A 118,554-nucleotide genomic window follows, 5' to 3' on the forward strand; every position below is an offset into this window, starting at 1 on the left:
TTCACTTCATTCTTGAGTTAGATCACCTGTTTCCTGGATCCTATGTTCAGCCTTCTTGGCTTATTTGCTTATTTTAAGGAAACCCTGCCTCTATGGTCCCTGAGAAAAGATACATGGAAAGCAAAAATTATGAGAACTTGCATGACCAAGAATTTCTTTATCTTCTCTCATTCTTGAGAACAGTTTGCTGGGTATAGAATTCCAGGACGGAAATATTTTTCCTTCAGAATTTTGAACACAAATCTTTATTGTCTTCTGACTTTTGTCAAAACGTCCTGTGTCACTATGATTCTTTCCATACCCAACACAGTCCATGCCTGGAAATCAGCACCTTCCCGATAAGAGGTCATATTCTTCCTTACTGAAATGAAAACATAAACAGGTGGGATTTTAGTCTTCCCTCTTCAAGCTTAGAAGATGGGCACGTATTTACTACAAAGCTTAATTCCTTTTATCAGACGTCTTTATTTTTCATAACTTAACTAGGATGTGTTCTCTCTCCTCTCCCTACCCAACTTGGCAACCATCAACTCTTCTGATCTGAATGGTTAACTTGCTAAACCATCCTTACAGTTATTTACCAGGAAACGCTGAACAGAGACGTTAAGTAATACACCTTAATATTCAAAAGCTCAACATTAATTTGTAGGTAGAATTGCATTTGATGGCCATGAGAAGAAAAATATAACATAGCCTAGGTTTACGGAGGAGACTGGGTAGGGAGAAGACATCTTGATGGCAGGGCACCTTGGTGGGACCTAGGCAATCCTTCTACTGGATTTTTCATTTCTGCTATCAAAAGCTCTTTGTTGTATGTTTATTTTTCTTGTTGGTACATTTTTTATGGACTCCTGTTTTTATTTAAATAGATGACTATATCCTCTCTTCTCTGTCTCTTATATATGGGTGTCCATAAATAAAGTTTTATTGGAACATAGCCATGCCCATTGGTTTACATATTGTGGTGTGGGTTGTTGGCTTGTCGGCTTCACGGTAGGGTAATCTGGCTGGGCAGTTTTCTTTGTAGGATTCCTAGCATCAGAGTCATAGGTCTCTTTTCTAGGATTGGCCACTTTCCCCAGAGAATAATCCTTCAATCTCCTGCCAATGGAGAGGGGGCTTGGACTTTTTCCATTACTATACAGCTTTGTACTCAGTCCCCCTGTCTCCAGTATGTCACCCGCTCCTTCCATTGAGACAACTGTCCCTGGGTGCAAGTCTTTCTGCTAGGCTTCTCCAGAGGGGGGGCATCCACCATTCTGCTGCAGGAAGGGCCACTACTTCTAACAGGCTCTATACAGGCTTTCAGCCCATTCTTGTGTTTGCAGTCCTATCTGCCTGCTCCCCTTTCAGGGGGACCCAGTTTCTCTACACCCAATGGTACAAAACTACAAAAAGGGTTGCACTGAGTCTTCCCCACATTACCAGATTATATTTTTGTTTTCTCTAGTCTTCTAAATCTGTTGTCAGTTGTCCATTTGTTTCTGGCTCCTCAGATTTTGTTGCTGCCATTTTCTCTCCCATTCTCTTTACTCTTGTGGATTTATGCCCTCTTTAATTCATTTAATGTCATTTAATGGTGTTTTGGGGGAGCAGGGATAAACATGAGTGTTTTTCTGCAATACTGAACTGGCTTTTCTGTATAACACCTTTATGGAAGACAAAGGGTAAAATGCATTATTTTCCTTTCATAATTAGGATTACATAGAAACACAGGTTAGCAACGAACATGGAGAGGGAGGTGAGGGGGAGTACATGGCCTGGGACAGAGTCCCCTGTTTCAGTCACACTGGCAGATTCTCGTTCAGGAAATGGTACTTTAACCCTCATGCAGCACACCCTGAATCTACAATAGAAATTTATACCCCTCCCTGGTGAGTCCCTGCTAATACTTGTACCCCCACCCCCACCCCAGCCTGAGATCATCTTGTGTGTCAAAGCTCATATTTTCCCTAGAAGAGAGGAAGGATCTGCTTTTCCATGCAAGAAAACTTTACTCAAGACATACAGTTGGGGAAAACAGTTTGGCCATTCTTCAGAAAGTTGAACATAGAATTATCATATGACCTGGCAATTCCACTTCTAGGTATATACCCAAAGAACTGAAAACAGGAATTCAACCAGATATTTGTACACCAATGTTCTAGCCACATTATTCACAATAGTTGAAAAGTGGAAGTAACCCAAGTGTCCATCAACAGATAAATGGATAAACAAAAAGTTGTATATACATACAATGGAATATTTTCAGCCATAAAAAGGAATGAAATTCTGATAAATGCTATGAAATGGATGAACCCTGAAGAAATAAGTGAAATAAGCTAGACAAAATAACAAGTGTTATATGATCTCACGTATATGAAATATCTAGAATAAGCAAACACATAGAAAGTAGACTACAGGTTACGAGGGGCTGGGGGCTGATGGCAGGAGGACAGAGAGTAATGGGGAGTTATTGCTTAATGGATGCAGACTTTACCTTGTTTGGGTGATGAAAAAGTTTTGATAACGGATAATGGTGATGGTAGCTCAATACTGTGAATGTAATTACTATCACTGATTTGATGTGTTATGTATATGTTACCATGATACTATTTTTTTGAAGAAATGGTTAGTCTTCAGTCCTTCTGTTCTTTTCACATATGACCTTGGCCCAGTTGAATAAATGTTTATTGAGTGCCTATTATATACCAGGTTCTGTGTACACTGAGGGTTCAAAAATGCAAAGCAGACCTTTGCCCTTGAGGAGCTCTGAGTCTCATTTACTCCATGGCCTCTCATAAATTCTCACATAGGAACTGGAACTGGCTTCTGCATAGAGAAAGCACTGGGTGATGGCTCGGCATGAGCTTTACATTGAATTTTCACTCACTCTGGCCCTAGTTTCCTTTAATTTCTATAGATGGACGTCTAAACTGAATTATTATTGAAGATGATTAGCAATTAGCCTGGACCACAAAACACTTTCACAGTGTCTGTGAAAGTAAAATATCAGCATTTCTCCTTAAAGAAAAAAAACAAAAAAAACAAAAAGAAATGCAACACCCCAGGATTCCTATCACTGGTGCCTCATCTGTCCGTGAGATTCTTGAGTCAGGTCAACTGATGGGGGCTCCTGTGGTGACCAGTTTGTAGTAGGCTCCTTTCTGGGCCATCAGTTCTTCGTGGGTTCCCTTTTCAATCACCACCCCCTGTGACATGATGGCAATGGTATCTGAGTTCTGGATGGTAGACAAGCGATGGGCAATGACAATGCACGTCCGACCCTCTCTGGCTTTATCCAGGGCAACTTGCACGGTCTGCAAAGAGAAGATGGAAAGCTGATACAAAGATGCATGATTATCTCCAAGCCCACCATCCCAAGAGCTCAGTTCAATACCACCTGAGTCACAATGCTATACTCAGAGGTAATCCAAAGACTTGATATAATGGAGAGGATTAAACAAGTATTTATTTGCCAAAGGTAACACATCAATGATTTATGTTGTAGTACGCAGGCTGAGAAATTTCAGTGAAGCAAGAATGACCCAAACTGAGAGGTCACCATGTAATTGTATAATACTTACGTCCAGTTTGCTAAGATAAAACCAAGGAAACAACAATGTAGGGTAGCAATTATGTGGTGATTCCTGATACCATTTTTCATTGAGGACATTTTAGCTCACTACAGAATGGACTATAATTTTTAAGATGCAATTATAAATTTTAAATTTCATAATTATGTTTGGTTTAAATGCATCTCCTTGCATATGTGCTGCACATCCTTTACCACCTCTTCCTTTGTGTTGTATATTGTCCCCTTTACTTTAATTAATAAAGATAATTATTTTAATTATTTGCCCTTGAAAAATGTTCCTAGTCTAAAGAAACTTAAAAACAATTCTTATTTTAGTGTTTAAAGATCTTTTACTTGAAGCAATGATATTTTAAATTATTTTCCTTTAGATTATTGTCTTCTGGTTACACAAAGTATTGCCAATTTCTGCTGTAAATGAATCAGAAAATTGAAAATCATGCCATTTTATAAGGACAAATCTCATACCAAAGGATTCATTTATAATAATCTAAGACTTGAGAAAATCGATACGCACCTTTTCACTTTCTGTGTCTAAGGCAGAAGTGGCCTCATCTAGTAGCAAGATTTTAGGATCCCGGACAATGGCCCGAGCGATGGCAATGCGTTGCTTCTCCCCTCTAGAGAGTTGAGACCCCTGGGCCCCAACGTTAGTTTCATATTTCTGGAAAAAGCACAGTAAGTTTGAGAGCCCGACAGCCATTGCTTGACGTGGAGTCCACACTAATGATCCCTCTGTGAGTTTAAACTATCTGTTGTTTTGTGAAACTGGGAATAGTGAATGAGTCCTTCTGTTAAAGGATATCAAATCCACTTGGGAATATAAGACAAATACAGAGTTTGTGATCTCTGCTATTGGGAAATAAGGGGACTACATTTCCCCTTCTCCCTACTTCTGTTAATTTCTATTTTTTATCTTTCTCCCTGTGTCCAGTAAAGAGTCTCTCTCTCTCTCTCTCTCCATATATATATAATGCTCCTGATTTGAGATTTGACCATGTCAGTGACTCTAGTCTGAAAGATCTTTCCAAGATGGAATAATCCCAGTTAGGGGAGTGCACTTTGAGAGATCTTTAGGTTCATTCTCTTCATGAAGGGTCATCATCTAGGAACACAAGCCTGGGTTTGAATCTCCTCTTTGCTGCTTAGCAGTCCTGTGATCATGTACAATTTATTTAAATTTCTTTGAGCTGCAACCTCATCTAAAAATGCAGATATTAATGCCTAGCTCAAAAATTCATTATTAGATATAGATGAAATTATAAAGGAAAATCCCTAGCTAGATGCCTGGCATGACAACACACAAAAAAATAGTTAACATTCATAGAATATTTATTATGCACCAATTATTGTGCTAACTATTCTAGATGGGTTACTCATTTAAGATTTGCAGAAAACATATTATCCCTATTTTATAGTTGATAAAACTTGGGGACAGAAAAGCAAGAAAGTTGTAAAAGGACAAATAAGTAATCAGTAGTAAAGATGAAATCTAAATCCAGGTTTGTCTACCTTTTGGTCCTTGCCCTTGACCATTCCTCTACCCTGCCTTCCACAACAAGATCTGTTTCCTTCTCCTGCCTGCCTTGACTCCTGACAAATTCTCAACCAAGCCAGGTGAGACTCATGACAATCTACTGTGTCCCCGTGGAGAAAAAGTACTCGTGAAGGCTATTGTGGGCAAAAGTACTCATGAAGGGTCAAGAGGCAAAACACCACCTCCAAGCCAGTGTTTATCACAAAACAAACAGGCACTCAGTAAAGATTTGTGGATAAATGGATCTTCCAGGGGACACAAGATTTATTTTTCACCTCAGGATGCAGCAAAAAGTAATTTCCATGTATTTGAGGATTAGGTTACTCACATTATAAGCAGGTCAACAATCTAAGACTTACGGTCCTTTGTGAAAAGAACAAACAAAAAACTTCACCACAAACACCACAAAATTTATAAATATAATCACTTACAAAAAAAAATAATTTCCCAGTGGAATTTAAAAGAAGGAAGCAAGGAAGGTAAAAAGTAATATTTAGCTCTCAAAATTTAGTTTCCATGTCTTAATAATTTTCCTTATGATTAACCACCAAGAGACTGTTGGTGGATGGAAAAACGCAGTCAGTGTGGCTATAAGTTTGGACTTGTCTCTGGAAAAGTGTGACACAACAAGGCAGATGCAACTTACCCCACCATGCACAGAAGAGGCTGCCAAGTAATATAAGAAATGATGATGATAATAACAATAGCATCTTTCATCGTGTGGCTATTATCAATATTATTTCATTTTAAGGCTATTTTTTTTTTTTTTTCATTTTACAGGAGAAATAGACTGAGTCTCAGAAAGGACAAGTCATTGTCCCAAAGTTACCCAGCTAGTAATTGGCAGAACTAGAACTCAAACCAATGTCTTCTCCAAATCTCAGGTTTTTTTGGCTATGCTAAGCTGATGTTCATTATAGTACCGCTTTATGTACAACACAGTCAACAGCATCCATTGCATTAGATAGCATGATACCTTCCAAAGCTGTAGAGTAAGTTGACAAAAGATATTTATTTTTTTTAAAAGACAAAGACAATCCCAGGGCCTTAGGAAATAAACAGGGTTGCCCTTGACCGCGAGCCACAGTCTTAATGCTTTTGGTTATTTTACCTCTCCCTGTCCCTGTCTCCTCCAAGGAACGCCTCTGCCTTTGTACTCACCTCTGGGAGTGACATGACAAAGTCATGCAGCTGAGCCTGCTTTGCGGCAGCTATGACTCTTTCCATGGGGATTTCTCGGGTGTTGTCCCCATATTTGATGTTGTCCGCTATACTACAGGCAAACAGCACCGGTTCCTGGGAAACAATTCCAATGTTCGAGCGGAGGAACTGGACATTGACCTTCCTGCTGTCATGTCCATCTATCAACTGTCAACAGAGGCGATGACAAAGGGCATAGTCTTAGAATTCCAGCAATGAGGAAAGTTCAGGGTTATGCAGGATATTTGTTTTGCACATAAGATGGCAATCCCATGGCCCTGGGAAGTAACTTTTGCTGCCCTTGACCTTTAGAGGTGGGGTTTGTCAGGACTGGTGTCAAAGTTGTTAACACTGATCAGACTGGTTTTGTTCTTTTCCCCCCCAAACTCTAGCTCTATACGTAGTACAAATGAGAAAAGCACTCAGGACAGGACAGGACTTGTTAAAAAAAAAAAATCCCTCATACTTTGGTGCAGTATATTCCTACAAATATGCTGAATTGCTCCATTTTAAGACTCCATGGGGATAGCATTGCATATGGGGGTAGGCTTGGCAATGGGAAGCAGCACAGCCCAATGGACGAGGGCAGTTTCCAGGGGCTGGTTGTCTGAGAGCATATCCAGCTTCGTTACTTGACTAGTTCTTAACTCTCTCTCCATATCTCTGTTTTTCATGTGTTAAAAATGAACGATAAGAGCTACCCAGCAGGTTGTTGAGAGAATTAGATGAGAATCTAAGTAAAGCTTTGGGAAGAGTGACTGGTACCCAATAAGCACTTGGTAAAGATAAATGGTTTTTATCTTCTTATAATAATAGTAACATATTGCAATTCCGTGGGGGATTAGAAAGTCAGACCCATTAGGTGGCAGTTGGATCTCAATTGCTGGTAGTAGCTTCATGTGTTCCATCTAACATCAGATGAGGCCAGTTGTATGGGTGAATGGGGAGACAAATCAAAATTATCTTTGGTGATTAAAAAAAAAAAAGAAAACAAAGAAAGAAGTCCAGTATTGGAATAGCTAGAAGTAAATACCTGAAACTATCAAACTCCAACTCAGCAGCCTTGACTCTTGAAGATTATTGTATAACAATGTAGCTTACAAGGGGTCACAGTGTGATTGTGAAAACCTTGTGGATCACACTCCCTTTATTCAATGTATGGATGGATGAGTAGAAAAATGAGGACAAAAATCCCCCCAATGAGGGGAATGATTTTGGTGTTCTTTTTTACTTTTATTTTTTATTCTCATTCTTATTCTTTCTGGTGTAAGGAAAATGTTCAAAAATAGATTGGGGTGATGAATGCACAACTATATGATGGTACTGTGAACAGTTGATTGTACACCATGGATGATTGTATGGTATGTGAATATATCTCAATAAAACTGAAAATTTAATTCAAAAAAAAAAAAAAAAGAAAAAGAAAAAAACAAAGACAGAAGTCCAGGGGCTGATTCTGACTTAATCCAATAAATATCTGAATAATACACATATGATTTAATAAATATCTGATGTCTGTGTCCTGGACTAAGAATCACTGATCTAGTTTCTTTGTTCTTAATTCTTTTCCTTAAACTGAGGTCTCCTAGGATGTTTGTTTTGTTACTTTTTCTTTTCACAATATCATTTCCAAAGAAAATGATGTATGATCCATGACACATACTTTTAAAGGTAGAGAAAGAGTCTTCCTTCCCAAAGACTAAATCATTCACCAAATTATAGCAAGTATGGATCAAGAAATGCAGCTATTCATTTTCACTGATTAATGAATACTTGTCAAATTGACTGCATTATTTCGTTTAGGTATTTACCTTCATTTGGCAACTGAAGATGGCAGGAATAAATGTGAGTGTTTTTTGTTTGGTTTGGTTTGGCTGTCATAAAGTATACCAGCTATTGCTATTGCCTGTTTGGAATCCCCTATCCTCTGCAACAGGGAGGTTTAACAAAAACTGCAGCAAGACTCATCAAACTGCCAGAGGCTATTTGCTGCCAAGAACTGTTGACCAGCCAAAACTTCCTTTCCTGCTTTCTTGTCTCAGCAACCCTGTAGAAAAGGCTGTCCTTCATGCACATTCGTGATGACACTGCCTCCCACTGCCTATTATCAGGTGGTGATTAAGGGTTGCATTAGTTCACATGATATCCTCTTACCAGTCCTAAGGTAGCTGCTTAGGACTAATGTCATAAAAAAGGGTCTTCAATGCAAAGCTATAGGATAAGATAAGGATCAAAACTGCTTCCTTGATTTTACTGACGCCATTTTCTGAATAACTCAGATAATAGACCCAAGTAAGAAAGGAATATATTAATTCACTTTGTCAATCAACAAACATATTCAATTACCTGCCACAAAGGCATCATGCTAGGCGCAGTATGTGTCTACTGTTTAAAAAAAAACATAGTCTGTTTCCTGGGAATCATGGCCTAGTTAGACAGTTAGGTACTGGTATTCAAATATCTACTATTTGAGCTGGTTCATTTAGGAGTCCTAGAATAGTAAAAGCATGTTTTGTTTAGCATACTACTATAAAGTATTTGACCCTAAAGAGAATGGATTTCAGAAAAAGATTATGTTAAAAGGTGTGGACGTATTATATATTAGATATATTTCTGAGCAACGGAAGAAGCAAACACATTAGGAAAAAAATATAAGGCATTCCTCAAAAACTCTAGCCTCACTAGCCTTCCTCTACTCATTTTCCATAGTAGTTATTCTCTGCAAAGCACAACTTTCTAATTAAATACTGGAGCTGTTTGCTAATTGTTGCACACGTTTGAGGACATAAGTTCCTAGAAGAGGGTAGACATGCCTCATGCTCCTTAGAGTCTCCCACAAGGCCTAATACAGTACTGGGCACATCATAGGTGTCCCATAAATGTTGAAAATATGATTGTAGAGTGCTTGCATCTGGTAGCTTCCATAAGCACAAATAGATGTTTTTTGTTTGTTTGTTTTTTATAAAAGGTGGAATCTTCTTACTTGCAAAAGTTCATAGAAATAAGTTTAAAATGATATAACAACATATATGTTGCCTATAAAATGCAAGACATCATGTAGCATTCTTCATGGGCATTGCTTCCTATCTGTGACCAGAATATTCACTAAGCACATTCTTGGAAATAGACTTAACATATTTGTTGAGGCTTTTGCTGGTTTGGATGTACTATGTCCCCCAAAATGCCATTATCTTTGATGCAGTCTTGTGTGGGCAGGAAACATATTGGCATTGATTGGGTTAGAGACTTTTGATTGGATGTTTCTGTAGAGATGTGATCTCTCAACTGTGGGCGAGATCTTTCTTGGATAATTTCCATGGAGGTGTGGCCCTGCCCATTCAGTGTGGGCCTTGATTAGTTTACTGGAGAACTATTTAAGCTCAGACAGAAGGATCGAGCTTGCTACAGCCAAGAGAGACACTTTGAAGAACCCACAGGAGCTGAGAGAGCTGCTGCAGATGAGAGTTTGAAGATGGTGGTTGAAAGCAGACTTTTGCTATGGAGAAGCTAAAAGAGGACAAACGCCCCAAGAGCAACCAAGAGTGACATTTTGAAGAGGAGCTGAGGCCTAGAGAGGAACATCTTGGGAGAAAGCCATTTTGAAACCAGAACTTGGAGCAGATGCCAGCCACGTGCCTTCCCAGTTAACAGAGGTTTTCTGGATGCCATTGGACATCCTTCAGTGAAAGTACCCAATTGTTGATGTGTTACCTTGGATACTTTATGGCCTTAAGACTGTAACTGTGTAACCAAATATTAACCTCCTTTTACAAAAGCCAATCCATTTCTGGTGTTCTTCATTCCAGCAGCATTAGCAAACTAGAACAGGTTGGAGAGGCCAAACACAAAGGGTCCCTGTATCTCACACAGTTCCCAAACTACCTGGGTAGTAGGCATGAAAGAGCTGACATTTTGGAAAACTGAATCCTCTCCCTTGAAAAGATCAGACCCCTCAATGAAACACACTTTCTAGGTTCATCAATCACCAAATATTTTCAAATAAATGAAAATCTTTACATCTAAAATTAATAATAGAAGTGATTATAAAGTACAGGTGATCAAATCTTAATCTTTATTTTTATAGCTTCCTGGCTTCTGTCAATATGTTTGCCTATTTATTGGCTTTGCTTTACGTAAGAGAATCTTTAGCTGCCTCTTTCAAGTTTCTCTCAGCATTTCTCTTTGCCCATAATATTATCTGTCCTCATTGCAGTAAAGATTACACTATCCAGAAGTTCTATCCTCATTGCAGTGAAGATTATGCTATTCAGGGAAATCAGAAAGGCCACTTCCAAAATATTAGGGTTAAACAGTCAATCAAGTGTGCAGCAGAACAAAAATATATTCAGAATCAGACCACTGAACTCTTTCTTGGAAAACTACTTGTGGATGTGCACCAACAAAATGAGGGTGAAAACCAAGAAAAAGGAAGACATGAGAACTAGGAAATAATAGATCTAATTCAAGAAAATATTGAAGGGGACTCACAGGAGACTATTGTTCAAAAAACACAGACTGCAAACAGTCAGATTTTGGAAGAGATGAGGGAGAGCAGCAGATCCCTCAGACTAGGAGGGAGGACAGAGACAATGGAAGAACATAGAGATATCATGAAGGCAGGGAATACAAGAAAAAAGAAAGCCTCTCAGAAAAACAATCAAGAAAGAAAGTGTAATGCTAATCTAGCTCACTGCTTGACTGTGGGATGAACAACAGTTACACAGTCATAAAAAACTGTTAGAGGATTTTTAACTTTTAGAATCAACCTAGAGTCAAAGCATGAAAGACCATTAATGTTATAAACAGAACATAAGTGTAATTATTCTTGATAATATAAAAGTGTACATGTTAGAACTTGAGAGGCAAAAGGAGGGAGGAAGTGGTCAAAATCAAGGTAAGATTTCTAACACTCCCATCTTGGAAAATGGACTCAAGAGCCACTCTCCATAGTTGGTGGAAAAGAAATAGAAGTTTATCAGTTCAATATACAAATAGAGGAATTAAAAATAGTGATGTAACTATACTGGGGGGAGGTGGGTGAGGGGAGGAGGAAATGATGAGGGTAAGCTAAATTTTCATCTCTGAAGAATAAGTCAACAGAGAGTCTAAATTTGCTAAATCCTGAAACAGCAGAATAGCATATTATTTAGAGGCATAAAGGCAATCACTGGGAAATCTAAAAACAGAAGTGGTTAAAAATAATTGCCTTTGAGCAGAGAAATTAGGGGAAGGGTAGAAGGATGAAGCAGGGGTTTGCTTTTTATTACAAATCTTTCTTTAAAATTTGATTTTGTAATCATCTGCATATACTACTTCAAAAGAAAAGGGAAAAAAAAGACAAGAAAGAAATGCTGTGGAAAATAAGCAACAAAGAAATCTGCCAGTTTTTCAGGTATCTTTGCAAAAGCTTTACGGTGCCTATCAATTTGAGTTCCTCATGTTTTTTATAGTTAATTTTTTTGAACCAGGATTGTCTCAGATTTTTCATGCTATGTCTCCTTCCCTTTGCTCATTTATCACTGTGTGCCTTATTCACCCCCACCCTCTGTGCCTTTTTTCTGTTCCCAGTCATTAGTGTCCTGATTAGTCTGCACTTTCTGCTCCATTTATGGGTAAGTGAATGCTTCTGTTAAATACGCTCATTTTCAGCTTTGCAGTGTGCCCAACTTTCCTTGCCTAACTGTGGTCAGCAGGCCATCTGGAACTAGGAAGAATATGATGTTATAAATTGTGAAGTAGAATCAGGTCAACCAGCAAATCACTGAAACTGGAAAACATCCATAGGAGTAAGTGTCCAAGGCAAGCATTTCAGAGTGAGTCTGGCAAGACACAATTTTGGAGACCACTTTTGGGGTTGAAGATATCTGTAGAAGGCAAAATTTGCAAGAATGTTTGCATTGCTTACCACCTTGCCTTTGTCAGGATCATAGAAACGTTCCAACAGCTGAATGCTGGTGCTTTTGCCACATCCACTGCTTCCAACAAATGCCAGTGTCTGCCCTGGATGAACAGATACTGTGAGACCATTCAGAACTTGTACATCAGGTCGAGAAGGATATGTAAACGTACAGTCGACAAACTCAATCTTCCCCTGGAAGTTGTTCTGTGGGGAAGAGGACTGGAATTACATATGGTCTTACTGGGGTCTGGAATATTGAAAATGCACCTAAATGTGAGCTTTAGATCCTTGCTTAAGATACAATTAATACCATGCCGCCAAACTACAATATATATAGACAGCAACTTAGTGAAATGACATTCTAGTCCCTATTCTAGCAGAGGTAGGATGAAGGGAGGGTTGGACAGTGAACTTAAAGAAATTTGCTCCCTTATTCCCATTCTAACTTGAAAGGATATCCTTGTCATCCATTCCTTGACATGCTGAGGGAAGGGAAGAGCTAGAAGACATTATCACATCACAGAAACTAGTAGTTGCCAAAACCCCTACAGTTCTGTTCCTTCAAAGGACTTAAAATGATGACATTACACCTGAAATGATTTAGAAGAAAGTTACTTGAGCTCTGTACTGCCAAGGTGAACACAATTCACCTGCATTTTAGCATGTTAAAACTAGTCTGAACTCTAGAAATGAGTGGACATTTAATAGACCACACAGAAAATCTACTTTTATTGAGCTGAAGGATGAATGGGTCATTTGGCTAATTTCAAAAGATTTCTGAACTTAGATTGACTTTACTGGGGCTGAGGTTTCTCTTGCTCTTTTGAACTTACTGAGATTTTCAAAAATGGGCAGGAGAGATTTAAAAACACCTCTGGAAATATCAATTAGAAGAAAAGATATTTTGTTGAGATCAAATTAATTTTATGGGAGTCCACATGAGCTAAAACTGAAACCTAGATGAAGCAAAGCAATATTATTAGACAGGAAAAAACAACAACAACAACAGTATTTCTACATTGCACACCTGAATGTAAGTAGAAAACATGGTGATTGTGGATCTCAAAAGACATCTGACTTCCTCATATGAAACTAAGTACATTTTATATTGCACAGAATTTGGCATTCATTGGATATTGTTGCCTTATTCAATATGCCATCTTTATGAACAATTGTTAATGCTAATTTGCTATATTCCTTTATATTTATAAATTTACTGTCTGTCCAGTCTGATTGCCATCTTTATGAACAATTGTTAATACTAATTTGCTATATTCCTTTATATTTATAAATTTACTGTCTGTCCAGTCTGATTGCAAATGAATAAATCCATGTACTATAGGAATTTTGAAGATAAGTGGAACCCAATGGCTGTTATGCACACACACATACATATACACACAACCACCGTCCCTGCCTTGCTGCCTGCAACTCATACTTACCCATTTTTCACCTGCACCACTGTATACACTGATTGGGGGTCGTCGGTCTAGGAGTTGAAAAAAGCGAGCAGCTGATATTTTAGCTTTGGCGTAACTTGGGGTGTAAGAGGAGGCTCTTCCAAGAGCAGTTCCACTCAGCACAACTGCAGAGATCACCCTGCAATCAGACAGATACCCAGGTAGTGAGGGGTGGGGTGTGGTTGGTGCAATAACCTAAGAGGCAGGATTTTGGAGTTCTAGCCCTAGTTATGCTAGGAAAAATGAATAGGCATGGAAGTCACTTCCACTTTAAGTCTTGGCTGGAGAGGTAGGGATAGGAATGATTAGCAGTTTTCAAATTGTGTTCTATGGAAAAGGGGTTAGGGGAATAGCGTCTAAAAAGACAGAGAAGGTAGAGGGCTTGAAAAAAAACACCAGATTGGGTGGTTTTCTTACAAGTCTAGCATTCTCTCAATCTATGATAAATGTGTAAAAGATAATGATGGGTGATACAAGAATCAGTTCTGTGGCCAGCATGGCATATAATTTATGTTTCAGATGGCATGGGAAAGATGTGATCACTTATATTCCTTCTATTTGTCCCAGCTTCCAAACTATATTCAATATCTGTTTAATGAATGAACAAGTGAGTGAGTGAATAAAAGAATGATAAACATGGAGAGATAGCCCTGTTGCTGTATAAACTATGATGCGAGGGGCACCCCCCACCCCCAGAATTGTCCATCGGCACAGAGGGCCTGCCTATTGGGGTATCTTCATGCACCTTATTGCTCAGTTTATATGCAGGAATTGTTTTAGGTCAGGGAGCACAAGTTAAAATGTCTTCAGGGAATGAAAATCACTTGGAATAAAATGGATAATAGTGGAGGATGATTACCAGTTTTTAAAGAGAAGCAGAAATTAGGAGTTTTCTGTTAGCAAATAATTTCCTTAAAAATCTTATGTAAATTAAACAAAACCAGTTTGTGATTTCTGATTTGAGTTGACAGCTTTAAATATGCAACTATTCTGAAAAGAGGCCTTCCTGGTTGGAGGGAGTGTAGTGGGACAGTAGAAAAGGGCTACAAGAAAGCTAGAAGGTAAGAAGGCTAGACTTACTCATGGCTTAGAATGAAACTTAAAAGAATAGATGCCTACTGGGACTCCTATCCCTGATGCCCTCCAAGGCTTTCTCAGACCCTCTCTCCAAGCCCCTCACGCTCAGCCCAGCACCCTTGTGCTCTGGCACCCTTAGGTCCTCACCTGTGAAAATGTGTGAAACTGGATTCAAAGCTAATTGTGTTAGGAGAGCAGGCTCTGGTTATAAGAAAGGCACCTAAGTGTCCTACACTTGCCTTTGCTATCTCTAGCTAGGATGAGTCAGCTGGAAATATGCCCTCTTTGCAAGAAAGGAACAGAGTTCAAATCAGATACTTCTATGAACCATCTTATTCCAGACCTCTAGATTTTCTCAGCAGATTGTTCATTTAAAAACAAAAACAAAAAACAAACAACAACAAAAACAGCCCAAATGGTCACATCAATTCACCCTATCACTGTACTCCTCTGCACTCCTCTCATCAAAAGGTAGAATCCATTTCTCAACTTTTAAAATCTGGGCTTGGTCTATGACCAATGAGACATTAGAAACTGTGATGAACGCAGAGACTTGAAAAGTGCTTGCACCGTGGAGTTTGTCCTCTTTTGTTCCACTTGGAATTTTGAGAGCATACTGTGAAGAAACCAAGTTCACCTGCTAGGGAGGCCACTGGAAGCAAAAGCCCAATGTTCCCAGCCCTTCCAGTGGTCCCAGCGAGTCCCAGACATCTGAGTGAGGCCCTCACAGATGCTCCTCCTCATTCCTGACAGAACTAACTGAGACCAGAAGAAACACCCCGCCAACTTCACGCCACGCTTGGAGTGAGTGCTAAGCAGCAAAAACCATAGAACCAGGCTTTCCCTAGAGTGCTGATCTTTATGGCCTTGGCCAGGGAGTCCTCACCTGAACACATAGCTGAAATGGAGCCCTTCACTAGAGATTAAGTAACCTCCGTATCTGTAGGAAGCAGAATTAGCAACAAACGCTATACACTGGGAAAAGCCAAAGCAGAATCCATAAACATTTGCTTTTCGAATGGCTGTCTTGAACGGCTGCTGCAGTTCAGTCTCATATGCTTCAATAATACGCTTCTCTTTTCCAACTCCAGCAACAGTGCGGATATTACTGAGGGCTTCATTTGTAATCTGAAGAATGAAAAAGAGTCTTAGGAATAAAAGGGCAAAAATAACTCTTTTCACGACATTTCAGCTGCTACATGAGTTGGAACTGGTCAAATGGCAGAATGTGGTACAGATCAGAGATGGGAGATCAACTGGCAACACAGAAGTGGCTGGAGATCAGCCCACTGGACCATGAGACATTCTGTCAGCTAAATTCAAGTTCTACTTCATTTTAACACGGCTTTGTTTCCCCAGTTGTGGTGAAAGAGAAGAGGAGAAAACGGTACACATGGTTATCCTTGAAAGCTTTTGAGCTACTTTGCTGATTCATTTGACATGTTCGGAATGGTGTCTTCAGATGTCCTCTGTGATAGAGGATTATTTAATAATATAAGTTAAAATATTAGATTCTTTTCTCTTAAAAATTAATTTAACTCAATATTATACAAGATAACTTAAAATAAGGTAAAAGTTTATCCTTTAGTCAATACTATGAATTTGTATTTGTTTCAATCCACACTGCAGGGTAAGTAATCATTATTTCTGAATTAGGGTCCTTCTCTCAAAAGGGTACATAGATGGCTACTCTCTACCTTTGACATACACAATCCTTTTGGCTTCTGCCTACTTGGGAAGAAATAAAGTATTCTTATTCCCTCTATTGAAAGGGACAAAACCTGGATTATAGTGATTTTGTGGAGTGTGTGCATATGTGTGTGATTTCTTACACACGATAAATGTCTATGCCATGACCTCTTGTTTACCCCTGATAACCAGATATTAGTTACAGCACACTGAAAACATACAGAGCTGAAACCTAAGTGTCTTTGAGACATAAATTGAAGCTCATGATTCTAGTTGGGAAAGACATTTGCCACAAGCCTAGCAGACACCAAAGTGTGGAAAGCCATTAAAAAGTTAACAGTTCCTCTCTGTGAAAGAATGGAGACAATCTGACTCAGGTAAAGCGTTAAGTCAAAAAAACCTAACCACCTAAAACTGAACTATCCACTCTTGCAAATTAGAATACACCAAACTGGGATGTGGAAAAAATAACAATTTGAGAGGAAACTGAACCTGTAGCCCAGTGTATTCACCTCACTATTTCTCCATGCCTGCTCATCACAGTGTCGGAACTGAGGCATGTGGGAGAAGGGCTAGTGGGAGGATTCTACCCTGTGATTGTCTGTGGGCTAACAGCATCCTCAAGTCTCTTTGTACTCCGTTTCTAACAGTCTGCCTGACCGCCACTCAGCTGTAAAAGCAGTCTGAAGATCAGGTCTGTCAGATTACCTGTCCTGCTGTCTCTAGAGCCTGCCTGTCTTGTGAGGCAAATCCCGTCAACATTCGGGTCTGTGCAGCTCCCGAGAAGGCCAAGAAGGGGAAGAAGCACACAATGACGAGGCTTAGCTTCCAGCTGAAGTAGAAGGCAATGATCATGGCCACAGTGATGTTGGTGAAGGAGTTGACGATCATCCCAATTTGAGAGCCGGCAGCCTGCAAACCAAAAGCAACCAACCAGTCTCAGTCACGCATTCTCCTTTACCAACGAGAGCACCATTATGTGAAAAGGCTATTTTATATCCTTTAAAATAAGCATCCCTAATGCATTTGAAGGCTGGATTAATAAAAGTCCATTTTATTCACAATTTCTGAGGAGCTCTTCTATTGACTAACCTTATTTTATGGGTATCAGAACTAGCCCATGTGAGATAAGTATAGCCCTAAACATGGGCTGCATGTGTTAGGTGCCTACGCATTTGGCTTGCTTGAGGATACTCAAGCATTGCACTGATAATATTCCTTATTGTTCAGTGAAGATTAATGCTTACTCTATAATCTTATTTTTTGAAGTTGATACAAGACTGTAATGGGGATACCACTTTGATCCTTATTGAAGTTAGCCTGTTCATTGGTACAAAGTCACCTGCTGACTTAATATGTAAATGATTCATTAATGCAGATGGACAAAATATATTCAGTTTTAATATAGGGGGAGATTGTACCAATGTGGTATTATTAGCTACACTAATCAAAAGTATTCAGTGGTTGTCAGGGCTTCATTTCGGTGGCTGCTATGTAGATGCGATCAAGGGTTGGTGATCTGTGTAGTAAACACCTGGGTGAGTAGTGATACATGACTTCTTGTTAAAAATTGTAGGAACTTCAGCACTATTTAAGACTAACAATGTAAAAACAACAAAATGCAAGCTTTTAAATCCATACATTTTGTGACTATATTATGTAAATTAATAGAAAGTTTAATCCTTAGGTGCTAAAGCAGTGCTATTCAAGAATAATTGGCATCATTATACTGTATTAAAGATTCAAGTGGAAGATGAATTGTGTTCCCAAAAAAATTTATAACTGTTGGCACTAACACCCTTGGAGACAGGAGTAAAAGGCTAAATTAAGAATTTCTGATTGGCAAGGACCATCGTGCATTAGAGGGCAATTAAAAAGCAGCTGTTCAGTTTTCCTTTGGGAAATATTACTTTTTCCCTTTTACATTTTATTTGATATTTTTTACACATATCAAAATAGAAATACTGCCTAAGACACATAAAATATGTAGGCATACATATATACAAATATATATATATATATATATATATATATATATATATATATATATATATATACACATACATGGATACACATGTTTTGATTTGTTTTCACAGAAGAAGGATTGTACTCTACATATTACTTTGACTTTCTCACTTATCAATGTAATATAACCATCCCTACAGATCAATACATATAATACTTTTTAAAAATAGCTACCTAATAATCCTTAGTATGGACGTATCATAATTCATTTAACTATTTTCATATTGATGAATATTCAGATATGTTTCCAGGGGATTTTATTTTATTTTTTGATCAGTATAAAAAATGATTTCATAACTGGCTTATACATACATTCTTACACAATAGGGATTTTATTTCTGTAAGAGAGAATTTACTATATGAATACTGGCCAAAGGGTATACATAGTTTAATTTTAATAGCTATGTTCAGACTATGCTCCAAAAAATGCTGAAAGAATTCATACAGTGACCAACCTTGTATGAGAGTGTCAATTACTCCTCATCTTCCTGAATACAGGAAGCTGGCATTCATATTAATTTTTATCGAGTTGAATGGTGAACATGGTGTTTCCTTGTTTAATTTGCATTACTCTATTAGTGAGGTTGAGCAACTCTTCAATTGCTTATTGGCCTCTTGCATTTCTTTTTCATTGGATTGCTTGTTCACATCCCATTTTGTAACCCTTTTTTATTAGTTCATTTTTGTTTGATCAATTTTAGGAGCACCACATATATTAGGGATATTAATTTTTGTTGTAAGTATTTTTCTAGTTTAGCATTTGTTTATACAATAGTTTTACATTTTTATGTAAACGACCAGGTCTCCTGCTTTATGGTTTTGGGTTTATTGTCTTGTTCAAGAGAATTTCCTCTAATCCCTCTATTGCCACTCTTACTCAACAATGTTTGGAAATTCTAGTTAATAAGTTAAGTAACACAGGAAAATAAAACAATTGGCATGAATATTGACAAAGAAGAGAATAAGCAAAATTATCTTTATTGATGTATAATTTGATTAAACATCTAGAAAATCCATTAAAATATTAAACATTTTAAAAGTACTACAATTAAAAAGAATTGAGAAAGGTGGATGACTATATGAAAAAATAAACAAAAATAGCTTTTAGCTGAACCAACATTCATTTAAAAATAGAATTGAGCAAAACATCTCATTCAAACTAGTAAAAAAATCAGAAATTGTTTAACAAAATAGAGGGTTATATTAATATATCTGTGAAATCTTGCTAAAAACTAAAAAGCCTTGTTTGTAGGTCTGTCTTGGGAAGGCTGCGTCTGTGTCTGTGTGTTCTGTTCAATCAGAATCAAAATGAAATTTTGGAAGAGGTCATAATTATTTTAAAGTACATTTAGAATAATTAATGTACTGGAGTAGATAAGAGAATTTTGAGGGAAAAAATAGAATAGTGTGCAGGAATCTGCCTTACCAGATATTAAAATTCATATGAAGTTATTATAATTAAAACAGTAAGATTTTGGCACAGAGTAAGTCAAATAGGTCAATGATAGGTGAGTCTCCAAATAGTTCCAAATATATATGGGAACTTGATATTCAACAATGGGAGGGAGGATTTCAAGTTAGTAAAAATGGAATCTATATTTAATAAATGTTTTGGAATATTTTCTATCCAATTTGAAGGAAGCAAAGCCATGCTTTTACCTTATACCATATATTAAAATAAATTCTACCTGAGTTAGAGATCTTATAACAAACAACAAAAATTATAGAAAAACTCTTAGAAATCTTTTTTTTTAATTAAAGGATAAAGTGAAATTTTTGTAAGACAATTAGATGCCACTCTCTGAATTCAGAGATAGTGGATAACCTTAAAAAAGTACTTTGAAGACTTAAGGACACAAAAAAATAGAACAAATAAGTAAGCCAATTGTGCCTGTTTGGATATACTGTGTCCTCCAGAAAAGTCATGTTCTTTGATGCAGCCTTGTGGGGGGCAGACTTATTAGTCTTTTGATTAGGATGGAAATTTTGATTGAGTGTTTCCATGGAGATGTGACTCACTCAACTGTGAGTGAGAACTTTGATTGGCTTATTTCACCCCGCCCATTCAGGGTGAATCTTGGAGCACTTAAGAGAAGCTACGAGCCGACACAGACACTGATGCTTGGAGATGCTTGGAGATGCAGACAGAAGGACGTTTGGAGATGCTAAGCTGAGAGATGAAGACCCGAGTTTGCCCTGGAGAAGCTAAGAGAGGACCCCCAATGCTTAGAGAGAAACACCCTGAGAGAAAGAAGCAAGGACGCACAGGAGGTGAGAGAGAGACAGAAACCCAGAGACATTTTGGGGAAAGCCATTTTGAAACACAACCCAGGAGGCAAGGGACCAGCAGATGCCAGCCACATGCCTTCCCAGCTGACAGAGGTGTTCCGGACACGATCAGCCGTTCCTCAATGAAGGTATCCTCTTGTTGATGCCTTAGTATGGACACTTTCATGGCCTTAGAAATGTAAATTTGTAACCTAATAAATCCCCTTTAGAAAAGTCAATCCATTTCTGGTATTTTGCATAACAGCAGCTCTAGCAAACCAGAACACCAATATTATAGCATATATATTTAACCTAAGTTCAAGAATGAGGGGAAATAGACATTATTTAATACTGAGATGATGAAAGTGAGATTGGTACAAATTTTCTTTAAGCAGTTAAAAAAAAAAAAACCTTTAATATGATTATACTCATTGATCTAGTTATTAAATTTTTAACGCTTGATCCTAACACAATAACCAAGGATGTGCCAAGTTTGATATAAAATGATATATACTGATTATATGTGTAGGAAAAAAACAGGAAAAAATACCTAAATAGGGAATTCTCTAAGAAATGATATTATATTAAAATGATGTCTTATACAGACATTAAAAATCTATTGTAGAAGAATATCTAACAACAGAAAACAATCATATCAGATTACTTTAGGGGGAAAAGAAAGATAACAAAACCGTGTGTAGAGTGTGACCCTAAGGCTGTGGAAAATACATGTTTACATAGAAAAAGCCTAGAAGGATCAAAACTGAAACATTTACAGGGATTTTCCTCTAAGAGGATGCCATGTTCCTTTAAAATTCTCCCATTTTATTTTCAATACTTTTGGCTGAACTGTCTGGGAGTCAAGACACACTGCAGTACAGCACTGTCAACCCAGTGAAGTGTTCTCTTTCCAGAGCCTCACAAACAAACCATGGGTAGTTAAACCACTGTCTTTCTTTTCTGCTCTTTTCTGCTCTTTTCCTTCTCATAGACAGTGACTAGAAGTGTCAAGAGGCAAATGTGACTTTTACCAATTTAATCCAAATTCCAGGTCTTATGAAAAGGTGTGGCCTCATCCTGTACATGTGGGTAAATCCCTTGAACAAGACTGCAAGTTCTGGGGTTTAGAAACCACACTTTTGTCTCTCTGAGTCAGAAAGACAGCTGTCTGAAGGAGTCAAGATTCCAGATGCCCATTTGTTTGTTTCCCTCAGTTTCCTGACTTGGCTCTTAGCAGAGGCTGCTCAGAACAACGTCTCTTTTTCTAAAGACTAACTGTACCCTGGATACTTGTTGAGTCAGGAGGGCTTTCTTGCACAGACTCTTTGCTTACACCCTCTGGGGAAGCCTTCGAGTCTTGTTGAATCTGAGCTTGTGGGCCTGAAAATGGTCTGCAAAATGGTGGTCAGGAAAGTTCTTCTCAGTTGCTAGACTCAGGGGAAATTCAAGACCCTGACAGATACTGATGCATTCCAAAACCCTGATTCTAGACACCGCCTAGGAAACACTGTGCCATAGCTCTGTTTGTTAACATTGGAAATGGCAACACACACACACACAGACATATATGGCTCTGGTGTATCCCAACCCCACTAGCTCCTATTCACAGGAAACACATAGATAATTAACAGAATACTCAAAGAGAAGAATTTCTACACCAGTTAATACACTCCCAGTTACCTCCCTATAGCTTACCCCTTGAACTTGGGAAGCATCTGTAGCAAGCCTTGTTGTCAGTGCTCCGGGGCTATTTCTGATGTCATCGAACCAGCCAATGTTCTGCCCCAATATTGCCTTGAAACCAAATTTACGTAGCCTCTTGGTGAGGAGCTCCCCAGATTTGGCAAATGTGTATCCCTGAAACATAAAGAATTCCTTAATGACATTTTAACATGAAAAAGGGAGAAACAGCTGTATCAATTACTTAAAAATAAAATTCCTTACCTGCAGAAATTGGGTGCAAAGGGATGCAAGGCCCAGTACTACAAAGAGTAGACATACACCATGGATCTCTGACCTCTGCTTTTCTTTATCAGGAATCGAAAAAGTCTTTGAAAAATGGTAAGCAAGGAAGTATCTTTACTATTATAATCAATAGCAAATAAAACAAATTCAAATAAGTTTAAAAGAAATTTCTCTTAAGCATTCAGGTTAAACATAGTTCTACTTTAAATATACTAATGATTAAGCCAAAGTTAACTATGAACATGATGACGATGTACTTTAATTCCTGTAGGGAAGTTTGGTGAATGAAAGCCAGTGGTGACAACTTACAGGATTTTTTCTTGTTTCTTTGCCTGATTAGGCAATTGTGTTGATCTTCTTTGACACAGATGAAAAAGATGATGAAATGCCTCAAATCCAGTATGTAATGAGTCAGAGAGGGGAAGAAGGGACGGAGGAAGGGAGGGAGGGAGAGAGGAAGGAAGGAAGGAAGGAAGGAAGGAAGAAAGGAAGGAAGGAAGGAAGGAAAGAAAATACTTGAGACTGAGATGGTCACCTGGGACAAAACTCAAAAATATTATTATGGCCTCCGTCTTTACCAAATAATAATTGCAAGAAAGACGATTTTCACACTCAGTAAATTTCATGCAATTAATTTCATAGATTCTATATATGATAAATGATGTCATCATTAGAAAAGCAACTATCCAAGGTATTGACTGGAATTTGCTTAGGAGAAAAAATATTTGCTATCCATCTGAGGCTGAGCTTGTTGCCTTTAAATCACTAAAAGCTGAAAACATTCCTCAAAAAAGTACAGAAACTGTGAGCAGGGTTTTTTAAGTCTATAATAAGTAAGAAACTGTTCTCATAAATATATTCTGAATTCACAGACATACTCATGAGTAACCGACTGGGGATCAAGCTATTGCAATCTTAAAAAAAAAAAAAAAAAAGAAAGAAAAGAAAAGAAAGAAGAAAGAACAGCTGCATATTCCAATGATATTTTCCTACAGTGAAATGGATTTTAGGTACAACAAAACCTTCCTGATTTTAGGTACAACAAAACCTTCCCAATTCGGATTAAGTGAAGGAACTGTGAGAGTTCAGAAAAAACATGTTAGAGAACTCTATAATAAATCCTTGTTTATTATTCCGTATTAATCCGAGTAATTAGAACAATGCCAACAGTTGTTCAAAGGAAGCTTGTCTATTCAATAAATATTTATTGAGTGCCTCCTATATGCTGGATAACTCTCCTGAAAATAATTTATATGACTCCATTAACAAACCCTTTTTTGTAAAGCAAAAGTAACCTGTTCCAATTATCATAAATTGCAAATTGAGGGGAAGGACTGGATTCTGGATTAGAGAAATTTTTACTGATTCTAGGACAAGGAGTTTCTATGGCCTTCATGTCTCACAATACAGGTGAAAGTGGGTTCAGAAGACATCCCAGCATAGCATAACTCACAAGTTTACCTCACAGAGTTCACAAATTCAGGGATTGAAAAATTATATTTCGGTCTGGTTTTAAAACTCACTGTACAAACTCCTCTAAACCCCGAACTGTGATGCCATGACTCCCTTCCCTCCCTAAGGTCCACCCATAATAAATGTAGAATAGAAAACTACAGAGTCTCTAGTTTAGCTCTTTTTTTATTGAAGGAAAACTAAAGCTGAAAACATGAAGTCATTGAGCTACTTAGTGGTCATTATTGGATAAGGAAACTCCTAGTCTTCAGAATCCAGGGCAGCGATTTTCTTCAGAGCCTGCTCTCTTGGCTCGTAGTGTTACTCACCTTCTCGGAGTTCAAAAAAATATTTGGTTATTGCTAAAACCCACATAACTATCTAGTTCAAGATTGGGCATCTGTCCATACTCTTTTTTCAGAAAATTCTGCTCCATGACTCCTTGTACATTCTTATTGTCGAAATGCAACCCAAAGGGCTACCCATCTATAGGTTGCTTTGTTTTTTGAGTAGCTGTAGTCTGGGCAAACACCCTTGCCATTTTTGTAATGGTAAGGTTCTTTAAGGAGAAAACAAATATGTCTTAGACCCCAAGGATGGGCTAGATGCCAAATGAGTTACCTTATCTTAAATTTGGATTTGCTTAAATTGGAGTTCTCAAAACAATGCAATGAGGTAGATTTTATTTCTCCATATTACAGATGAGGAAGCTAAGTCTCATCAAGGGTAAAGAGCTTGCCCAAATGCCCACAGCTCATACACAGCAGAGACCTACTACAAATCTAGGGCTGGCTGACCTCCAAGTCAAGTTTTTCCCAGCATGCTAACCTTCAAATTGCTGTGCTTGGAACACGTGGTGCATTTTCCAAGACAAATACTCAAGGAAAGTGAGGCAGATAAACAATCGCTCTTGTGTATACTGAGGCTCAGCCAGATTAGCAACCAGGCTCCTAGCAGTGCCCAATTATTTGCTAGGTCCATTTTCCACACTGTGGTCTCAATACACCAAATATGCCTATTGTACCCTTTAAGCATGTTGGAATGAAAATAGTGCAATTAAAAACAGGCAGTTATCTGACTGATGATTATGCTGTACAAGATGAAAACATTATGGATCTACTGATGAATATGTGATAATTGTGCAAAGAGGCAAACAAAAATAATTTTCTTTATCAAAGGGAAAACAGGAATATTTATTCAAGCATCATTCTCTTAGCAAATATAACCTTTTGGGAACCTTAACGATTAGCAGACTTGGGATTTCAACTAATTCATTGCTACTCTGGTCCTGGAGTCCTTAAGTGAAGGCTCAGTTTGCTCCACCTAAGTCCATCCCACAACCTCTGGTTGTAATCAGATGAGTCACAGAGAATATTCTCACTGACTAATTCTCACACATAATTAAGTGGGTGCTCTTGGTGGGTTATAGGCTAAATCATCCAGTCTTTTCTGTAGGTGTTCTGACTTGGTCTTTTCATAGACCTCTAGAGCTGTAAGATACATTAGAGACCATCTTTGTCACTCTTTCCTTTTATAGTTGAGAAAACCAAGGCCCAGAAAAGTGACGTGACTTGACCCTAGGGTATTCAGTACATGGTAAGTAATTAACAGAACCAGTTTATGGAAAGGGGTCTCCAGGACTCTTTCCACAAAAGGTCACAGACAGAGTTTGGGTGAAAGTGAGTGAATCTAATCTTTACTCTGCTTTTATGTAATATACTCTTTACTCTGCTTTTGTGAGAGAGATGATCAGTACAGAAGCTGACATCCTGGGTTTATTTTAAAAAGCAAACATCGGGCATATTTTCTGGTGTTTACAGGTTCGACTCCATCCCTTGCACCTTCTATATCTACATCATTGTTCAGCGAGATGCATTCCCAGAGGCCTTTCCTCACTAAAATGTCAACTTCATGAGAGTAGGGAGGGGCCTTGATTTTCTTGCCCCCCTGTCTATCCCCAACATCAGCAACAGTGCCTGGCAAATAACAAGTGATCAAAAAATATTTGTTGAATGATGAGTGGATTTTTCTATTTAATGTCTGTCTTCTTCGTGGTCTGAAAACTCCATCAGGGGAAGGCACTATGACTGACATTTCATTCCTGAGTCCCTAGCACAGTGTCTGGCACATAGGAGAAAATCAGCAAATATCCATGCATGAAAAAAGAATTTTCTATTATATTTAGGATATTGTACTTACTAGGACATGGGGGAATATAAATTAATTATTTAAAATATTTTCAGCTAGAAGGGTTTGTGGCACCACATAACTGGAAATTCATTTAACCAGAGTTAATTTCAATGGTTCCATTGAAATCAACATGATTTCTACACTTATCACAAGGGGGCAGTGTGAAAATTAAAACCATGACTAGGACCTTCCCTAAACACCTGACATGATTTCATCTGTTCAGCTCATGCCTTTGTGGGGACACTTTCTGCTAAGGACCTCTAACAGAGAGGCGGCAAGAAAAGTAGAGGGGAAAACTAGGCTCTAACAGTGTGATGTGCAGGCAAAACTTTGGTTCTTCAGCAAACCTGGGTTCTAGTCCTGACCCCTTCATCTCATAGCTGTGTCTCCCTGGACAAGTTAATTAAATTCTCTAGGTTCTAGGTTACCTTCCTTGTTGACCTCACAGTTTTTGTGTGTGTGAGTTTCAACTAAGATAGCATGACAGCATTCTGATAACAAATTTTCCAATGCTAAGGTTTCATTAGAATGTATTTCTAGAATCAGAATGCCTGGATTTGAATTCTAGCTCCACCACTTGCTAGTGGTGTGAACTTGAAAAAGTTTCCTAAGTTCTCTGTGCCTCTGTCCTTTGCACCGCTTTTCTAAGAGAGATGCTCAGCAAAGAAACCGATGATGTAAAATGGGGATAATAACAATACATACTTCAGAGGTTTATTAATGAATTTAAATGTGTTATTATAGGTAATGTCTAATAAATGTTTGTAGTACCCATAGAAGTTGTTATAGCAATAAAGTTCTATACAGAATATAAAAACTTCAAGGAAGCAAAAAGTTGAAATAAGCTTATTCTTTATTCATGCCTTATTTTATTTTTCTCTTCCTTTTTCTACTTCCTCTCTACCTCTCCATTTCAATCATGCAATCAGTAGGACAGCAGAGAATTATACATTAGACACTATACTCCTGCTATTATGTAAAACTTTGTACCACAGCTGTTCAGCAAGATCAAAATGACCCTAAAATCCTTTTGTATTGTTCAGTGAATCTGTGTTGCATTCTAATTCAGTTTGCACCTAAGTAAATGCCCTCTTCTTGAACTACATTTGCAGTCATAGTGTCATTCGTTGCAGACATGACAGCTGTGTGAGTGCTCTGCCATTCCAAATGAGAGTGCTCAGCTTTGCCTTCTTACCTTCTGTGTGATGGAGACTCAATGAATTTTTCATCCTTACAGGTGAGAAAAAAGAGCTAACAAAAAAAGAGCTAATATTGAAACAAAGAGCTGACCTGTCAAAACTGGCAATAGCCACCAGAAAAACAAAACAAGAGGTATATGGGAGAACAAAGCTAGTCCCACTGCTTGCTTACCCCAAGAATCTGGCTGAATAAGAAGGCATAGAGCGGTGTCACTGTCCCATTGACAGCTGCACCCAAAGCCCCTACCAGCATGTAGGGCCATTCTGGAGCATTGAATTTCAGAATCCTCCTCACCGGGGCAGGTTCAACTTCTTCTTCCACAGGAATGTCCTTGCCCTTGAGGGAAAAGAGGGTTATACTATCACCCAAATGCGTACACAGGCATTTTGTATATACTCCTTTATTATACAGGGAACTTTTGGCATTTGCAGATTTAAGAATCATGATTTATTGTTTATGAGTGACCTCAAAGATCTATGAGACACAGTGATTTGTTCATTTGCAAGGAGTGGTTTTGAATTGCTTGAGACTATTCTGTGACTTGAACATAGAGTACTAATCACCTGAAGGGGTGTTTGTAATTCTCATTTCATAATCACATATGTATTAATTGTGACTCATATGTATCTTATTAATATGTACATATATACTTATTACAGAAAGTAATAAGTATGTTGGGTCTCTGAGAAAAATTATCCCTGGTTTTCAAAAAAAATAAAACTGTGCATTGTGGTATTTATACATGTGAGGATCTGAAATTTTCAAGATACGTCCTTCATAAATGTCAAGGCTGTGTAATCTAGTAACTAGCAAAAGATCTAAGGCAGATCAGTATATCTGAAACATACAAAAATAATTTTAAAATGTATTAAGTGGTCGTCAGTTATCTGCACATGGTTTTAGTAAACAGCAAAAGATCTAAGGCAGGTCAATATATCTGAAATATGCAAAAATAATTTTAAAAAATATTCAGTGGTCATCAGTTATCAGTACATAGTTTTAGTAAGGCTTTCCTTGGCTCCCAGAAGCAAAGGACTATCTATTTGGATTTCTAAATTTCATGTTTCTTAGCAAGGAGTGATAACTAATCAATATTTTCCTACTCTGATCTCTTTAATTGTCATTAAAGTGTCAGAAGCTAGCAATTTTTATCCTCTCGAAGGCAAATGTTATATACAGAACTCCATCATTTTTCCTTGCTATGGATATTACTTGAAGCTTGGTTTTCAGACCCATTTATTTTAAAATTTGTTAAATTATCCACTTTGTGAAAGGCTTTTAGGTAGTTTATCTAGATTAGTATTGACTTTTTTACTTTTTCTATTAAAATAAATGAAAAATATCTATAGCAAATGAACTACAAAACTATTCATTAATGTTTTCTTTCATTAACGTGTGGTAATTTACCCTTTAGATAGCTGAATGTCAGCTAGGGGCAACAGCAAGTAAGTTTCTCTTTGTTTACAAAGTCAAAGACCACATTGCCAGTTCAATCTAAACAAAAGCCTGGAGTCATGTCCGTTTCATTGTAGTTGCAGTGCAGGTAGGATGAAGGAACACAGCTCAGGCTGGTGTTGAATTTGCTATTGCCTCCATTTAAAGTTCTCTCTTGGTCTGCCCTGAACATTTGCACTTTGTCATTACTGCTCGCTCATGCAGCAATACTTCTGTTCAATTATTTCCTCTCTGTCAGTTTACTAACTCTAGGTAATCAATGCCACAGAGGAAGAAGGGTACTTAGGAAGGAGGTTCTAGACCCCCCAGGCTGCCACCAATGAAATATATTACTAAGCACTTGCACTCCCTGGGCCACAGCTACTTCATCCTTAAAATGAGGGAGTTGAAACAGGTTGTTTGGGGGAGGTGATTCTCTATGCCCATCTTGTGTTTCTGCATGACTTATGAGCAGAGACATTTACTGCCCTTTTCCAGACTTCTTTTTTTTTTTTCATGAATGATTGCATAGAAAACAGCCTTGGAAGAGAGAGAAGGTATCTTCCTCCCAAGGATAAAGCAAAAGTGCTTACTGCACATTAAAAAAGATTCAGATTCTTCAAGTTTAGGATTCCTCTCCTGTGACAATCCCGGTTTATTTGCTGGTATCATCTGGCCTTCTTTGCATCACCTTGTGGGAATTGGGGGTTGGGTTGAGGAACCAGTGCGAATGCTGTACTCTGGCTACTGCTACTGCTATGAGTAATAAAGTCCTTTGCCTCTGACCCAGGGTCTCATGTAATCAGCCAGCTTCTATAAAAGTGTGCTAGGCTAACTTGTTAGCTTGCAAACAAGCAAAATATCAGACCATTCATGGTTCTAGAGAGTCATCTGTGTCCAGATCTGGCTGCTTATCAGACTTATGTGGGAAGATGACTAAAAATACAGATTCCTGGTTCCCATTGCCAGAAAGTCTAATTTAGAAGGCATAAGTTTGACTTTGTATTTGGAAAACACTCCTCAGGTAATTCTGGTGACCAAAGCCCAATTTGTAAGACCCTCAGAAGCAGATGATCTCCAAGACTCCTTCCAGCACCCAATGTCTGGGATTCTATAATTGTATGTTTTGAAAGTACCAGCTGTGCTGTACCATCTAGGGTAATGCTGAGGAACCGGTAAAGATGCAGTAGCACACATTGATTTCTGTCTGCATAGTGACATTTCCTGTAAGCCCTGTCCCCATGGGATAGTCCACCCCCAGGATGACACGATGGAAATTTCCCTGGCCTTCTGACATGATGGTCTCCCAAACCCTAAATAACAACACCTAAGACATTTAGAAACAATATGAAGTAATTTCTGTCCAGTAGTTTACATTCCAAGATAAACTAACAAGAAGCGAAATTAATTAATTTGAATAATTTCCTTTTGTTCCCCTATATTACAAATTGGACTCAAGGAAACTTACTCCCCCAAAAGATGTAGACTGCAGACCTCTATGATATCACTGTCAAGTTGTACAGTGATTATTTGTTTGCCATACATAAAGAAGTATACTGCCAGCAACTCCAGAGCAGGGAAAGGGATAGTAGCTCTCATTCATTTCTTTACCCTCAATACAAGACCAGACACATAACAGGTGTGCAATCAATGTCTACAGGATAAAGGAATGAGTGAAGCTTTTATGCCCATGGTGGACACACACAACAGAACATTTATTTTAAACATACTGATTGCTCACCTACTATGTGGATGGTTCTATGACAGACACTGGACTTTTCCCAGTTTCCTTCCTTCTACCTTCTTGCATAGGCCAGTGAAAACACAACTTCCTTCTTAAGTCTTATGTCCTGATTTCTACACTTTGTTACACTGGTTCTTTGTACTCCAACTCATAGGGATCTCCTCCCTCCTTGACAATGACTATAAGATTTGATGATGAGAAATGCTAACTATGAAAGTGGAACAGAGATTCTACAAATAAACTGATGGTCATTTTTCCTGGGTCTTACCTGTGTCCTATCTCTTAACCAATGTCTAAAACCCATATAATAAGTTAGCTGTGATGAAGTTAGGGATTTCTAATAACTGACCCTGATTTCATCTCATATGTATTCTGCCTAGTATTCTGGTTTAACTGAAAGAGATACTTAGATATCAGAAATGAGGAGAAGCTGTAGCATACAGGCTTCCCCTAATCCTAAACTTCATTTTATGAGCATTATAACCAACATCTGGCCCCATTAATGGGAGCCAAGAGACAGCCTGGAGAGCAAGGAGAAATGGGCTATAGTTTTAGCTCTGTCACCAGCTCCCTCTGAGAACTTGGGTGAATCACCCAACTTTGGAAGTTCAGATTTTTTACAAAACCACGTTTTAAGTTTTCAGTGTCAATATCTAAAAGACCACAAGGTGGCGATAACTCCTTTATGTAAGGAGACCTTTTTGCAAAGCAACCTTGGATAGGACTTCTACCAATTTGCAGAAGGTGAGCTTAGGGCTTCTCCATCAAAATGAGAAAAAGAAAGGGTTTTACCTATGCTGGAGCTTGCAGAATTTAGTTGTGTTAAAATACTTTAAAATAGCAACATTTATTCAATGTTACTTGGGATTCAAAATTCCCTAAATCAAATTTTATTAACTCTAATTCTATTTTTTAAATATAATTAATTCTTTAAATCCCAAGGACCGTATATCATAGTTACTGTACATATGAACAATATTAATATAAAGCATAAGATATTTTCCTCTTGGGGCTTTAATGAGTTCACAATGGCTTCCATGTCATTTTTTTCCCTTCTTGTTTTCCATCTCTTATAACTAGAGTGAATATATAATACCATATTTTAAAAATTACAGTAGTTTACATTTAATTGAATTTAATTGTTCAATTCTTAGTTATAATGCTGATTAGTAGAATATTACGTGGAATACATTTCTATCTCTCTAAAACTAACCCCTATATTTGATTTAGAGTTCCTTTTATTTAAATAGTTTCCTTCTGAGATTTTCCTTTTTTCCTAAGAACTCCATCCCCACTCCACATCTTCAAGGCATCTGTTTTCTGTGACTGTGCCAATCCATCTTCCAGTTTAAACAACACCAAGTCAGGTCTGTCCTCCTCCCTTCCTTCTTTCCTTCCTTCCTTTTCTTGTTAAATGTTTACCCTGAAACTGGAAAAAGAAACCCATAAAAATGCAAAAATTGAACATGATTGGTACTCATGTGTTTGAAATTTCAATGTACTCTTTGGTTCTTTCTCCCCTCAGGGCCTGTTGAAGTGCTATTTTTAAAAAATACATCTTATGTTGCTTGTGGCAGCACCATGGACATGAATGAAATACTTATTTCTAGAACTAGAAGAATTGAGCCTTTAATGGCAAGATGCAGTAAGAAACCATGCTTGGTAAGTGTTTTCTTTACTGTGATACATCCTGCTGCTCCTGAGAAAAAGTGTTCTATGAAATTTATTTAAACCATCTATCTCTATAACATATTGAGATCTCTACTTATCCGTATTAGTACATTAAAACACAAAGAGAGCCTAAATAATCCTCCTGTCATAGTTATAAGGTCATAAACATTATCATTCTAAATTTGTCAATTCTGAGCCAGTGTTTACAATTACTTCCTAAATGGATTCTCATTTTGGAATTTTACTGGCAGCAATTTGAACGTATGCCATAAATAATAGATGTGTCTGTAATTAAAATATTCTCTGATTTATTGCTTTGATAAACCCTGTGGTTTGGGTTTTATTTATTTATTTTTTTTGATAGAAATTAAATTTTTGATTATAGTTTTAAAATCTCTTCATGTACCAAAAGGTTCAAGACCCTGAGCTAGGTGCTCCAGATGATAAACACAAATAAGAGAGAGCCACTAACTTTAAAAAGCTTACAATTTAGTAAAGGGATGAGATGAGTATCCACATGACTTCAAATAAGGTTTAAAAAGAAAATTGCCATGAAAAAGTTCAATGAAGGGTTATGATGGGGGATTAAAAGTAAGTATGAGGGCTGACGAGGGGTCAGGGGAGGCTTCGAGGAGGAGGGATGACCACATTCTGTGAGTTAGACGTGACCACAGCAGATCTGGGCATCTGCATCCTTACAAAGAAAGTGTGTATTGTTCTATGTATTGATTCCTCTCCCATCACTTTAATTTTTATTTTACTTTGAACTATGCTAAAATTAACAGTGTTAATTTTAAATCACCCTAAAACAATTATTTTTAAATTGTACAAATTAAACAAATGTCCATAAAACCATTTAGCTCCATTAATACAAAAATTGTGATAATTTATGTCAAGACTAGCCTTATCAGAGTACCTCTGTGGAACAAATACTTTCACCAAGGTTATTATAGCTTAAGAAGGAGATTTCAAAATTTGAGAACAAACTGTTCTCAGGTATTCCCTAGAAACTTTAAAGGGACACCTATATATAAACAAATAATCTATGCAGTACAAATAATTTCACTTCTAAGAATTCTTAATTGACCCTTAGTAGCCCCATTGTAGATACCATGTAGTCTTAAAAGTAACTAATTAGCTAATTGGTATTTCTTTTTAAAATAGCTTGTAAAATTTAGAATTTCACCAGGTCCTAATGGGTTCCTCCATTTAGCCTAACTTGGTGAAACATTACTAGCTATATACCTAGAAAACTCATACACTAGAGTTTAAAGGTCATACCACAGTCCCCAAGAGAGACTTCTTCCATTCCCCCCATGAGCAATTGGTGCCTGACCTTTCTGTCTTCTTCGTAAGTAGACTTACGATCTACCACAGCTAACGGAGGTTCGTGTACCAGGTAAGAAAGCTGAGACTTGGAGCGTTGCCGGATAGAAGCTCTGTAAATAAACAGAAAGATGAAAGGGTCTGTAGATTGTGGGCAGGTTGGAACAGAACTCAACTGGTGTCCACATTTACATCACACACGTCAAATAAATAGAAATGTTTGGTAGGTAACTTGGCAACTGTAAGGGAGCTTCCAGATGAGGTCTGGCAGAGCTGTCCTTAGGGCAGAGCTTGTCAGTTAATGGCTCTGGGTTCCAAGCTCTTATGACTTCTGGGCCCTGATTCAGTGTGCAGCAAAGGAGAGAGAAAGGAAAGGGAGAAATGTTGTCCCACCAGTCCACCAACAAAAGACCAACACTCAAACACACTCCAAACCCGCAGGGTTCTGCTAATTGTCACCATGGAAAGGAGCATTTCCTTCTATATATACCTCCCTTCTGAGTGTGGGTTGTGGTTTTGACATCTCTCCATCTCCTAAAGGCATCCCCACAGTTCAGTTAGGCATGATGCCACCTAGATACAAATGTACATGCTGGTCAGAGGAAATGGGGGGCTACGGTGGGATTTCTTTCTGGGCTATGTATTAAGCCCTAGTGATGCATCTATTGAAATATGATATAGCTTGATGTGTTCATAAATATGTTCATTTGACAGAAACTTATTGGGTACCTACAACATGCAAACCAATGCCAGGTATTGTGGGAGATACAGAAACTGGTCAATTATAGAATTTTTCCTTAAGGAGCTTTAAAATCTCATAGGCAAGTAATGCATGCACCTGGCCCTGATGTAAGAAAAAATGTGCTGCCGGTTGACCAAGATGGCAGTGTAAGAACCTTCAGGGTGCTAATCCCCTCCACAGAATCTATGAACAACTAGCAAAAACTGGCAGGGCAGTAGTCCTCAAAACTCTAGAAAACAGATAAAGGATTACAGTGACTGGGCAAAGGCCAAATCAACAAACAGCAGCTATAAAAATGGTAGGAGAATCTTGAGGCACACTTGATGGCCCCTTCCCAATCCCTCCCCAACATGGTGTGGACCCCGCCTACACTCCCATTGTGGGTCCCTGGCCCTGTTCTAGAGAGAGCAGAGTAATCACCTTGTGCATTATGGGGTGCCTGTATGTCCATGCCAATATATTAGGTGGCAGTGTGAAAAACTGAACAAAGAAATTTACCACAATGTACCCTACATGCAGAAGTGGTTTGAGGACAGCTAAAACAATGAAGAAACAATTAAGTCAAAGTGGCCTGGGGCAAAGAGCTACCTCTTTATAAGTGGGAGATCTCACACTATCTGATTTTAAAGCATACTACAAAGCTACACTGGTCAAAACAGCATGGTACTGGCATAAAGAGAGATATACCAACCAATGGAATCAAATTGAGTGTTCAGAAATAGACTCTCTCATCTATGGACATCTGATCTTTGATAAGGCAGTCCAGCCAAAGCACAGCAGCCTCCTCAATAAATGGTGTTTGGAGAACTGGATATCTATATCCAAAAGAATGAAAGAGGACTCCTGTCTCACACCTTATACAAAAATTAGCTCAAAATGGATCAAAGACCTAAACATTAGTGCTAGAACCATAAGACTTTTAGAAGAAAATGTAGGGAAATATCTTAAAGATCTTGTGACAGGAGGTCGTTTCCTAGACCTTACACCCAATGTGCAGGCAATGAAAGAAAAAATAGATAAATGGGATCTCCTCAAATTTAAACACTTTTGTACATCAAAGGACTTTGTCAGAAAAGTAAAAAGGCAGCCTATGCAATGGGAGACAGTATTTGGAAACCACATATCCAATAAGGGTTTAGTATCCAGAATATATAAAGAGATCCTACAACTCAACAATAGAAAGACAACCTAATTAAAAATGGGCAAATGACAAGGCAGCCACTTTTCTGAAGAGAAAAAACAAATGGTCCAAAAACATGAAAAGATGCTCAACTTCACTGGCTATTTGGAACATGCAAATCAAAACCACAATGAGATATCATCTCACACCCACTAGAATGACCATTATCAAAAAAACAGAAAATTACAAGTGCTGGAGAGGATGTGGAGAAAGAGGCACACTTATTCATTGTTGGTGGGAATGTAGAATGGTGCAGCCACTCTAGAAGACAATGTGGCGGTTCCTCAGGAAGCTAAGTATAGAATTGCCATATGATCCAGCAATTCCATTACTAGGTCTTTACTCAGAGAAACTGAAAGCTAAGACACAGACATTTTTAAAAAGATATTTTTAATGGCATTATTCATGATTGCCAAGAGAAGGAAACAGCCCAAATATCCATCAATGGATGAGTGGATAAGCAAACTGTGGTGTACATAAATATATATATATATATATATATATATATATATATATACACACACTATGGAATATTATGCAGCTGTAAGAACAAAGTCACGGAACATACAACAATGAGGATGAAACTTGAGGACATTATGTTGAGCGAAGTTAGCCAGAATCAAAAGAACAAGTACAGTATAGTCTCACTAATATGAACTAACATTAATGAGCAAACTTTGAGAGTCAAAAGCTGAGATCAGGAGATAGAAAGATGCTGAAGGAGTATAGAATGTTCAAACAGATTGATTATGTAGATCCAGAAATGGATAGCACAATACTGTGTGATGGTAGCACAATACTGTAAGTACACTGAACAAAGATGTCTGTGGGTAAAGCTGAAAGAGAAATGCTTGGGGCAAGTATGACACCAGAAGGAAAGATAGACTGGGACTGTATAACTTAGTGAAACCCAGAGTGGTCAATGATGGTGACTAAATATACAAACATAAAAATGTTGTTACATGTGTGAGAACAAATGAATATCAACCTTGCAAAGTGTTGAAAAAGGGACGGTATTGGGGAAAAAATATAATCAATGCAAACTAGAGTCTATAGTTAACAGTAACATTGTAAAATGCTTCCATTAATTGTAACAAAGGCAATATGCCAAAGCTAAATGTCTATAAAGGGGATATAAGGGAGGGGTGTGGGATTCTTGGTGGTGGTGGTGTTGTTGCCCTATTATTTTATTTTACTTTATTTTATTTTATTTTATTTTTATTTTATCTTTTTTATTATTCCTTTTTTTTGGAGTAATGAATATGTTCAAGTGCTGATTGTGATGAAATTCACAACTATATGATGATACTGTGAATGATTGTACACCATGTGTGATTGTGCGGTATGTGAATATATCTCTATGAAACTGCAGGGGGAAAAATACACAGAGGGATACAAGTGCTGGAGAAAACATAGAGAGAGGGATGTACCTATTCACTGCTGGTGGGGAAGTAGAATGGTGTAGCCCATCTGGAGGACAGTGTGGTTGTTCCACAGAAGCTAAGTATGTGGGTGCCATAAGGTCCTGCAACCTCATTATGGGGTATATACTTGGAAGAACTGACAGCAGGGTCATGAATGGACATTTGGTGGTGGTATGGAGGCAGCATTTACAATTTGCAATGGATAGAAGTGGCCTAAGGGTACATTCACTGATGAACAGAATGGTGAACTGTAGTGTATGCATACAATAGAATACTGAGTGGCTGCAAGGAGGAATGAAATTGTGAGACATGTAATTAGGTGAATGGATCTTGAGGACAGCATTTTGAGTGAAATATGCCAGAAATTAAAAGATAAACATTATAATGCCTCACTAATATGGACTAACTATAATATGTAAACTCTGAGAATTGTATCTTAGAGCACAGGCTATCAGGGGAATGCTCATTGTAATGTTCCCTAAATTGTAAGCTCTTATAGCAGTCACATCTATTCCTCAGTTGTAATGATTATCTCTAAATTCTGAGGATGTTGAGCTCTTTATGTATAACGTGGTTGGTCTATGGAACTTTGGGTATCTGTGACACCTGAGACTCAGAGATAGAGTTTGGCAGCTATAAATTTCAGTATTACTACATACAGCAACTGTTAAAAAAGCTGAAAAAGAGTTCAGACCTCAATTAGAGATACGAATGAAGAGGATCTGGTTAGGACTAAGGCAAATCAGACCAAAGTGTAACGGATAATATTGGCTGTGTTTTAAAACTTCAACTTCTGTGTGAGACCACGGGAAGAGACATTTATTTGGTGCAGGATCTATATTTTCTGTAGCACACTAAATAATTTAACTTGTGTGGTCAGTTTATTCAAACACCATAATTACATGGAACTTGGAATAGGAAGTGAGATCTGGTAGGTTTGTACAGGTTAGTGTGAAATCCCAATACATCCCACAGTAATTTGGCAGAGAATAAAAATGTATTGGCAGGGCCCCCCTGAGGAATGGGGGAAAATACAGAAATATTAAACTTCCCCACCTGGGGAATCACTGATATTCTCACAAGCATTGGAGACTATCAATTTAGTAGGCTGAGCCCTCAATCTTGGGGCTTGCCCTTATGAAGTCTGTTACTGCAAAGGAGAAGCTAAGACTACTTATCATTGTGCCTAAGAGTCACCCCCAGACCTCTTTTGTTGCTCAGATGTGACCTTTCTCTCTCTAAGCCAACTCTGCAGGTACACTCACTGCCTTCCCTCCTAAGTGGGACGTGACTCCCAGGGATGAGCCTGTATCCAGCATTGTGTGGTTGAGAAAGTCTTCTTGACCAAAAGAGGGAAGCAAAATGAAACAAAACAAAGTTTCAGTGTCTAAGAGATTTCAAATTGAGTAGAGAGGTCATTCCAGAGGGTATTCTTACGTGCTATATAGATATCCCTTTTTAGTTTTCAGTGTATTGGAATAGCTAGAAGGAAACATCTGAAACTGTTGAACTGCAACCCAATAGCCTTGATTCTTGAAGATGATTGTATAACTATGTAGCTTACACAGTGTGACTGTGTGATTGTGAAAATCTTGTGGCTCACAGTCCCTTTATCCAGTGTAAGGACAGATGAGTAGAAAAATAGGGACAAAAATTATATGAAAAATAGGGTTGGATGTGGGGGACGGGATGTTTTAGGTGTTCCTTTTTACTTTTATTTTTGTTCTTTTTTGGAGTAATGAAAATGTTCAAAAATTGATTGTGGTGATGCAACTATATGATGGTATTGTGAACAACTGAGTACACTTTGGATGATTGTTTGTGAATATATCTCAATAAAACTGAATTTGTTTAAAAAATGACTGTATAACACAAACAGTAACCCTAATGGAAAACTATGGATTATAGTTAATAGTACAACTATAATAATATTCTTTTATCAGTTACAACAAAGTTACCACACTTAACACAAAGTGCTAATAATAGTGATGAATATGGGAACTGTGTATTTTCTGCATGATTTTCCTGTAAACTTACAACTTCTTTAATAAAAAATATATAATAAAAAAGAAAGAATGTGCTAAGTGCTTTAAGGTAGATTTGAATACAGAGTATAGAAATTTAAAGGAAAAAGAAACATATGGCACATGTTATATTAAAGACTTCAGGGAAGAGATGGTGTTTAAAGTAGGTATTTAAGGTAGGAATTGGGTATTTGTAGGCTAGAAGGAAGCATATTTGTGATTGAGAGAACAAGGCAAACAAGCTTGGAGATGGGATAGAAAAGGATATGTACATGAGAATTAGAGGAAATGATTGGTTCAGTGCCTGCCCCGCCTCCCGCCCTGCACAAGATTTCTGGGAAGGAGATTCTCTTCACCTCTGGGTAAAACCTGAAAGCATGTAGCTTTGGTAGCTGCTGGCAATTATGTTGAGACCCCAGGGAAAGAAGCTTCCTGAAATATAAAGCCTGAAAAAGTAGAGCTGAGAAAAGAAGAAAGAGAAATTATATCTATCGGGGACATAAAATTGAAGCTCTCACCTGCTTGAAGGCAAAGCATCCTTGATATTTAATTAAGTGGGTTGATTCAAGGCTAAACCAGATTGGGTTATATTTTTAGTCATTTGCAAATAAAGAGACTTAAATGATAGAGGCAATGCTGAAGACTCCAGGGGATTTACAATGTCAAAAGTGTGTTTAGAATCCAGGGGAGTGAATCTCCCTGGCAACGTGGAATATGACTCCCGGAGAGGAATGTAGACCTGGCATCGTGGGACGGAGAACATCTTCTTGACCAAAAGGGGGATGTGAAAGGAAATGAAATAAGCTTCAGTAGCAGAGAGATTCCAAAAGGAGCCGAGAGGTCACTCTGGTGGGCACTCTTACGCACAATTTAGACAACCCTTTTTAGGTTCTAAAGAATTGGGGTAGCTGGTGGTAGATACCTGAAACTATCAAACTACAACCCAGAACCCATGAATCTCGAAGACAATTGTATAAAAATGTAGCTTATGAGGGGTGACAATGGGATTGGGAAAACCATAAGGACCACACTCCACTATGTCTAGTTTATGAATGGATGAGTAGAAAAATAGGGGAAGGAAACAAACAAACAGACAAAGGTACCCAGAGTTCTTTTTTACTTCAATTGCTCTTTTTCACTTTAATTATTATTCTTATTATTTTTGTGTGTGTGCTAATGAAGGTGTCAGGGATTGATTTAGGTGATGAATGTACAACTATGTAATGGTACTGTGAACAATTGAATGTACGATTTGTTTTGTGAAAAAAAAATAAATAAATAAAGTATGCAGGTATGTAAAGTATGCAGGGCATCCCTTGTTAAGGAAAAGGGGTATAGTTTTGCCTTAAAATAAAATGACTCCTTTTTACAGAATGAAAAGCAAGAATATGTAATACAATGCCTGTGTAGACATGGAAGGTTGTGAAGAGTTTGTAGAGATAAATTTTATTCATTGTGATCAAGGCTGAATAGTATTTGATAAGCTTATTTATAATATTTTAAGAGCCTTTTTATCAAACTCTGTATTCATGCAAAACTGAAACTTGGTTTTCTCTGTTAAAATAAAATTTTCTTGGTTTATTAAAAAAAAAAAAAGTGTGTTTAGAAAACTCAATCTGGAGTAATATGATACAAAGAGAGAGAGATCTTAGAGATGAGAAGATCCCTTTTAGTCCAATCTAGATGGAACCACTCATATGTCTCTATTATTTGTATCCAGGTGTAATTAGACTAAAACAATGAGGAGGTACCTGCATACCATATGCTCACCTAACCTTGTTAAGAAATAGTAGCATACTAATTTAATTGCTTGAATTTCCTCTTCTTATGTTCTTCTAACGCCACAACCATCCTCTTAGTCATCTGAATTCAACACCGTGCATTTTCCTCAAGTCCTCCCTCTTTCTTGCTCTTGCACATTCAAATTCTTGCCAAGTCTCATCATGAGCCACTCTGCACTCCCACTCCCAGCCACCAAACTGGCTTCTGGGACATCCTAATTCCCTCCCAACCAGCCTGAAACTCCACAGCAATAGATTCATTTCTTGGGTTAGGAAACTAAGGTTGGGATGTCTTCTCTGGGTGTGAAGAATAGGCAGAGGTCATCTAAGGCGAGAAGGGTGTGTGATAGGGGTAAGACTTGTAAGGTCATGGGTCCAGAAAGCAAACTCAGGGCAATGGAAACCAAAGTAGAGGTATGTGGAGAATGAGAGGGTGCATATGGTGTACTACTTCCCAGTCTGAGCATGGGAAGACCTATCTTTATCTCAAATTACTACTACTTTAATCGTCCGTTTCTTAAGTCTCTCCTCAACCCAGCCCATCTTCAAATCGTTCCACTCACCTCGCATAGGCTATCACAATAAGATCATGGGCGGTAAGCATGCTAGGCAGCTGCACTCCCTGACAGCTGGTTCCCCCTCTAGTCTGCCATAAATACCATATTAAGAATCCTATCACACCTTTTTTCAGAAACCTACAACAACAATCACTTCCAATCTCAGAAACTGCGTACCATTCACACTGCAAATAAAAACAGCTAATTTGGGGGTTAAATGCTCTTTTGCTTTACATTATTATTCAGGAAATTAGTTGCTGTTAAATTTTTCCTGAACCTAAAATATATTAGTAAGAACGGATTTAGCCATCAAAAAGACTAAAGCCAAAGAAATAAGATACAAATTAATACTCTGTTTAGTCATCTCTTAACACAAAAATCTCTCAGCATATACAATGAGATATTTTTAACAGACTTTCTTACTAAAACTCACAAATCCTTCTCTGCTGGAGGTTAACAGCTACTTTTCTGGGTGTACATTGTACTTCTGGATTTTTCATCCCAGTCACCAAAATACAAAATTTGTGACAAATTATAGCCAAGTAGGAAATGTGTATATGAAAATGACTATTGGTCCTAATAATATATTGTAAGTAAGCTACTTAAAACAAGTAGAATTTTGTTCATCTGAAAAATTAAGAAAATACTTATTTACTTGTTGACTTGACCACAAGATACACCTCTACTTTTCAACCTTTAATGTAGTGATGAAAAGATTTCTAGCTATTCTCTTCTGTTAGAAGTTAGTTGGTTCAGGTTTTGATTCTAATAATCTTTATGATTTTAATTTTCTATTCCAATCAGAAAGGCACAACTAAATGTAATGCCAGATATTTGTAAGACATTGCCTAATAATTTTGGCATATTATATTTTTACAGCTTTCACTTTATAGAGTAACTTGAAGTTATTGCTTTATTATTTTCCAAATTCCATAAAACTAGCATTTCTTGAAATTTTTCTGAATAGACTTGTTCTTGGGAGGAAAAATAAAAACCCTAAGCATAAACTCTGTAAACTATTTTTTGAATATTAAAAAAAATCTGTGTTTCAAATACTTGGGATTGTTACATGAATATTTTATTTTAACCCTCTTTAATCAGTTTTCAATAAAGAATTAACCATCTTGAATGGGCAATTCCTATAACTGAGCCTTTGATTAGAGCACAGCCTTGAAATAAATACCCTACAAATGATAAGGGCAATGGTAGAGAAACATGCTGCTATGTCATTGCCTGCTATTAGTCTGCTAACTTCAGAAAAAAAAATCTTGAACAACATTAACATGAATATAGACAAATAATCCCAATCATAATTCTTAATATACAGACTTTTAACACTAAAGTAACTATTTTATTGACACACCTAACGCAGGATGCAAGACTAAAATTTACAGTCGTGCTAGTAAGAACACAGTCCAAAAATATGGTTTGAAAATAAATGAATACACATATATTTATCCAAAGAAAACAAAATTGCTCATATTTAGGAAAATTCCCTTTAGAAACTAGAAATTATGTTTCTTATTTCATCTAAAGAATGATTTGACTTCAGATGAGTGACCCTGGGAGCAGAAGTGTTTGTAATTCAATTACAGCTCAGTAGGTTAAAGAGTGGAACAAAAGGTGTGAATTTGATCTCAAAGTTAGCTTTGAGGGGAAAAGACTAAACACAGATTTTTTTTAATTCCCTCTCTAAACTCAATAACAGCATTTTAACTATTTAGAGCATCTCTACCACAACCTGTTCCTCCAGTAGTAAGATGGGAAGCCAAAATGAGACAAACAAAAAAATTAACTCACACATTCAAGGCAAATGTCTATTTAGGAACCAAGGATTCATTTGTATGTTTATATTACACAAGACCTGGGAATATGCTCAGGGCCCTCCTTGCTTTACCCTGGGATAGTTATTGCCTGAGGATTGTAGATGCTAAAGGCTCCTAAGAATATCTGAAAACTTTAAAATCTGCCCCATGCTTGAGCTTACCTTAAACTAGCACGGTAACTCCCTCTGCTAAAGGTCTGTTTTCTCTCAAGCGTGGTATCTTCTGTTGCATCTTTTCCTATTCAACACAACATGATTGATTCCTTAGTGTGTATAATAAACAGAAACATATTTAAATAGAATTATTTATTTTTTTGCCTTGAATACAATTATTATGTCTGGTGCTAAAACATTCTGTTGACTTTATTGCAAAAAATAAAACTTGGTACTTATCCAGCACATTCTAACAGAAAATTTCCTGCTGTCCAGTAAGAGTGAGTCATTTGACCTTCAACAGTTTATGTGTTACCTCGACAGAAACAGATATCCTTTAGCATGAACCATAAAGAAAAAAAAACACCTAAAAGAAGTCAGGAATTCTTCCAGAAGTGGCAAAAAATAATAGAACTACCAATTTTTTAAAAAAGTCTATTCGGGTAAAGAGTTGCATATGTTAAATACATGCGGTAGTTAGCCCCAAAAGAGTTCATAAATTCGCAGGTGAAATGGTGGAGAAAGTTTGTCATAGTTGATTAATTTAGGTTGTGGTAACCACCAAATCAGGAAATTCAGTTTGATAAAGAGAAGGTGTACTATGGCCTGAAGTGTCTATCTACTTCAATGAAAATAAACTGAATTCTTTTGAGTCAATGATTATTTCACTCAACCAACAAGAATAGAGCTCCTACTGGGTGCAGGACACTCTAGAAAACCCCTCCTATTTGTGAAGTATAAAGAAAGGGAGATGGGATCAAAAGTCAGAAGACTGGGTTTTAGCTCTATGACTTTGTCAAGTAACATAAACCCCTCAGTTGTTTCCTTTATCATCTACAAAATGGGGATAATAATAATGCCTCCCAGTGCTGTTGGGAGAAAAAATCAGACAGTGTATATTCAAAATGCATAGAAAGCCATAAAGCACTATACACGTTACTATAGACATTAGCTATTGGCTATCACACACAGGCAGAAGGGAAAAGGCACTTGCCCTGCTTGTCCTCTTTGTTAAGGGCTTGATCTCCTTGACTTTGCAAAGTCACTAGAGTGAAGTAAACTCCTTTCCTTTCCAACAGTTCTTCATGGTTGCCCCTTTCTACTGCTGTGCCATGTTCAAACCCAACAATGACGTCTGCAGCTCTGACTGTGGATAGGCGATGAGCGACGGAGACGACTGTTCGTCCGTGCTGAACCTGTAAGGATGCACAGTGCACTGTTAAACAAGACTGTGAGGCTGGATTCTCCTTTGGATCATCTCAAATCCACAAGTTAGTCAGAGCCTTGGTCCCTAGGAAATCCTTAAACAGGCTGTGGAAGCATTAGAAAAAGCCAGCACACTTTTTCATGATCATACACACCATTGCATGTTGGTCTGGTCCATGCTTTTAATTAACAGCTAAAAACAAGAAAAGGAAAACTTTTAAATTACTTATTATAATTGAGACTACAGATTTTGAATTTTACATATGTAGCTTTTGGAAACAAATCATAATTCTCTTCTGTTCACTTTGAGGCAGAATATAATCAGCCAATGTTTCCGAGATAGTTACCCTGGATACATTGACCCATGAAGAATTACACCATGTGGTTTCCTCTTTCTCTCTCTCTCCCTCCCTCTTCCTCTCTCTCACTCCTCTCTCTGCATGAGCTGCGTCTCCTACAGCACAAGCATTGCCACATGAACCTGTAAATTAACTCAGACTTTTGACAAACCTTACTCAGTGCTTCTTGTACTATGGCTTCACTCTCATTGTCCAACGCAGAGGTGGCCATATCCAAAAGCAGGATCTTGGGGTTTCGGATGAGGGCTCTAGCAATGGCTACTCTTTGTTTCTGGCCACCGCTCATCTGGCCTCCTCCTTCTCCAACAAGGGTGTCAAATTGCTAGGAAGAAGGTGACAGCAATAACGGAAAAAGTGTGTAATGACTCCTGACAGTGATCCAGTATGAGATCCTCTCTGGCTTCCTCCTCAAGCCTGAGTTATCCCAGCTCCAACTTCCACTGAAAGAAATGCCCTTTCCTGAAACAGGTTATTGTCTAATCAATGTTGGTATGTATAAGACAAAGAAATTGATTTCTGCTTTCATTCTCAGGTTCACTGGGCTGTCCTCTTAAGCTCAACTTCAAATAAAAATTTCCATCCAAAGTAAAAATGGATCAAATCAAGGTCCCGAAAATCATTTGGGGAATTAAAGCACCTGTCAAATCCTTGTCTCTTTTCTCTGGTTGGACAAAACAGCAAAACAGTGTTGAAGCTGTCTTTATTTTGTGAATGAAAGAAGCCAGCTTTTTGATTACTACCTTAACAGCAAATAGTTACTGAATATCTCACGTGTCTAGCTGTACACTGGAATCTGAGAATGCGATGTTGGTGGTCAGTCTCTTATCTTGCATATTATTAGCCTTGAACACCTACCATGTGTCAGGCCTCGCCCTGAGCTCTTTACACAGAGCATCTCATTTAATCCTTGTATCACTTCATGAGATGGACACTACTGCCCCTCAGCTGATGGATGAGGAAACACTGGGGTATAAAGGGGTAAAGTAACTTGCCCAAGTTCATAAAGCTGGTAAGTGGAAGAACTAGGATTTGTAGCAAGGCAGTCTGATTCTAAAGTTTCATCCTCAACTATATCATACGCATAGCTGCAATCTTATTCATAAAATAATCTAGAAGGCTGTATACAAGGTGTTCAAGAGCACAGACTCTGGCACCAAACTGCCTGGGTAGGAACTTTGTCTCTCCGGCTTATTTTCTATGTAATCTTGAGCAAGTTATTTGACTTCTGGAAACCTCAGTTCTCCATCTGTAGATGGGGACAATAATAGTAGCTATTTGGTTGTGAGGATTAAATGAGTTAATAGATGTAAAGCACTTACAACAGTGCCTGGTACCATATACAGACTAACTAGTAATAATAACTCTTCTTTGATTTAGCAGGCCACTGGAGGAGAAATCCACATATATATATATAGAATAATTCTGAATTGGTTATTTTTGTTGTTGTTATTGTTTGGAATAGAGATAAGCAAGGAATTATTTTTGAATACATGAGATACACTGCTGAAATCACAATATTGTTGCTAAATACAAGAATACTAAAGAACAGTGATACCGGTAGATATCAAGACTGTTGATCAAGTTATTGCCACATGACAAATTTAGCATGTGGTTAGAGAGATGCTTAAAATGGATGAGAATAAGGAAATTGTATCTATGTCTAAGGGAGTTTTTTATAAACTTCCTCAGTGTGGTCAATTTTTAAGATATGAACACCAACATTTTTTAGACAAAGGGGAAAACTTGTGGTACAATTACAGGCACAAAATTAAAACAAGACATTAAAAATAAAATGATTCAGGATTCAAATGAAAAGAAATACATATTATTGTGTAACCATTTTCCCTTCTATGGCTTCTAGTTCCTCCCTGGAGCAAAAGGCTGCGGTACCTGTGGGAGTTCCATGATGAAGTTGTAGGCATTGGCTTCCTTGGCAGCTCGGACTATATCTTCCATGGTTGCATCTTCTCTGCCAAAGCGAATATTTTCTGCAATTGTGGTGGCGAACAGAGCTGGCTCTTGCTCCACTATCCCAATCTGAGCTCTAAGCCACTGAATGTTAAGAGAACGAATGTCATGGCCATCCAGGGTGACCTGGAGAGCATGAACACACGTTATATCTCTTGGAATCAGGGTTCTGAATCTTAATATAATGTTGTACTTGACTGATGGGGATAAAAAATAGAGACTGACATGATTGTAACTGAAACAATTTCCCTTGTGATGTGGTTGTTTATATAAGGATGACAAAATATATATGAAATCTAGTATAACTGCAGGACAGTTCATTGTAGAAATACAAATGATGTAAAGGTCACTTAATTCAACTTGGTTGGCCCAGGGATGCATGAGTTTTTATTCTTCAGTAAAGAGTAGAGTAAGTTATTCACATGAATATTTTTATCTGTTAACTTGTAACCAAAAGCGGACTTCAGAAGATAGAATGAAAATAAGCAATGGTCCGTATCTTGTATGTATGCTTTATAGAAAATCTTATTTTCTGGCCAGATTCATCAAACAACTCTTTGATGTTCAAAAGGAATTGAATCTGTAACTGGAATGAGAAAACAAAAACAACAACAACAACAAAAACTACTAGCAAAAATGTTACAAATTTTACACAAAGAAACCATGCTTCCTATATATTTAGAGCATAGTTATGGTGGTTAGCAGTAAAGAATACCAATCAGAGAATGAATTGTCTGTAAAGAAGGGCATTTCCATTGTTTGCCATGTCAGTGTGACACTAGATACATTATAGAGTGTGCACTGAAGCCATTTAACATACAGTGCAATGAGTCTATCTCAAAACATCAAGGAGATGCTGACAAGAGTGATTTTGAGACAGAGTGAAAAGAGTATAGACTCTGACACCCAATGGACTTGGTTCAAATTCTGATTTGTCACTTCCTGGGTGAGTGACTTGGATGCATTCTCTCTGAGTTTCTAATTCCTTCTTTATAAAATGGACATATTTACTTTTGGGTGCCATTGTGAGAATAAGTAATCATTTTTGTAAAGTATCTGGCATATAATATGTGATGAATGAATAGCAATTATTAACTTTCTTAGTTTCAGTCCATGTCAAAAATAAGGAAAAGAGACCAAGTAGTTTGTGGAAATTGTATAAATTATTTTTTTAAAAACCTAACTTCTTGAAGGAGTAATCTAGAGCTGCTCTCTGTTCATTTCTAGCTGTGTTAGCCTTTCTACACTTTTCATTTTGGGAACTTAAGGAAACAATCATGATGAAAGAAAAGGAAAATATACCACTGAAGAGGCTGATACATTTTGAATGTATCTACACAATCAGTTACACCGCTGAGTGAATTGACTGGTTATTCCTCATACACTGCCAGCATGCAGGGAGTTTGTCCAGCCTTTTGAGTCAAAAATCATTACATCAACCCTGCGTATGTCAGGACAGTTTCACTGTATGCTAGGCCTCTGTGGCTGATCAATATATCCACATTTGTACCCTCTTTGTCCCTATGTATTGGGTTTCTGGAGGACACCCACCATGCCTTCAGAGGGGTCGTAGAATCGCTGAATGAGTTGCAGTGCTGTACTTTTCCCAGCTCCACTGGGTCCTACCAGAGCCGTCATTTCCCCTGATTTTATGACCATACTGAGGTTGTTTAATATCTGGAGAGAAAAGAAAACGATGAAGTTCAGATCTTCAGTGTGTACTTAATTGAGAAATTAGGCTACAAGTGGGACACTTTGTGAGGGAACTGTGTGCATACATATGTATTTCCTTATGACTCTGTGATGGTTTGGAGGCTTTATGGACCCCCCCCCCCCCAAAAATTATGTTCTTAAAATTAATCCATTCCTGTTAGTGTGGACCCATTGTAAGTAGGATCCGAGCTTAAGATGTGACCCACCTCATTCAGCGTAGGTCTTAATCCTCTTACTGGAGTCCTTTATAAGAGGATGAAATTCAGAGAGAGACACACACAGAGAAAGATGCAGAAGCTGAGCGAGAAAGCCACAGAAAAAGGGAGGAAGTCCTGGAAGCCAGAAGCTGGAAGCAACAAAACTTGGAAGAGAAGGGAGAGACCAGCAGATGCTGCCATGTGTCTTGCCAAGTGACATTTCTGGCAGCCAGTCTTCAGGAACAAGGTATCTCCTTGATGGTGCCTTGATTTGAACATTTTTCACGGCTTCAGAACTGTCAGCTTGTAAACTAATAAACTCCCATTGTTAAAAACCAGCCATTTCTGATATATTGCATTTCGGCAGCTTTAGCAGACTAAAACAGACCCCCAAAGCAATACTCACTGATATACATTAATAACCAACAAATTAATAAACAGTACCTAGAATGAGGTTTTTATATTTAGCATACTGCTTACTGCAGCCAACAAATGAAAATGACATGTGTTAACACTGGCAAGTTAAATAAGCCATGCTAACTTTTAAAATCATGTTCCAAAATCTAATTTAAAACACTTCTGATATAGCGGAATACTTCAAGGAGACTGTTCCAATTAGTTAAACACACATACATAGACACACATACAAAACATTAGGTTAGAAATACAATACTGATTTGCCAATCACGGGTTAACAATAAACTGATTTGCAAACGTTTAGCTGTCATATACTTGTAATGCATGTAAACATTATTTTAATGCATTTACCTAATAAATGTTTGCAATATGTTTACAAAGTACTGTTAAAGGTAGGACTGAATGCTTCTCTATGGAACGAAGAACAAGAAACTAATCCATAACTATCTGTTGGATACTTTCACCGATTAAGGACACGTTTAATTTTATTTTAGTACTTATTATGTAAAGGTGGCTTGGGGTCCTATGTGTGAATATCTTTCAGTTCACACTAGCGAGTCAGGCTTGCAAATACATCACCACACACTGGACAACATTGGACAGTAAGCTCCACCAGTGCAGGCAGACATCAAGTGCGCTTTTCTATCTTTATAGCCCCAGTAAAATATGGCACATAGCAGGGCTAAATACATATTCGTGGTATGCATGAAGAATATTTATGGGTCCAAGTAAGAAGATTTTTATTAAAAACAACTATTGGCATAAGGAATAGAAAATAAAACAGAAGGAAAATAAATGTTTTAATTCAATCCATATTTGTTGAGCAATTATTACGAGCTCGTCGTGAATTTTTACTATAAATCCTTACTGAGAGTTTTACTTCATAATTTATATTTCACAAAGCCCTTTTATATACATTATGACATTTGATATTTACATACATATATGATATATAACATTAATCAAAATATTTTTAAAATATATAATCAGAAGATACATTAAAGGTGTGTGTATCAGAATTAAGTTGTGCTAATGTGGCATTTACAGAAATATAAAAACAGGGATAACAGAAATATCAGTAAAGAGTGACTACTCTGTTAAAAATGAGGAATAAATCTAATTTCAAAGCTAACTGATTCAGAGGAAGTAGATACTAAATAATCTTTAAAGGCAATAAGATACTAAATAATCTTTAAAGGCAATACAATTGCCTTTGAAGATTGCTCAGTAAGTCCAGGAAAACTGTAAAATTTCACCTTGCGTCCCAGACAATCACCTCATACAAGATACATGAACACAAATTTACCTTCCTACAAGCACTGAACTTTGTGGCTTGCATGTGGGAAGCAAATACTGTGAAGACAGCAGCTTTCCTCAGCACTTTAGACTCTACCCACTCAGCATGCTGTCTTCCATAGTCTCTAAGGCAAGGACTAATGACATAGTACTTCCTGATTGTTCTGATTGCCTTGCAATTTAGCATGTGTTTAGAATGACAGGACCTGCCACTCATTTCAACAGAGCTTCATATAGTTGACTTAACCTGTGCTGCCAGCCTATATTCCAATCAGAGGGATTTGCACACATTATGGTAATTGCATAGGAATGTGATTTGCCACCTGAGCAATGACACAACACCCAAGGACACTTCCAGAGAAACATGCCTCTGCCCTCTTTTCTTGGAAATTGAGTCAGACTTCAGGAAAACAAATAATTTGTGGCCCTAGAAATGAATCACCACAGAAGAAATGCTCATTATTCCCAGGGAAAGACTGGCACTCACCTTCACCTCTGGTCTGGAAGGATAATGGAATGTCACATTACGGAATTCAATTTCACCCTTGATTCGATCCAACTTGTAACCGTCTTCTGACATGCAGTCAATGACTGGTTTCTGAGGCAGAATATAAAAGGGTAAATAGCAATGAGCGATATTATAAACCTTTACTTTAAATCTCAGTTTCTTTCCTCTCCCATAACTAGCAAGGGAAATTCATCATCATAGCTCGATTTAAGGGTATAGTGTAATCTACTTTCTTCTCGAGTCTCTAGCAAAGATAAAAATATAATTTTCATTTATATATAAATATATATTTTTTAAGAATATTAAATGTCTTAATTTTTGTAATATTTCATAGTTCCAAAGACCTTTTAGAGTCATCATTTTATTTGAGCATATAACAACCCTAAGACAGAGGTAGAATTTGGATAGTTCAATATTATGGTTTTTGACAATCCCTTTTTTAAAAAGACAAAGTCATTCCCCAAACCCTAATTTATGAAACCCTGAAATAGAAAACAGATGAAGTGATGAGTGGTTTCCTTCAGTAGGTTATAGTATCATTGTTTGGCAGAAAATACTCATGGTTCAGGGAACCAAAAACACCTCTGCAGATTTCCAGGACTTTTTTTTCCCCTCATTTTTTTTTTATTGAGATTGTTCACATGCCATACAATTATCCAAAGATCCAAAGTGTACAATCACTTGCCCGTGGTACCAACATACAGCTGTGTATCCATCACCACAGTTTTTTTTTTCAATTTTTAAAACATTTTCATTACTCCAGAAAAGAAATAAAGACACACACAAAAAAGGAAACTCAAATCCTCCCAGACCCCTAACCACCCCCCTCCATTATTGATTCATAGTCTTGGTATAGTACATTTGTTACTGTTGATGAAAGAATGTTAAAATACCACTAACTGTAGTATATAGTTTGTAATAGGTATTTTTTTTCCTATATGCCCGTCTATTATTAACTTCTAGTTAAAGTGTCATATATTTGTTCTAGTTCATGAGAGAGATTTCTAATGTTTATACAGTTAATCATGGACATTGTCCACCACAAGATTCACTGTTTTATACATTCCCATCTTTTAACCTCCAACTTTTCTTCTGGTGACATATGTGACTGAGCTTCCCCTTTCCACCATCTTCATACACAATTCAGCACTGTTAGTTATTCTCACAATGTGCTACCATAACGCCTGTCCATTTCCAAATGTTAAAGTTCACCTCAGTTGAACATTATGCTCATAATAAGCAACCACTCCCCGTTCTTTAGCCTTGTTCTATATCCTGATAACTTACATTCCATGTCTATGGGTTTACATGTTATAATTAGCTCATATCAGTGACACCCTGCAATATTTGTCCTTATGTATCTGTCTTATTTCACTCAATATAGTGCTCTCAAAGTTTCTTCATCAACTTATTTTTTTTAAGACGGTTTTGTTTACATACCATATATTCTGTCCTAAGTAAACAATCAATGGTTCCCTGTATAGTCACATATTTATGTATTCACCACCATCACCACTATCTGTATAAGGACATCTCCATTTCTTCCACAAAGGAGGAGGAAGAGTCAAAGCAAGTAGAGAGACAAGAGAAAAAGAAAAGAAGAAAGAGAGAAAAAAAAGGAAAAAAAAACGAAAAATGATAGCTAGGAAGCAACAAAAGGAAAGATAGCATTAAACTAAAGTAGAATAAAGAGTCAGACATTATCACCAATGCCAAGAGTCCCATACCCTTTCCCTATGTCCCCACCCCCCCATACGCATTTAGCTTTAGTATATAGCCTATGTTACGTTAAAGGAAGCATAATACAGTGTTTCTGTTAACTGTAGCCTCTAGTTTGCATTGATTATATTTTTTCCCCAATTGCACCCTATTTTTAACACCTTGCAAGGTTGACATTCATTTGTTCTACCTCTCATAAAAACATATTTGTACCTTTTATCACAATCATTGAGCACCCTAGGTTTCACTGAGTTATACAGTCCCAGGCTTTATCTTTCCTCTTTCCTTCTGGTGTCGCACATGCTCCTAACCTTCCTCTTTAAACCATACTCACAGTCAACTCTGTTTAGTGTACTTACATTGCTGTGCTACTATCTCCCAAAATTGTGTTCCAAACCTCTTACTCCTGTCTTTTCCTTTCTGTCTGTAGTGCTCCCTTTAGTGTTTCCTGTAGAGCAGGTATCTTGTTCACAAACACTCTCATTGTCTGTTTGTCAGAGAATATTTTAAGCTCTCCCATATATTTGAAGGACAGTTTTGCCAGATATAGGATTCTTGGTTGGTGGTTTTTCTCTTTAAGTATCTCAAATATATCACCCCACTTCCTTCTTGCCTCCATGGTTTCTATTGAGATATCCACACATAGTCTTATCAAGCTTCCTTTGTTTGTGATGGATCGCTTTTCTCTTGCTGCTTTCAGGATTCTCTTTTTATCTTTGACATTTGATAATCCGATTATTAAGTGCTTGGCATAGGCCTATTCAGATCTATTCTGTTTGGAGTATGCTGAGCTTCTTGGATCTGTAATTTTATGTCTTTCATAAGAGATGGGAAATTTTCATTGATTATTTCCTCTATTATTGCTTCTGCCCCTTTTCCCTTTTCTCCTTCTGGGACACCAATAACATGTACATTCCTGCATTTCATTTTGTCCTTAAGTTCCAGGAAACATTGCTCATATTTTTCCATTCTTTTCTCTATCTGTTCTTTTGTGTGCAGGTTTTCAGGTGCATTGTTCTCCAGTTCCTGAGTGTTTTCTTCTGCCTTTTGAGATCTGCTGTTGTATGTCTCCATTGTGTACTTCATCTTGTGTGTTGTGCCTTTCATTTCCACAGATTCTGTCAGTTGTTTTTTCAAACTTTTGATTTCTACTTTATGTACGCCCAGTGTTTTCATTATACGGTTCATCTCTTTTGTCATATCTTCCCTAAACTTTCTGAACTGACCCAGCACTAGTTGTATAAATTCCTGCATCTCAGTTGAAGTGTAAGTTTTGTTCCTTTTACTGGGCCATAACTTCACCCCTCTTAGTGTAGGCTGTAATTTTCTGTTGTCTAGGCATCTGGGCTCCAATCAGGTTTTCCCAGACCAGAACAGGCTCAGGTCTTGGAAGGAGGCAATAGTTTCAATTCTCCCTGAGGATGTCTTAGAAGATTGATGCACCCTGTGACACCTCAAGTCACTGTGCTTTTCTGCCCAGTAGGTGGTGCCTGTCAGCCTGTAACTCCAGACTGGTGTAAGGAGTTGTGTGGCCCATGGCTGTTCTCCCCCAGGCTCTGGGGTCTGGTTCTGAATGGAAGGCAGGTAATAGGGTGTAGCACTGCCTCTTTCCTCTTAGGGAAATATATACCTCCTGGGGAGAAGTCATGAGAATTTGAGTAGATTCTGACTCTGCTATCTCCACTCTTGCCTGGGTCAGAGCACTGGGAATTGAAAATGGCTGAGGCTTTCTCCACTGAGCCAAAAAAGGGACAGAAAGACCCCCTTCAGGATCAGTCTGCACCCCCCCCCCTCAGTTTCACCTATTGGCCAGAGACAGCACCTGGTCCTCTGGGCTCCCCCTCCCTCCCAGAGAGGTCTTCCAGCTCTCCAAGGTCAGTCGTCAAAAGCCTCTGTCTGCTTGTTGGGGATTCATAGCTTGTATTGAGCATGTGCTAATTAAAACCCAAGTTGGAGCTCAACTGAGCTATATTCACTTGCTTGGAGAGTGCTGCTCTCTAGTGTCATGAGGCTTTGCAGTTCAGGCCATGAGGAGAGGGGGCTCCCGGTTCAGGTCCGCAGTTCTTACTTACAGATTTTATGCTGCGATCTCAGGCACTCCTCTCAATTCAGGTTGGTGTATGATGAGTGGATGGTCTTGTTTGTCCCCTCACAGTTATTTCAGATTATTTGCTAGTTGTTGCTGGCTGTTTATTAGTTGTTCCAGGGGAACTAACTAATTTCTACTCCTCCCTATGCTACTATCCTCCAAGGCTTTTGACACTTAGCCCAGAGCATTTTTTTTCAGAGAAGAACAGCATATTGCCATCTTCCCTTTTCAGTTTTTGGATTTTGACTCACTAGCTTGACCTCTAATGTGCTGCAATATATTAACCAGGAAAATAGTAGCCAGGATACCAAGGTCCTTTGCAAGCTTATATGGACTTCCCATCATACTTCAGAGATAATCCAGTCTTACGAATTTAGCCTTAAAACCCTGCATTACCTGACCCTCCCCATCTCTCCAGCCTCTGCTTCTTGCCTACTCTATTCAGTCACACTGCTCTTTCAACTACATGGATTTACCAAGACCTTTCCCAAACTGGAAGGCTCTCTTACATGAATACCCTCCCAGTTCTCACTTCCCAGGCAACACGGCTCCCCCAAAACACCTGTGCATGGCCAACTTTCCTCCTTTGGTTCTCAGCTCAAATGCTACCTCCTCAGAGAAGTTATCACCACCACCCAATTTAAAGACTGTTCCCAAATCCCAGTCACTATTACCTCACACTATTTTATTTTCTTCATTGTACTATCACTATCTGATATCACCTTACTTTTGAATGTGCTTACTTCTTTTTTTATGGTTTTAAAAAATTTTTATTCTAGTATCATATACACAACTGAATTATATATTTAAAAGGAGATAAAATGCCATTTTTTTGGGCTATTACAATGGAGATTTATTAGGTTACAATTTACAGTTCTTAGGCCATGAAAATGTCCAAATTAAGGCATCAACAAGAGGATACCTTCTCAGATGAAAAGCTGCTGGCATTTGGGGTTCCTCCATATATGGGAAGGCACATGGTGACATCTGCTGATCCTTCCCTTCCAGCTTCTGTTCTCTCTCCAAAATGTCTCTCAGCATTTTCTCTCTCTTATCCTCATAAAGGACCCCAGTTAAGGGATTAAGACCCACCCTGAATGGGCTGGGTCACATCTCAATTGAATCAAAAGGTCCCACCCACAATAGGTCTGTCCCCACTGGGATGGATTAATAAACATGACCTTTTGTGGGGTACATAACAGCTCCAAACCATGAAGGTGCCTACTTCTTTATTGCCTGTCTTCCAGTTTGAGTGTGCCAGCAGAGGCCTTACTCGTTCTAGTTCACTGTTTCATTCCTAGTTCTTAGCATGGGTCAGGCTAATGGTAGCACTTAATAAGTATTGCTAAATAAAGCATATTGTGCTAGCTGCTCATATTTTTTAACATTGAGGGTAAATTCCTCAGGGTTACACACACACACACCCCTGCCAATGGCCCATACTTTTGGCTATTACATACCCGGTCTATTGTCTCGAAAATGGTGGTGGCTGCTGCGCGTCCAGTTGCAAAGGCTTCCAAACAAGGAGATGCATTGCCCAGATTTAAAGCTGCTACTAAGACACTGAGGAAAATCTGAAATGAAAGGAGAAAGACATGGTTTTCAGGTGTTTCTGTGGATTTGTAAATCATGCTCACTATCATTTGGACCATCCATGTGAGTTCAGAGAGTTCTCAGAAATATTTTTCAATGGGAGTTTGAAAGTTAACTGGCTTTTTGGAAACTCCTTTAAAGCATCTCCAAGTTTTCCACTGTTATAATTTAAAAGACTACGTTATTGTTGGCTGAACATCACTCTTCGGCAAATAAGAACACGTTTCGAAATAAGTTAAGAGGCCTATGCAAGACAGCATCTAGACATGATGTGGGCTAGAATATTGATATGATCATTTAATTTATAAATAAACAGCCTTAGAATGGTTTTCTGACATAAGGTCACTTTGTCATAGAACTCCTACTTTTAGTAGGATAACTACTGCTACTACTACTACTAAAAATAATAACAACAATAATAAGGTATATTTCTAAGTGCTTTACCTGTATTACTTCATTTAATCCTTTCAACAGAAAAGGAAACAGAGGTATATGGAAGTGCCCTCAATCACAACAAGTAATGAGTATTTGAACCTAGGTGCTTGACTGCTGTGCTAGCTACGTCCAGACATATCTACTTCTGACTATACAGGTGGAATGGCCAGGATCTTGTGCAGATCTGGGGAAGCTGCCCTTTAACTCATGAACCTAGCTGTCTCATTAAATTAGGAGAAGCCTACCTGGTCATGGCCAGATGTTCCTGCCAAATACTGCTCTGTCTTTATCAATGCTGTTTACAAAGATAGGGAAGTAATGAGACAATTCCTCAAGATGGCCTCTAAGAGGAGCACAAGTCTCCTCTCCAACCTGTCAACCAAAGGATGTGTCCTCATCTGGAGGTCATTTCATTGGCCAATGTGTATTGGGAACTGGAGTTATTTGCGGAGCTGAAAGCTGACTCCTCCGTGGATGCAGTCTTTTGCAGATGATCACATGATCTCAACCTGTGGTGGTTTCCAGAGGCCAGATGCTGCTCCTTAGTTATATTTGCCTGGAGCAAATTACCCCAGAATCTCCTCTTCCAGGCTGGCTTTCTTCCTTGTGGGTCAAGTGGCTGCACCCTGGAACTCCCCAGAGTTCCCAGCTGCCTCCCTGCCTTTCCAGTAATCTTTCCATTCCATACCACAGCATAATTAACAGGCTCAGGCCTGCTCCACACAGGTGGCAGGCCAGCTGTCTCATGCCTTCTTCCTAAATTCTCCACCCTCTGTATGCCTGGAACAGACATTCTCTCTGTTCTTCAGATTCCTTTTCTTCAGTAACAGCATATGGCCAGATTACTTAATCTTTCTAAAGTCCAATTTCTTTACCTGTGGTAACATGAAGATAATGCTAGTACACACCTCACAGGATTCTTGCTAAGATTAAATGAGATAATGTGTGTAAAGAGATTAACCAGTGCCAGTCACTTAAATAATAGCAAAGATGATGATGATGATGATGATGGAATTAGCAAGATCCCACACTTAGGAGGTAGTGAGAGAAACAGACAGAACAGTTCTTTTGGTCTAATTTTGTTTAAGACCTCTCTCATCAAGGGCCTTAATATTTGAGTGAGGAAAGTTTTCCACAGGGTCTAGAGCAGGGACGGCAAGCCTTTCCTGTAAAGAGCCAGATGGTAAATGTTTAGGCTTTGGAGGCCACATGGTCTCTGAACCAACTGTTCAACTCTGCTGCGGTGGCATGAAAGCAGCTACAAATGAGTGCAAGTTTATTTCCAGTAAACTTTATGGACATAAACAGGCAGAGGACTGGATTTGGTCCTGTAGTTTGCCAACCCCTGGTCTGGAGTCTGGTCTAGACTGACTCACGGGAGTCCTCAGTGAGGTTTGGGATCAGACTTTTTCTCCACCTGGCTTGGAGAGCCATCATCTCATGCATATGTCTCTCTGGGGGCTTGAGGGGAGAAATGAGTGAGACAGGGCAGAGTCATACACCTAACACCATCACAGTAGCAGGCACACATCACAAGAGACCATCATTTAACTCGAATATTACACTTTTCAGTCCTGTGGATGGTAGTGCGAGAAGAGGAAGGGTAAAAGAGACTGCACAGGAACAACCAATCTGTGGGTGTGCTCTACCGGAGAAATGCAGGTTGTAGCCCATATGGCACAAGTCCAGAGATAGGAGACCAGTGGCTTATGGGTCAAGCCCCCAAGTCTCAGAGACCTGGTTCAAATCCCCACTCTAAGCCATTTGGCACATATTCCTTAACCTCATGGGCCTCGTTTCATTGTATAAGTAGTAGCATAACGACACCAATTGCAGAGGGAAATTGGGTTTTACATATGGAACTGTGTTAAACATCTCACTCAGAGCCTGACACATTGTAACACACTGAATAAAGGTTTCTTTCTATTATTATTTTTTTATAATTTAATCCCCTAATTTAAGAGGGGCATTAAAGAGCAGGATTCTGCACCTCTCAGTTTTCTTTCATTTTTTTTTCCTGAAAGACACAGAAATATATGTTTTTGTCTATGTACAAATGATACTAATTAAGTCATTTATGTGAACTATTTACCATTTATGTTCTATTACCATGTAGCCAGTAATGATTTTGTGCTTCACAAAATGTGCTAGATTAACCTAATTGTTAGTTAGTTTAGTGGATTAAAACACTATACTCAGCTCATGCCTACTCAGCCTTCATAGTTGGTTGCTCAGAAGTACAGCCAAGAACTCACAATTAGAAAAGAAAAAGAGAGACAGACAGAGACAGAGAGAACCATGACTTTACTGTTGAAGGATTTCTCTCATCTTCCCAAAGAAAAATCTCTTAAGGTGTAGCAGAAGCTTATAGGAAGAGTTGAGGAGTAAGACATTAATGATTGATGATTAAAATATTAGAGATGCATAATATACCATGTCTGCTCATAGTGAGTACTCAAGAAATATCAGTTGAAAGAATGAATTATTTACAGAAAGTATGGAATAACTCACAGGCCAACTGACGGGAAACTTGAAGATGAGAACCATAAAACTGGATTCTTGCTAAAAAAGAATTACTAAAGGAGTTTTATCCAGTGTTTCCAATTGGAATTTTGTATTGCTTAATTCTCAATTTACCAATTCATTTTTCTTTCTGAAACCTTATATGTGCATGCCTCTGTCCTTTCCTTGTAATTATGGCGTAAAAGGAAGGATGGCTTTTATCAGTGCCTGTGAGCAGATATAAGCAGCCGGGACTAAACTCAAATACACATACCCCTAGTTTAGTAATTATCAAGAGTTCTCAGGAGTAATTGCATCAATAAAGACAAGGACTTTATAGTCAGATTTCAGATCTGCATGGTTTACACTGGCTTTTCGAATGTACAAAGCTATATCCTTGTATATATCTATACATGTACAAAGCTATATCTTTTTATATATCTTTGTATAAGAAAGTACTTAAATTATGATGATAATAAAACTTTCCAGCTATACTATCCCTTTAAAGTTTGTAAAGCATTTTAACATGCAATATGACATTCAATGGCATTTGTTTTCTCTACAAAGTTCAAAGTGATGTCAACTGTTCGTGTTGTAAAAAAACTGAACTTAAGTTGTTCTTAGTTTACTTATCATGCTCTTAATGAAGTAAAGTCAGAGACTTACAACAACTATGTTTTGACCCCTAATAAACCGTTTCTATTTGTGAATTAAATTCCCATTCAATTTTCCCTAGATGTGTGTTTATATCAAAGCAGTAGATTTAGAATTACAGGTTTTCACCCAGAAAATTTCTGGTATACAAGTTTTGTTTCTTTGTTTTTTTTAATAGGTGCCCATTCCACTCAGCATCTGGAGCCAATATTTTTTTTAAATCTTATATGAAACTACTTCCTATCTCCTTGAATTTTCACTTAATATATTTCTCCAGATAATTTTAAATCAGGCTAAACTGTCCTGTCAACTTTACTTCCTAAATAATTTTTTAATCAATCCACTTCTTTCCCTTTCCATTGCCATTGCCATGATTCAAGCCGGTAGCATCTCTCCACCTGGACCACCAGTTGGTCTGTTTTCCATCCATCATTGCTCCATGCCATCCATTTTCACTCTACAGTCAGAATTGTCTTTTTAAAAATGTGATGTTATCCTCTCCCTTCACTTATCAACCCTTCCCTGTCTTCTCATTACTCTTAGGATTAAGATCATAATCTTTGCCCTGCCCTCACACAAGGCTCCCATCCATCTCTCAGGCTCATCTATCCTTAGCCCCCACTTGGGCTCAAGCTAGAGGCCTTAAAACCGGGGCCCCTCCCACTGTTGTGGGGGCTTTGCCTTTGCAGTTCTCTCTGATGGCGATTCTTTCCCAGTCTTATTTCTCAGCCTTCTCTTACCTTATATCCAAAGTCAAACATTGATTCATTTATTTATTCAACAAGTATCTTTTGAGAGCCCATTAAGTGCCAAGCTCTGAACTAGGCCAAATGGAACAAACATGGTCCCTGACATCATAGAGCTTATTCTCTAAGGGCAGTAAAAGGGTGGGGGACAAATGCAAATAAATAACTAAATGCAAAATTTCAATTTTATATAACTACTATGAAGGAAAAGTACAACATGCTGTAAAAGAAAATGAAAGCGTGAAAGAGTATGGGAGAGCTGACTGAGGAAGTGCCATTCGGCTGAGGACTGAACAATGACAAGAGTCCAGCTGTGTAACAAGAGGGGCCATAACCTGGGGAGGAAAGACCTTGGGAGAGAAAGCAGGATAAAAAGCCTTCTCTGACCTCAGCCACACCCGGTTACCCTGCTATTCACTGTCAAGTTTTCCTGTATTCTACTCTAGCACATGCCACTGTTTCTCATCATGCATTTATGTGATTATTTAATTACTATCTATATTCTGCCACGAAATTGTAAATTCCATCAAGGCAAAGACCATATTTCTTTTGATCACTATTGAACACCCTATACTTTGTATGGATATGGCACATAGTAGATGCTCAATAATTTCAATAATTATTTACTGAATTAATAACTGAAATGACATTGAAAATTAAAGTAGCCGTGGCATTAGGCAGTTTAAGCTGCTATAAACAAAAGTGAACAATAAAATATATTTCTATTAGATGTTCAGTTGATGATTTTATAGACTTAGTATTTTTGTAACTCATGTTTCACAGTTAGGTCCATTAGTACATATCTTATACTATTATTAAGCTCAACCATATCAGCTGAGAAATCACTGATTTTCCATTTTCATGCATATTATCTTTTGGGCTGCAGTCATAAAATCATAGTTTTATGGCTATAAAATTTTAAGCTAATTGGAAATCATTAAATTGTTGTTCTCATCAATGCAAACATTCAGCATCACTTTAGTATAAAATGCATAAGTATTGTTTGCCTCTGCAGATAGATACCATCAAATCATTGATTCTTCCCTCCCTCAGACCCTGAAGGAATAAACAAGGCATATTAACAGTGGACTTTTCTGAGATACCAGCAGAAATGCTATGCCTGGTTCATCAAGAACAAAGTACCTGAACAAGGGTTCCTGCTGTATATTCTCCTTCATCCAAGACGAGTGTGGAGCCATACCAGAAGGCCAGTGCATAGCAACAGAAGATGAGACACCAGATATATCCAGTAAAGAATCCCATCACTATACCTTTTCTAATTCCCCAGCGCTGGGCAAACACAAGATTTTTCTCATATCTGTAAAGAGAAAAGTTTGAGTCAACTTCAGACACAGCAGCACAAGTTATGATGTTGAAAACTGGCCACAATGCAGTGGTTTTACTAAATGATTCTAAAACCACCCCAAGTATAGAGCAACTTTAAAGAAAGAAAACTATCACAACTTCTGTGTAGTTACTTAAAGTTTGTGTCAACCTGGCAATGAACTCTGTTTCAAACCTCATAGTTGAATGTTGCTTGGATGAATAACAGTGAGGTAAACTTTGCTCTAAGAGAAAACAATTTTCAACACAAACATTTCAACATGAGAGAGCTAGTACTATTTGTGCTTGAATTGTTCTTTTTTGCTTTTTCATTTTTTTGTTGTCTTTTCTGTTTTGTTTTGTTTTGTTTTTGAGTCACATACCATGCTTTCTATCAGAAAATGATGCAACTGACCCCAAATAAGCAGGTCAGGCAATTTGGGTGTTTTTGCCCCAGATTTGGAACTAGTGTTCACATACATTCACCCATCTGCCCTGTGACCACGATGCTACTTTGTAAGATAGCTAGGAGGTTAAAGGGTACAGTCAACAGCCATGGGACATAGACAACTGAAACTATATGGAAATTCAACCCAAGGATTGAACTTCAGTGATAGACTGATCCAGTCATTAACCGTAGACATTGTCTTACAGTTCAGATATTCTGTAATTGTCTTCCAATATCTCAAAAAATAAATTCATAGGGAACTTTCACCATCTCACAGGGCACAAACTGAAAGTCTATCCTATGTTTTGTTACAATGTTTAAAACATGTATGCTGCCTCTTTTATTAACAAGGATAATTAATATATTTTATGATGGAGGAAATACGCTGCTAAAATTGTCTTTGTGAGAAATTTTTTTAAAACTAAGAGAAGTAAAGGGAAAAGAGAGTAGAGATTGTAAAGCCTAGTCTCTTTCTCGTTTGGTGAATTTGGTAGCAATGGAGAATGACATCATCATGATAGATCTACAATACAAAATAAAGGATTTCCATTAATTTAGTGGTTTTTTAAAATATAATCAGTACTTTGCACATAGAAGACAGATGAATTAAAGAATAAACAAAATTGTACTTTTTGGGCAACTGTGTTGCTTTGGCCATTTAGTTTTCTATTTTCATTAAGAATTAATCTTTGGAATGATGGTCTATAATATGCCAATGCTAAATTTTGTTTAAAAAATGGAAATCTTATCAAACTTTATAAAGAGCAGTTAGCACAGCAGCTGAATAAAATATATTCAATAAAAACATGTGGAATTGCATTTTGGATCATGTAGGCTTTTCTTTAATGGCAGCAAATAAGGTTATAGACTGGCATGAGATGGTATATATGTATCACATATGTGTTTGAAACAAATATCTAACCTCAGACAGGCTTTCTAAAATACACATCAACCACACTTCTTATAGTGCTTTGACTAATCTAAATGTTTCTGCTTAGCTACCTCTCGAATAAAACTCTCTCAGGGTGCCATAGAACAAGGTGGCTCTCCCACTTGGTACAATGGGGAAGATTTAGAGTGCTATACTGGCCAGGCAGACATTTCAATTAACCAACCTTTTGACCTCTCTTTTTTCACCACCGAAAGCAGCCACTGTCCGCATAGATGAAATGACTTCATCAGCCACTGACCCTGCTTTGGCATAGGCCTTCAGCTCATAATCAGTAAACTTGGACACACTCTAAAATCCAAAAGAAGAGAAGAAAACATGAAGACCAGGTAATTAGGTAACTCAGCCTGTCATTCAGGCTGCATAATCCAAAACTAGATTCTGACCATAACATTGTTTGCAGGAGGGAAGAATTTGGTCCCAGTTTGGTCTATGTTAAGACTCACCCATGGTGTTCAGCTATTTATATATAAAAATGACTCAATTATTAGAGGTTATCAAGGGCTGGGGGGTCGGGAGAGTAATGGGGAATTTTTGCTCCATTTGGGGTGATGAAAAAGTTTTGGAAACAGTAGTGATGGGTGCACAACACTGTGAATCTAATTAATGCCACTGAATTGTATACTTAAAATGGTTAAAAAGACAAATTTTATACTACATATAATTTACCACAATAAAATAATTTTTTTTAAAAAAGTGAGTCTCAAAACCCCTCCCACAGAATAGGTTCCAAATAGGATATTCCATGAGACTAAAGAGTTTCAGCCATTATATTAATGAAGTTTTCAAGTCAAACTAGGTCCCATTTCACTGCTGTTGGCCAAAGGTCATAGCACAATTTATAGACAAAAGAAGGCAAAGAACGGAGGGCTGTGCAGATGTCATTATCAATTAGCGTACAGAATAAAAGTGAGGTTCCAAGCACACAAAGGCATGCTACAGAAGTAATTCCATAGGAGAAAGCTTCAGATCAATGTTATACTCTTTTGGCCAAACTGTAGGGGTTCAACTAACTACAGTTTTGATTTTTACAAAAGGAAATGAAAATGTACCTACTACTAATACTTGCGGTATTTATTAAGTACTTACTGTACTGTATTAAGCAAGTTACTTTTTCTAAAATTGGACTTGGATGAAACTTAATTAGAATTAGCCCTCAAAGAGACCCCTGGCACAAATTAAGAAACAAGGAGGGAGAAAAGCAATTATTGTTGAAGATCAGTCAAATCAGAAGCCTAAAAAATATATACAACCCAGATTTAGGGAGTTTCATATATTCTAATAGTTTTTCCAAACTTTTTTAGTGCCATCACTTTTATCAAACCAAATCTTGAATAGAATTCTTTATTTAAGATATAAAAGTAAATAAATGTGATATTTTGTAGCAATGTGCTTCTTTCACAAGCCCACATTTTATATTTATGAATTATAAAGGCAACAATAACAAAAGTGAGACTATTTTCATCAATGCTAAAAACTGAATTTGGGTGTTATGGATGAAAGCACAGTTTTTATCTAATTTAGTTCAGAAATACATATTGACTACATAGTAACAAGAAAATTAAGTCGTTGCAAATGTCAGTTGTTATGGTAATGGCAATTAAATAATCTCAGAACACCTCAGTTAAACTGATAAAGGAGCTTAAAAGACATACATTAGGAAATGACTAACAACTGCTCATATTTCTCATCAAGAGTATAAAAGTCAGACAAAAGCAAACAAAACCCATGAGAGTTTAAGTTTCATATATCACCCCACCACATTTTTTTGTCCTGCCTTTGAATAGAATATAGTGGAATTGCTGTATCATTTTGTACAAACAGACATGCACAGACCTGAATTCAAGGAGACCATTGCAGGGCCACAACATTCCAAATCAGTGACACATTTACAAGAAGTGGAAATACATTCGCTGAGATGACAGGGGAAGTTATTCGTGAAGTCTGCTTAAAACCAACAAAGTTAAGCTGGAAAGGCGAATGACTGTGTTGTTGATTTCCCACATGTTAAAGTATGGCATACGATCTGTTTGAGCATGTGTTTTCATTTATCACAGGTTTGAACAAATGAGATTAAATGCATTTGAAAAAAAAAAAAGTTGAATCAAATGTTCGCAGAACCCCTGAAGTCCCTCCGAGGAAGTTGAGGGTCCCCTGGAGTGCAGCCAGAAAGCCTGTCACTGGCTTTACATGTCATAGGGAAAACTGTAAAGCTTGTGTGATATGATGGATTGGAAAAACATAAAAGCTAATATCTATTTAGTACATGATGTCTGTGCAGGACATTATGCTAAGTGTTTTACATGGATTGTGCCCTGAACCATCACAATGACTTGGGGGAGGCATTACCCCTATTCTAAAGATGAGGAAACAGGTTTGACTATCTCTTGAGGTCACACAACTTGTAAGAAGTAGAGACAGGTGCACTTAGGTAAGCAGAGTGAGCTGTTTGCTATTGTCACTGGAAACCATTTTCTATATTACCTGAGCTATATTTGAGTAATACAGTCTGTGGATAGTAGAGAATTTTTTGCTGGAAAATCTAGTCATGGAGATTGTTCTCTTTGTTCAGGGATTTGTGTGTGTGCCTGGCTTTTCATTTGATTTCTATTGTCACCTCCAACAAGCAGCTTGTGTGCCTGATCCCATGACCAGCCATCCAATGTGGCTGCTCTAAAAGTAAGGAATAACAATCTCTCAATTCTTTGGAGTTGTTTTTTGTTGTTGTTGTTGCTTTGTTTTTAATCTGGTGAACACCAAATCCATATTCCTATACTTCAATTTGAACTGAATCCTGGGGAAGCCGACCGTGACAAGGATACAGCTCAGAATGGGCTGGATAACCTTTTCTCTCTGAAACCGATCAGGTAGAAGGAACAACACGGTAATGACTGCAGAAATTTCTTGTATGTGCTTATTACTGATCTGGGTGTGTTGTTGTGCCTTTCTGAGAGGAGTGCCTAGGCTTGGGGGACCTTGGGAAGTTGTTTTAGTTTGCTAATGCTGCGGAATGCAAAACACCAGAGATGGATTGGCTTTTATAAAAAGGGAGTTTATTTGGTTACACAGTTACGGTCTTAAGGCCATAAAATGTCCAAGGTAACACATCAGCAATCGGGTACCTTCACTGGAGGATGGCCAATGGCATCCGGAAAACCTCTGTTAGCTGGGAAGACACGTGGCTGGCGTCTGCTCCAAGGTTCTGGTTTCAAAATGGCTTTCTCCCAGGACGTTCCTCTCTAGCAAGCTTGCTCCTCTTCAAAACGTCATTCACAGCTGCACTGAGCTCCTTCTCTTTGAGTCAGCTCATTTACATGGCTCCACTGATCAAGGCCCACCCTGAATGGGTGGGGCCATGCCTCCATGGGAATATCTTATCAGAGTCATCACCCACAGCTGGGTGGGGCACATTCCAAGCAAATCTAATCAGCACCAAAATGTCTGCCCCACAAGACTACATCAAAGATAATGGCGTTTGGGGGACACAATACATTCAAACTGGCACATTCCACCCCCTGGACCCCAAAATGACATTATCTTTCCCAATACAAAATACATTCATTCCATCACAATATCACAAAAACTTAAATCATTTCAGTAACAAATGTTAAGTACAAGATCCTATCAAAATCAATTACAGGTGTAGTGGGTCCTAAGGCATAATTCTCCTTTTGCTTTGCATCTGTGGACTTAGAACAAGTTATATGCTTCCAATATACAAAGGAGGGAAATTCATAGGATAAACATTCCCATTGCTGTAAGGAGAAAGAGTAAGGAAAACAGGGTTAACAGGACCAAAACAGTTCCTAAAACCTGCAGGACAAAGGCCATTAGATTTCAAAGTCTGAGTCATTAACAGAATGACGTTGCATCCTTGGGGCTTGAGAGAGCGGGAGTCTAACCCTTCCTAAGGGCCTTTGCAGTAGCCATTTCCACTCCAAACACTTGGGTGAGTTCTCCAACATATTCACACAATGGGGAGAGCATCTTCTCGGCCCCACCCTCCTCAAACATCGGGGCAGCACCCGGATTCCCTTCCATCTCCAGGGCACACGCTCAACCCCTTCAGAACAGTGACATGGCAGCCAGGCTCTCCCTAATTCCCTGGGAATGTGCTCCACCCTCTTTGGGGCTTGGGGTGGCAGGACATTTCCTGAGCATCGAGGCGGAAGGCCCACCCTTGACCTCCAGGGAAAACTCACCCTTTCCATGCGTGTGGGCCACTCCGCTCTCCCAGCCCAAGACCTCGATGCTCAGGAAATGTCTTGCCACCCCAAGCCCCAAAAAGGGTGGAGCACATTCCCAGGGAATTGGGGAGAGCCTGGCTGCCATGTCACTGTTCTGGAGGGGTTGAGCGTGTGCCCTGGAGATGGAAGGGAATCCGGATGCCTTCACGATGTTTGAGGAGGGTGGGGCCAAGAAAGTGGTCTCCCCAGTGTGTGGATATGTTGGAGAACTCACCCAAGTGTTTGGAGAGGAAATGGCTACTGCAAAGGCCCTTAGGAAGGGTTAGACTCCCGCTCTCTCAAGCCCCAAGGATGCAACGTCATTCTGTTAATGACTCTCAGACTTTGAAATCTAATGGCGTTTGTCCTGCAGGTTTTAGGAACTGTTTTGGTCCTGTTAACCCTGTTTTCCTTACTCTTTCTCCTTATGGCAATGGGAATGTTTATCCTATGAATGTCCCTCCTTTGTATATTGGTAATTGATTTTGATAGGATCTTGTACTTAACTTTTGTTACTGAAATGATTTAAGTTTTTGTGATATTGTGATGGAATGAATGTATTTTGTATTTGGAAAGATAATGTCATTTTGGGGTCCAGGGGGTGGAATGTGCCAGTTTGAATGTATTGTGTCCCCCAAATGCCATTATCTTTGATGTAGTTTTGTGGGGCGGAAGTTTTGGGGCTGATTAGATTTGCTTGGAATGTGCCCCAACCAGCTGTGGGTGATGACTCTGGTGAGAAATTCCCATGGAGGCATGGCCCCACCCATTCAGGGTGGGCCTTGATCAGTGGAGCCATATAAATGAGCTGACTCAAAGAGAAGGAACCCAGTGCAGCTGTGAGTGACGTTTTGAAGAGGAGCAAGCTTGCTAGAGAGGAACGTCCTGGGAGAAAGCCATTTTGAAATCAGAACTTTGGAGCAGACGCCAGCCACGTGCCTTCCCAGCTAACAGAGGTTTTCTGGATGCCATTGGCCATCCTCCAGTGAAGGTACCTGATTACTGATGTGTTACCTTGGACACTTTATGGCCTTAAGACTGTAACTGTGTAGCCAAATAAACCCCCTTTTCATAAAAGCCAATCCATCTCTGGTGTTTTGCATTCCTCAGCATTAGCAAACTAGAACAGAAGTCATGGCACATTGCAGATTGGGTGGGATTTGGAGTTGGGCATATTGGAGCCTGAATCCTGCTCTGCCAGTCACTAGCCCTGCAGTTCTGGACAAGTCCCTTTACCCCTCTGTGCCTCAGTTTCTCTTATTTATAATGGTGTTAATACTTCCTTTATAAGATTATTGAAAGGATCAGAGACAATGCATGTAAAGCTCCTAATTGTGCCTGCCAAAATAGTAGATGCTCAATTATTAATAAACTAATATTCAAGTTATTAAAACATCATGAATCCTTAATCTAGGATATGAAAGTTGACACTGGAGAATATTCAAACACTACAAAACAAAGTAGTGATAATGATGTGGTCTTCCTTTGCAAATACGACTGCTCTAATAAAGTCCACAGACTGTTTGGCTTAATCAATAGTAATTTGCTGTCTCACGGTTTTGGAGACTAGAAGTCCAAAACCAAGGTGTTGGCAGGATCATGCTTCCTCTGAAGTCTGTAGGGTTCTGGTGTAGGCTTGCTGGCCATCCTTACCACAATCTCTGTATCCTTCACAGGGCCAGCTCTATCCGCATCTGACTCCTACTCACCATGTCCAAATTTCCTGTTTATAAGGACACCAGTCATTTGGATTAAGGCCAACCCTCATCTGATTTGGCCTGTTAGGGAAGTCACGGACATTTGCTAAGCAGCCACGCCCAGACCTCACCTCTGGGGAAGCCTTACCTGCATGCTAAGTGGCCATCCTCTACCCCCGCCTCCTTTTCTACTGTGTGATGTTCCACAACCTGGGGGAGACGTTAAGTCTAATGAACAGGCCCCACCAGAACTTTAACCAGGAAACTGGAAACAAGCTGCCCCAGGTCCTTATCAGAAAAAAGAATTCTCAGTGGCAGAGCCCCTTCCTCAAGGTTGATAAAAACCACACTCCAATAGTGTAGATTGGTCTCTCTTCTCCAATATGAAGTGGGGTGTGTAGGTACTAGTTATGGACCCCAATCCCGAGCAGTTTCCAGCCACCCTGGGAGACCGGCCATGATGGAACCTCTTCCCCTGTTCCTTTGGACACTTAGTGCTGAGTAAGTGACAAGGCAATTATTTGCCCTTTCTGGACTCTTTATTCTGTGCAATAAAGGGATCAGTTGCTGAAAGTTTCTGTTGTGCTCTGAACCCATGTTCCCATGAGGCCCCATTGTGGCAACTCACTCCACAGCCTCATCTTAACTAATAGCACCTTCAAATACCCTATTTATAAATGGGTTCACATTCATAGGACCGGGGGTTAGGACTCGAGCATGTCTCCGTAGGGGACATGATTCAATACATAACAGATGTTGACTAAAACTACTCAGGAGGAGGGAAGCAAGCAGCACATTTCTGGCTGTCTGTCAGTGCAGTCTCCCCACAGAGAGAAGTAAGAAGACAGTCTTACCAGAGCAATTATGGCGGCTCCAATCCCAATGAGAGGGCTGACCGAAATAATAACCAAGGTCAGTTTCCAGCCCCTGTAAAATCCCAGCAGGAACCCACAGATGCTCGTGGTCATGCGCTGAAGGAAAAGGGCTATCTGGTCAGCAATGGCATCATTGATTTTATTAATATCACTAGAAGAAAGAGAAGCTCTGATCACTAAAATTGAATTTAATTGATTCAAGTGTCTTGCTGAAAAAATTCTCCATCTTTTCCTACTCAACGATCCCATCTCTTTATTTTATCACCCTCAGGTAACATAACTGCCTCTAAAATCTTGAAAATTTGTGGCACCTTGGGAAGACATCAAGCCTTTTCCCTCACAGTCAAGTAAGTTGGTCTCTAACCCAGCTTTCCCAACGCCTGTCCTTTCAGTGTTGAAAAAAGCTTTTTGAAATCATCTTATTCGTTTCATGCTTTCTTCTAGCTCATTTCAGAACCATTATTCAGTCCTGAAAAGCCCTTTTTCCCCCATCATACCTGCGAAATAATTTCAGCTCTACTCATATAACATCTAATTCCTAAAACCTTGTAAAACCCCCCAGGAAGAGGTAATATCTTGTTCCCTGAATTTCCATACAAATTTAACTACAGCATATCCATGTATGTGTGTTATTATTACATTCTGCCTAGAGGTAGTAGAGAGTAGCGATTAAGGACACAGACTCTGAAGCCATACTCCGAATTTGAATGCCAGATCTTCTCTGTGCCTCAGTTTCCTTATCTGAAAAATGGAGATAATATCAGAACCTACCTCAAAAGATACTAATGAGCGAATTAGTTATTATATATAACGCATATAGAACGAGTATTATTCCTGTTAGCTCTGATTACTTTTTTGCATGCTCCTCTTAAACCTCCTATTGGCTATAAATTCTTTATGAACAGAAACTCTAAGGTTTATCTTTGTGCTTTGTACAGGGTATGTGCTCCAGAATGTTGTTTGAATATAATCACATTAATTTCATATTCCTGGGACCATTCCTTTAACTCTGTCTGGATGGAGCAAATGAGGCTTGGGACTTGATAGCAGGAGAGAACCTAAGAGATTACACAGAGATTTGACAATTGTAACCTGGCAAGGTAAAGTCTTAGTTCAAGGTCACAGTAAGTAAGGGGCAGAATGAGTGCTGGAATCTGAGAGTCCCAACTGTCAATCTGCTTCCATCTTCACTACACACTGTCTCTCACTGGGACCTCAAAGTTCAAGTCAAGAGCGTTCAACTGGTTCTAATCACCCAAGACTCCTTTGGAACTTCTGGGGGTTGTTAATGACCCAATTTAGTAATTGGGTGTCAAGTGGATTTAAATCCAGCTTTCTAGATTGACTGTTTCTTAAACTTTTTTGGATTTTTTGTTTTTGTTTTTGTGTGCTGAAATTGCCTCCACAGATACAGCAAGATAGTTCTAATTACATCATTTTTTGTATGGGTACATATATATGGAGGTATCCTGCAATTTCTCCTGTTGAGACCAAATAGCCCTACTTCTTTTCAGTCTCTCCCATAGTACTTTATTTCTACTACATTGATCAAGAGCCTACAAATCAAATTATAGTGGTCTGGTTTTCAATTTTTAATGACCATATTTGATAAAGCATTACCTATGAAAAAGCCATGCTACTTATAAAAGCCCAATTTAAGAAACAAAACATATCAGAAATAACCAGAAAATACCTCAAATTATTTAATTTGGAAACAATAGTTCCATTATCGAAAAATCACATATACATCAAAACATCGTTCTATCAGCTACTTACTCAGAGAATCTTGTGTTCAGCTCTCCCACTGAATTGCAGTCGAACCATCCTATTTCCATTCTCATTACTCTCTTAAAGTAGATTTTCCTCATTTTCTGTATCTGGCGAGCTGCAGCAATCACCCAAAAGCATATCTGGAAATGGAATGAGAAATTTTTAGCATTGCCATTTTTTAAAGTACATTAATTCCTTCTTCTCTTTTCAGACAAAAATAATTTCAAAATAACAGTTAAGCAAAGGAGAGAAAGACACAAAATGCCTCTTCTTGGGTACTAAAGGGTTGGCTCTCAGGTCTTCTGTGGACATACAAACCAGAAGACTGGAAATTGAATCCAGCTCTGACACTTGAGCAGTCCGAAGACTTTTGGACTTAACCTTAATGAACTTCACTTTCCTTGTGTGTAAAGTAAGGCCCACAGGATCAAAAATAAGACATTATTGCTTGTTAGTCACTATTTCTGCATGCCATTCCTGAGTGAGTTTTTCTACAGTTTTTAGGCTGTTGGTAAATGATTTTCAGGGAAAATAAGGCAAAATTGTGACACAAGCAGAGAATCTGCTGGCAGCTTTCCCCACCCAAAGCAAAGCAAGTCTGTCATTACAAATCCAACACCAGAATGGGGAAAAGTAATTAATATCTCTTTACAATTAGTACTAACTTCCTGGAATTCTTGAACAAATGGTCAGGAATTCATTTTTTTTTCCCTATTGAAAGCAAAAGATGAAATATTTGTCTTCCTTCCAAAAGGGTTAAAACTCCAATGCCTTCCATGGCTTAAATCTAGATTTAAATTTACAGAACTTGGGTTGGAATGCAGTTTGCTGAGACTTAACAATGAAAGAGAAAAAAAAAAGTCAGTGTTACTTTCCTCGACTCTCCCATCCCTGGTTTTCTCCAGATGGTTCCCCCTCCCTCCACACACACGCACCCTGCTTGACCGTAACTGAATTTAGCAGAGAGGATGAAGCAGGGAAGGACAGAGGAGGACAGGACAGAAAAATTAAAATCTGATCTCCATCTCCCTGGACAACTGCTTTATCCTCTTCTCTATCTGAGAGGAAGAATCCCTCCCCATTCTCTCCTGTTCCCCAGAAATAGAACTATTCTCCTTAGGACTCTGAATAGCTTAAAGGTTAAAGAAAATATGTTGCATTCCATTGTAATGTCTTTGAGCCCAGATATTGATCTGTAAATAAAATGTAATGAAAATGATACTAACTTGAATATATCCTGTGATAAGTACTAGGACACCGATTCCGGCATAGTAACTGGCAAATTTGATCATTTCACTTTCAATGTTCAGCAACCTTTAAAAGAGGAAGAAAAACAATGTTAAGACTCCGCAAGTAGGGTCAAGCTTCAGAAGGATTTAAAATACATGCATTATATATTTCTATTAAATATGTGTAAATCATTTTTCTGTGCAGAACTATAATCAACCCAAAATAATCCCTAAATAAATTTCCTGATACCAGTAAGAGCAAAGATGCCCACATGCTTCATTTTGACAGGCAGAGTTGCCAGGGCTATGGGATAATTATTCAGCAGCCAGTGGAAGCCCTGGGACACTAGGCGGCAGCCAAGGCTCTGGCCACTGTGGCCCCCTTTCAATCATGCACATCTTGTGGTGATAGAGCAATCATTGCTAGAGAAACGTTTTAAAAGCCAGACATCCTGTCTGAAAAGACACTTGTAGACAGATGTGTGCTGTAAATCAGGAGGTTCACCGTCACCTCCTCTAGGAATCTAAGCCAGCTTTTCAACACCTCCATCTCAGATGCTGTGGAAAATGTGCATGTCACCTTCCAGCAGAGAAAGGCAAGCACTGTAATAGCCCTGTCTTTCTGCTGGCTATAGCCCATGAAGCTTCATTCTCCAGAACTAAATTTCTAAGATTTATTTCTAAGCCAAAGATACTTGTGAGGATTAGCAAGGAAGATTTTATGCATTTTTCCAGTACAACTACCACGCTGCAGGACAGGGTTGAAGAGTGGCAGGGGCAGAGAGGAGAGGAATAAAAATATTCTGAAATCAAGAAGGGAGAGACCAGAAGACGCCGCCATGTGCCTCGCCATGTGCTAGAGGAGCCAAGGATTGCCAGCTTCACCTTGAAGATGCCCTGATTTGGGCATTTTCTAGGACTCTAATCAATTATCAATCCTGCCAAAATCCAAATGTGATCATCAGGAAGTATCCCTGATGGAAAAAAAAAGGTAAACCAAAGCAAGGAAGAATGGATGAAGCTTCAGCATGCCAAAAACTTATTATCCACAGTAAACATTCTGATGATCTAAATCATAAAGATAAAGAAAAGAATCAGGAGATCCCAGAAAATATGGAAAATGAAAATGCAACATTGATAATGAAAAAGAAAATTATGAGAATCAGTAAATTTTCAAATAGGAAATAAAAAAAAATAAATTTGAGGAATAGTGACAAAAAATTTATGTGATGACATGAAAGATAAACTAGTAAATGATTTGTCAATTTGAAGAGCATTTAAGATTAGGAGCTGCACAAGAAAAGTTGCTCTACCTTGAAATTGTATAGCTCAAATAAGAACTCAGGAGCTTTATACAGGTTTTATAAAATTTGACAAGAATCATAAACCTATACACATTAACAATAAACAGTCGTGAAATTGCAAGAAGCTTGTCTATAATAATAAAAAAGTATCAACCATTCTAGAAAAGAGTAAATTATCTTTCTATCCTTTCTATAGAAAATAACATAATAAAATTGTCATCATATGAAAAGCCAATCAAGAGCATACAAAAAAGAGTAATTCAGAGATAGTTAGCTAATCAGCAAAAAAACAAAACAAACAAAAAAAAAACCTTCTTTCTGGATTTTGTGATATTTGTCACTTAAAAATGTAAATTTGTGGTTTCTCTTTTGTTCTAAATAGATATTTGCTTTTGTACGGGAAACATAATATTCTGAAATTACTTTTAGGAAATAAGGAATTTTATAGTCAGAAAACTGACATATTGGGTTTTAGCAATTCTGATCCTCAGGGGCAAGATAAAATTATATAGAGCCTACTTCTTTTAAAAATTGGAGGGTAGCATCTTTAGGATAGTTGCTCTTATCCTACATCCTTTCTGCTCTCTATCAAGCTTTCCCTCTATGACCCAAATTTGAATTGTCTCTCCCTCTACTGAACTTAGTCCAAGTACTGAGGTGTAATTCAATTAATACAGAACAAACTACTAGTCCATGACAGGTTTTATTGCCATCTTGCACAATTATTTAATATCTTTATATCAAGTATATTTATGTTGCCTTGCCAACTACATTGTAAGCTACTTGAGAGCAAGGGCCATATTTAAGCTGCCGGTTGCACTGCCCAGAGCTGGTGAAATACCCTATACATAGAATGGCCTCAAAAAAGTTTTCTTGATTTTGCATTGACTTTCAAAATACTAATTAAGAAGGGAAATAGCTGCCTTGCTCTTCCCCTCTGACAATCTCCAAACCAACTAAAATGTCTTATGTTTACCGCGTCCCGAGCCTCTCATGATGACTTAGGGGGACTCTGGGAATGAACAAGACCTAGAAAATAATAAAAGTATATGTATCCACAGTGCATATAATGTAGTATAAGTAAAACTTTTTTCATGTGTAAATGAGTTAATGCTTTTAGTTTTCTGTTTGTGAAATGAAATTTGGTTGTCTGAAAACAGAAAACCATGAGTACTTGTCAAAAAAAGTTTTCTTTAGACTTCCTAGGATGCATACATTTACAGACACTCTAAGCAGAGGTGATGAAGTGCCTCTGTCATGAAAAAGGCAGCTGCTTGTCTTGAACAAACACATGTGGCTTGAGGGGTGCTGGGCACTGACCCAGCTCAGGGATTTACAAGAGCAAAGTTCTGGGTGTGGCAGATAAGGACATGCTAGTTTATGATTCTTTTCACTCCTGAGGCAATCCTGACTCAAGCAGTTGACTCATTTCTATTTTATTCTGGAAGAGTTTAGGATTTTAGAGATTACTTGAGAATATTTTTGTATTCCAAACAACAGAAAAACGGATAGAAGGAAAACACCAGGCCTGGCTTGGTTGCCTTGAATGTGCATCCAACTCTTCATCATCTGCTCGGTGGAAAGCTCTGGTGATAATAAGACCCTAAAAAGGATTCTGCAGGTGATCTGGACCACAGAATGTGCTTTTTTTTTTCCTAACAGCAAAATTGACATACATCAACTCTAATAAATTAAGATTCCCCCGACTCATTTGTTAAACAGGGAAGAGGGTTGAGAGGTAGCAATTAGAGGGGAAAAGTAAGAGACAGTTTATAAATTATTGAGTTATGAGGATTCTTGCCATGCTTTTTATGAAAAACAAAGGCATCATAAAATCACATCACTCAATTTACACATTCAGTTTTTGGATTTACTGAACCAAATAGTATACGGTATTTCATTTTAAATAATTAGGAGGTCTTATGACAAGGTGCAAATGCTTAACAAGGAGTTTTCCTTTCTGTAGTTATCATACATTGTAAACCCCATAGCACCAGTACATTAGAAGTGAACATCAGTGTCAGCTCCAAACTGAGTGTCATGAGGGGGCCGAAATGTATTCATGTTCTAGTTTCAGAACATTGGAGGCTCTGTATTGCTTAATGCATAGGACATTTACCTATGGACAAATGACTTATTGGGTAAATTTGCTTTATAGAACATGCATACAGCATGGTAGCATACTGTAACAACACCTAGATTTTTGTTTCAGAAAATCCATAATTTTTTTCTACCAGGGAGTCATGTTTTGTTTCTTTATTTTAATAAAATTTTTACTTTGAAACCATCATAAATTCATATGCCATTGTGAGATATAATACAGAGAGATCATGTGTGCTCTTCATCCAGTTCCCCTAACGGTACCATCTTGTACAGGTATAGCACAATATCACAACCAGCAATATTGACATTGACATGATCAAGACCCAGCACATTTTTATCACCGCAAGGATCTCTCATGTTGCCCTTTTATAGCCACAACCATTTCCATCCTGTCTCCACCTCCTCCTCAACCCCTGTCTACCACATTTTGTCATTTCAAGAATGTTATATAAATGGAGTCATATAGTATGCAACCTTTTGAGACTTTTCACTCAGAAAAATTAATTCTCTGGAGAGTATTCAATAATTCATTCCTTTCTATTGCTGAGTAGTATTCCAACGGTATAGATGTATCACAGTTTGTTTAATCACTCACCCATTGAAGGATATCGGGGTTGTTTCCAATTTTTGTCTATTTCAAATAAAGCTGCAATAAACATTTCTGTACTGATTTTTATGTGAACATATATTTTCATTTATCTAGGGATATGAAATGGGATAAATCTCGAAGACTACAATTACTGGAGGTTATGATAGTTGCATGTTCAGTTTTTAAAGAAAGTTCTAAACTGTTTTCCACAGTGGCTGCACCATTTTACAGTCCCATCAGCAATATATGAGTGATTCAGTTTCTCCACATCCTCACCAATATTTGGTGTTGTCACTATTTTTTATTTTAGCCATTTGATAGGTGTGCAATGATACCTCATTTTGATTTTAACTTGCATTCCCCTAACCACTAATGTTGTCAATCATCTCTTCATTTGCTCATTTGCCATCCTTATATCCAGTGAAATTTCTGTCCATGTTTTTTGCCCATTTTCTAATTGGATTTCTGGGTTTTTTAACTGTTGAGTTTTGAGAGTTCGTTATATATTCTAGATCCAAGTCCTTTGTTGGATATGTAGTTGAAAATATGTTCTCCCAGTCTGTAGCTTGTCTTTTCATCTTATTAATAGGGTAATTTGCAGAGCAAATTATAAGTTTTTCCTTTTATGTATCATGCTTTTGGTTTCAGGTTCTTGCCTGGCCCTAGAACCTGAAAATTGTCTCCTATGTTATTTGTTTTACATTTAAGACTGTGATTCATTTTCAGCCAATTTTTAAAGGTTCATTTTTTGCCTATGGATGTCTAATTCTCCAGCACCATGTGATGAAAAGTTTACCTTTCTGCCATTGAAATGCTTTCTACCTTTGTGGAAAATCAGTTGGACATATTTGGATGGGTCTATTTCTTGGTTCTCTATTCTGTTCCATCAATCTATGTGTCTATCTCTCTGCCAAGACCATGAGTCTTGAGTGCTGTAGCTTCAAAATAAGCCTTAAAATTGGGCATATATTTCCTCCTTTCTTCTTTTTCATAATTCTTTTAGCTATTCTAGTACTTTTACCTTTTAATATAAATTTTATAATAATCTTACCCATAGCTATAAAAAGCTTTGCTGAGAATTTGATAGGAACTGCATTCAACTGCTATAGCAATTTGGGAGAAGTGACACCTTGACTCTGTTGAGCCTTCCACTTCATTTATCCAGTATGTCTCTCCAGCTATTTAGGTTTTCTTTGATTTTTCATCAGTGCTTTGTAGCTTTTAACATACAAGTCCTGTGAATACTTTGTTATATTCACATCTAGGTATTTCTCTTTCATTGAGCAATTATAAATGGTATTAAATTTTGAATTTTGGTGTTCATGTGTTCATTGCTAGTATGTTTATCTTGTATACTGTAACTTTGCTGAAGTCACACATTAGTTTTAGGAATCTTCTGTAGATTCCTTGGGATTTTCTATGTGGACAATCATGTCATCTGAAAATAGGGGCAGTTTTATTTCTTCCTTTTATATCTGCATGATTTTTATTTCTTCTCTTTATCTTTTTGCACAGGCTAGAATTTCCAGCCCTGTGACGAGTAAGAATGAGACTGCACGTCCTTGCCTTGTTTCCAATCCTATGGGGAAAGCACTCTATCTTTCACTGTTAACTATAATGTTGGTTGGAGGGTTTTTGTAGATGTAGATTGAGGACATTTCCTCTATTCCCAATTTTCTGAGAGTTTTTATCAGGGGTGGATGTTGAATTTTGTTGAATGTTTTTGCTGCATCTATTGAGATGATTGTGTGCTGCTTTTTTTTTTTTTTAGCCAGTTAATATGGTAAGTGACATTGATTATTTTTTCAAATATCAAACCAGCCTTGTATCACTGGATAAACTCCACTTAGTCATAGTGTGTAATTATTTTTAAATATTGTTGAATTATATTTGCTAATTTGCATCTATATTCATGAAGGATATTGGTGTGTAGTTTTCTTTTTTGTACCATCTTTGTCTGGTTTTAGTATCAGGGTAATATTAACTTCATAAAATGAATAGGGAAATGTTCCCTCCTCTTCTACTTTCTGTAACAGATTGTGTAGAATTAGTCTTAAATCTTCTTTAAAAAATAGGTAGAATTCTCTAGTAAAACTATCTGGGCCTGGAAATTTCTGTTTGGGGAACTTTTAAATTACAAATACAATTTCCCTAATAGTTATAGGGCTATGCAAATTATCTATTTTATATTGGAAGAGTTGTAGTAGTTTGTGTTGTTTGAGGAACTGGTCCATTTTACCTAAGTTGTCAGACTAAAGTGTGTGGTAGAGTTGGTTATAGTATTTTCTTGTTATCTTTTTGATAATCCCTCTTTCATTCCTGATACTGATAATTTGTATCTTCTCTTTTTTTTTAACTTTGTCATTGCTGCTAGAGGTTTTTCGATTTTATTGATCTTTCAAAAGAATCACTTCTTTGTTTCATTGATTTTCTCTTCTGTTTTTCTGTTTTAAATTTCAATGATTTCTGTTCTTTATTTCCTTCCTTCTTCTTGCTTTTAAGTTTATTTTGCTCTTCTTTTCCTAGATCATTGAGGCAGGAGCTTAGATTATTTGATTTAATAATTTTCCTCCTTTATGATGTATGCATTTAGTGCTATAAATTTCCTTCTCATCGTTGCTTAACTGAGTCCCAAAAATTTGGTATCTTGTGTTTTCATTTTTGTTCAGTTAAGCGTTTATGTGTATTTTTTTAAATTTCATTGAAACTTCCTCTTTGATCTACATTTAGGATTTATATGTCTTTTTGGAGATTTGATCCTTTTTATAATGTCCCTCTTTGTCTCTGTTACTTTTCTTTGTTCTAGAGTATACTTTAATATTAATATACTTATTCCTGTTTCTTTTGATTCATATTTACAAAATAATTACTTTTTCCTTCTTTTATTTTCAGCCTACCTATATTCTTATAGTTGGAGTGATTTTTTTATAGACAGCATATAGTTAGTCATATTTTCTAATCCATTATGCCAATCTCTGTATTTTAATTGGTGTATCAAGACCATTTTCATTTCATATAATTATTGATACATTAGGGCTCAAATATGTCATTGTATTTCTGTTTTCTATTTCTTCTCTCTGTTTTTCATTTCTCTGTTTTATCCTGCTTTCCTGTGGGCCACTTGAACACTTTTTAGAATTCAATTTTTTTTTATCTATTTTGTTTCTGAGCACATCTCATTGAATAGCTTTTTTAGTGGTTGTTTTAGGAATTACATTATATATATTTATATATATATAATCTCACTTATCACAGTATTAAAGATTACTGTTGTCTTCATTTTTACCAGTTTTAGCAAAGTATAGAAATATTACCTCCCTTTAACATTTCAATATTTTCCCCCATTTATAATATAATTGCTTAAATATTTCCACATCAGATATTGTTAAAATTTTTGCTTCCACCATCAAACATAATTTAGAAAACTCAAGAGGAGATGGGAAGCCTATTTACCCATACTTTTGTTCTCAAGTCTTTTCTTCCTTCCTGACATTCCTGGAAAGGATGGAAGTCTAGGATCCCAACTCAAATTTGCTGGCATGGTTGGGACTGGGAACAAGTTTTTTTTTGTTGTTTCTTTGTTTTTTTTTTCAGTGACATTTGGCTGCACTTAAGCAGTTATCATCTAAAAGTTTTCTTTCTTGCTGTGTGGCCCATTTCCCGGTATTTTCTCTAAAGAGAACTGGCTTTTGATGAGGCTTTTTTTTCTTTTATCTGCACCTGTTAGTGTTTTGGGATTACTCAGGGAATACCAACTGTGTTATTCCTGAGGTCTCATGTCCCTACTTGGTTTGCCTTTTTTTCTCCACCTTTCAGAGTCTTATATTTGTGGTATATTTAATTTACAGGGTTTTTAATTGAACTTAGTAGGAAGAATAGGGAAAATATATTCTACTCCATCTTCCCAGAAGCAGAAGTCCCTACTTTTTAAAATTTTACTTCTAAAATTACCAAACAGTAAAATTAACTTAGTTTTCCTTTAAATGTTCAGTTATATAAATTTTAACACACTCAATCCCTGGCAACCACTAATCTGCTCTTATCTTTACAGTTTACTTCTCTTGAGAAAGTCATATAAGTCAAATGAATGAAGTATGTAAACTTTTGATACTGGTCTAGTAAGACATTTTAACTGAAATATTTTTATATTCACTGAATTTTCTGGGGTAGTCTATAGGTTACTTAACTGTGACTTCAGTTATGCCATTAGCTCATGCTTCCTTTTTCTCAGAGCAAGAATTTCAGCCTACCTGAAAATTGTGTGTGTCAACAAATGTCTTTCAAACACAATGATTACAACTATCACTATATACAATCACATAAAATCAGGGGCTACCTGAATGTAAGTGCAGCTCCTCTCAAATTGGCTGCTTGGAAAACATGTAACACTGTGTTTTGCTCACCATATATACTATTTTTTGCATGAACTGTGTTTCCTGGGTGGAACTTGGTTACTTCATTCTTAGGCATGATGACATTGGAAATGTCCTTCTGCTGTGGTTTTGAACAAAATCTGGATAGATGTGGTCTATGGGACCACCACTTAGTGGGTAACCCTAAGTTGATCTAGATGCTTTGTGCTCCTAAATTCTAACTGGTTATAGGTTAGGAGACATTGATCAAACTGCTGAAGATATCACTCAGTAGGAATGATGACTTGTGGATGGACTTGATTTCTTTTTAAACTATTATGAATTTTTCTTAATGTTAGATTCATATTTTTAAATTTATTGCCTAGAAACTCCCTGAATGTATTATAAATCTATTTGTGCAAACATATACATCCTATGATTTTACATGTTTTCATAGTGATTATATAATGATTATATATGTATGTATATATATATATATATATATACACGTGTAAAATATCAAGCAGTTAGAACTAGATTACTAACTCACTTTATAAATGAGTCATTCTAACTCACTTTATAAATGAAGAAAAGGCTCATAGAGCCTAACTACTCACTCAAGGGTATACTGTTGACATGTGGCAGGTTAGGATGGGAATCTAGGTCTTTTGCTTTCTTTTATGTGAATACACACATTCATCTCAGAAGCCATATAAATATGTGTATATGGATTCATATATCAGTAGAAATATGTGGCACTATAATAGTTGTTTAGTTACCATAAGCATTATTTAGACTCTACAGCACTGAAAATCTATTTGAAGACTATTCTTATTTCTGCACAACCATATCAAAAGCACTGGTGGCATGCTCTCTTTTGTAGCCAGGATGGTTCTTCTTCTTAAACAAAGAAAGTATGAAGAAACTTAGTAAATACTGGCATCTGTGGAGATTCAATATAAATAAAAAGGGTATAGACTTGCAGTTGGTCAAGTTACACTTCTGGAATAACAGAATGAGGAGCTCTGTGGACCCAGTTCCCAGAAAAACAAGCAAAGCTGGAAAAAACTGTTAAAATATAACCATTTTAAGTCTCTAGAAATTATCCTAAGAGCATACAGCACATGAAGAAACAATTTATCCAAGAAAATCTACTAAAACTTGGTAAGAACAGTGAGAGTCTGGCATTTGAGCCATGACCAGCTCCCTCACCCAGCTCCCCAGTTTGCCAGAAGCTCCACTCCAAATGGGTGTGGTCAAGGCAGTGGGACTCCCTCCGTCCTCAGCCTCCAAGCAATGGGTCCTCCCAAACCTCACTGTGTGGGGAAGACTGCCATCATTTCTCAATCCCTTCAAGTCAAGTTGAATAGGCTAAATTTGTGGTCAGAACAGCCAAAAGGATGGAGCTCCCTTCCTGCACCCAGGCCCCAACCATGGGACAAAGACTCAATCCAGGCATGGCAGGGAAAGAATATTAGGTAACAAAAAGCCCTCCTCAGTTCCCTCACTGGACAGAGGTTCCACATGGGGAGAGGCAAGTCAAGAAAACCAGAGGCTATTGCCCTGCCAAACACCCAGTATAGTAGTTCAGAGATTTTGCCCAGAGGAGAGGGAGTCCATAAGGAAAGAAACCTCCAGAGTTCTCCCCAAAAGAACTGGCTATTTGAAACAGAGGATGGGGAAGCACCCACCTAAGGGTGCTGTCGAGAACAATAACTCCACTTAATTAAGAGCAACATGCTTAACCATAGGACAGCTAGTTCACAAGAGAGAACAAGGAAAGTAGAAAGCTAAGAAAGGCCCTCCTGAGGGCACAGCAAACCTCAATAACTAGCTCACAAACTACTTATGCCCATATTTAATTGGATCAGACTGCTTTACAATTTTGCTCCAAGGCATTGCCAAAAACAATAGAGCAGTTAAACAGCAATTAGCGGGGCCTAACTGGTTGGGTGTAATACCAAATGAAGCAGACAACTTAACAGAGCAATCAGGGGAACAGACAGTCAAAATGAGTCCTGCTAAAACCACTATCATCCCAGGATACCTGTACACATACCCAGGGATGTATCCTCCAAGGAGTCACACCAAAGTCTTCACACTCCAGGAAAAAAGACTTCACTAAATTAGCCTAGCTAAGTCGCAAAGCAAAAAATCAAACAACAGTGAAAAAACAAGCCCCAGAAAACCTACGCTGAAAAAGAAGAACTATCTCACATCAACAGCTTAAACTTCCTCCTAAAGACACTAGAAAAAGAAGAACAAACTGAACCCAAAGCAAGAAGAAGGAATTCAATACAAAGATTAGAGTGGAAATAAATGAAATAGAGAATAGAGGAAAAAAATAGAAAAAAATAAATGGTTCTTTGTAAAAATGAACAAAACTGACAATCCTTCAGCTAGATTGACCAAGAAAAAGGGAAAAAAGGTTCAAATCACTAAAATCAGAAAGAAAAGAAGGGTCAATATTACTGACCTTATAGAAATAAAAAGAATTATAAGTGAATGCTGTGAACAACAAAGTGCCAACAAATTAGATAACTTATATGAAATTGACAAATTCCTAGAAAAACACAAACTACCAAACTGACTCAAGAAGAAATAGAAAATATGAATAAACCTATCACAGGTAAAGAGATTGAATCAGTCTCAGCCAGTTCCAACTTGTTCAGTGAGGCCAACTTGTTCAGTGCAGCCAGTATTATCCTCATACCAAAGCCAGACAAAGATATCACAAGAAAACTACAGATCAATGTCTCTTATTATAAGATGAAAAAAACCCACAATAAAATACTAGCGAATCAAATTCAGGAATATATAAAAAGGATTATACACCATGACCAACAAAAGTTTATCTCAGAAATGCAAAGTTGGTTCAAAATTCAAAAATCATTTGACCCAATACAATATGTCAATAGAATAAAGGACAAAAACCATATAACCATCTCAGTAGATGTGGAAAATGCATTAGATAAAATTCAAAACCCTTTCATGATAAGAACACTCAACAAACAAGAAATAAGAGGGAAGTTCCTCAACCTGTTAAAGGGCATCTATAAAAACCCACAACTAACATCACATTCAATGGTGAAAGACTAAATGCTTTTCCTGTAAGATCAGGTAATAGACAAATATGTGTCCCCTCATCACTTCTACTCAACATTGTACTGAAGGTTCTAGCCAGAGCAACTAGGAAATAAAAAGAAAAGAAAAGAAAAAAGAAAGAAAAGCCATCCATTTTGGAAAGGAAGAAGCAAAATTATCTCTATTTGCAGACGATATAATCTTTTATAGAGAAAATACTAAAGAATCTGCTAAAAAAACTACTATGGCTAATAAAAAATGAATTCAATAATATTGCTGTATACGAGATCAATACAAAAAATTTAATTGTATTTCTGTACAGTAGCAATGAGCAAACCACAAATGCAATAAGAAAACAATTCCATTTACAATAGTATCAAAAAGAATAAAACATTTAAGAATAAATTTAACAACAAAACATTGTTGAAAGAAATTAAAGAAGACCTAAAATAATAGAAAGATACCCCATGTTCATGGACTGGAAGGCTTAACAATGTTAAGATGGCAATCTTCTCCAAAGTGATCCACAGATTCAACACATTCCCTATCAAAAGCTCAGCTGAGCAAAGGAGAGTCTAGGCCTCCCTATGGCTGTGCCTAAGAGCCTCCTCCCGAATGCCTCTTTGTTGCTCAGATGTGGCCCTCTCTCTCTGGCTAAGCCAACTTGAAAGGTGAAATCACTGCCCTCCCCCCTACGTGGGATCAGACACCCAGGGGAGTGAATCTCCCTGGCAACGTGGAATATGACTCCCGGGAAGGAATGTAGACCTGGCATCGTGGGACGGAGAACATCTTCTTGACCAAAAGGGGGATGTGAAAGGAAATGAAATAAGCTTCAGTGGCAGAGAGATTCCAAAACGAGCCGAGAGATCACTCTGGTGGGCACTCTTACGCACACTTTAGACAACCCTTTTTAGGTTCTAAAGAATTGGGGTGGCTGGTGGTGGATACCTGAAACTATCAAACTACAACCCAGAACCCATGAATCTCGAAGACAGTTGTATAAAAATGTAGCTTATGAGGGGTGACAATGGGATTGGGAAAGCCAAAAGGACCAAACTCCACTTTGTCTAGTTTATGGATGGATGTGTAGAAAAGTAGGGGAAGGAAACAAACAGACAAAGGTACCCAGTGTTCTTTTTTACTTCAATTGCTCTTTTTCACTCTAATTGTTATTCTTGTTATTTTTGTGTGTGTGCTAATGAAGGTGTCAGGGATTGATTTAGGTGATGAATGTACAACTATGTAATGGTACTGTAAACAATCGAAAGTACAATTTGTTTTGTATGACTGCGTGGTATGTGAATATATCTCAATAAAATGATGATTAAAAAAAAAAAAAAAAAAAAAGAATTGGGGTAGCTGGTGGTGGATACCTGAAACTATCAAACTACAACCCAGAACCCATGAATCTCGAAGACAGTTGTATAAAAATGTAGCTTATGAGGGGTGACAATGAGATTGGGAAAGCCATAAGGACCACACTCCACTTTGTCTAGTTTATGGATGGATGAGTAGAAAAACAGGGGAAGGAAACAAACAGACAAAGGTACCCAGTGTTCTTTTTTACTTCAATTGCTCTTTTTCACTCTAATTATTATTCTTGTTATTCTTGTGTGTGTGCTAATGAAGGTGTCAGGGATTGATTTGGGTGATGAATGTACAACTATGTAATGGTACTGTAAACAATCGAAAGTACGATTTGTTTTGTATGACTGCGTGGTATGTGAATATATCTCAATAAAATGAAGATTTAAAAAAAAAAAAAAAGCTCAGCTGAAACTTTTTTAGAGAAATTGACAAGCTGTTCCTTAAATTTATATGAAAATGCAAGGAACAATAATAGCCAAACAATCTTGAGAAAGAAGAACAAAGTTGGAGGACTCACACTTCCCAATTTCAAAACTTACTACAAAGCTATGGTAATTAAGGCAGTGTGGTACTCACAAGAAGACAGACATAGACAATACTTCTTAGATATGACACCAAAAGCATGAGCAATAAAACAACAAAAGAAAAACAGGTAAACTAGATATCATCAAAATTTTTAAAATGTGCTTCAAAGGACATCATCTAGAAAGTCAAAGGACAACCCACAGAATGGAAGAAAATTGTTACAATCATATATTTGGTAAGGGACTTGTATCCAGAATATAAGAAGAACTATTACAACTCAATAATAATAATAAAAAAAAATAACCCAATTAAAAATGGGCAAAGGATCTGAATAGGCATTTCTCCAAAGAAGATATACAAATGGCCACTAAGCACATGAAAAGCTGCTCAACTTCATTAACCGTCAGAGAAACACAAACCTAAATCACAAGGAAATACTACTTCAAACCCATAGGATGGCTGTTGTATGCTTCTTATGGCCGTTATAAAAAATTACTACAAACTCAGTGGCTTGAAACAACAGAAATTCATTATCTCACAATTCTTGGGGCCAGAAATCTGAAGTCGGTTTCCCTGAGCTGAAGTCTAGGTGTTGACAGGGCCACGTTTCCTCTGCAGCCTCTAGAGGGGATTCTGCGTGCTGACTCTTCCAGCTTCTGGTGGCTGCGGGAATTCCTTGGTGTGTGTTCACTTCAGGCTCTTCTTCTGTGGTCACATTTTATCTTCTGTCTATAGTCAAATCTTCCTCTGCCTCCCTCTTATGGATCGTTCCTCTTAAGGACACCTGTGATTGCAATTAGGGCCACCAGGTAATCCAGGATAACCTCCCCCATTTCAAGATCCTTTATTTAATCACATCTGCAAAGACCCTTTTTCCACCTGAGGAAACATTTACAGTTTCCAGGAATTAAGATGTGGGTATCTTTGGGGGCTGGGGGGGGGGGAGTTATTACTCAGCCTACCACAGCTACAATCAAAAAGAAAGATGATAACAAAAGTTGGCAAGGATGTAGAGAAATTGGAACCTACGTACACTGCTAGTGGGAATGTAAAATGGTCAGCTGCTTCAGAAAACAGTCTTACAGTTCTTCAAATGATTAAATATAAAGTTACATGATCTAGCAATTCCAGTCCTTAGTATATACCCAAGAGAAATGAAAATACATGTCCTCGCAAAAACTTACATGTGACTATTCATAGCTGGGAATATTTTTCATAATAGTGAAAAAAGTAGGAACCCAAATGTCCACCAGTTGATGAAAGGATAAGTAAAATGTGGTATATTCGTACAATGCAATACTATCTGGCAATACAAGAAATGAAATACTGATTAAGGCTATAACATGAATGAATCATGAAAACATTATCCTAAGTGAATGAAGCAAGTCACAAAGGACTACATATTTTATGATTTCATTTAGATGAAATGTCTAGAACAGGCAAATCTATACAAACAGAGAGTAGATTTAGTGGTTGCCCAAGGCTGGGGGGATACGGATTTGGGAGCGATGGCTAAGAGATGCAGTGTTTCTTTTTTGTGGTAATTAAAATGTTCTAAAAGTGAATTATGGTGATGGATGCATAACTCTGTAAATAAACTAAAAACCATTGAATTTTACATTTTAAATGGATGAATTGTATAGTGTGTGAGTTATATCTCAATGCTTATTTTTAAAATATTTTTTTAAAGTTTATGGGCTCAACGTGTCCAACTTCAAAATGGTACTTCACTAGATGAACAAATGGGCTAAATGCATTTTGTTAAGAAAATAGATGCATAGCCAAGAGAAAGTATTGGCTCTGCTTTCTACATTGATGCATCCATATGTGGAGCACACAGGGACACAAGCTTCACATCTTGGAAGTCAGCCTCCAAGGTGACCCCCAATGGTTCTCATCTCCTGGCGTTCACACTCTTGTGTAGTCCCCTCCCAAATTGTTCCATGGTTGGTCTGTGTGACCAGCAGACTATGGCAGAAATGGTGGTGCATCATTTCCAGGATTAAGTTATAAAAGACACAATGGCTTCCATTTGAGCTTTTATACTTTAGATGGATAAAAGGAAGCAAATAAAAGAATATTGTATTTGAACTTTTCCTTCTTTCATCTGCTAATCAGGAGGCCTGATGTTCTGTCTCTTATCAGGGTTATTCACCTATAGCTATTAGGAAGCCTTTGGCCCAGAAATTCCATTCAGTGGATTACAATTAATATGTGGAAAACAATAGAGTAAAAGAGTAAAACCAGCTCCTACCATTACACATACATTGGTTACCTTGTGTAGCCCAAAACCAACACACCTATTGTTATAATAGGTGGGGAGATTGTCATCTTTAATGATATACTTTTTCCAAGAAATAAACTTGTGAAGGAGTTGGGTAACTTTAGAAGCATATTAACTATTTACAAGTAGGAAAATGTCCTCTCCTTCCTCCTTTGTCCTACCCGAGTCCCTTGTCACAGTGATCTTACTATAGAAAAGCTAAACAAACATGTTATTCAGAAATACAACAAATGGTATTCATGTCAGTGACTATAATAACTCACAATGAAGTATTTAACTGATCAAAGGAGCTCCTGGTAAAGGAATGGCCTAAGAAACGTAAGGTTTATGCAATTTCAGATATCCATATGAAAAAAGTAGTCTTGTTTAATTTTTAAAGGTCATTCCACACATTGTATGTTATTGTACTCTTCCTTCAAGCACTTACCAGTTTGAAACTACATATCTATTGGAAAGGTCTCACCAACTAGTCCTAGCTCCAAAAGGAAAAGGATCATGACTCTTAACTACTGTATCCTTAATTCTTACACACGTTCCTGGTACATAGTTGGTGTACTGGTTTGTATATATTATGTCCCCCACAAAAAGCCATGTTCTTTGATGCAATCTTGTGGGGGCAGACATATTAGTGGCGATTAAGTTGGAACATTTGGATTAGGTTGTTTCCATGCAGAGCAACCCACCCAACTGTGGATGATAACTCTGATTGGATAATTTCCATGGAGGTGTGGCCCCGCCCATTCAGTGTGGGCCTTGATTAGTTTACTAGAGCACTATATAAGCTCAGACAGAAGGAGCGAGCTTGGTGCAGCCAAGAGGGACACTTTGAAGAACGCACAGGAGCAGAGAGAGAGGAATTACAGTTTACAGAGACATTTTGGAAGCAGCCTTTGAAAGCAGACTTTTGCTCTGGAGAAGCTAAGAGAGGACAAATGCCCCAGGAGCAACTGAGAGTGACATTTTGGAGAGAAGTGGAAGCCTAAAGAGGAACATCCTGGGAGAAAGTCTTTTTGAAACCAGAACTCTGGAGCAGACGCCAGTCACGTGCCTTCCCAGCTAACAAGTTTTCTGGACGCCAGTGGCCATCTTCCAGTGAAGGCACCATTTGTTGATGGACACTCTATGGCCTTAAGACTGTAACTTTGTAACCAAATAAACCCCCTTTATAAAAGCCAATCCATTTCTGGTGTTTTGCGTTCTGGCAGCATTAGCAAACTAGAACAGCTGGTGTTCAAAATTTGGCATTGAAAGAGTGAATGAACAAATGACCCTAAGAGTAGATGATATTATGAAAGAGCATTAGTGATTTAGAAGGATGTATTCATAGTCTGAAATCAAGCCAGTAGCAAATTTCAAAAATGAAGGTGAAAAATATAAATTCATTTGGGGGAGTCATTCCAACTGTCTTTCTAGTCAGGATGTGCCCTGCTCTTGGTTCTTGAGCCTGAGTGTGTGGGTTTACACGTGTAAATGCTCTTGTTCTGGCCCTGAGGCAGTGTGAGGCAGGCTGCTAAGCAAATGCCACGACAGTGAGTCAGCCCTGAGTACATTACAGACTCACTGATTACAAGGAGGCCGACAGGCTTATCACAAAAAGAACAGTGGTACAATGAGTGTGTCTGAGTTCTGGCCCTTTCTGTGACTGTCTTCTGTTCACAGAAAATTACCATTATAGAAAGAAGACTCAGGATCAAGTGAATCATCAGCCACAGTCACAGAAGCTAAGGAGCAGAGGAAGTTAACAGCAACAACGAAAAGTGGGGGTGTGTAGACCTCTTAGATATGAGACTTGAGGAGGACTCAAGTAAAATCAGTGTGTCACCACCCAAGGGGCATTAATTCATTGGTAGTGTCATGATCAAGCCTATAGTCAACAAAGTGGTTGAATTTGGGTGATGTATTCAATGGGTAATTTCCAATCCTGTTTTTATTAAGATTAGAAAACCTGATAGGATGGAAAGAACCTCAGGGCAGAGAAACTTGTAGAAAAGCAGGTAAATTTATGTTTCTATTCACTCTGTGTTAAATACCACTCCAGCTCAGCAATAAAGTCCTTTTTACACATTTTGAATTACTATTTAAGATATGAATAAAAAAGTGAAAAAATAAAAAATACCAGCAGCCTACCCACATCGTGTTCCATTTGTCACATTTTGATTGAGGGAGTCGTTGGCCCATACGATGGTTTTATTCACACATACTTTTCCCGGGATGCTGAGTTCTTGTAATTCAGTATCATATTCAATGAAAACATCTGTCATTGTGCCAAAAACGAGTAGCATCCCTGGCTGGGCCAGTCCATGAAGAAATGCACATAAACTTCCCACAAACATCAGCCAAATGTCAGTTGATGAAGAAAACCGGAACTTGAAAAACAAAGGGTTCAGAGATCATCTATGGGTGAAAAGCAGAAGTAGGAGGACTATTTAATTTTAGTTGCTAGAATCTGATAAGCAGTATTCAACATCAAATTTTATGGGACTTGTCATAATTGAACAGTAGAGTGCACACTAATTAGATCAAAATGAACTGTTGGTTTATTATCTGTTTATCAATTACCCAAAAGCATGAACATAGCAGTTCTTGCTCTTTCTTTTCTAGACTCTGAATTCATTCTCTTTATTTTATTTCAGAAGCTGACTTTAGCTCTTAGCTATTCATCCAAAATTTAAGAGAGAAATAGTTACTGTCACTGATGCTATTGCCAAGTGGGTACACTGTGTGGGGAATTAACAAATAGCAGAAATGGAGCTCACAGGATTAATATTGAAAGTGAAAAGTGCCTATTTGTGCATAGAAATACTGCCACCCTATGAAATTTTGGGAAAAATATCTATGCTGTGGAATTTCTAAAGAGTTGTCATAAGAGTAACTATACCTGATATGATTACTGTAATGATTTTCCTTACTAAAATGATCATCATGGGCTTAGCGATGGTTTTCCAAGAGGACACTTTTCTGATCTACTGTGAAGTATTTACAAGCTTAATCAGCAACATATTTCTAATCAGTATTCAGCATGTTATCACATAGGCAAAGATACAGACTTTTGAAAAAGTGATCACTGGAGTTAAAAAAAAATTGCCAATATAACTAAAGATTTAACAATGTGAACAATTCAATAGTTGCAAAATCAATGTCAAAAATCAACATGGTCCATGAAGCAACATGAGCAGAGCAGTTTTATTACCAATTGAAAGAAGCCAACTTGCATGCTGTCACCTTTCTCCTCACGTTGTACCCTGAGGAGAAAAACATAGGGATTTAAAGACCATCCTTTCTAAAACAATGAGAAATTCTCCCAGGGGATGATTTTACGAGTCTCTCTTTAGTAAGAAAGAAAGCCCCCCACCACCACCTCCACCCCCATCCCCACCCCCTGGCTGAGAAATGAGAAATTCTTGCCAAACTAGATATCTTAAAATAAGTTTTTATTCTTCTAGATTTGCCTCTTTTAGAGATTACAGGATAGCTCTGTCTCATGCACAGTAGACGTTCACTGAGTTTTTTTCTGACAGGCACTGAAAGTAAAAATTGCTCTGTACTCCTGGTTATAACAACAAATAATAATTTGACTTGAGCCAGGGCCCTTGACCTATTTATTCTTATATTTCTTCAGGGGTAAACTGAAGTAGTGGGATTAACTGATTTTAAATTTCCTTCTAGCACTTAAAAATGTTACAGTTACCTTAAAGAGTTGATATGGTGAAAATTTCAAATAAATTCCCATACTTCCAATAAAATCTTGTTTCCTTGGTATTGCATATTCATTCTCTTCCTAATGGGTCATGCTTATCCCTTTTTTGACCTCCTCAACTCCAGGACTCTCTACTTCACCTGAGTCAGCCATTCCATGAACACACCTTGTACTTTGTCATCACCAGGAACCACCCAGTCTCTGGCATATCTAATTCCACTGGCACTCCGTGACTGCCCATACATCTCATTCTCTCACTTCCTTCCTCCTTCCAAACCTGTCAGTCAGACTGAACTGACACTTGCAGACCCTTAAACCCTCCATTTACTTACAATTGCTTATCTCCATCAAGATTTTGCTTCCTTCCCCATCCATTCCAGGCCCCACTGCCTGGCATTAGGGCCCCACTCTCACCATTATCCTCAATCCCTTTCCTCAGTTCCATCCATGGAAACCCCATCTCTGTCTCTGTCCAGCTGTTTGCCCCTTTTCTCCTCAAGAAGGCCTGCTGGAGACAACCTCACCTCCATGTCACTGATGCCATGCATGTATGTCTGCCGTGCAGCTGCCCTGTGCTTCTTCAAACTCCTAGCAGAATACAAAGTCCTTACCAAGCAACCAAAGCCACCCAGCTCTGGCCCTGTTAGCTGTCTGACCTCCTCTCATACGGGGCTCCAGTTCTCACCACTCCATCACCAGCCTCTTTGCCGATCTTTGTCTAGGCCAGATCTGTTCCCACCTCAGGGTATTTGCACTCGCTGTTCCCCTCCCCCTAGAATGGTCTTTCTTCAAACACCTAAGGGGCCAGCGGCCTCACCTCCTCAGGCCTTCACTCACAAGTCCCCTTCAGTGGGGCCTTCCTTGGTCAAATTCTTTATAATTTCAACCTCTCCCCACCCGTTAACATTCCGTATCTCTGATTTTATGTTTACCTTTTCTTCTGAGAAAGAGACAATTTTCACTAGCTACCATGCTATATTTAATCAATTAAATAATTAATTTTGGTGATTTTGTCTGTGATTTTACACTATTAATTATGTTTTATGTCTTCCTCACTAAAATGTAAGCTTTTTGAGGCCAGAGATTGCTGCCTGTTTTGTTATTTTCTGTATCTTCAGAATCCATAGTAGTACCCAGTACCTAGAAGGCACTCAATTAATATTTGTGAAATGAATGAGTGATTGAGTTAGTGAATGTGTAGTCTCCAGCCTTCGCTTATCCTGAAATACTGTATTTCCTGCCCCTACAGATCTCTCTCATTCCTCTCAGCAACCTTGTCAACCTTTCATGGAATCTCCTCATTCTCTGTTACCACATCTATAAGCAGAAACAAAAGAACTAGCTCAGTTTCCTGCTCATCCTGTCCTTGCCATTTGTCTGCATTTACGCCCATTTTCATCTCTTTCCTACCCCGTGAGAAAAGTGTCCTTCTTCCTGGCCCAGGCTGATCCTGCCACACCTAGTCCAAAGCACCTCCTTCCTCTTTCCTCCATGAATTATTTACAGTTTCGTAACTACCTTTAACCCTTCCCTTTCCATCACCTCCATTTCAGGAACTCACCTGAGCCTCCCTTCTGTCTTCAAATTAGACCCCATTAGACCCTGCCTTCACGTCAAAATGCAAGTAACTGACATTTGTTTCACATCAGAATTTAAACATTTAAACTAAGGGGACATTTCTAATGATTAAATTTCAGATTTCTGCTATTTGCCTGTGATTTGGGGAAGAATTTGGGGTTTTGGCATCTCCCCTGAGCACTTGAAATCATACTTGTAGTCCAACTTTTCCTCTGCCCTGTCTAGGACAGGAATTCTGTTGTGTTCTTAGATGCACACAGGGTGGCTTGGACCTAATACAGAAGGGATATTCCAAAAGATTTGTGAAATTATGTTATAGGTATGTTTTAAAGAGAAAAAAGAGAGGATTATATGCATTTTTATTTGCCATTTTATAGGATGTGCAATGTGCATGAAAATATTGTCCCTGCTCTGAGTCTTTTTATAAGAATGGTATGCAGTTAGTTTAGAAAAAATGCTGCATTGTTGAAATAGTCACTTACCTTGATTTTTTATCATTATTATCTGTCAGGATAAAAATAATGCATAAAGCAGTTAATAATAATGAAAAATACAACCTAGAAATTAGCAGTTTTGTTCTCAAAAAACACTCCTATAAAATACTTTTATTAATGGAAAATAGCAAATTGGTTCCTTTTTTTATCTCTTTTCATGGTACTTCTCCCCCCCACCTAGTGTGTGTGTCTGTGTGTGTGTGTGTGTACTATAGAAGATGTATTTTCAGGTTCAGGACTGCTGCCTTGACTACATTTCCAGACTTTACTCCAGCACATGAAATACTTGAATCTTCTGAATCTTGAATGGAGGTAAGCATGTCCAATTTAGCTAAAGAAACTTGATTTTTTAAATATCCAGGTAATATAAATATTTATTTATTGTTTGTTTTTTTAGAAACACCAATATTGATTCATTTAAAATTAGAACACAGATTCATTAACTAGACAATAAAAATGTCATTGATATTTCCAGACCAGTAGAAACTGTAGGATTTAGCTGCATATTATTTTCCCCAGTGCAGGTCAGAGCAGATGTAGGGGAAAAGGTAGAAGTGGTTGCTCAGGATTGTGGGTGTAGAGAAACCACAATGAAAAGAACCCGATGGTGTTAGCATCACCTATCCCATGGGACAGGATTTTCTGGTTCCCTTGGCTTTATAATGTAGATACAGGTTACCATCTTGGGTTTGGGAATTAGGCAGAACTGGATTAGAATTGTGGCTTCAGTAATTGTGAATCATGTGATCTTGACCAAGTTTTAACTTAGCTAAATTTCAGTTTCTTCATCTGTAAAATATAAAATCATAGGATTAAAAAATTATAACAGCTTAGAATCATCTGGGCTCACTACCTGCCAGATAACTACAGCCCCTTCTACATTATCTCATTCCAGCAGCAGTGTCGTGGTACAGCTCTTCTCAGGGAACAGCAGCTCATTAAATGCTTGCTCTGTCACTACTAAGATCAATAACAACTATGTATGAATAAAATTAATAATAATAGCCACTGTTGGAACTACCCTCCTCTCCCTAAGGGAAGAGATATTCCCTTTTCACCCACCCACACACTGCATTCTTCCCTAGGGCTCTCAGACATTACCTGGCTACCAGGGAGAACCACACAGCTGCGTGTCAGAATGACACATGGTGTGGTTCAACATACTGTGGCTGATTTCTCTCTACTCCTTGTAACTTCACCATTCCACTTTTGTTCTCACCTTTCTTTGTACAAGAGCCAATGAGAGAAAAAGACGACTTACATAATCCATCTGACTGGAAACCATGATTCTCCTCTCCACATTTCTTCACGCTGCGAAGGATGACTGAGTCAGCCATAACAGCACCCTGCAGTCAACCACTCTGTAAAATAAAATAAAAGCATTGCTGCAATTATTGTCTTTTCTCTTCTTTAACCAAACTAGCCAAATGGAAGAACAATTTGATTCAAAAAATGACCTCACTAATCAACCTTAGACAAAAGCGGATTTTTAAATTGGGCAATAAATTCATGAAAGAGCCTACCAATTAGGAAAGATAAACCAAAACAATTGATAATAGTTTTCTCTGGTTCGTGAATGGATGGTTGCTTTTTATTTATTTTTTTCTTTCTACTTTCCTGTGTTTTAATTTTTTTTTTAATGAATAAAGAGAAAAACAATGAGAAGGTCGCAGCCAACTGGTGGCATTGGTGGGTCAGTGTAGCTGAGAATTGGGCTCCAGTGCCCCCGAATACTGGTGGGCAGCCTTCAGTGCCCCACTGCAAATGAAACCAAATACCCAGGGTATGGGGCTCCAGCTTGGACCAAGCAAAGGAACTTTTTCTGCATGAAATGTAAATGTCTGATACAGAATTATGAATAGTCTTATACATAGTGGAAAAATCAGTTTGTAAAGGGTACAGGATTAGAATTCCAGGTCAAGATAGCACAGAGTTTATGCTTTATTAACTTTCTGTGCTCCAAGCACACCCCAATGATGGGAAATGTAAAAAGCAAAAGCAAAAGTCCCCAAAATATACAGCCAGACTCAAATAAATAAAAACAAACATCTCCATGAATCAGAAACAGAAGAAGAATACCAAAGCATAAGCAGAGCTCAGACGTTCCTGGGTGTGGAGGCAGACTGGGCTGTGCAAGTTCAGTTCCCAAGAGGACAATGAGTGACCCCACACCAGACAGGAGATTAAGATGGCCTCTCTGCTTGAAGCCGGGTGTAAGGGCCTCCTGCTTTGCTGAGGGGACCCTGAAAAAACTGCTGCCTCATTGCCTGGGGTTATTTCTTGTGGTGAGCTGCAGTCCCAGGGAGATTATATGAAGAGGTAAGGATATACATAACATGTATATGAACAATATATAGGTTTACACATAAATTTGTGTGTGTATAAAATATATACGGATAAGAAACATGAAGGTGGAATGGTGAAAGGCTTCTAACCTCATCTAATTGGATTACTAGAAGAAGAGAATAAGGAATGACAGAGATGTACTCATTAAAGAAATAATTGCAAAAATTTCCAGATGCAAAGACCTGAATCCTCAGCTAAACAGTAGATTCCAAGAGGTAGTCAAGTTGAACAAAATAAATCGAAACTTAGATACATTATATTGAAATAGTGAAACAAAGAAAAAAATCTATCTGAAAGGCTAAGAAAGGGGAATAACATAGAAATAACAGACTGACCAAAGTTTTCTCATCAGCAATAGAAGTTAGAAGACAGGGGAGTTATATCTTCAAAGTGCTGAGGAAAAATTTTCTTTAACCTAGAATCTTATACTGGGCCAAAGAATCATTTATCATGTTTTCAGACATTCAAGGCGAAGAGTGTTTGCCTCCCACAGACCTGCACAAAACACTAATTAGAGGATGGGCCTTACTTAGCAGAAGGGAGTCAAGAATGAAAGACCCAAGAGCAAACACAAAAATTTGCAAAACATATCAGGGCAATCAACTAAAACAACTCTATATTTTAAAAAGGGAAAACAAAAACTCTGTGATAATAATAAGATGGGTTGTTCATTGTTCAGATAGCACATTAAGTTCATTATCATGAAATGAAGGAGTATGGAAATACTGAAAAATTAAAGGTATTGTTTTTACAATAAGTAAATATATATTATATTAAATCAAATGCAATTACCAATATTCAATCATTTTTTACTTACAAAATTGACATTGCATATATTTCAACCTAATATTTTAAAATTTTAAGGAAAGCCAATCAAAAAGTACCAAGACAGTTACAGCTTCCAAATAAGCAAAGGATAAAAACTGAGAATGTAGAAAACCATCAGTCCAACAGAGGGCAAGAAAAAAAGAGAACAAAGAAACAAAGAAAAAGTATAACAAACAGAAAATATAAAATAAGATAAAAATAGTTCAAATAGTTCAGTAATTTTAGTATCTGTAAATGAACATAGATGGAAGTACTGATGCATGCTATAACATGAACGAACCTCAAAAACATTATGTTAAGTGAAAGAAAACAGTCACAAAAGGATGTGTATTATATGATTCCATTTATAGGAAATGTCCAGGATAGCCAAATCTATAAAGACAGAAAGTAAATTAGTGGTTGCCCCGTGGAGGGAAAGTGATGAGACGTGGCTGCTAATGGGTACAAGGTTTTTTGGGAAGACAATGGAAATATTTTAAAAATTAGATTATGGTGATGGTTGCACAACTCTATCAATCTGCTAAAAACCATTGAATTATGCACTTTAAACAGGTGAACTTTATGGTTTATAAATTATACCTCAATGAAGATGTTTTAAAAAAGACAGATCATTTTATTGGATATTTTAAAATCCAGATATTTACTGATAATAAAAAACATAAGTGATATAAAATCATAAAGAATGGTTGAAAATGAAGTGATGAAAAAGGTTATATCATTGCAAATACCAATTCCCTAAAGCTGTTGCAGCAATATTAGTGTCGAAAAAGAATAATTTATGTCCAAAGCAATGAAGAGGAATGCTACATAATAATTAAAGGTACATTCCACCAGAAGCCATAACAATCATTGAATTGCATATACCTATGCCTAACAACCTAACATAACAACATAGCCCACAACCATAAGGGGAGATTTAAACACATCTCTAATAGGAACTGATAAAACAAGCAGACAAAAAAAATAGGATGTACAGAAACTTTGAAAAACAAAATTAATAACTTTATTTAATATCTATATATGGAACCTGCAACCAAGACATACTTTTTTTTCAATTATATTTGGCACATTTACAAAATTTGACTTTACTAAGTCACCACAAACTCAAAGAACTGTTATGTAAAGAGAATATATTCTGACAGCAAAGTAATTAAGTAAGAAATTGAAAATTAGACAGTAGCAAACACATACACATGCATTTAGTAAAACTGTGTATGTATTATAAACTGTGAAACACGTACATAAATAATTATGAGTTACAGATACAATCACAATGGAAACAAAAATATTTAAAGCATAAAACATAATGACAATGAAAATATAAAAATTTGTAGGGTACAGCTAAGAATATTTATTTATAAACATAAACGCATTTATTGTTTAAAAGATGGATAAATTAAATATGTTCCAATCAAGAAGCTATAAAAAATTCTTGTTGAAACATAAATAAAACAAAACAAAACAAAACAAAAACTGTAGAGAGGACACAAGGCACAGGCCGGTGCTGACGCAGAGTTTGGCCATATAGGGACTAGCGCTCAACTGTTCTGCTTTGAAGTGCAGCAGAATTTAGGGAGTTTCCCACTGTCCTCAGCAGTGCGGGTGCAGATAAAACTAGTCTCTTTGGGTTTCCAGACCGCCAAGGAACTCCTGGAGGTGAAACCCTCTGAGCTCAGCAAAGAAGTTAGGATATCTAAAGAGGAAGGCTTAGAAAACCCTACAGATTATAAGAAGAGAATGTCTCTTACATATACCAAGCCCTGCTGGTACATCTGAGTCAGATAAGAATTGTGCAGCACTGGAACTTCTTGAGCAGAAGCATACTCAGGGCTCCATAATTACTTTCTATTCAGCACTAGATGGTTTTCTTGGGGGTGGAGTACCCTTCACCAAAACAGAAATCTGTGGTGCACCTGGTATTGAAAAAACACAGTTATGTACGCAGTTGGCAGTGCGTGTACAGATACCAGAATGTTTTGGAGGAGGGGCAGGTGAAGCCGTTTTTATTGATACAAGGGAAGTTTTACGTTGACAGGGTGGTAGACCGTGCTACTGCCTGCATTCAGCACCGTCATCTTATAGCAGGAACACACATGGGAGAGGAGCACCAAAAAGCTTTGGAGGACTTCACTCTTGAAAATATTCTTTCCCATATAATTATTTTTGTTGTCACGATTACACTGAACTTTTGGCACAAGTTTATCTCCTTCCAGACTTCCTTTCAGAGCACTCAAAGGTTGGATTAGTGATAGTGGATGGCATTGCTTTTCCTTTTCTTCATGATTTAGATGACCTATCAGTACTAAATGGTTTAATCCAGCAAATGATTTGTCTTGCAAATAACCACAGATTAGCTGTAATTTTAACCAATCAGATGACAACAAAGTTTGATAGAAATCAGGCCTCACTGGTTCCTGCTTTAGGGGAGAGTTGCGGACATGCTGCTATGTGGGAGCCCCGAGCCCAGGGCCTTGCCCAAGTGACTTGAAGCCTGCACACAGCAGCTTGCTTGACCTAGGACAGTTCAGGTTTGACCTACTGTCCTTGTAAAATCAAGCCTCTGGCACTAAATGTAATATATAGCTTGCCTCCCTCCTGAAAATATTATCTACAAAATAATCTATAATCCGCCCTTCTCCCCTGTTGACCACAATCGATCCCTCCCTACATCACAAGACCCCTGCTCTCTCATACCCATTTGAATGTCTTTGTCCTAACCCTTATAAACCACTTCCTGGCACCCCCTGCTTTTGTGGAGTACCTTACACACTGAGCTATACAGAGCAGCTGACTTCCCCACCCTGTAGGTAAGCCCCCAAAATAAAAGCTCATGTCTCAGAATGTGTCCAGTGCTTTCTTTAGTCCTTCACCTACAAAAGCCCTCTTGGGCCATGACATGCTACAATACAGTTAATCTTTCACTGGGACAGAAAGCAGAGGTTGGCAACCTTGTATAAATCACCAAGCCAGAAGGAATCCACAGTACTGTTTCAAATCACATCTCAGCTTCATTGCCAGTAGAAGCTTCCTTGAGTTCCTGGAAACAGTCACGAAAATCAGAAGAAGAAGAACAGTAATCCAAAGACTAAATTCAAAGTATGCAAATGTATTGATGCCTTGGGATTCAATGTGTATAAGTAGTAAACTTGTGACTTTAAATATAAACACATACTGTGGCACGAATGAATGAGAAATATACTGAAGTGAATAGGGAAAATAATTAAGGAATGTGGTTCTCTTAAAAAGTTTTTTTAAAGCACTGTTTTACAATTATATTTTGTTGTTTTCATTTTCCATAACATTCAGCAGAGATGATATAGGTATTGTATTTCACAAATATGGAAAGCTGATCTCATGTGCCAATCTGAATTTATCATTCAGAGTGCCCCCCACTTTCTTTGACAATTGTCTAGAAAATCTTTTGTTCTCTGTTTTAAATGCAACTTTGATAACTCTTAAAAATGGCAGCTTTTATTGTTTTAAAGAAGAGGTAGCATCATGAGTCAGTATATCATCATATACTGGGGAAGATATCAATCTTAACTGACCAAACTGATTTTAGTAACTTCTATGCTAAAATTTAAGCTATTTGTTTCATTTTCTATGCTGTTTTATGATGTTAAAGGAAGGACTTTGAAGTTATTATCTCATCTAGAAATTGTCTGAAACACAAATCTTCCAGAATAGATTGATAAACTCACAATTATTTATTTCTACATTTTGAAACCTAGTATGATCTGTTCTAGATTTCTAGGTGTATTAATATTTTCCTTTGAATAACCTTGACCCTATTTGAAAAGATTAAAAGTTTTCATTCTTGAGTGTTTTCAAAATCATCTAAAGATATTTTAGCAACTGGTTGTTCTGGGTACCCTTAATTCATTAACAAAATTTTCTTTGATTCCCAGTGGAACAAAATTATTTAAATAATTGAACATTATGTATTAGGACAACCACATTTTCCAGATTTTAGTGACAGGTGGTATTATCTGTACAAGACTGTGCATCAAATTTATGAAATTTGTTCAACATAACTATTCTGCAATTGATTACATAGAATAACCATAGTTAGCCAGGGCTTTGAGAGTGAAAGGGTGCACTGCTAACAATTAATTCCAGGACAATGGGCTTAATCCAGAATTGCCCAAGGCAGATCAGGGGTATGGTCATGTTAATTATATAAGACTAATTTCAAATGACTACTTTAATGTAGGACAACTGATTATAACTATCTTGCTTTTGAAGACTTTAAAGCATATATTATTACACTGATGCGATAGTTAAAAAAGTTACTTATTTTATACTCCATTGTGCCAGTTTGTATGTATATTATGTCCCCCAGAAAAAGCCATATTCATTGATGCAATCTTTTGGGGGCAGATTGATTGATCTTTTTGATTATGGTGTGACCTCTTGATTGGATGTTTCCATGGAGATGTGACCCAACCAACTGCGGGTAATACCTTTGATTAGATTATTTCCATGGAGACATGGACACTGCCCATTCAGGGTAGGTCTTGATTTAATCCCTGGAGTCCTATAAAAGAGCTCACAAACAAAAGGACCTCAGAGCAGCTAAAGTGACATTTTGGAGAACAGCTGAGAGAGACATTTTGGAGACAGCTGCTGAAAGCAGACTTTTGCTGACACTTTGGGGATGCTAACCCAGTGTTTGCTCCAGAGAAGCTAAGAGAGGACAAAATGCCCCAAGAGCAACATTTTGAAGAAAGCACAGGAGCTGAGAGAGGAGCTGGAACACAACCCGGATCAGCAGATGCTAGTCACGTGCCTTCCCAGCTAGCAGAGTTTTTCCGGATGCCATTGGCCTTCCTTTGGTGAAGGTGTATTCATGTTGATGCCTTAATCTGGACATTTTCATGGCCTTCAGACTGTAAATTTGTAACCAAATAAACCCTCTTTATATAAGCCAATCCATTTCTGGTATTTTACATCCTGGTAGCATTAGCAAATTGGGTTGTAAATAATAAATATCAGTGTTACCAGGCATCAGATAATGTAGAGTCTCTTTTTAAAGCATCATTATACTGTACTTTAAAAGAACTATAGGGCCCTGAATATAGCCAAAGCCAAGTGTTTTTTCTTGTTTGCAACTTTTTTAAAAATAAAATTTTATGTCATAAAAAAGCAAAAAACTGTAGAGTATAAACAAATAACAAAAAACGTTTCTTTACATAACTAAAAGAAACAAAACTCAACAATATGGCTCAAGAAAAGAGATATAAATCACAAATAAAAATCAATAGCGAGAGAACCTAAGATGGTGGCTAGGTGAGACAGGGCAAAAAAACACCTCCATGAAAAATACTAGATAAAAACCAGAAAGTGACCCAGAACACCACTTCCAGCAATGCACCAACCAGACAATGTCTGCTAAATCCACAGGGACCATGCACTTGGTGAAACCTGGAGTCTGCATTCTGAAACGAGTAAGTAAGCCAGCTGAAAGCCCCGCAGCTGCGCTGTGGTATGTGGAAACTGTGGGTTGGCATTTGAAGATGGACTAGTTCTTTAAAAAAACAAAACAAAAAACCTGGGAGCAGCTGCAGATATGGCAGTGAGAACTGCACAGTGAAGCACTGCAGGAGCAGGCTGTAGCCAATGCCAGAGTGTCTGGCATGGAGGATAGCCCTCCCCACACCCGCTGCTGATTAGCCCAAGGCCAGAGGGACAGAGGGGAGAGCCAAAAGGAGAAAGAAACCGCACCCCTTGCAGCCGGCTTCCTGGCGTGCTGGCGACACTCCTGCCTGGGGCCGTACCCACAGCCCAGAGCCACACCAGGAAAACCAGTCTGACAGGGAGTGTATCCCACAGCACCCTGCATATGCCACAATATCAGCCGTGGACAGTGGCCTTGGGTGCAACCACAGCTAGTTGTCCTAGAGCTGGGAAGGCAGAGCTGTGCGAAAAGGGGGTGTTGAGACACCCCATTCAGCCATTTTTGCATCAGGCTGGGAGCGTCCCTGCACAGCCTGACTGCCCGGGGCTTCCCTTGAGGGAAGGCGTGCACTTGTGACGTAGCACAGCCTTCCCTCAGCAGAGGTCCTGGAATATCACAGCTATCAAGCAAAGCAAATGCCAAGAGGACAAAAACAACAGAAAATCTTAAAGCATTTGCTAAAATCAGATGATATGGAGACCAATCCCAAATACCCAAATCAAACAATCAGAGGAGACACAGTACTTGGCACAATTAATCAAAGGACTACAGTCAAAGAATGAGAGCATGGCACAAGATATAAAGAACATGAAGAACATGGAACAGGATATAAAGGACATAAAGAAGTCCCTAGAAGAGCATAAAGAAGAACTTGCAAGAGTAAATAAAAAAATAGAGGATCTTATGGAAATAAAAGAAACTGTTGGCCAAATTAAAAAGACTCTGGATACTCATAATACAAGATTAGAGGAAACTGAACAACAACTCAGTGTCCTAGAAGACCACAGAACAGAAAATGAAAGAACAAAAGAAAGAATGGAGAAAAAAATTGAAAAAATAGAAATGGATCTCAGGGATAAGATAGATAAAATAAAATGTCAAAATTTAAGACTCATTGGTGTCCCAGAAGGGGAAGAGAAGGGTATAGGTCTAGAAAGAGTATTCAAAGAAATTGTTGGGGAAAATTTCTGAAACCTTCTACACAATATAAACACACAAAGCATAAATGCCCAGCGAACTCCAAATAGAATAAATCCAAATAAACCCACTCCAAGACATATTCTGATCAGACTCTCAAATACTGAAGAGAAGGAGCAAGTTCTGAAAGTAGCAAGAGAAAAGCAATTCACCACATACAAAGGAAACAACATAAGACTAAGTAGTGACTACTCAGCGGCCACCATGGAGGCGAGAAGGCAGTGGCATGACATATTTAAAATTCTGAGAGAGAAAAATTTCCAACCAAGAATACTTTATCCAGCAAAACTCTCCTTCAAACTTGAGCGAGAGCTTAAATTCTTCACAGACAAACAAATGCTGAGAGATTTTGCTAATAAAAGACCTGCCCTACTTCAGATACTAAAGAGAGCTCTACCGACAGAGAAACAAAGAAAGGAGAGAGAGATATAGAGAATTTTAACAGACATATATAGTACCTTACATCCGAATCACCAGGACACACATTTTTCTCTAGTGATCACAGGTCTTTCTCCAGAATAGACCATATGCTGGGACATAAAACAAGCCTCAATAAATTAAAAAAAAAAAAACAATTGAATATATTCAAAGCACATTCTCTGACCACAATGGAATACAAATAGAAGTCAATAATTTTTGATTTGTAACTCCACTATTTACTTCCTACAGGATATAAAATACATAAACTCTAATGACAAATCAGTGGTTTTGGACTCAATGTAAAATATGTAATATTTGACAAGAACTATATAAAGGTGGAGGAATGGAGGAGTATAGGAACATAGTTTATGTGTCCTATTGAAGTTAAGTTGGTATCAAAGAAAACCAAGATTGTTATGGATTTAAGAGGTTAAATTTAAGCCCCACAGTAAACACAAAGAAATTATCAGAGAATATGACCATAGAGATGAAAAGTAGAGTATGGGTTATGAGAAGTGGGGGAAGGGGCAATGGGGAGTTAAGAAATGAGTGTAGGGTTGCTGTTTGAGGTGAAGGGAAATTTCTAGTAATGGATAGTGGGAAGGTGATAGCATTACAACATTCTAAATGTGATTAATCCCACTAATGGAATGCTAGGGAGGAGGTGGAATGGGAAGATTTAGGCTATATACATGTTTCCACAATTGGAAAAAAAAAAAAAAAAAAGAGAGACAGTCTACATAGATGACAATTGAATGCCAAGGATGATCCTGGATGGGATCTGAGGATGGAGGACAGGAGGCTCAAAGGGGCACAGTTGGGACATAAGGGAAAAAAAAAAGGAAATATAGAATGTAAGCTTTGTATCAATGTTGAATTTCTTGAATTTCTTAGCTGCGCTTAATGGGATTGAATAAAAGAATGTTCTTGTTTGTGGGAATTGTATATGTGAATTATAGTGTTTGTTCAAGGATGTGTGCAGCTTGCTCTCATATGTTTAGAAGACAGCAGTAGATGATGGATGACAGATAGGGAGGGAGGGAAAGAAAGAAATGGTGATGTGACAGCATGTTAAAGTTGATCAATCGGGGTATTGGGGGAGGTGGGTCAGGGTATGCTGTGTATGGGGTTTGTATTGTTTTTGCAACTGTTCCTGTAACTTTGAATTTATTTCAAAATAAAATTTAAAAAAAATCAATAGAAAGGGAAAAGGGTAAAATAATGACAAACAGCAGAAATTTTTAAAATCATAAGCAAACACCATGAATAACTTAATAGTAGTAAATTTGAAAACCAGGATAAGATTAGTTTTCTAGAAAAATAGGAATTACCAAAATGTATTCAGGAAGGAATAAAAAACTTAAACTCTAATAACTGTTAAAAATATTGACTCAATATCCAAACACCTCCAATCCCCAAAGAAAATAGGGCTAGAAAGCATTACAAGCAACTTTTACCAAAACCTAACAACAACAACAAAAAAATTATATTATACAACTGGTTTTGGTGAAGAGAAAAATAGGAAAAGCTACTCAACCCATTTTATAAAGCAAGTATAACCTTGACATCAAAACAAAGAAGGGTATTATGAGAAAAAAATTTTAGGCATAATTATTTTTGAAAATTGATTTAAAAATTTGTCAAGCAAGATGGCACATAATTTAGCAATTTATGTTAATGCCTTAAAAGTTTAATAAAAACCTCTATTAGATCCTAATTAAAGAATTTTAGGTACAAACATTATGCCTTAAAAGTGTAATAAAAACCTCAATTAGGTCCTAATATTAAAGAATTTTAGGTACAAACATTATAATCTGTCCCTAACATGTTTGGAATGCCATTCCTCTCTCAACACATATAGAAATACCACATTTTATTTGCAGTCTTAAATACCAACGCTATTTGATCCATGTGCTCAGATCATCAGCAACATGTGATTTCTACTGGCTAGGAAAACCTAAAAACTGAAATTAGATTCTAGAAGTGAACTTTGTTCTAATAAAATCTAGTGGGCCCAACATGGAGGCACTCATGCTAAGCCCCACATCAGCAAAACCAAAAATCCTAAGCTAGTTTCTATTGCCTGTTAAATCCCCAACTTGTCCAGAAAACCAAATTTAAATACAGCCCATCAGTTATTACCAGCTAACCTCCTCATTCCTAAGCAACCACTTGCTCCCCACTTTGTAAATCCCCCTAAGTAAAACGAAAACTTAATGCCAGCCCACCAGAATATTTCCTCCCTGGTTTCCGCATTTGCCCCATATAGGCTTTGCCTTTCCACCCCCTCGGTGGAGCTCCCTTCTACTTTCTGAATCAGATGCTGCCCGATTCATGAATCGCTCAGTAAAGCTGTGCGATCCTAAATCACATGAAAAGTTTTGTTTTTTTAAAATCAGTTTTGGTGTCAGGGATGGTATCTGAAGGCCACTGCTGACAGTTCTGGAGACGATGAGAAAGACATGAAGGGGCCTTTGAACCTTTTGAGTTCTCTGTCCTCACTGCCATCATCAGGGGTCATGGGTGAGTGCCTCTCAGGCTCAGGCTCCACACTCTTGTGTTCAAGCTCTCCAATTTCACTAGCTTTTAGTCCAAAGGGTGGCAGGTCAATCTTATTGACAAGAAGGCCCAAATTTAGAGTCCAAGGTCCTAGACTTTTGGTTAGTCCACAGTTTCATTTTGGCTACTGCTGGTTTCTTTGTCTTGTGCACAAGAAGTGAAATGATAGAGATGGGCTCTCAAACTCTTAAAAACCTTGATTTTCCACCCTCTGGTACCCCAGGTTATTACATGTTCAAAAATTATGGGGCCAGAAGTTGTACTATCTAACCAAATGGCAAAATCTCACCAAAGACAACCTAGAGTTGCAATGGCCATTATGGAGAATGTTTCAGTTCTTCAGAATTACTCATCCCAGAGATGCATCAAGAAAAACAGCCTCCAAGTTAAGCCAAATGGGATACCTATTTTAATTGGTACACAGACACTACTAAGAAATTGCAAGACTCTAAAACTGGCTTATGCAAACTAGTGAGTTTTCTATTTCCATGTTTTCTGTGTTTCTATGTTTTGATGTCTGACTCACCGCTGAAAATTTGTAAATTGAAGCTATAAGCTCTCTACTTGTGTCGTCCATATGTTTGATGTCTGATATTTTCCTACCTCTGGATGGTACTACCAAATTCACTTATAAAACCCCTTAAAATTGCTCTACTCAAATTGGTTTAAAGATAAATAAGTGCTTATATATAAAATAATACTACTGAAGTCCTAGAAATTAAGGCAACCAAACTTCTAATATTTCCAAAGAAAAGAGTATTCATAGAACTAAAACCAAATGTTTAGGAAAAAAACAAGTTTATATAATTCAAATACACCTTTGAAAAAAAAGGCTAATTTAATATTGTTAGCTAAATAAAAACAGCTATGCCTTCTGAATTATCAATATTACGTTCAATACAAATCACAATTTTATTCTACTGGGGTATACTCTTCCTAAATTTATACAGGTTTACTGATGAAATAAGCTAGCATTATATCTATTAGTTCTTTAAGATGATAAAAAATGTAAATTGGTGTTTAAACAAACTGAGTTATTATTTTCACAAACTTTATCTTAAGAATAATCACATTTCATAAGATGTTTGAAGACACCTTTTAAGATCCTTTTGGTAACTTAAGGTGTGCAGGATGTGTTTTGTTAAAGAGAAAGAGAGTAGTTTTGTCCTAAAGTAAAATAACTGATTGTCCCACAATGGGAAGCAGGAATGTGTAGAACAAAATCTGAGTGGATATAGAAAGTTGTAAAAGGTTTGTGGAAAAGGAATTTTATCTGTCATGGTCAAGGTTGTCTAAGATTTGATAGGCTTATGAGATTTTTAAGAGTTTCTTATCAGACAGTATCCTCATGTGAAACTAGAATTTGGTTTTCTTTGTGTTAAAATGACATTTTCTTGGATTGTTGCTCTGCTCATAGTAAGAAGTTGTAAAAGGTTTTTTTTTTTGTTTTTTTGTTTTTTGTTTTTTGTTTTTTTTTTAACAATCTGGGTAATCTGCCTAGAAAGCAAAAATTTTATACCTTATTGATATTTATCTTGACCTTATCATCTTTAATTGTTTCAGAAAACAGGTCTTTTCACTTTTAAAAGAACTAAGTCTTTTTTTACAATGATATTAACTTCTATTTACTCTTTTATTGCCGGTTTGGTTAAATAGGGAACCAAATATTGTTTCCCAGTAACCCATTTTCCTATTTAACAAAATGTTCAAACCTGACAACTTTTTGACATTTTGCCTTCCCCAAATCAAACCCTAAATGGCACCTTATTAATCTCAAACTATCTTTGGGATTTTCCAGAAGTTTCCTGGAAAACCACAAAGAATTTGTTCTTTCACCCTGTAAAAAGAGAGGTGCTAGAAATAGTATTATTTGATATGTTGTGAGTTGCATACAGAGTATTGTCAAATTGAATAGAATTTTCTAGCCTTCTGTTGGTTAAATTTGTATGGGTAAAATAAAATATATTAAATACTATTAATACAAATATTTCAGATACTGCATCAAGTTCTAGAGATTTGTCAATGTCCTTACTGTCCATGAGATGCCCTAGTACTGATCTGCCTGATATTAGACAACAGCAACAGTATTGGTCATAACTTCAGTTGTTCTTTTAAATGGCATATCACAGAAGCAACCAAAATTTCTTCTCAATTGAATTATTTTTGTATTGAACTGTTATCAGAACTTAACTTTTTACAGACAATTTTTTATTCTGATGCTTCCCCGAAAACACTTGCAATTAGCTACAGGCCAGGTGCTTTGTCTTCAACAAAAAGGACTGTCTCAGAGACCCCTGTAAAGGACTATACCAGGAACTCTGGGGCACAGGCTTCTAACAACATTGCTTAAATAATTTTGAGACCATCTGACTGAGTCAAGATTCCAGAATTCTATTGAAGAAGCCAGTGGGTCATGAGATTGCTAGCACAAAACTGAGAGGAATGAGGACTAACTACCCAGGGCTGAATGAACTGATGAAGAATTATTTTAGGTTAGTTTGGATTATTCCTGATGTCTTAATGTTCTATTTTCTATACACAAGGAATCCCTTACTCTTTTCCCTTCAGCTATCTATAATTCATAAGACATTCATCCTTTTCTCCCTGCTTGGACCCTCAAGAATTTGGAAACTCTAATTGATGTTCTTGTTTTTATAGCAAAATAATTATTCACATAGGTTCAACCAGAATCTGTCCTCCTTGTTAAGAGGATATAACTGGAGATATTGGTTATATAACCAAGGCTTTGACTGGTATGTGATGTTTGAGAATGATACTCATTTAATCAGATGTGGCACTTTCAAGGAAGGAAGGTTGACTTTGTGGAGCCAATGCTTATGAAACACTCTTAGAAAAATTGGTCTAGTTGTATAAGCATCAGACCATGTAACATAGCGAACCTTGTTGCAGATGACTGTGGTTAACAGTACAAACATAAGAATTTCACTAGCTAGAACAAATGTGTATCACTTTTAGAAGGTTGTTAACAATTGGGTGATATGTGGGAAAAATACACCTAATGCAAACTATGGGCTATAATTAACAGGAATATTTTAGTGTTCGTTCATCGGTTGTAACAAAGGTACCATACCAATGCCAAGTGTCAATAATAAGGGGGTGTAAGGGGTGTGGAGTTTTTCTTTTTGGAGTAATGAAAAGGTTCTAAAATTGACTGTGATGATGAATACGCAACTCTATATACCACGAGCCATAGATTGTATACTTTGGATGGATTGTTCCATCCCTAGGAACACATGACCTGGAGTGAGCAGTCATAAATGTATCTGAGGTTATGAAACAGAGATTTAATACCATCTTCAATGCTCTTCAGGCCCTCTAGTCTGAAGTTGACAGCTTAGCATCAGTGTTCTTGCAAAACAGACAGGCTCCAGATTCCCGGACTTCCCAATAGCAATGTTGCATTTATGTTAATACATCTGGCATGGTGATAAATAACTTGAATATCTTCAAGACCAAGTTAAGGTGATTTCATGATATCAGTTAGGCTCAAACATTTCAGTGGACAGAGGCCTTTCCTTGTCATAAGGTAGATGCTAAAACAGTTGCTAAAAACACTTTTAGTAAATGTATTTCCAGCCTGGGGAATGCTTTCAATTATTTCTAGTGACCAAGGCACTCATTTTACTGCACAGGTCATTAAAATTTGTTAAAGGTTCTACAAACAAGTTGGCATTATCATTATCCCTACCACCCTCAACCCTCTGGGAAGGTGGAGAGAACAAATGGCATACTTAAACTGTCCAAATTAAATGAGGAAACCAGGTTACCTTGGCCTAACGTTCTTCCACTGACCCTATGATTATTCGAAGTTCACCTTTTGGGAAACGTAAACTTTCTCCCTCTGAAATTATCACTGGAAGACATAGGTCAATTGGCCTCCATCTTAAAACTGATCCCTTGTTCCCAGTAGGAGATAATTCAATACCGTAAATCTCTAATGACTTATGCAAAAGGTTATTTCCAACAGGTGAGGGGCACATTTCCAGATCCAACTTACCCTCAGACTCCTCACACTCTAACTTCCGAAGACTGGAGATACTGGAAGTGACATCAATGCAAAACAGCCCCAAACCACCCTGGAAGGGACTTACCAGGTACTTTTAACTTCTGACACTGCAGTCAAACTAGAAGGGATTGAACCTAGGTTCACATCTCACAACATAAAAAGGCCCTCTTCCAAAAGACATTCCAATCACAGGAAATTCCAAAGATTCAGAGGTTGCTACCTTAGGGGCTGGGGACAAAGGCCTGCCAATTTATCATCATACTACAATTTCCCAGTGAGGGGAAAAGCAGTAAAGATTTTGGGGGGATTGAACTGTTATTACAATGGATGGTATTATTATATGAAAAGCAGAGCTTGTGGTAGGCAGAATAATGTCTCCCTCACCCCACCCCACTCTCAAGAAGTCCATGTCCTAATGTCCAGGACCTGTGTATCTGTTATCTTAGAAGGCAAAAGGAATTTTGCAAATGTGGCCAAATTAGAGACATCAAGATAGGGAGATTATCCTGGTTTGTCCAGGTGGGCCAACCAAATCACATGGGTCCTTAAAAAGTGGAAACATTTCCCAGTTATAGTGTGAATCCTTACAGGAGACATCTGTGTGACCCATGTACAGTACTTGTCCAAATTTTGCACCAGAGACTAGCCCAAACTTTAGTGCGGACTTTGACTAATGCCAGACCATGTCCCTGGGCAGCCTCCTGACTCCATGTTGCTCTTATCCAAGATAGTGCAAAATACTACCAAACCACAGAATGTACTGTTCTCAGAAAGACTGTACAACTACCCAACTCACATCATGAACCCACTGCAAGACCTCTATCAGTAATTTCCCATTCCTCAATCCCTTTCCCTCTTGTGCCCCTTAAAAATGCTACTGTCTTTGTGCTAATTGGAGTTGAGAACAGCTGTTGTTTATTTTCTCTCCTCTGCTTCATCACTTTGAATAAAGTCTATCCTGCCATTTAAAAAAAAAAAAAAAAAAAAAAGGCCCTCTTCCAATGATTGGAGCTGTGACCATACTGGGGACCTACAACTAAATTTTACTAGGGTGAAAGGTAGACGGCTTCACAAGGTGGACAGCTTCTGCCCAAGGTCACGAACAGGACCCTATGAACTGCTATGTCCCTATCATAGTCCTTGTCATATTATTCCTTGCACTTTTTGTTGCATTTTTATTGTTTTCATACCCCTTTTGCACACTTTTTCCATCCTCCTTAGAAAATAGTACCACTATAGATGTTTAAACTGTTCCTGTCTGCCTCTTCCTTCCTGCCAGTGACTAATTTTTGGAGATTCCAAATATCACAGTGTCTTACAATCAGGCTAACACCCATACTTACAGGATCAAGCTACAGCCTTTGTCATTCATGTCTTGTTTTAACTTCACAAAATTTGTAAACAGATCAGACCTACTCCTTGATGGCCTGATATGTTATGCATTAACACGATTGGCCCAGAGATTACACTTACTGCATATCATCTTATCCTCAACCCAAGATACCTGATGGGACAGCTCCCACTATGTATAATATAATGCTCCATTTAAAAACGACATTTTGTCCCCTTTTAGATTTGTGACATTATTACAATTCCATAAGTAGCACAGGGTTACAAATAGCCAACTCAAGCCTTCCCCGATCAGAAAATTATTGTTGCTGTTAGCCCATTTCCCTTTACACGATTTTAATTTTACTTGTAAATGTAATTTTAATTTACTTCCTCTTCCTTTCTTGTTACCTTACGTTTCACAGCACTGCTGTAACCGGTAATAAGTTAACAATCTATTTGCTCCCCATGGTCTTTTGATTAGTCCCTTATTGGCTGTGTCACTTTACATGTTATCTTTTGTTAATTAAACTATGTACAGCACTACTGTACACTGTTAACTAGTGCTTACCCCTGCTCTTCAAAGACATTCTTAGACCCCTACTTCCAATGTCACTATCTCCACCTCCCTTTAATAAGGGTTTTAATCCCATAAAAACCCTTATGATTGGGGGAGACAGATTTGAGGCCTTATTGCCTCCTGTTTTCCTACACAGTGTGCTCTGTAATAAAACTTATTCTCCCTTTGAAACCCTGGTGTTATAGATTGGCTTATATGCACATCGGGCAGCAAATCCAGTTCAGTAACAATTTTGTTGACTCCTATTGGGGACCAGAGAGCCCAACTTCCCAAAACCCTGGAGCCACCACTAGTTGGGTGAATGTGGTAATCGAGTCTAAGCGGCCGCCTGAACCTGTTAGTCTAGAAGCGGTGGTGAAATTTGTCCTGCCCTGGCGGCCCCCAGGCTCATCAGCGCTTTGAAGTTTCCAAGGGAGAAACAGTTCCAGGTCCCAACGTGCGACTGGGTGAGTAGGTCATCAAGGCAAAAATATATCAGGAAGACAGTACAGGGCTCACGGCTCCTGCACCAGGGTCTGAGGCCCTAGGTCCCGCTTCCAGAACAGTCTCCCTTGCTCCAGCTCTTACTCCTTTCTGTTTTCTGGGTACCATTCTGATTCTGTCTTGAGTTGAAAATTGTAATATACATATGCCTTATCTCTTGCAGGCAAATACTTATTTAACAGTCTGTAAATATTTTGCCAGTTTGTAAGTATTTTTTCCAGCTTTATTTAATGGCTTGTAAATATTTTGCCAGTTTGAAAATTTTGCCATATTCAAGTTAAATATGTTATAAAGTAATGATATTTGATAACTATAAAAATGGGAAATGCTAGTAACTCTGGAGTGCAGCCCATTAGGTTGTATTATAAAAAACTGGGGAAGGTTTGGGTACAAGCCTATGAAAAAGAGTCAAATAGTATTTTATGTAATATGGTATGGATTTAGAAGAAAATAGCCTGAAAATGGATCAGTAGATACAAACAATATATTAATAATCAGACTTGTATTATAACAGGGAAGAAAAATGGGATGAAATCACATATGTACAATCTTTTATGTCTTTGTATCAGAATAAGAATTTACAGAAAAGGGTGCAAAATTAAGTCTCAAACTAGTGAGCTTTATGTTTCTGTGTTTCTGTTTTATTTGCATGTCTAACTTTCTGCTTGTGTCTGTCTGTTGGTTGGATGTATATTTTCCTACCTCCAGATGGTAATACCAAATTAACAATTAAAAATTCTTAGAACTCTATTCAAATTGCTTAGAGATAAATAAGCACTTATATATATGAATTACTACTCTTGTAGCCCCAGAAATTGGGGAAGCCAAACTTCTAGTGCTCTTTGGGCTCCTCCTGCATCCCCCTCTGTGTCCTGACTTAGCTTAGCTCCCCTTCTATAATAATGAGATTTCCCAAATCCTGCTGAAGACCAGTGTTTTTAGCAAAGAATTCAATCTTGTCATTCAGACTTATGAGCCTGGTTACTCAGATCTTTGCCATTAATTTACAGGACTGCTGGTAAAGGTCATGTAAAAAATCTAGATAGCAAAAACTATTTGAAAGAATAAAGGATCCTCCCAAGCTAAAACTATGGCTAAGTAAGCCCCAAATAACCCTCTAGGCACCAGGATTCAGGACTTTAGTACTTGTGATTATTGTAAACAACTAAAACTGTCAATTAAATAGAGTTTTTTTAACCTTGCAGGATATTATAAAAATTAGATTCCTGGTTTTTCCTTGATGGCTCAGCCTTTATATAAGGTGAAGAGCTGGGTGGGTTGAGCGCCTGTTTGGAATAAACTGGTCAAGGTCCCTTTAAGGAAATGAAGCATAGTTTGCCCAATACTCCCACTCTGGGACTCCCAGTAGGGACAGCTATGGGGGAAAGGCTGGGTGCAAAAAAGATAGGGAAGGTGTGGGTTTAGCTTAGAATTCTTTCTACTGGGCCTAAAGATTAGGGAGAATGTTACAGAAAAGGACATGTTTTGCATAGTTTGTCCTGTAATTCCCCAATTTGGAGTGATTTTTTTTTCCCCTAATATTATCTTTGCAACAGTAACCACAGAAGGCAAATCATTATTAAAACATTTTTATAGCCTTGGGATGAGAGTTACTGAAAAGCATCCTCTGTGATCTCTATGAGTGCAATTCAACCATGCAATTTTGTTCTCCCTGGGATTATACAGGTACTGATAAAAAAAAAAAGCTAGTATTATATCTATTAGATCTTTAAGATGATGAAACTACAGGTTTGTATTTAATGAAATTAAGTTATTATTTTGACAAATTTTATTTTAAAATAATTGTGTTTTGTGAGATGTAAGAAGGCAGATCAAGGATCTTTTTTGATAACTTGAAATCCGCAGGTGTGTGAGGTGTACAGGATATGCTTTGTTAAAGAAAAGAGTATAGTTTTGTCCTAAAGTAAAATAGCTAGTTTTCGCAGAATAAGAAGCAGGAATATGTAAGCAAGACTTGAACAGATATAAAAATTTGTAGAGGGTTTATGGAAGTGAATTTTTTTTTGTCACAGTCAATCTGACTAAAATTTAATAAGCTTCTTTAAGGAAGTATAGTTTTGTCCTATAGTAAAATGACTGGTTTTCCCAGAATATAAAGCAGTGTATAAGAAAAAGCCTCAATGAATATGGAGGGTTGTGGAAAGCTTGTAGAAATGAATTTTATCTGTCATGGTCAGTGCTGACCAAGACTGGATAAGCTTATTTATCAAATAGTACACTGATGCAAAACTGCAATTTAGTTTTCTCTCTGTTAAAGTGACAAAGTTTTCTTGAATTATTGATCTGTTCTTAGTAAAAGGTTGTAAAGTTTTTTTTCTCCCAAATAATCAATATAAAATGTAGAGAGTCTGTGTTTTATCAGAATAACTTCTTGTACTTTATGTTGACCTTAACATATCCTTGGTGGTTTAAGAAAAAACAAAGGCCCTATATTGTATCAAAATAATGTCCTGGTTGACTAATCATCCTTTATTATTTTAGAAGACAAGTCTTCTCACTTTTAAAGAAATTAAGTTTTCATGTTAACTTCTATTTTAAAAGAAGATCTGCATGATATTAGACAACAGTATCATGTTATTAGTCATGCTTTCAGTCATTTTAGTCATTTAGTCATGCTTTTAGTTTTTTTTTTTTAATGTTATGTGTTACAGAAACAACCAGATTTTCTTGTCAGTTACATTGTTTTACTTTGCTTCTCTAAAACTTTGTACAATATGCTACAGGTCAGAGCATCATCTTCAACAAAAAGAGACTTTAGAAGAGAAGTATTTAATTATGTTCTACCTGTTAATTAACATAACCCTGGTAAAAATGTAAATGCGAGACAGGAAAAACCTGCTACAGTCTATAGTTAATGACCACAATATAAGCTTATTGTCAATTTTTTTTTAATTTCTGGATATAGCATCATTTGGAAAATGTTCATAAGAGAATTAGAGCCTAGACTGTAAGCTCTTGCAGCAGTCACATTTGTTCCTGGGCTTTAATTGTTATTTCTAAATTCTGAGATGCTTTGCTCTTTGTGTGTAACCAGTAGCTTCCTGGGACTCCCTGTGACACCAGAGAGTTAGAGTTGGAGTTCTCCAGCTCTGAAGATGCTAAAGAAGCTCATTAATTCTAAAAAGACAACCCCATACAGCAACTGCTGTATCCTCTGTACAAGTTTAAATGGTTGCATCCAACCATTTCACCAAATGGTGTCCGTCCATCTAGAATGACACAAGCATGTAAAGAACAGTAGCAATCAAGCCGTCAACATCTGTAACCTAGAGTTAATCACCTATAAGAGCCATCTAGAACAGCAGATGGTAACTGAGAGTGGTGCTAATCTTAAAAAGGGGGGAATTGTTAAATAAAATCTAGTAGGTCCAACATGGAGGCATCCATGCTAGGCCCCACATCAGCAAAACCAAAAACCCAAGCTAGTTTCTGTTTCTTTTGAATGCCTGGCTTGCCCAGAAAAAAAAAAAAAAACTTAAATACAACCATAAGTTATTGCCAGCTAAACTGCTTCCCACTTTGTAAAACCCCTTGTGTAAAATGGAAACTTAATGTCAGTCAATCACAACAGTTCCCCACTTGCTTCCTTATTTGCCCTAATGAGCTTCTCCTTTCCACCCCCTCGGTGGAGCTACCTTCTACTTTCTGAATCAGATGCTGCCCAATTCATGAATCACTCAATAAAGCTGTAAAGATTCTAAATTGCATGAAAAGCTTTTCTTTTTCAGTTCCCCCTAACCATGCATCCAAGCTTATATTTTTTAGTATATGTGTTATTGAAAACTAGGAGAAAGAAGAAATGAACATGGAGTTGGAGAAAAGATAAAGTTCGCATAGTTCTGTGTTGAACCAGTACCAGCCCTCTGGGATAGGGTTTGTGATTATCAGCACAAACAGGGTTGTATTTTCATAGAACTACTAAGAAATAAATTACCTCACATTTTTACATTGGGCAGGTTATTCAATCCATTCACCAATTCGTACTATGCACCCACATATACCACCACCATACACACACGCACACTCACACATTCTTAAGAGAATAGCTCAATAAAATACCACTGCCATAAACAAGACAGCAGCCAAGACACATCTGTATTGCATGTAATATTATGAAATTATTAATTCATGCTGCAAGTTTATATACAGGCATAGTAGTATTGTTTATCACACGACAAGAGGCCAGCCTTGGATAAATCAGAAGCAAAATGACCCACAAAGTGAGACTTCTAGGGAATGGACTTGCATTGAATATAATGCCATAGACAAGTAAAAGTCACTCACCTGTGGACTTGAATTTGAGGAAGTCAGAAGCAACAATGGACTCCACTGTGGAGAGTCAAAGGGTTTTACAATCTCTTCCAACTTCAGTTTACATCCTTATAAAGCACTGAATAGAATTCAAGCTTTTTAGAGAACTTATCTATTTGCTTAAGGGTCAATGCCCGGAAGGCTAGCCTCAGCACAGTTCAGTGACATGGAGGAAAAGTGCCCCAAACACAGAGTGGACTTGGGAAACAGGCCGAGGGTGTCAATAAGCTTCGGAAAGTGCTGATTCACCTCGCGGGGAGAGGGGAGACTCCAGCCCAGGGGACCAAGCAAGAGCACT

The 118,554-nt window shown here is 37.8% G+C and overlaps 1 protein-coding gene and 1 pseudogene across 5 annotated transcripts; one reads left to right on the forward strand and one right to left on the reverse strand.

Moving 5' to 3' along the window:
* Nucleotides 1–2,483: 2,483 nt before the first annotated feature.
* ABCB11 (ATP binding cassette subfamily B member 11) lies at nucleotides 2,484–118,322 on the reverse strand. Of its 5 annotated transcripts, none has more exons than XM_037850086.1 (28): nucleotides 118,230–118,322; nucleotides 95,959–96,058; nucleotides 94,686–94,707; nucleotides 92,119–92,170; nucleotides 91,056–91,294; nucleotides 73,314–73,401; nucleotides 72,094–72,227; nucleotides 70,297–70,468; nucleotides 63,686–63,810; nucleotides 61,943–62,117; nucleotides 56,330–56,443; nucleotides 51,041–51,151; nucleotides 48,482–48,607; nucleotides 46,853–47,014; nucleotides 45,114–45,284; nucleotides 44,392–44,593; nucleotides 43,407–43,482; nucleotides 33,722–33,824; nucleotides 27,708–27,872; nucleotides 22,674–22,778; nucleotides 22,425–22,586; nucleotides 17,145–17,348; nucleotides 15,634–15,875; nucleotides 13,653–13,809; nucleotides 12,217–12,414; nucleotides 6,273–6,479; nucleotides 4,092–4,238; nucleotides 2,484–3,299 (listed from the first exon to the last, which is right to left on the reverse strand). In XM_037850086.1, exons 2-28 carry the CDS (start codon nucleotides 96,032–96,034, stop codon nucleotides 3,099–3,101), a joined length of 3,936 nt encoding a protein of 1,311 aa, XP_037706014.1. In that variant the 5' UTR covers nucleotides 96,035–96,058; nucleotides 118,230–118,322; the 3' UTR covers nucleotides 2,484–3,098. The 5 variants fall into 5 exon arrangements, 4 of the variants coding, with proteins under 4 accessions (XP_037706014.1, XP_037706013.1, XP_037706015.1 ...); XM_037850084.1 differs by having other exon boundaries at nucleotides 3,099–3,299; nucleotides 46,853–47,056; XM_037850085.1 differs by lacking the exon at nucleotides 118,230–118,322 and having other exon boundaries at nucleotides 46,853–47,056; nucleotides 95,959–96,034.
* Nucleotides 96,886–100,892, forward strand: LOC119543741 (annotated as a pseudogene).
* Nucleotides 118,323–118,554: the final 232 nt, after the last annotated feature.

This window comes from Choloepus didactylus, chromosome 9 (genome assembly GCF_015220235.1).
Source record: "Choloepus didactylus isolate mChoDid1 chromosome 9, mChoDid1.pri, whole genome shotgun sequence".
Classification (NCBI taxonomy): domain Eukaryota; kingdom Metazoa; phylum Chordata; class Mammalia; order Pilosa; family Megalonychidae; genus Choloepus; species Choloepus didactylus.

What these genes read in the sequence shown, in the direction of transcription:
- ABCB11 (XM_037850085.1), bottom strand. Translation starts at nt 96,034, where the DNA reads ATGGCTGACTCAGTCATCCTTCGCAGCGTGAAGAAATGTGGAGAGGAG. An exon ending in TATTCAGCCAGATTCTTGGG is followed by an intron (nt 22,779 to 27,707) that starts GTAAGCAAGCAG and finishes CATTTTTCAAAG; the next exon opens with ACTTTTTCGATTCCTGATAA. An exon ending in GTGGTGCAGGTGAAAAATGG is followed by an intron (nt 12,415 to 13,652) that starts GTAAGTATGAGT and finishes TCTTCCCCACAG; the next exon opens with AACAACTTCCAGGGGAAGAT.